Here is a 144,179-nt window from a genome sequence, read left to right on the forward strand (position 1 = left end):
ACTGTATATATGCAGCCCCACATATAACAGCAAACAAGAAAATGTATTTATTAATAGGACAGTCACCTTTTTTGGTTCAATTTTTAAACAGGTGAAGTTGTGACTACTTTTTTTTTAAGTGCTGGCTGGCTCAGTGGGTGACCATAGGTCAAGCGTGGGTCAGCGTCATTCAGAGGCTGCATTCAGAGTGCCTCACAGCTTGTCAGCAGGCAGGCCCGGATCCGGGTGCTCAGAAAATATTAGCTTATTCTTGGCTCGGTGCCCAGCTGCAACCAAATGAGCAGAGAGGGCTCAGCATGTCCTGCCCGCGGTTCAGTGCTCGTCCAACACGGCTCTATGTCTCCTGCTCCAAGTGATTCCAATCCCAGCTTTGTGGGAAATCAGGATGAGGGCAGGAGAAAGGGAATCCTGAGACGACTGACTGACAGCATTGATGCTGGAACGTGGAAAACACTGGAAAATCTGGGTTAGTGTCCCAGCCCTGCCTTTTTCTAACTGAAGTCCTTGAACGATACCCATTGTCCACCAGGGCTGTAGATTCTTCATCTGTTGATTGGAGATAGCCATCTAGTAATTTGCACAGTGGCGACTTAAACCCAGATAGTCTGGTTCCAGAATCCAAGAGTGTAACCGTCACACTCTGTTGCCACACTTTACCTCGATTTCTTGACCAGTGGAAAATATTTTGTTGTGTTGGGGGAGACATGTGATAAGTGCGAAAATGTGTACAGATGTGTAAAAAAAAAAAAAAAAAGGCAGAGGACCAGGTATTAGATGCAATCACACAATGCATTTTGAAAACTCTGAAACTTAAGCATATGCTCCATGATCTGAAAAATGTGACTATTTCACTGAGTCCCTACTTTTCCTTAATGATGACATTTCATGCTGTACATGGTGCCAGACACTAGGGACACAGAGCTGTGGACGGAAGAAATTTTGCTTCTGCCCTCACAGGACTGACAATCTAGTGGGGCAGACAGATATTGAATAAACACACAAATAAATATAATTATAAACTGTGACAGCGTCAGGAAAGAACAGGATTCTCTGGGGGATCATCCTGCAGGCTCCTAATTTAGAAAGGCAAGATCGAGGAAGGCATCTCCGAGGAAGTGACATTTAAGTGGTGGCCTAAAAGGAGATACGTTGTTTTTGTCATAATTTGCCTTTTGGGAGCAGAGTTTCGGGACCACGTCACAATGTGATTTGTAGACAAAAGACGATTCCTTCAGTGTTGGGAGCTGGGCAGCCGCGCTGGAGTTTCTGAGTACACTTTGCTTTCCTGGAATAAACCGATGGGCTGCATTATGTTGGTTGGCATTTATATAACATTCACAGTGCTCTTGCCTTAGACCTTGTCCAAAACCCATTTCTACCTGTCAGAATTGGCATGGTTTTTCTTTAGAAACTTAGCAAAGAAAAAGCGGAATTATTGTTCATGAGAAACATATTTGGCTCTAAAATAATTAATGTTTAAGAAGATTAACAGCATAGAATTGCTTCATGAAAAAGGCCTCATATAGGTGCCTCTGCCTTTAGCAGGTGTTCAATCAAGGCCAGAAAGTGCCTCAGAGGGAGCATTCAGCATACCCAGTGGGCGTACATTTGCATATTCTTCAGGGTTCCAGACCCAGAGGGCACTTATGCCTCTCAAGCTAGAACGTGTGGATTCATATTGCAAAATATACAGTCATAAAGACACTGTACAAACAACTTCCTCCAGGAAGGCTTCACCGAGCTTCTCTTACTGTTTCGGCCCCTCCCTTCTTCGCTTTGAGTCACTTGCCTTTATTGCTTAAAACTCCATGGTCAGAACCACATAATGTAGCCCTTATTTATTTTTCTAATTATTTCCTAGTCAGGAAGGTTTCTTTTCTCCCCGAGAAGACTCAAAGGCCTCCAAAACAGGAAACATGGCTTCAGTATAACCCCAGACCAGTCCCTCATTGTACAGATGAACAGTATGAAATGCAGAGAGAGAAGATACCCAAAGGCTGAACATGGTTCATTACAGACCTGTGGCTGGGACTCCAGTCTTCTGACTTCTGCCCACTGCTCTTCCCTCTACACCACACCATCTTCCATGACACTCGATAGTGCTAAATGCACAGTAAGCCCTTAGCAATTACTGAGAGTGAAAGAATTTCTGAGTATTTGACAGAATGAGGAAGAGCTCAGTGCTCCTGACTCACCCTGCAACCTCCGGCAGGCTCAGCTGGGCACTTCCAGGCTGTGGCAGTTTGAAGGGAGAAGCCTCTGAAACTTACAGGCACAAGGTCCTGTTCATATTTGAACGTAGCCAAGAGAACACAGTTCTGTTGCTTCTCCTTCCCTCGGGAGGCAAGAATCAGAACAAATATGAAGGGTAATTGTCTTATCCCTCCAGGAGTTGCAACCAGAAGGCAATTGAACAGGGAGGGAGAAATGCTGGTGCCAGGTCATGATCAAACCCAGTGCTGTTGCTGCAAAGCCAATCCATCTTCGTGGAACCTACCTAGTCTTTCATTAAACAGAATCTCAGTTTCCTCACAAAATCAGAATCAGAACAAGTCACAGCCGTAGCATTACTTCCAGATTCCTGAGGCAACAGAGCTCACAAAGGACACCTGAGAGCACTTCCTCATCTTTCGCTATGGTGATTGCTTCTCAGAGATCAAACAAACAAACAAAACATACTCAACATGAGAAAGCAAGTCAGCAGAAGGACCAAGGGCAAACTCAGGTCTCCTCATGCCCCAGTCATAGTTGTTTCCGTTGCATCACAAGGACTTTCTCTTAGTGAATGTCCTTGAATTCTCCTCCAGTCATCTTTCCCCCCATTCAGTTTTCTTGCATCCATGTACAGCTCCAGGATTCTTTTTCTATACCAAAGAAGCTCAGTCATTGGACGGTGGGAACAATCTTTTTTACACTAAGATCAAATCAGGTACACTGACAACAGAAACTCTTGACTGAACAATCATAGGTCATATTCATCATGCTCCTCTAAAATAGTTTGTCTCTGAGAGCCACCCTCACTCGTGTATTCCTCTACTCAACAAATATTTACCAAACGCTTAAATGTGTCATATTAACCTAAGTGCCAGGGATACAGCAGGGGGAAATAGACATGGTCCTTGGCATCAGGGAGCTTACTTTCTACCATAGGAGCAGACACTGAGCAAGTCATTACTGAAATAAATGAAAGTACAGGCTTCCATACAAATGAATGACAAAGCAAACTAGTCTAGTCTGGAGGGCAAGGAAAGAATGCTATGAGGGAGTCATACTTAAACTAAACTGAAGGAAAAATAGAAGCCAGTCAGGGGAAAGAGATAGAAAAAGCATTATTGAGAGAAAAAAAATGTGTTTGAAGCTACCAAAGCAAAAAGGAACTCAATGAATTTGAGTAAGTGAAAGAAAACCAAGGTGACTATGAGGGAAAAGCCAGGAAAGAAGTGATATAGATGAAGAGATGGGCAGGGACCAGATCTTGCCAAGACTTATGTGTCATGTGAATGAATTTAGGCATTGTCTGAAGAGCTTGGGAAGCCTTTGAAAGGTATAATCAGAGGGATGATATGATCAGATTTACATATTAAAAGTATTATGTTTGTTGGTACACATATAGGTAAAACAGAATATGTGGAGAGACCCATTAATAAGCAAGCATAGAAGCCAGATAAGAGATGACTGAGGCTTGGTGATTGAGGCCTATATGGACAGTGAGGGGGAGGGAGAGTTTATGAGTTTATGAGGTAAGCAACCATAAAGGTACTTACTTAATAAAACATGGAACAGGGAAGCAGCCAATTTAGATGAAGGAACTAGAAACACAAAAGCAAAAACAGGCAGATAGTCAGGTCTGGGACAGAAGAGATGTCTGAGTGGAAGTTAAAAGCATGGAGATAAGATTCCCATGAGAGGGAGTGTAGGTGGAGTGTAGGAAAGACCCCAGAGAAGCTCAGTATTTAGTAGCCAGATAGAAAAGAAGCCTTCCATGATGTCTCAGATGGGACAGAGAGAGAAGATTTCAAGAAAAATGGAATGGCCAACTGTGTCAAATCTCACTGAGAAGTGAAGTAAGTAGAGATGCAGAAGTTTGGATTTGGCATCCCCGAGGTGATTTACAACTTAGTAAGAGCTTTGATGAAAGGGACTGGGAGAGACGTATTAGAGCGTATTGAGGAGTAATGACATGTATGAAAGGGTGCATTTGTCATGTACGCCCTTTGCGATATCATGTCATCTAGTTAAATCTGATGCTGATTTCCAGCCTCCCTAAAAATATTAATTGACTGTCCAAATTCTACTGTCCATCAGGACTTTACAAATGGCAAAGAATTATCTATATGATGATTTCAATATTCTGGTTGAATCAAGCTTACACCTTATCCTTAAAAAATCTTTAGCTTACTTAAATAGACTTGGGCAAAATTAAGCCACAGTTTTAAAAATCATAAGAACTGCCTGGCCAGACCACGTTCCTGAAGGTGGACATGAATTCTGAAGGTCTGTTAGTGACATATTCTGATAGGATCCTGTTAAATAGGACAGGAATTCTGTTGGGGGAGAGAATAATAATAGGGAAAAGGAAGTAGATTCTACATGTTTTAAATAAAAATTTTTATCTGCAGCATAAACCCCCTTCAAATTATTGAGTCTATTGTAATTTGTATTACTTCATTAAATAAACACTTTTATTTGGGGCAGCAGAACCATATTCAAAAGTATTCACACATTATGGGCTGGAAATAGAGAAATAAAGTAACAACATTATGAGTTCCTTATACTGCTTAATTGTAAATGATCTCCCAGCTTATTTCATTTATATGCTGAGAGCTAGTGGTGTGGAATTGGAATAAGCTAAGTGGCTATTGGTTATTGAATAGCATGTGTAATGGGAAATATTAAAGTCTATATTGTGCATTTGTACAGCACTTAGCTTACAAAATGCTTTCACATACATTTGATTCTCCCGACAACAGTGTCAGATTAGCAGGGCAGATGTTATCATCACCAGCTTTCAAATCATAGAAATGAGAGTCAGACAATCAAAAGACTTAGTTAGTGTCAGAACTAAAGCTTTCTGTCTCCAAGCCTAGTGCTATTTTGACAAAACCACACTACCTCCCTGGGTCTCTTGAATAATTATAACTTGAAGTCTCTAAAGCTGACTCAATCCACCATCCTGAGTTTCTAAGTCCACAACACTCCCAGACTATGAGATGAGGAACTTGTTTTCTTCCTTAGTGATGAAAATCTTTTTCCTCTTTCTAATCCCATTTTCAATGGGTTGGAGGAGATGGTAGGAAGGTAAGGATCCTTTATAAAGGAATATTTTCCTCCTCTTTAACTTCATTTGGATATTCATTCTGGTGAGCAGAGATGTTTTGATTAAATGTCTTTTGGACACTTTCTTCCCCAAACTCCTAGATTTCTTTCTTCCTTTAATTATTCCTTTCTTCCATTTTAGCTCCCACAGAAACTCGTTTACTCTCAGCACTTCAGCCTGGCACACTCATTCAGCATTACAAACATATCAGTTATTCACCAAGCTTCACAGAAAATCATTCCCACTCAGCTTTCACCCATCCCCCCCGGTCTGGTTTAGCACCACAGACAGCTCAAGACCATACTAGACACAGCCTTGCTCTTTCAGAACCACGGACAGTACACGTACTTTCCCCTCTTCTGTGAATACATTTGTTGTACTCCATCCCTGGACAGTAGATTAACCAGCTATTATCTCTGAATTATTTGGAAGTAAATTATGTTCAGCAAGGGTTTCCATAACTCCAGTCCATTAGCACCAGGGGCAACTCAGGACTATTCAGTTTCAAAGATGGTTTAGTGACATTTTCCTGGTGCCACGGATACCTGAGGCTCAATCTTTGACTACTGGGCAGTGGCATAAGTACTTCAAATTCTATCTTTTCCCTGGACAACTTGCTCACATGTCCAGTGCCCTGTTTCTCCAATCAGGTGCCTAATGATCAAACATTTCAGGGCAATGGATTGCTCAGATAGGCACATGCCAGTATCACTGCTGATCTAAAATGCTGAAATCTCAGGGACTTTTCTAAGACTTGAATGGTTAGGTGGCCACATCCACCTAAACAGAGATTGAATTCCATGCTCCCATTGTCATAGAGAGTCCAGAAATCATCCCAGCGCCAAAGCTAGCTTGGTTTCTCATTCCATGAATTAGAGAGCCTGACCACACTCTCAGCACCATGTGCAACAACACAGTTTCACACAGATGTTTCAATATCTTGGCTACTATTTCTCACCACCAGCTCATCATATTCTCAATCCAGTGCCATGAATGGTCCAACTACATTCTCAGTCTTAGTGACATCCTGACAACATGCTTGCTATTCCATCAGGCAGGCAAGTGAGGGCAACAGAACCTGGATAAGTTCATTATCATGGCCCTGCTCTTTGGGTACCTCATGTAATAATAGTTTATCCAAGTTTCAGTTACACCCATATCACAACTACTCTCTTTTAACAACACAAACAATCTAGTCATATCCTCTGCACTTCATGATGCTTATGCACTTTCTCTGACTAAAACCATTCCCATTACTAGAACAAAACTCAACAGTTCCTAGAACTTTTCTTCGTGTTATTTCTACGACACCAGTATTTTCTTGTTCTTCTTCCTTTTTGGCTGGAGCATCTCTATAATGTTCAGTGCTTCTCTGCCCCCATAGCCTTCCAGGTTCCAGCCTTAATTTTTCTCCTCTCACCTTGGATAACAAATTTTATCCAAATAAGAGTGGATTTTAGGAAAGCCTTCAGTTGTTACTGAGCAGACAACCTATTTTTCCCCCAGCAACATGGGAAATGGTTAGTTTCTACCCACTTTGGTCTCATAGTTTAAGTACTGGTGCTTGTTTTCCCAAAACTCAGTTCTGCTGCAGATGAAAATCTCTAGCAATGTTCTGTAAATATCTGATACCCATTCAGGATCCTTTGAGTTCATTCACTCATGTATTCCACAAATGTTTGTTGATCATCTAGTATGTGCACTGTTCTCAGTGTTAGGGGTTCGTTAACCAAACATACAGAATCCATATTTTCAGGAAGGAAAAATTCTAGTTTAAGGAGATAGTAAATATATCAAAATGTTAATATTAGTTATAAGTACTATGAGGAGAAGTGAAGGGAGGTAAAGGGATGGAAAGTGGCCACAGGTTGTTGTTTGGGAAAGAATGGTCAGGGGAGTCTTCCCCAACAGGTGATATATGAAGGAGCAATGTGTTTACAAATAGGGAGAAAATGCCAGGTAGAAAGAATAGCAAGTTCAAACACTTTGAGACAAGAGCATGTTTGGTGTGTCCAATAAACAGCTAGGTGGTCTATGGGCCTGGGTTTCAGTGAGCAAGGGAGATAATGATATGAGGTGAGCTCAGAGATGAAGTTTATGGAAACACACTTCAAAGGATCACTCATATTGCTTCCAAAAGTGTAGACCACAAATATTTGAGAGGATCCTAGCAGTGACACATGTTGAGAAAATATAATAGCGGCCCAAGAAAGACATGACAATGGTTTGGGCTATGGAGGTAGCAGTGGAAGAGGGTAATAGTGTTTGAACTATGGAGATAGCAGTGGTGGTGAGTGATAGTGCTTGGACCATTGCAGTAGTCATGGAGATGAATGATAGTGGTTTGGACTATGGAGGTAGCAGTGGCTGTGATGAGAAATAGACAGCTGTACTTCACATGTAAGGTCATTGGTTTTCTGATCATCCAAATGTGAGATTTGAGAGAGAGGAAGTGAAGTGATACATAATTCCAAAGTATCAAGACTCGGGGTTTGAGTCACTGGTAGGATGAAGTTTCAATTTATTGAAATAAACTTGACAAAGAGAAGAGCACATTTGGAGTAAGGTTATCAATAGTTAGGCTTTATACATCTATCAAAAATCCTTGTGAGGGGCTATGAGTGGATAACTAAATATAACAATTTAGAATGTAGGTGAAAAGCTGGAGATATAAATTTAGGTTTATGTTTCAAATGTGACTCCAGACTTCCCATGATGTCATTGTAACTTCAGTCTTTTCCATAAAGTCTCTCTCTAGGAAGCTGGCCTAAGTTGGCTGAGACCCAGAGCTATATTTAAGCCCCCAAAGGTCTATAGTTTTTTCATTGCTGTATCCCTGGAGTTGAAAACAATGTCTGGCATAAGGGAGGAAGACTTGCAGGAGAAAAACATATAAAGAAGAACCCCTAAGCTTCCATTTTGGAAAAATGGTTATGCAATTTATTGAGATAGGGCACACAGGAAGAGGAAAATTGGGGGTGGAGAGAAGATTGAGAGATCATGGGGGAAAATGACTTTGAGGTGTCTCTGGAGTATTCAAAGGGATATGTCAAAGGCATTGAATTAGTAGGTCCAGAGTTCAGAAGGTCCAGATTTAGGACTCACATACATGAAAATGATAATTTTGGTTGTGTATAAATAAATGAGAGGAACCATAAGCAGTGTGAGATGCAATCAGAAGATGCAATCCTACATTGATACTTTCACCTGGAAAAAGTATAATTATCTGTTTGCTAGACATCATATCTGCCATACAGAGGCAAAAGCTACATTAGTGGGGAAAATCCTCCATTGTATTTTAAGAGCATCAGTGAGCTATATAACACAAAGGGGCTGCTCTAAGGCCCCTTGAAAACTTCATCAAATCTGAATGCATTCAGATCAACCTATACCTCTATTAAGTCCAGAGCCCTCCAATGATTCCCTAATCAGTAGGATTCCAGAACTTCTCCAGCCAGTGGGACCCATCCCAGAAACAGAAGAGCACTGGGTATGGAATCAAAAGACTCAGAGACAAGCTTGTTTAGTCCAATAATATCTTTATAACCTATAGTATTCACTGGTTATTAATTGTCTTGTACGTAAGAAAATGCTTTCTACTTACTCTTTAGGACTTCTGTGGGGATTAAAAGAGATAATTGTGCCCACTTTTGGTGTTGCTGTAGGCTGATAATTCAAGTAGTTCTTCTCATGAGTTTCAACTATCTTTGTGGGCAACTCAGACTTGCTACATGACTATAGAAACATCTGTTCTAATAACAACAGAAACTGGAAGAAAGAACCCTCTGTCCTGTTAAGATGTTCTAATACCCAATCCCAATGTGTGTGTGTGTGTGTGTGTGTGCACACGTGTGTGTGTGTGTGTGTGTGTGTGTGTTAGGATGTCCCCCACTCCACCAAGGTGCAATTCTCCAGACACCAGATGTGTGTTCTATAGTTCAACTCAATTCTGACACTATCTACCTGAAGATAACACCAGATCTCACAGGTTAAGAGCTCAGTTTTATAAGACTGCCCCTTGCTCACATACACAAAACTTTAGATGCCAGTTGCAAACCCAGGTTGTTTCCTATGCTTCTGAACAACTGGCTATAAATCAGAGGTTTCCATGACCTCCTCCTTGAATTTGGTTAATTTGCTAGAACATCTCACAGAACTCAGAGAAACATTTTACTTATAGATTACAGGTTTATTATAAATATAAATATATAAATATAAATAAATAAATATTTATTTATTTATATTTTTATAATTATATTTTTATATAATTGTATATATTAATATATATTATATATTATATATTAATTTTATGTCATTTTATATAATATTTATATTTATATTTATATTTATATATAAAACTCAGGGACAGCCAGACGGAGGAGATGCATAGGGCAGCATATAGGAAAATAATGCAGAGTTTTCATGGCCTCTCTGAGGTCATCTCTCTCCCCAAATCTCCATGTGTTCACAAACCCAGAAGCTCTCCAAATTCTGTTCTTTCATGTTCTTATAAAGGCTTTATTATATAGGCATGATTGATTAAACCATTGGCCATTGGTTATTGAACTCAACCTCCCTGGGAGTCAGAGGTGAGGTGGGAAGCTGAAAGCTTCAATCCTTTAATGGTTGGTTCCACTGGCAATCAGCCCCCATCCTTAGGTGAGTTTCAAAAGGCACCTCATTAACATACACAAGACATCAATTAGGAAATTCTAAAGGTTTTAAAAGCTCTGTGCCAGAAATGGGACAACGACCAAATACATATTTCTTATTATAAACCGCATCACACCTGCCCTATCCACTATCATCTCAAGGAGACCCTCATTTGTACCCTTATTTATATCCACCTCCATTTAGCAGCCCTGAGTCTGCTGGCCCGCCTAGACCATAGGTCTTGGCTAAAGACCAACCAGGTATTTCGATCACCAGTGAAATGACAAATGTGAAACACCCATTATCTATTCAATCACCTTTGGTTGACTTTGTTTCTTCTTAGAAACTGCTTACTCACCACAGCTTAGAAATCTGAGTTAAGATGCCTTTATGGCCCATCCAGAAGAGATCCGGTGGGTCCTTTGGTAGCCTAGAAATCCCAGATACAAGGCAAATACCTACAGAAGCTTAACCCTCGGAAACAACCAAATTCCACTCTTGTTCCTGTCCCTTGAGTATGAGCTCCCTGAAATTTCTGGCCAGTGGTTGCCCTAATTCCGATAACAGAAGGGTGGAGGTCCCAAGGACTCAACAAAACCTGTGAGGAGTCAGTTTCTTAGGATGGTCACTCAACAATAACACCCAGCCACTTGATGCCAGGTCACTTCTTGCCTAATACACTCAACACTGGCTTCTGACTTGCCTCCAGAATCCAGGAAGACTTTCCTCTAGACTGTAGAGCTGTCGGAGCAGGTCATCAAATCCTACCCTGATCTTGTAACCCTGACCTTCGCTCCATCTCATGTCCACGGTTGCACTGGCTTCCATTGCCTCTCAAAGATAGAACACCTTCAACAGCTTCAGCTATGAGCTTATAAAATGCAGCTCCTAGATCTCACCTTAGACCTATTGAATGAGAATCTTTGCATGTAGGGTCCAACAATCTGTATCTTAACTCACGTCCCCTGTGACAATGACGCAGCTGGTGCAGCACCGTACTGTGCACTGGCCTTTGAAGATCACTGCACTAGAGCAGGTGGCAAAGTGAGATTATCCACAGAGCCAATGGTGACTGCAGAGAACTAAGAGGATGGATGACTCTTGCAGGACTTTCAGATCTAACTTCCCTAGAGTAAGTAGAAAGAATGCCACATATACTGCTCTACCCATCTGTGATGGCAAACATTCTGTTTGCTTCCAGACTAGTGCTAGTGGTGGCAAGCTTCCTGAGAACATCGCAGCCCATAGAAAACCTAGTCATTGGAGTACCTTTCAGGCTTTGTATGGACCGTGGTGGACCAGAGTCCCAAAGATCCTGTCTGGCAGCATTAGAGATCATGTATTAGATCAGGATTTTACCAACTTATGGGACCATAGGACAGTTTTAAAATCATCATGACCTATTAAGTCATCGATAGGCTATCAGGAGATGTGGGTGCACTTAGATGAAAACAAACGGCAAAAAATGGGCCCATGAATCAATCATTTGAAGAAATAAGCAAACTCTTATTCATATGATTTTTTCAAAGAAGAAAAAACTGTTTAGGAAAATTAAATCTTGTGATTTATTAAGAACAGAAAAAAATACAAATATGCTGCCAAGCTTAGAGCATTCAGCTGACAGCACACTCTCAGCTGACAAATGCAGCCATGTGCCAAGGAGCTGGGCTTTCTCCTCTCCCTTGCTGTCACATCTAGGAATGGTTGTCCCTTCTTAGAAGCACCCAGTGCATAACAAAACGACAATAAAACATGCTAATGTCTTCCATACTTTTTAACAAATGCTTTTCAAAGGGGGAAATTTTTACTAGCATTGTTTTTGCCACAGATCACATGAGCCAGTCTTTAATGAATGCAGGAGAGTGCCTACTGCTCAGTGGTGATAGAAACAAGAAGACAGGGCAGTATGGCTAAATCATGCAGTGGTGATGGTGGCAGTGGTGGTGGTGTTACAAAAGACGAAGGAGTAATGCTTTATAAGCTCATGGAGGGCATAGCTTGATCCTGAGATTCCTGGAGGAGGATGGAATAAACAGTCTCCCAAGAGTTCCACAGGGCAGTAAGGCTCTGGGGAGAGCTCAGTGTGAGTTACTGAGGAAGGAACTGGGTCAGGAGGCTGTTCTAGCAACAACGTGTCAGTTAGGAAAGAACTGGAGGGAGGGGGCCAGTGGGCAGGCTGTTACCTCTCTGTGGTGATATCCACTCTCATAAGAGTATAAATTCTTCCTGAAAAAGAATGAGAAGATGGCATTCCCCTTTGGGTCCCTGGAAACTACCAACTTCCGTCGATTCACTCCAGAGTCCCTGGTGGAGATTGAAAAGCGAATTACTGCCAAGCAGGCAGCAAAGAAAGCCAAAGATAAGCACAGAGAGCAGAAGGACCAAGAAGAGAAGCCTCGGCCCCAGCTAGACTTGAAAGCTTGCAACCAGCTGCCCAAGTTCTATGGTGATCTCCCTGCAGAGCTGGTTGGGGAGCCCCTGGAGGATCTGGACCCCTTCTACAGCACACACCGGGTAAGGGTGACTGGCTTGAAAGGCTGTTCTCAGTTCTGGGAGAGGAAGCCTCTGTCCCACTCAGCCTAGGGAGTTCTCCTGCACCTGGATGATGTGGCTATCAGCTAGACTCAGTTAATGACAAATGTATCCAACTCATCTCTTTGACACTCTTTGCATTTTTATAATATTTATGGGAGAGGCTAATTAAACTCAAATCCTCAAAAGCAACAATTGCTGTAAATTTTTCAGAGGAAGCTGGCTATTCTCTTGGATGACCACTGGCCTAGGATCTCCTGTTGGGTCTCTTTGCTAGTGGGGAGCAGAGATCCTGAGGTTGTAGGTGGGGGTAGAGTATGGAAGGGGAACAGAAATTAGGATGGTTTAAACCAGTGGTCCTCAAAGTATTATCTCAGAACGCCTGGGGTTCCCAAAGCCGTTTCAGTGGGTTCGGGGGTAACACACACACACACACACACACACACACACACTCACACACGCAGTATAAGCAAAAGGGTATAAACAGTAACAAAAACTCCTCGGGGCCCTCCATAATTTTTGAGAGTGTTAAAGGGTCCTGAAATCAAAACATTTGAGAACCACTAGTTTAAGTAAGAGCTGCTTCATGACAATTTCCCTGTTTGTATTGTGTCTTAGATGTTCCACGCAGCCAAAAAAAAAAAAAAAAATGTGTGCATGTTTGGGAGTTGAGGGACACGAATTAGCCATCTCAAATATGGTCTACAGAGAAAATAAAAAGGCACTGGAATGTCTTTCTCCCTCTTCTCATGGGCCAAGAGCGCTTACCTTCCCAGATGCTCACAGGGAACCAGTGGAGGGTTTCAAAAGCGAGACCTAGAAAATGGAGAGTAGAGGGAGTACCCCAGCACCAGGGATGATCCACTGATCAGAAGAGGAATGTAATGCAGCCAGACCCACCTTCCTGCTGCCAGAATCCTGGCTGTGGGCCTGATGCATCCTACCAGCCCCACGTCAGCTGCCTGCCCATTGGGCACTATTAATGGGCTCATCCTGATGCACAGCCACCCATGGGGACTGGGGTCTTGCTAGGAAGGTGAGGATATGGCTCTTTATCCCTGATCCCTTCTAACTCTACCCTTCCACTTGGCTCTCCACTGATGGATGCATGGTTCCCAGAACCCTTCTTGCTCACAAGCCCGAGATGACAACATGCATGCTTAAAAACCTGGTTGTGTGAAGACCATGCTTCTCACTGTAGGTCCTTCTGCTTTGTTTTGTTGTAGACGTTTATGGTGCTGAACAAAGGGAGGACCATTTCTCGGTTTAGTGCAACTCGGGCCCTGTGGTTATTCAGTCCTTTCAACCTGATCAGAAGAACAGCCATCAAAGTGTCTGTCCACTCATATCCTTTGCACTGTTGCTTCTTCCACATGATTCCTTTTAGAATCAGGCTTTGCCCAGTGTCCAGTACCTTCTCCAGAGGTTAGCAATAGAGGTTTTCTCTAATGGAATCCTGAAACAATGAAATCATTAAATTGGAAGGAAAAAGTGTTTGTGGCTTTACTGTGTTCAATAGCAGTCCCAAGACAGAGGAGGTGCTCATGCAAAGCCACAGGTGGGTTTGGGTTCACCTAAACTAGTTGGGACACACCTATGCACGCACGACCCCAAAAATGTCCTCCTTATGAAGGAGCTTTGCTGATGCAAAGCCAGGCATATTTTTGCCATATGAGGCCTGCCCGTCTCATGACATAATAACCAGTCAGAAGGCCCTGAGGGTTCTTTGGGCAGATGAGATCAGCATGGGTTTTTACTCTGTGCCTTAGCCGTGCTGGGAAGTGGCTGTTTATTGGGCAAAAAAACAAGACATGCCAGAGGACAAAGAGGACAGACCACAGTGGGTGGAGCATAGATTGTCTCAGGGGGACCACATTGGTCATGGGGCACGGCCAACATCCCAAGCTACCCCCAAACTGCAAGCAGGTTAAAAAGGTCAGTAGACCAAAAAAATGTCAATAGTCCAAGGTTCATGTCACTGGGGAATATGGTAATGGTTAGAGACAAATCAGTCAAATGTCTGTGTTTTATTAACTGCTTTTAGGTAGCTCCAGAATCTGCCTTCAGTTTTTGGTTTATTTTGTTTTGTTTTTCAAGGCAAGCCAAACTAGGTCAAAAAAGAGACTTTGGCTCGGTTTCCGAGGATCTTCCCTGGTGACTGTCCAAATTGGAAGTTCCTAATGACAAATTCAGCCCTGGCTTCCAGGAGGTTGATTTGCAAGAACAGCCTTGCCTCAGCTGCCTGACAGATGGTAGCCAGCCTCTTCTTGGGAGACTCCAGTAAGAGGAGCTCTCTCCCTGCCCTTCTGGGGCAGCTTGCTGGATTGCTGGACAGCGCTCAGCGAGCGGGTAACTGGCAAGGACTCCTCTCAGTGTGAAACTTTGCTGCTCCGTGTACTTGCATTATATTTTCTTTGCCTTTGTGGCCACGCGGTGGGAGTTATATTTTCTTAATTCAGTCTCGGATTTTCTGATCCTATATAAGGATACGTAATGGTAACAGTAGGCTACCATTTGCTAAATACCTCCTAAGCATCATCACGGTCACAGGTACAGAAATCTTTGAAGAAGGGACTAGCATCCTCATTTTACAGATGATGCAACTATTATTCAAAGGCATTAAATAAATTGTCCAAGGTCACACAGCCAGTTAAGAGGTCCAGCCTGCATCCTGCCTAGAACAGTATCAGCGATAAGTAAGTAGGCAGTTAATGGAAATGAACTGAGGTAATTTATTCGCTCAGTATGTCATCTCTACTTGGGTGTTGTTTTTTTTTTAAATACATATCCAATTACATAAAAACTACAAATAAAGAAAAACGTCAAATATACAAACTCCTCTCCATGCATCCTGGTTGAGTTACATCTTAATTAGCTGTAAGAAACAGCTAATTAGAAATAAAATCCCTTTAAAGAGCCAAGTGACCAGTGAATATTCTTTTCATCTTGAGATATGATGAATCATAATTGCTGGATGGAGTCATAGCTGGACAGAAAAGCCGTTGAGAGTCTCCTTCTCGCAAAAGCCTGCATTTATATATTTAAATCTTATGAACTTGGTAGCTCCACTCCCAAAAGATATTCTTCAAGCTATGGAATTCTCCGTGTCTTATTATTAATATCTCACCCAAACTGTAATTCTAATCAAATTTTCTATGCATGTTTCCACAAGTAACATTATACCTAATACATTACTTTTAAAGGTTTGTGGAGTTGGAGATACAATTTTAATTTAATCCTTGGGTTAACATTTTCCCCCCATGTGAACACATTTCTTAATTTAATTGCAAGTCAACAGGAAAATATGGTCTAATTAGCAGAATTTCCCTTTTCAAAATAGATGTGTTCCTAAGTAACTGTAAAACAGGGCACATTAAAGACATTTACAGAAAACTAAAATAGCTTTAAATACTTCTGCTCAAACTGAAATGATGAAAGATGAGTCGCTCACTCTCTCTGTAGGTCAAGCTTATCTTTGGGCTTTGTTTTTCTTTAGGAAGTAATTGTTAGGAACTCACGCTAGTCCTGAGAAAAAACGTCCAATGGGAGAAATTTATCTCTGGGTTTTCTCTACCAACCTTTCTTTCCATCTATTTACCCCTTTCCACTCGCCCTCCTCACTGTCTCCTCCTTCCCTTTGTGGTAGTCCCTTGGTGCAACCTCGAAAATTCTTCTCTCTGTTTATACAGACTTGTCTACCACAGCTTGATTCCATCTGGAATTTTCTCCTGGAAATTTCCTCTCTGGAATTTTCTCCTGGATCCAGCATTTTCCTTCCCGTGCCTGCCCCCACCATTCCTAGCCAGAGGTCTGTTTCCTCAGTGTGACTGATCTCAGCTAAGTCAGGAAAACAATCTGACTGAATTAATTCCCATGAAAGCTGGTAACCCTCCCTTTACCTCTAACTTGTTAGGAGTATTTTCTTCATCTTTTGGGGAAAAAAGAGGCATTGGCTGGATGTAATTCCAGAATATATTGTATAGTGAAATGAAGGTGTCTGGGCAGCAGGCCGTTTTGGAGAAAGGATTCTTGTTTCCTTCCTTCTTGCTCCGGGTTCTGTTATCAAACAATCTGAGGTCACATCTCAGCACCATGGTTGACTGGCTGTATGACCTAGGAAAAGTTATTTAAGCTTTTTCAGCCCATTTTCTCAGCTCCAACATGGAGATAGAATAGCTCCCTATACGTTCAGTTGTGTTAGAAATAATGTGGACGAAGTAGCCAGCCCAGGATAGGCACTCAGTAAATGCCAGCACTTGCTATGTGACGAGGCCGTAAAGCTGATCCTAGCTAAAAGCTATGAATTTAGTAGTTCAGTGTCAAGGTGATCGTGGATGATGTCAGAGAAACATGGCGACTCTCAGCTCTTCCTTAACGCGGCCCTCTCAGGTGGTTCAGTTTATTTATTACGGTCACCATTTTGGTCAATTGTGTGGGCATGACCCAAACCGAGCTTCCAGAGAGAATTGAGTAAGTAGATTTGCTGTCACTGTCCTTCCTGTGCCTCCTCTTTCTGTCCTCTTCGTCTCTTCCTTCCCTTGGTGGCTTTTTTTCTTGTCTTTTTCCTGCTGGTCTCGTTTGAGTATTGCAGACTTTATGATGGTTAGATACTTCCTTCTTCTGTGGACTTTGGTTCATAAACACACATGTGATTTTCAGCTTTGAAGAACTGCAGATTAGTGGTTCTCAGCCTTGGAATCCCCTGGGGGAGATTTTTAAAATATTAATGCCTGGGTCTCAGTCCCAGAGGGTCTGATTTCATTACTCTGGGGTGGCCTGGGCAGATGAGCCTTGCCACCACCCACTCCCCACATTCACCTGCTAGGTACACACATCAACCAAGTTTAGGGAAGGCTTACTCTGAGAGGCAGGAGCAAAATTGAGATGGAATGAAGAACAAATGGTTCTGGAACATATTCAGAAAATTACCCGTGAATGAAGCTATTTATGTTATCATGGCTCATACACTTCAAAGTGCCCTTAATATTCCTGAGATTATTCTATTTCCCTGGGTTAGCAGATGGAACCTCTGTAGTTTCAGAACATAGTGGGGCCTTTCCAGAAACATCCTGCACCAACAAATCCGAGAGAGGTGCCCCTAGCTCCGTGCAAGACTGACGTACCTTTGGTATAATAATAGGAACTCTGTAGAGCTTTGCCTTTTTCCACCTTTTAAATTTAAAAAAATTATTTTTTCTGATTATAACATTAATGCATGCTACAATAGAAAATACAGTTAACCCTTAAACAATATAGGTTTGGTGTGTGTTCACTTTTTACATGGATTTTTTCAATAAATATAGTATAGTACTGTAAATGTATTTTCTCTTCCTTTTCTTAATAACATTTTCTTTTTGCTAGCTTACTTTACTGTAAGAAGATGATCTCTAATACATATCACATGCAAAATATGTGCTAATTGACTATTGATGTTATCAGTAAGGCCTTCTGTCAACAGTAGGCTATTAGTAGTTAAGTTTCTGGGAGTCAAAACTTATATGTAGATTTTTACTGTGCAGGGGGTCAGTGCCTTTAACTCCTGTGTTGTTCAAGGGTCCAATATATGCTTTATTTCTTTCTTTTAATTTTTAAAAAATCTTTATTTTCGAGAGAGTGGGAGTGGGGGAGGAACAGAGAGAAAGGGAGACACAGAATCCTAAGCAGGCTTCAGGCTCTGAACTGTCAGCACAGAACCTGATGTGGAGCTCGAACTCGTCAACCGTGAGATCATGACCTGAGCCGAAGTCAGACGCTCAACCGACTGAGCCACCCAGGTGCCCCTGTGTTTTATTTTATGAATAGATTAGAGAGAATAATCATGTAGTCATCTTAATTGATGCTGAAAAATCATTTGATAAAGTTTGATATCTGCTTGTGATTAGAAATATCTAGAAAGGAAGGAATATAGGGAATGGCTGTGCTCTGGTGAAGGGTAATGACACTGAAGGAGGTAGAAAATATCATACTTAATTGTGAAACATGGCCAGCTTTCCATTTGAGATCAGAAACAAAAAGAAAAAAAAGAAAGATGTCTGTTTCATCAGTTCTGTTTAACTTTGTAAAGGAGAGCCTAGCCAGCATAGGGAGGCAAGGAAAAGAAAGAATAAGAAAAGAAGTAGCAAAAATGCCATGATTTACAGATGATACAACTGTGTGCATAAAGCAACCAACATAATCTAGAGATAAACTATCAAAGTTAACAAGACAGCATAGCAAGGTAACTGGGTACAAATTAATATACGTAAATGAGTTGCATATCTATATCTAGCAAGAAACAATGGTTTTTTAAAATACCATTTACAAAAATAAATAAAAAATAAATTTTAAAAATACCATTTACAGTGGCATTTTACAATAAAAGTATCTAGAAACAAGATTATCAAAGTATGAGTAAGATCTCTACAAAGAAAATTATGAAAAATACTGAGTGATATGACAGAAAACCCAATACATGGAGAGATGTATTATATTCCCGGATTCAAAGTCACAATATTGTAAGACTCCTCAAAATGACTAATGAATTTAATGCGAGCCCAATCAAAATCCCAACAAGTTTTTTTTTTATTACTCAATGAATTGACCTTAAGATGTATATAAAAATGTAAAGAGCAAATGATAGCCAAGACACTTTTGAGGAAGAAAATCAAGGTGGGAGAAGAAAACTGGCCCTACTGGGTGTACAAATGTACCCTAAAGCTCCAATAATTGAAACCAGGTGCAGCGGAGGGTAAGATTAGTCAGACTAGTGGGACGGAATAGTTGGCTCGCATACAGGCATCGAATTTGCGTTAAACGCAGCACCGCAGAGCAGTGGGGACAGGGCAGTCCTCAATATGAGATGCTGGAGAATTCAGTATCTCGATAGAAAAATTACTTTGAACATCCAACTTTATGCCGCATACAAGAATCAACTCTAGGTGGGTGAATAGTTAAAGTTTTTTGTGAAAGACAAAAACAGAAGGCTTTTAGGCAAAAACAAAAGGAGAATGTCTTCATGACCTCAGGTTAGGGAAAGATTTATTACATAGGGCACAAGAAGCACTAACCACAGAGGGGAAAACTGATACATTGTAGCTTACTAAAATTAAGAATTTCTATTCATGAGAAGGCAACTTTGTAAGAGTGAAAAAGCAAGCCTACTGAGTAAGAGATATTTGCAACACATATACCTAAAAAGTGTTTATATCCAGAAGACTGATCCTGCAAGTCAATTAGAAATACATCAGAGCAACCAATTTTGAAGTGAGCAGAATATCTGTATAGATATTTCACAAAAGCAGAAACCCAAATGGTCAATACACATATGAAAATATCTTTAACCTTTTTCTTAACCAAGAAAATGCGAATTAAAATTACACGGAGAGAGATTGGGACCCCTGGGTGGCTCAGTCAGTTAAGTACCTGACTCTTGATTTCAGCTCAGGTCGTGATCTCATGGTTCATGGGTTTGAGCCCCGCATGAGATTTTCTCTTTTTCCCTCTCTCTTTGCCCTCCCACATTCTCTGTCTCTCAAAATAAATAAATAAACTTTAAAAAAAAACACTTAAAAATTGCACTGAGAGATTATTATCTACTCATCAGATGAGGAAAATTTTAAATTGTGAGAATACCAAGTATTAAGGGTATGGAGCAACAGAAACTCATATACCGCTGGTGGAAATGTAAATTTGTACATCTTTGGAAATCAGTGGATATCCTCTAATAAAGGTGAAGACACACATATACTGTGATTCTTAATTATACTCTTAGGTACATAAACTCAACAGAAATATGTATGGGCACCAGGATATAGCAACGAGAAAGTTTATGAACACTGTCCATAAAAGCCCCAAACTAGAAACAACCCAAATGTCCAAAAATTTTTGGTGCATTAAATATCCCTCTTATATTCTTAAAATGGGATAATGTATAGCGATAAAAATGAGTAAATTACTGTTCCACAAAACAAGGATGAAAAAAGCCAGACACAAAAGATTACATAAGTATGATTCCGTTTATACAAAATTTAAAAACTAGCAGAACTTAACTATTTTGTTTAGAGGTGCTTACTTGGAGGTAAAAATATAAATAAAATCTCTAGGGCAGAGGAGGGAGGACACAGTTGGGAAGGGGCTTATGGGGTGCTCATAATGTTCCATTTAGTGACATGAGTAGCTGTCACACAGCCACTATGGACTGGATTATGCTACCCTGCCCCCAACCCATATGTTGAAGCCCTAACCCAAGTAACTGTATTGGAGAAGGGACCTTTAAGGAGGTGACAAGGTTAAATTAGGTCAGAAGGGCAGAGCCGTGATCCAATAGAACCAGTGTCCTTGTAAGAAGAGGAATGCATTCCAGGACTCTCTGTCATGTGAGGACATAGCAAGAAATCAGTCCTTAGCAAACCAAGAAGAGGCTTCTCACCAGAGCCTGGCCAGGAGATACCCTCATCTCCAATTTCCAGCCTCTGAAACTGTGAGAAGGCAACTTCTGTGCTTTGACCACTCAGTTCATGGTGTGTTTTTATGGTAGCCCAAGCTAATGTGCAAGCTTTCATTTTACAGTTAATTTATGGTCCATGTGCATTTTTATCACGCACATTACATTTCATACTAAAAAGCTTAAAAACAAGATGATTTTTTAAAACCGGCCGTTGCGTAAAATACAGACTACTGAAAAATACAAATCAGAAGAGAGTAATTAGGTCGAGAAATCACTGTTGGTATTTTGGCTTATTCTCTCTCTCCTTCTCTCTCTCTCTCTCTCTCTCCTCTCTCTTTCTCTGTCTCTCCCTCTCTCTCTCCCTTTCTCTCTCTCTCTCCATACATATAAAGTTGGAGATCGAATTGGCTTTATCAAATGATTGGTGAACCAGGCAGCAGCCCATCTAGCAAGTAGAGAGGAGTTGTACAAAGTGGAAGGTTTTTATAGGCAGGAGAATGAAAGTTATTAGCAAAGGAAAAGGATTCTTCCAGGGGAGGCAGCTTGCTAGGGGAAAAAGCAGGTGTCTTCGCATGTAGGTCACCTCACCTTTCTTTTGGGGATGGGGAGGACCCCAGTGACAGGCTCTTTGGTGCTGACAGAGAGAACAATTTCCTGACTGACCAGTCAAGGCCACATTTCTGGGGAGATGGAAACTCTGTAAAGATTGGGTTTTAAGCCCTGGTTTGGGAACTCTAAATGGCACCATTTGGGGCCTGCAGTTTCCTTAACTATATATAGGCTGAGATCATATAGCATGTAAAAATCTCTATCCTTATTTTGAACTTTTAAGGCAAAGCATTTTCTTTCAAAAGTAAGAGTTATTTGGGGATTCTGGTTAAATATGGAAGATAGCATGCATATGTTTTACCCCAACCCTCTCAGAACGCCAATAAAATGACAGCATGGGAATAAGAATGGTATAAATATACAAGAACAAAGAGAAGGAGAAAGAAAAGCACAGAGGACAAAGATGTCAAAACAATCTCGGAAGGCCAAAAGTGGGTGGAGGCCTGGCAAAATGACTCAGCTCGTCAGGACTTGTTAAAGGAGATGCCGGCAGAGAGGGATAAACATGACGATGGAGGCATTTTACCCCCTAAAACCACAGAGGCCCTGAAAATGCGGACATGATACGAGTAACAATAACTGGGAGTGGAAAGAGGAAAGATCGTGGGAGCGGGGTACGCTCACTTGCTGCTGCTTCTATAATAGCAAGAAGTGGAAGAGTATTCTTGAAAGTAGACAAATCAAGGAAGGGAAAATGATTCTATCTAACAGTAGAAAGGTAAGCACCAAGAGCGTACGATGAAACACAATCAGGTGATGCATAAGGTGGGTGGGAAAAGAAAGAGAGTTAACAAATGGAAATAAGAGATATTATATAGTGTACTAAGGAAAATGCACTACACGGTTTTAGTTATAATTATGAATTTGTACTTATAAAGGCAACCAATAGAACTCAAATAAACACTGTTCTAAATTTAGAATCGTCTGTGCACAAGAAGCAAATCAAACATGTCACACAATGCCATAGTTTTAAAAAACTATTAAATATATAACTTGAAGTTATATAAACAAAGATCAAGCACATCTGTCATGTCAATACATATAAATGGATTTGACTCCTCTGTTCCAAAAAAAAATCACACATATTCACAAATATGTGACATAACAAAGCAATACCCAGTATGTTGAATAAACAGTATACTGCTCCAGGTCATATGGAGAAGTCAAAATTCAAGAATGGACAGGGGCACCTGGGTGGCTCAGTCGGTTAAGTGTCCAACTCTTGATCATGGTTCATGAGATTGAGTCCCGCGTGGGGCTCTGCTCTGCCAGCTTGGGGTCCTCTCTCTCCCTCTCTCTCTGCCCCTCCCCCACATTCTCTCTCTCTCTCTCTCTCTCTCTCTCTCTCTCTCTCAAAATAAATGAATAAACTTAAAAAAAAAGATGGACAAAGATATAAGCAAAGGCATACAGGAAGGGAGGGACATGAGGTGTGAATATCAAAGAAGGTGAAATTTGAGCCCAAACTCATTAAACAGGATGAAAATGACACTTTGTAATGCAAAATAATCCAAAAGAGTAATGTGTGTCTTTGCAACAAATAATGTGACGCCGGTGTTCATAAATCAAAAATCATAACAGTATAAAGGTAAATAGACAAAAACATTACAAGGACCAGAGAGTATAATTAATTTCTGCCTATGACAGACCAAGTGTTTAAAAAGTATGTAAAGATATAGATGACCTGAATATGTAATTCATAAACACATCTGATTAATATATATCAAACTCCATTTTCCCAGAAAAATGGAGAATATACTGCCGTACATATTGACCAAATGTTAAATCACAACAAAACTTCAACAATAATACAGGCAACATTCTCCCATCACACTGTGATAAAGTAATAATAAAATTAGAAGAAAAAAAAAAAGAAAGGCCTTTCCATTTGGTAATGTTGAAAACCTTTAAACTCTTAGATTAAAAAATACTACAAACTCAAATTATAGAATTTCTAGGGAAGAAAAAATTTAAAAACTATACCCAGCACCTATAAGGTTAAAGATGTATTTAGGGGTTAATCCATAGTATTGAAGCAGAGAATATTTATATCAGTATAAAATGAAGAGAATTATTTAAGCACCTGATATAAAGCTAAAAAAGGAAAAATAAAATAAATGAAAGGAAAACAAATGAATAATGTAAAAGAAAAAAGAGCAAGTTAAGAAATAGAAAAACAGTAGAAATAATAAATCCAAAAGCTGTTGTAAAATATATGTGTAAGACATTTATACTGAAAGATGACAACACACTACTGAGAGAAATTTTAGAAGCATCAAATAACTTTAACAATATCTCAGGGCTCCTGGGTGGCTCAGTCCGGTAAGCATCCAACTCTTGATTTCGCCTCAGGTCATGATCTCATGGTCACCGGGACTAAGCCCCACATCATGCTCTGCACTGACAGCACAGAGCCTTCTTAGTATTCTCTCTCTGCCCCTTCCCTGCTCACACACGTACGCGCGCTCTCTCTCTCTCAAAATAAATAAATGAATATTTAAAAAATTAACAATATCTCATGTTAAGGAAGGGATTAGAAGACTCACCAGCTGTTAAAATGCCAGTGCTACCCAAATTAATCTACAGAGTCAATGAAATCCCAGCAAAAATCCTAGCAGCCTACGTTCCATAGAAATTGAATAGATTTCACTTACATGGATGAGGCCAAGTTTATTTAACTATTATCCTATTAATAGGCATTTATGTTGGCCCTAATCAAGATAATCCTCATATTTTGCCATCACGATTCTTCAGTGAGTGTCCTTCCTTGCTCATATCTTTGCACAGTAACATGGGTACATGTGAGGGACGAATTCTCAGAAGTGGAATGACTGGGTCAAAGGGACATGCGGTTTTAATTTTTGAGATATCACCAAACTGCTTTCCAAGGTTGTACCAGTTTCCATGCCCACTATTATTAAATTCATTCTTTATCAGATTTTGCATGAACTGAATTGTTGACAAAGCTTCTTTTATAAACGCATGTTGAAAAAATATATACATAAGAGATAAAAATCTACCTCTCTGGTTTTATTTCTAGAAACTTATGTGGCAGGTATTGGAGGATGTTCAGCATCCTGGCCTCATGAAAATTATCAGATTCCAGATTTTATTTTTGAAATGCAAACTGATAACAGCCATTGGTTGCTGGGAGCCCAAAGGAAAAGGATAAATGTCCCTGGGATAGACTGGGGCTACAAAGATCATGCTGCGTATTCTTGAGGAGATCATAGCCAGTGAGGAATCAGAAGCTGGTTCCTACCACCCTGTTCTTGATACAATGTTTTGGACACGAGCGTTTCCCATCTCTTATCTCCCCCCCCTGACATTATACATCCCTGAAACATTAGCTTTATACTGCTGCCTGCTGGTAAAGACTGCCTACCTGCCTATCTATCTGCTTGTTTCATGTGTGTGTGTGTGTGTGTGTGTGTGTGTGCGCACACGCTCAGAAATAAACTGGAGGGACACCCGGGTGGCTCCGTTGGTTAAGCATCTGACTTCAGCTCAGGTCATGATCTTGCAGTTCGTGAGTTCAAGACCCATGTCAGGCTCTATGCTGACAGCTCAGAGCCTGGAGCCTGCTTTCTAGTCTGTGTCTCCCTCTCTCTCTGCCCCCCTCCTCTCTCTCAAAAATAAACAAACATTTAAAAAGCAAAAAGAAAAAAAAAGAAAGAAACTGGAGATTCACTGCAGTCAGAGGGGAAGGATATATCAGATTGGAGCCCAGTTGGACATGAAAAATGCAGGGGGATATTCTACCATGCCTACCTCCTAAGCTCATAAAGAGTCACTCAAAAGGCCCTTTGATGGCCCTAGGATGCCCGTCACTAACCATACTGAGAAGCTGGGGAAACGTTTGACAAAATACAGCAATTTGGTTGCAGGGAAAAGCACAGCGGAAAGATAAATATTTTCTTACCTAGAAAGGAACACATGAAATGAAACTAAACCCATGGCAAACAGGGGAATGTTTCCCTGGCACTGCACACATAAAGTACTGTTTCGTGTCTTTTCAAATGAATATGAATGATGCCATGTTGTGTGCACTTTAGCTGATGCTGTTTTTAATTTTTTTTAATTTTTAATTTTTTATTTTTTTAATTTACATCCAAGTTAGTTAGAATATAGTGCTGTAATGATTTCAGGAGCAGATTCCAGGGATTCATCCCTATGTATAACACCCAGTGCTCATCCCAACAAGTGTCCTCCCTAATGCCCCTGGCCCATTTAGCCCATCTCCCCACCCCAAACCCCTCCAGCAACTCTCAGTTTGTTCTTTGTATTTGAGTCTCTTATGTTTTGTCCCCCTCCTTGTTTTTAGATTAGTTTTGCTTCCCTTCCCCTATGTTCATCTGTTTGTATTGTAAATTCCTCACATGAGCAAAGTCATGATATTTGTCTTTCTCTAATTGGCTAATTTCACTTAGCATAATACCCTCTAGTTCCATCCACGTAGTTGCAAATGGCAAGATTTCATTCTTTCTGACGGCCGAGTAATACTCCATTGTATATATATACCATATCTTCTTTATCCATTCATCTATCAATCGACATTTGGGCTCTTTACATACTTTGGCTATTACGTTGCTATAAACGTTGGGGTGCATGTGTCCCTTCGAAACAGCATACCTGTATCCCTTGGACAAATACATAGTAGTGCAATTGCTGGGTCATAGGGTAGTTCTATTTTTAATTTTTTGAGGAACCTTCACGTTTTCCAGAGTGGCCACACCAGTATGCATTCCCACCAGCAGTGCAAAAAATATCTTCCTTCTCCGCATCCTCGCCAACATCTGTTGTTACCTAAGTTGTTTATTTTAGCCATTCTGACTGGTGTGAGGTGGTATCATTGTGGTTCGGATTTGTATTTCCCTGATGATGAGTGATGTTGAGCATTTTTTCATGTGTCAGTTGGCCATCTGAATGTCTTCTTTGGAGAAGTGTCCATTCATGTCTTTTGCCCATTTCTTCACTGGATTATTTGTTTTTTGGATGTTGAGCTTCATAAGTTCTTTATAGATTTTGGATACCAACCCTTTATAGAATATGTCATTTGCAAATATCTTCTCCCATTCCGTCGGTTGCCTTTTAGTTTTGCTGATTGTTTCCTTCGCTGTGCAGAAGCTTTTTATTTTGATGAGGTCCCAGTAGTTGATTTTTGCTTTTGTTTCCCTTGCCTCTGGAGATGTGTTGAGTAAGAAGTTGCTGTGGCCAAGGACAAAGAGGTTTTCTCCTGCTTTCTCCTCAGGGATTTTGATGACTTCCTGTCTTACGTTTAGGTCTTTCATCCATGTTGAGTTTATTTTTATGTATGGTATAAGAAAATGGTCCAGGATTATTCTTCTGTATATCGCTGTCCAGTTTTCCCAGCACAATTTGCTGAAGAGACTGTCTTACTTCCATTGGATATTCTTTCCTGCTTTGTCAAAGATTAGTTGGCCATACGTTTGTGGATCCATTTCTGGGTTCTCTATTCTGTTCCATTGATCTGCATCTGTTTTTCTGCCAGTACCATACTGTCTTGATGATTACAGCCTTGTAATACATTTTGAAGTCTGGGATTGTGATGCCTCCAACTTTGGTTTTCTTTTTCCAGATTGCTTTGGCTATTTGGTTCCATACAAATTTTAGGATTGTTTGTCCTAGCTCTGTGAAGAATGCTGGTGTCATTTTGATAGGGATTGCCTTGAATATATAGATTTTGGGGGGTGGTATTGACATCTTAACAATACTTGTTCTTCCAGTCCAGGAGCATGGAATATTTTTCCATTTTTTTGTCTTCTTCAATTTCTTTCATAAGCTTTCTATAGTTTTCAGTGTATAGATTTTTCACCTTTTTGGTTAGGTTTATTCCTAGGTGTTTTATGGCTTTTGGTGTAGTTGTAAGTGAGATCAATTCCTTAATTTCTCTTTCTGTTGCTTCATTATTGGTGTATAGGAATGCAACTGATTTCTGAGCATTGATTTTATATCCTGCAACTTTGCTGAACTCATGGATCAGTTCTAGCAGTTTTTTGGTAGAATCTTTTGGGTTTTCCATTTGGAGTATCATGTCATCTGTGAAGAGTGAAAGTTTGCCTTCCTCCTTGCCAATTTGGATGCCTTTTATTCCTTGGTGTTATCTGATTGTTGAGGCTAGAACTTCCAATGCCATGTTGAATAACAGTGTTTAGCTGATGCTTTTTAAAAATCAATACTGTGATTTTGAGACTGGTCTATGTGGATACGTGTAGACTTATTTCATTTATTTTTTTTTACTGCTATATAGTATTCCATAAAGGTATTCTGTATTTTCTGCTAAGCATCATAATATTTCTTTCTACATTTAGATATTTCACACCACCCCCTAGACTTGAATGCACACACACATGGCTTGAGATAAGCTTCTAATATTTTTCTGTGTGGATTATCCCAACACCATTTTTAATGGATCATTGTTTCAAAGTGATTCCTTCCACTACCTCCATCTTGCACCAGATTCTCATGCATACTCAGGTCTGTTTCTCCCGATTATTTATTTGTTACTCCGTCAGTCAACACCACACTGATCTGAATGCTTGATAATCTGGTTGATCTGGTTGATCTGGTTTGATCTGGTTGACCAAAACACCCATCCTTATTTACCTTCTTGAAAATCGTTAGTTCTTGGGGCACCTGGGTGGCTCAGTCAGTTAAGTGTCTGACTCTTGCTTTCAGCTCAGGTCATGACCTCACAGTTCATGAGTTCGAGCCCTGTGTCAGGTTTGGCACTGACACAGCAGAGCCTGCTTGGGATTCTCTCTCTCCCTCTGTCTGTCCCTCCCTCCCTGAAAATAAATAAATAAATAAATAAATAAATAAACTTAAAAAAAAAAGAAAATCAGTTCTTCCTTCTCTTTACTTTTCTATATCAATCGAAGGGTCATGTTTTCAAGCTTTTTTCTTACCAATCTGTTGAAACTTCGAGTGCAGATCCACTGAATTTATTTATTGCCATTGGGAGAATGCCACATGTATGATGTCAAGCCTTTCCTCACATCAGCATGGCATATCTCCCAATTTATACAGGCCTTCTTTTATATTCTTCTATAACATTATGTCTTATGTAAAGGACTTACATTTCGTATCCTTAGGTACATTATCATTGTGGTTGTCCTTTTGAGTGTTTATTTTTATTGCTAAAATATGTCAATGTTATTAATGTCTACATATTGGTTTTGCACCCAACAACCTTGCAGAGCTCCTGAACAAGTTCAACATTTTCCTGTAGATTCTCTTGGGTTTTCTATTTAAACAATTACATCATCTGCAAATAATGATGAACTTGTTTCTTTCTTTGTGAGTCTTATACCATTTGTTTGCTTTTCCTGTCTTACTGAACTGACCAGACCTTCAGCACAATGCTGAATTGAATCTACGGTAATGAGTGTTATTTCCTTTGCTCTTGATTTTTAAAAGTATGCTTCTAATTTTCACTATTATCATGATGATTATGGGATTTTTATAATTAGCCTTTATCAAGTTATGGAAATTTCGTTCCACTTCTGGTTTGTTAAGAGTTTCATTATGGGGCACCTGGGTGGCTCAGTCAGTTAAGCGTCCAACTCTTGGTTTCAGCTCGGGTCATGATCTCATGGTTCTTGGGATTGAGCCCCATGTGGGATTGTGGTGTGAGAACAGAGTCTGCTTGGGATTCTCTCTCTCCCCCTCTCTCTGTCCCTCTTTTGCTCTTGCTCTCTCTCTCTCAAAATAAATAAATATATTTTTTAAAAAAGAGTTTCACAGTATGGAGGTTCCTCAAAAAATTAAAAATAGAACTACCCTACCACCCAGGAATTGCACTAGGTATTTATCCAAAGGGTACAAGAGTGCTGACTCAAAGGGACACATGCACCCCAATGTTTATAGCAGCACTATCGACAATAGCCAATGTATGGAAAGGCCTCAAATGTCCTTTGACTGATGAACAGATAAAGAAGATGTGGTATATACATACACAATGGAATATTACTCAGCGATCAAAAAAAAATGAATGAAATCTTGCCATTTGCAACAATGTGGATGGAACTAGAGTGTATTATGCTAAGCAAGATAAATCAGTCAGGGAAAGACAAATATCATATGATTTCACTCATTTGTGAAATTTAAGAAACAAAACAGATGAACATAGGGGAAGGGAAGCAAAACTAGTATAAAAACAGAGAGGGAGACAAACCATAAGAGTCTCTTAAATACAGAGAACAAACTGAGGGTTGCTAGAGGGGTTTGGGGTGGGGGGATGGGCTAAAGGGGTGAGGGCATTAAGGAGGGCAGTTGTTGGGATGAGCACTGAGTGTTATTTGTAAGAGGTGAATCACTAAATTTTATTCCTGAAATTATTATTATACTATATGTTAACTAACTTTGATTTAAATTTCAAAAAAATGAAAGTGTGTGAAGGATGTAAAGAGTTTCATTACGAGTGTGTGTTGGTTTTCATCAATATTTCTATTTTATTAAGATTATCATTAGCTCTTTCACCTGTTAATATAGAAGGTTACTTTAATAAATTTGCCAATCTAGTTTTAATGGCTCCATCTTGATCATTGCTGGATTCAACTTGCCAGTATTTCATTTGATCTATCTTGGTAAATGAGGCTGCTTTATAATATTCTCTCATAAATTATCCCTTTGGGTTGCTTTTCCATGTCTCTGCCTCACTGTCTTCCTTCGGTATTGTTCCCTGGAACTCCAGATTCCTCTCACTCTGTTTTGCACAGTAATTCAGGTCTCTCCCTCCCCTACAATGTCTCTCAGTAAGTTATCCAGGGACCTCTGTTGGTCACAAGTCTCTAAATCATTAGCCTCTAAACCATTTGACAGATTGAGAAGGAAAAGCACAGATAATTTAAAAGTCTGACATGTAAGACTGACCATAATTTTCATAGAATTTCTGTCTTTTCACGTTCTTAAAAACAGTGTGTGTGTTTCAAGGACTGAGAGCTCCTACTGGTTAACCTGGACTTGATCATGGGTAGCTTATTCTACCTAATGTGTTTGATTGTCATCTGACAGTTACTGTTTACATTTGTTAGACTTGCATTGCCTGATATCACAGTTCAAAAAATGGAATCATTTCAAAAGTGGCTTGCAGAAATACAACAATAGCGATGAAAATAGAAAAAGTAAACCTCACAATATGAAATAAGGTCACAAATGTAAATAATGAATGGACTCTCATAAATACAAAGCTGGAATCTGCAGGTCATGAGACATGTGGACGATGGATGTGGATAATCTCACAAAAGCAGATAAAAAATAAATGAGAAAATAGCATGACAATGAAAGATGATCGTTGAATGTTATTGGGTCAGTGAACCTGTTGTCCTAGTTCCCAATTTATTATCTGCTAATAACATTTTCATCAAATAATAATAATCAGCTACCCAAACTGCCATAGTATTTTCCAACAAAGCTTATTGACCTCACTTTTAAACCAGTTGACTATTTTTAGTACAAAAACGAAATCAGGCTTTCCAGTACAAATTGCCAAATTTGATGTTAAAGGTTGAAAAGAATCAAAAACTATAGTGTGCCCATTCCTCCTATACCCTTGCTGGTAAGACATGAAACCCGCTTCCAAATCAATGACAAATATTGTAGTTGGAAAGAAAGCAGGAAGAAATTGGTAGAATTCCTTTAACAGAACCACTGGATTTCTTATAATGTGACTGCCATTTAAACTCAATGACTGTTATAGGGGCGCCTGGGTGGCTCAGTCAGTTGAGTGTCCGACTTCAGCTCGGGTCATGATCTCACAGTTTGTGGGTCCGAGCCCCGCGTGGGGCGTTGTGCTGACATCTCAGAGCCTGGAGCCTGCTTCAGATTCTGTGTCTCCCTCTCTCTCTGCCCCTCCCCGTTCATGCTCTGTCTCTCTCTGTCCCAAAAATAAATAAACGTTGAAAAAAAAATTAAAAAAAAATAAAAATAAAAGAAGAGACTTCTGGCTTAATTAATTAAAGATCAGCTTGGAAACTTTAGGAAGGTATGTTAGCTTCTACACCAATGTTCATAGCGGCATTATTCACGAAAGCCAAAAGGTAGGAAACCGCCCACATGTCCATCGGTGGGTGAATGCATAAACAAAATGTGATATATGCATTGTATGGACAATGGACTATTATTCAGCATTAAAAATGAATGAGATTCATTCATGTAGCATTCACATGCTACAACATGGATGAACCTTAAAACATCACGCTGAGTAAAATTAGCCAGACACAAAAGGACGAATTGTATGATTTGTATAATTCCTCTTAGATGAGGTACCTAGAGTAGGCAAATTTATGGAGACAGAAAGTAGAATTGAGGTTGCCAGGGAGCAGGGGAGGGAGGAATGGGGAGTGGTTGGAGTACAGCCCTTCTGTTTGGGATAATAAGTTCTGGAGACGAGAGTGGTAGTGATTTCGCAATGTTGTGAATGTACTTAATGCCGCTGAATTGCATACTTAAGACGGTGATGGCAGTAAATTTTATTTTATGTATATTTCACCACCATCGGAAAAAAAAAATAGATACATTGAACTGGTACCGAAGAAGCTCCAGCCACGCGGTCAGCAAGGAAAGGCATCACTGTACAAATGAAAGACGTTCCTTCCAAATGCAGTACACCCTTCACTGGTGGAAAACAGTGGGGGTCCACAAGCATGTCTTCAGACCCTTTACTGCCTTTGAGCAACACAGTGGAAATTGTGAATACAAACTGTGGCCTCACAGTGTGAGTTTCCTCAGCCTCCAGGGCTGAAATCAAAGTGAGGTTCTGTTTTCCCACACTGAATTGCTCTGGCTGGCAAACCAAAAAGGCTTATGGTGTTTTCAGACCATGGGGGAAGGGAAGGGGGGAAAAAAAAAATAGTTACCAACAGAGAGGGAGGGAGGCAAACCACAAGAGACTCAATCACAGAGAATAAACCGAGGGTGGATGGGGGGGCGGGGGGGAGGGAATATGGGTGGTGGGCATTGAGGAGGGCACTTGTTGGCTTGAGCACTGGGTGTTGTACGGGAGCCAATCTGACAGTAAATTATATTCATAAAAAAATAAAATAAGGGATAAAACCTTGTTAAATGACCGTTTCTCCAAATACACGCAATGTGTCTTAGTAATACATTCAGGATTTTGAATAGTATGGATCTTTGCCTTTAGGACCTAACCTCGAGATTTTTTCATGAGTGGGCATCAGGATATCTTAAAACTGAGGAAGTGGGGCAAACAGCTCCAGGGCTTAGAGCTTGACTTTTTCTCAATACCCAGTGATCTTCTTCCTTCATCAGGAATATCTTTTGCATTTTAAAAACTCACATCAACATGCCGCAACAGAACACCAAGAAACACCTTCGGGGCCAAGGGCTGCCAGAAAGAGGACGTGACTGCATCAGCTCCTGTCCCCCGGGTTGCGACCTTTAACCCTCCAGCGCTGGGTGGTGTTCAGCCTAGGCTGGCGTTCTCTGGCGAAGCACTGAAAATAGTCTTCAGAATGCTCTCCATAATTTCTGGATCTGCATTTGATCTGAAAAGCCAGAAATATCCGTCAAAGCTTCCCAACAACCTATAATTCTGAGTTAAGATTTTCCAATTTAGAAAACATAAAGAGTCGGGGGGGGGGGAACCCACAAGATATGGAAGCTGACAGCTCAAGCAGCCAGCCAGCCAGATATAGATTTCTTCGTGAATAATTTCAAACACTCCTTCTCTCTCGCAGATACGAACAGGCATTACTGCTATTCTCTTTTTAATGCGATTGTTACTTTTATATAAGATACACAGGCTCGTGATTTAAAAGGTCGCAGAGTTCTATAAAGATTCTAACAAAAAGTACAATTTCAGGCTCTTCTCTTTGCCCCTAATCCCGTATTTCCAGAGGCGAGTCCTCTCAGATGTTGTACCTCTTTATTCTGATACTTCCCTATCTCTAGTCATATACTCATACTGTATTTTTTTATTCTTCCATTTTAGATGTTATCTGTTGGCTTTCTGTTATGGAAAAAAAAAAGAATTAGGTCCATGTACCCACACTCCTTTCCTCTCACACTTGTCTGCCTGCTTCAGTTATATTATCATTTTGGGTTAGGTAATCAGACAAGATGTACATCGACTGACTACAGACACGGTTATGTAACAGAATTGCTGAGCAAATGACATGACAGCTGTATCATGCAGTGTCCTTTGATGACATTTTCCTTTAGCACAACATTTTTGCTCTCTCCGGAGTCAATAAGGATTTCATTGCTTCATGTTCTATGTATTTATCACTACTTTGCTCCCAAGCTCTTCTCCGGGGGTTTAATCCGTGCCTCAATTTCTTGGATCATGTCAGGTTACCCATCAGTTCCCATTTTTCTTGGGGAAATCACTCCTGGAGCCCTCTAGCTTCCGCCTCAGTCCGGCCGAGGTGTTCTCGAACATGATATGCAGCTCTTGTCTGGAGATTTTTCCTTCTCCATTTTCTTTTGGATTCCGTTTGTCTCTCCCTTGCGTCCCCAGATCTTCCTCTTTATTGGTTGCTTTCTTGTTTGGATGGAGCATCCTATGGTAACTTTCTTAGATGGAAAGCACATTTTCGGAGACTTTGCATATCCATAATTGTCTTTATTTTACCCTCATCCTAACGGTTGAGCTTGGGAAGAAATTCTATATGAGAAATTATTCTCCTCAAAATTTTGAAGGCACTTGTTCCATTGTCTTGTACCCTCTAAGGTTGCCATTGAGAAATCTGATGATATTTTGATTCTTAATCCTTTGGATATGACCTGCGATTCTTCACTCCCTCAAAAGCAGTAGGGGTCTTCTGTCTGTGCACAATGTTCTGAAATTTGTTGACATTCATTCATGTTCTTGACATTTGTGGGTGTTTTTAACTGAATACTTAGATCCTGAAGTTTGCAGAGATTTTCTTGAATTATTACTTTGATAATTTTCCCTTGTCTCTTTCTTGGTCTATTTCGTTCTAGATCTATTAGTCAGACATTGTACCTACTGGTCTCATCATCTCTAATTTTCATGCTTTTTAACCACCTCTCATCATTTCTTTTTTTCCCACTTCCTATGAGATCTCTTTCACCTTTATTTCCAGCTCTCCTATTAATGTTTTACTTTCACTGTCATATTTTTATTTCCAAAAGTTCTGTTTTGTTCTTTGAATAGTCTTTATAGCCTTCTGTTCTTATTCTGCATATCCTGGATCTTCTTAACTCTCTAAAAAATATTAATAAGAATTTTTCCCAACTTTTCTTCTGCTCCCTGCGTTGTCTTTTTAGCTTTTCTTTCTTTCCTCTTTGGTTGCTTTAGTCTGTGGTGTTAGAAGCATCCTTCCAATTCCTGATGCTCATTGGCTAGCAGTTCACATTAAAGTACAGCATCTTGGGGCACCTGGGTGGCTCAGTCGGTTGAGCATCCGACTTCGGCTCAGGTCATGATCTCGTGTGATCTCGCGTGATCTCGCGTGAGTTCGGGCCCCGCGTCGGGCTCTGTGCTGACAGCTCAGAGCCTGGAGCCTGTTTCAGATTCTGTGTCTCCCTCTCTCTCTGCCCCTCCCCTGTTCATGCTCTGTCTCTCTCTGTCTCAAAAATAAATAAACATTAAAAAAAAAAAGTACAGCATCTTTTTGGGCTATTAACCTGACTACAGGCTTCTAGAAACTAACTAAAAGCAGAAGTGAGTGGGTGGATGGGCAGGCTGAGTGCCTTTCAGTATATAAAGTTTCCTTTATACTCCTGTTTCAGCATGCAATCTCTCTCTCTCTGTCTCTCTCGTCCAACTCTTGAAAGAATGAACATCCAGTCTATTTCCACAGCAGGAGAGGAAGTTCCTCACTGAATGGCTGCTTCTTGTAAAGCCTTTCAAACAGTATCCAGCTCTACCTGACACACTTTCCCCAAATGCCACTTTCAGAGATATTTAGTATCTCTAAGTCCTGAGCAGTCCTGCAGTGTGGGCTGGCTTGCTTCTGGGAACTCCCCACTTCCCGGCTCAGGTTTCAGCTTTCTTGGGTCTGCTTTGTCAGTGACTACCCATCCACATGCTCTCTAGTTTCCAAAATGCTGTTGTCGTGTTCTCCATTATCTTTGTCCTCGTGGATTTATGCTTTAAAAAAAAATCCTTCCACCAACATTTAAGAAGGATTTCAAAAAGGATAGAGGTAAATACATACGTTCGATCTGTCATATTTAATCAAGGCTTTCCGTTTTTAACGCTGGTGTTTGTGTTTATGATTTTATAATTTAAAAAACTTACTGTACCCAAAATTACGTGTGCATCTGAATCCCTTTGGTCCTAGAGGGGTAATTCTTGCAGTCTAGCAGCACTAACATCAGCTGGGGATGTGTTAGAAATGCACGTTTTTAGGACCTGCTCTTGACTGACTAAATATTCTTATATTTAGAATATTCGGAGGGTGGACCTCAGAATTCTGTTTGAACAAGCCTTCCAGGTGGTTCAGATACTTGCTAGAGATTGAAAACTACTGCCACAGGTAATTGAGAGATTCTAAACATTTGAGAAACACTACCTTACTCTCAACCTCAGCTCCAGATCTGTCTTCACCTCCAAACCCACAAAGTGCCCAGCAGACTAAAAGGACTGTTGGATATGACTTCCTCTGGCAAGACCCGTCCTCCGGAGAAAATTTTCATGGATTTAGATGCTTTTCTCTTCCATGACACCCAGCTGTTTCCTGCCTCTTGTGGCTCTTGGACTGGGATTCCTGAGTCCCGAAACATTTGCAGGCCAAGTGCGGTGGGAGAAGAAAACACAGCTGGAAGCAGAGAAGTTTGGAGAGGAGGGATGTAGCAGGACCTTATCCCTGTTCCACATGTCAGTCAACAGCAGGTTGGGAAAGGGGCCTCCAGGTTCCCTCTGGGCATCTCAGCGAACAGGAGCATCCTTGTTCTAGACCTTCTGCTGGTTCTGCACCTGCCGTTGCCCTCTGCCCACCTTCCGAGCTGAAGATGCTGCCAAGCGTCCCAGCCACCTCAATCTGTCCCCACCCCACCCATCTGTGTGACTGCTCTGAGTTCCCCAGTCTGTGTCTCCCCTCCTTATCGTATCTACTTTCCTTTCCCAGCCTCGCTGATGATCTTTGCGTGTTTTCCTTTGGAGCCATTCCAGGAGCTCCCCTTTGAGCTCTCTCCATGGCATGGCTAACACTCCTTTCCACCTCCCCTCCCAGGTATGTCTTCACTGTCATTTATACCTTTGAAGCCTTGATAAAGATTCTGGCAAGAGGATTTTGTCTAAATGAGTTTGCTTACCTGCGAGATCCTTGGAACTGGTTGGATTTTAGCGTCATTACCCTGGCGTGAGTATTTCTCCGTGCTGATGTTTATGTTTGCATGGGGCTTCTGGGTGGCTTGCACTCTGGGGATGTTTCTTCACCTCTGTCCAGCTTCGTCATTTGGAACTTCACGGCCTGGGGTTTCCTTGCCACTAAATGTTGCTTTGGGAGTCACTTTTCAGGGTTAGTCCCATACCTTCGGGGAGAAGTCAGAGTCCTCAACTCTGAGCTGATAAATGGCCTATCAAAGTGAGTAGACACGGTTCAGCCTTGCACCTACCTGACCTGAAGATGTTTGCCTGAGTGGGTGGAGAAGATGCATGTCTGAGGAGACCGGCTGGCCAAGCCCACATGCTTGACTACTCATCCACGCATGTAGTACCCAGAATGTTCTAGATCATAATGCATCTTCTCACAGGGGCCATTCTAAATGATATTGCAATAATTAAATCTGTGTGTCAGTCTATAGGTGGACGTGCCATTAGATTTTGTGTCTATTCCGGGTCCCACTGAGGCTCTCGTTACCCCAAATTGTCCTTATTTATGCTGCATGCATTCCCAGGACCCTGTCCTTGAAGGTACTGACCGACTTCTGGTCCCACAGATACATTGGCGAAGCGATAGATCTCCGAGGGATCTCAGGCCTGCGGACATTCAGAGTTCTTAGAGCCTTAAAGACAGTTTCTGTGATCCCGGGTGAGCAGCTTTGACCACCAATGTGTTCATAGAACATATGCTGGTTTCCACAGCCTGACGTCCGTCTTTGATTTTTGCAAGAGCCCTATAAAGCGCCGGGGCATGAACTGTTGTCCCCCTGTAAAAGACAAAGGAACTGAGGCCCAGAGAGTAGAAAACACAATCCCAAGTCCTCATCACTATTAAGAGGCAAAATGTGACCTGGAGACCCGATGTCCCAATTCCTAGGCCAATGCTCTGTGCACAGTACCTGATGGCCTCACCATCAACAAATGACAAGGTCATGTCCTCATTTTTGTGTTCCTGTTGTGGGCTTCAGACAAGCCTCCAGTTGGAGGCCCTCATTTACATCCTAAACCAAAGGTGTAAACTTGGAAATAGGGAGGAAGGGAGCAGGCAGTCCTAGGCTCTAGTGGGTGTGTTTGCCATTTCCGTATACCTGAAAGCTTGAGCGACAGGCCTGTCTTTGGGCCCACACAGAGAAAAGGATTGGGCAATTCTTGATCACAGAGAATTCAGAAACAAAAGTAGTTCACTACACTCGTCTCCTTTGGCCTTCAAACCTCTGTTGTCACCAGTATTTCAGGGATGTGCCTCATCGTCCGCTGAGTTGGTGGAAAGGATAGTGAGTCCAGAGACCAGGCAAAGCTTAAGACAGCTTCCACCTTGTGGCCTGTTGGATTATCTCCCTTCCCTCACCCCTGAGAATCCATGCTCTTATCTGGAAAACAGAAACGCTCAAACTATGGGTGAAGTCCTTTCTACCATTCTCTGTCCGGCTCTGCAGGGAAGGATTGGAAAGTCTTTGCCAACTTCCGGTGGATAAGCTTCCTCACTTAGTGCTGCCACTTAGTGTCTCTCTCACCTAGTCTTAGCCAGGAAAACCCTGAGTGTTGTTTACAAGACCTGTCCTGTCCACACTCCGTCTCCTGTCTCACCTCTCTCCTATATCCACCTTGCATCATGTTCTAGAATCCACCTGTGGTTCCATAAATGCTCCCTGCCTTTGCTCATCTCCCAGCTCTTGGCCATGCTGCTCCTCTACCAAGAGAGCCCTTCCCCTCTTCACTCAACTAATATTCCTTCCTCGGGGCTCTGCCAAGATTTGACTTTCTCAAGGAAACCCTCTAGTCTCCCTCAACTTCCCCACACTCCACACCATCCCATCCCATCCCCACCCCAGGCTTCAGGTAGGGGTTGCCTCTGTGTGTGCCCACCTGCTCGATAATGCTATGGCACTTCCCCTCAGTTGTCAGACAACCCCACCACATGCCAGTGCCTTAGCCCCTCCTCAGCTCCTACCCCAGGGGCCAACACAGGTAGTGCTCAATGGGTTATTTGTTAACCAAAATGACAAGACAAGCATCAGTCCCAGACTTCGCCCCTCCTCAGAGTTCTTTCTGCTACCTGTGAAGCTACTCTCTCAAAGAAGCTGATTTCATTTGCCATGGCTACAAATCCTCCCTCCTGAACCTTTACTGCCGGCTGTGCTTGTCCCTGAGGCAGCTCCTTCTGATTAGGTTTTTCCCTTTCTCTCTCTGTCTCCGCCATCTCTCTCTCAACACACACACAAAGGTCCGTGTGCCCCCAGCCTCAAGCTGCCTCCCAGAAATGAAGTGAGTATAGAAAAACAGATGTCAAATTATTAGAGTCAAATTAGAAGCCTCATGTCTAGTCTAGTGCCTGAAACATAGCAGGTATTCAACAATTATTTTTAAAATTGAATTTCTACTGTCAGAAGTGTATTATATTAGCCTTATGATGATAAGAAATATATCACTTGGGTCTCAGTTGTCTCATCTTTACGATGGGACAATAATCTCTGCCTCTGTCTCAGGGCTATTGCGAGGCTTAGATGAGGAGCCGGGCTTGGAACTGCCCCAGGGTTTGTAAAGTACCTCACACTTATACATGGTGAAAGGACAGGATGGTTAAGATGCAGACATGCCAGTGTTCTGTGTGTGTGGTACGTCATCCACGTGGAAGTGTTGCTATCATCTTCCCACAGGGCTGAAGGTCATTGTGGGAGCCCTGATCCACTCGGTGAAGAAACTGGCGGATGTGACCATCCTCACCGTCTTCTGCTTGAGTGTCTTTGCCTTGGTGGGCCTGCAGCTCTTCAAGGGCAACCTCAAGAACAAGTGTGTCAAGAATTGTACCGCTCTCAATGAGACAGGCAATTACTCCTCTTATGGAAAACACGAGTGGAACTTCTGCCAAGAGGATGAAGGTCTGGTTGGCAAGGGGGGTGAAGCCCCTGCATACCTACATAGAAATATATTTTTGACTCCTCTTTCCTGCTTAAATGGTTCTCTTGAGCTATATTTTACTTTGGGATCCCCATTTTCTGTTGCCCATGCCCTATTTACAAGGAAATGAGCTATGAACCTGGGCACAAGTCATTCTGCTGGGGGAGGCTCAGACTGAAGTCACTGCTCCGCTTTTCTCTTCCAAGATGGGACTTTTCTCCTTCCGAATGTCCCAGTGTGCCCACTGAAAGCACATAGCCAAGGGAATGCATCTTGCTCAGGCAGAAGATTTGAGAAGTGTTGCCTTTACCACACAAGGCTTGAGCTAGAGGGTTCAGAAGCATATGCAAGGCTTTCATTTCTTCCTTTCTTCTGCAGATTTCTACTACAATAAGCCAGGCACTTCAGATCCCTTACTGTGTGGCAATGGATCTGATGCAGGGTGAGTGCCCAACCCATGACAAAGCACCAATGCCCAGAAGTCCTTCCTCCTTGTCATCATCATTTTCTAGACAGGGACTGGTCTTCAGATCCCAGGGAAGGTGTAGAAATGAATAAGTCATGGCTTTTGTCATCCCAGGCTCAGGGGGAGGGAGTGTATGAGTTAGCTTTTGCCATGTAACAAATAGCCCCAAGATTTCTGTGGCTTAAAACACCAGCTCAGGATTCTGCACATCAGCATGTTGAGCTGACATCAGCCTGGTGTTTTGGCATTGACTGAGTTTAATCATACATCTGCAAATAATGGACAGATTAGCAGGGGGCCAGCTAATCTAGCTGGTCTCAGCTGGGGTGGCTTCTCTGTTCCATGTGGTCTTATACCCCAGCATGGTCTTATTCTCATGGCAGAGGCAGAGTGCCAAGAGAAAGAGAGGAAGTATGCAAGGTTTCTTGGGACCTAGGTTTAGAAGAGGCACAGTGTCACTTCTACTGCATTCTGTTGGCCAAAACAAGTCACTGCCCAGTGCAAATCCAAGCGCTGGGGAGATAAACTGTACCTCTTGATCAGAGGAGCTGCAGCATCCTATTGCAAAGAGATACAGATACGGGCAGGGAAATTGGCGTGGCCATTTTGGTAATCTACCCCAGGAAGAAACTAATACTCATTAAATATGTTTTGTGTCAAATGTTTTACGTTTAATCATCACAACTCCATCACATGGGTTTCATTATCCACACATGACAGAGGAAGAAACCTGTGTATGACACTTATCCATTTCAAATTCTTACAGAGGCCAGATACATGACAACAAATGAGAGGATTAGGCTGGGTAGGAACCGAGCGATGACAGTTTGTGCCCCATCCAAAAGGGCCAGCCACCACCCAGTCCAGCTTTGGGTTGCCACGTGGAAATGTTGGTCCATTGCTTCCAGCTCTTCTAACTTTTAAAAGAGAGATAAGGAATTTAGATTTTTATGTGAAATCTCCCAACTACAAACATTGGCTACCAATTCCAAAAAATGTCTACATATTGTGGGCCAAACAAAATATTTCTGCAAGCCAAATTCAGCCTGCAAGCTGCCAGTTTGTGAGCTCTGATGCATATACATAAGGATGCTACCCTGTGAAGAAGCAGTACTGTGCTAGAGACTCCATGGGCCGGGGAAACACAGTGAGGTGATGGTGGGAGGCAGGGCAGGAGGCCAGGGAAGATTTCCTAGAGGTGGTGGTCGAGGGGAGCATTGAAGGGCAGGCAGGGTGTCTCCAGTTTGGTTGAACAAGAGATGGTTTGGATGGAGGCCATTCCAGGTGGCAGAACAGAATGTGAGACAAAGCAAGGGGCGCAGGGTCCCCTCAAGCTTGCCTGATGCTTTGGCCACTGGAGCGGGCATGAGCAGAAAGAGTTCAGGCCACAGATCAGCAAGGCTCATCTTTCCCATCTCCACAGCTGGGGATCCGAAGCCCTGAACCCAAATGACCCCACTCCCTGAAGGGCTAACAACTCCATATTGCCCATGTGGAGCTGAGGGAGACCTATATAGAGCTTTGCCTTGATCTGCTCACTAGAAAAACAATCTCAGATAGAGCTGAAGGATGGAGGTGGAGAATTTGATCAACATCAGCTCCTTGGCCTCTTTCTTCACAAATGCACTTGGCATTTGGTTCTTTGGCTCAGGGATGGGGTTGTTCTGATATCATTTGCCTTTGGCTTAAATCTAAACTGAAGGCCCCCTCAATTCCTTTTCTTGTCTGGATAATGGCATTTCTCATGGCGATGGCTCCAGAGTAGCCCAAGCTACTGTGGTAAAGTTATGGGGTTCATCCATAGCCCCCCAACCCAGCTCCAAAAAAGGCCATATGTCCTGCTGGGCAGGTCCTGGCAGGAGATAAAGGGGTGGATAGGGCTGGGAAGGCAAGAGAGGCCCGTTCAGGATGATGGGTGGAGTGAGACTTCAACAGCATCCTGTGATGACAGAACCTATGTCCTGTGCTGGGCCACAGAGAAGCCAGAGCCCCGAGCAAAGGCCCGCACTGACCAGTGGCACTGTTCTCAAAGTGGAGACCAAGTACTAGGAAACACTTCATGATTTCCAGGATTCTTTCACATATGTTCTTCTAGTCCATTCTTCTGGTCAGTGCAGGTTAAAAATAACAGGAATTTTCATCTTCATTTTATATACAATATTTATGATGCTGAAGGCACCATGCAAGAACCTTTGTACTGTGGGCTCACTTAATTCTCAGAGCAATTCGTTGTTGATGTGTAACAGCTGTAATGGGGTTTAATGGAAGACATAGACATACAGCTACCCTCAGAGTTAACAAGCAGACCTACAGATAACAGGTTGATTAGCTCCTCAGAGGGCAAAACAAAAGACTGTCTGTCTTTAAATGTGGGCCTACAGAGTCCAGGAACTTGCAAATCTCCAACCGAGATTGAAGATAGAGGGGATTAATCATAGTCAAGTTGCTGGGACCCTAATCAACTGTATGGGTCCCAGGATTATGTGTTTGCATGGATGTCTGGGATAAGGACAGCCCCTGAGACTGGTGTTGGTGGAGGCATGCTGGAGCCATAGAATCCCAAATTCCAAACAAGGAATTACTGTTTTCTCAGCAGAGTCATCCCACTGGGGCGGGTGAGAGCACCTCACATGCCTTGAGCTTAGACAGACTTCTTTACATCAATTTACTCCCTTATCGTGAGAGAGTAAAGAGTCAGTCCATCGCTGCCCCCCTCAGTACTCACGTGGTTATCTTCAATTTGGTCTTCCTTCATCAGTCAGTCTTCATAGGCTACTTGACAGATATACTCCTCCTTTTAAATAAATACACTGGCATCTGTATGGTTTCAGGCAGCTGACTTCCTTTTTCTGAACCTCAGCTTCCACATCTGTAAGAAAGGATTGTTAGGGTAATTAAATTATAGCATTTGTAATGCACTTAGGAGAGAGAGGGGCACATAGTAAGTGCTCAGTAAGTGGAAAGTATTGTTTTCATTATTACGTATAATTGGGGAGTGAGCTTGACTCCCCAGTGTGAGTCCTTTGACGGACAGGTTGGCAGGTGATGCCAGATGGCTCAGGTCTTAAGTCTGCATTATTGTACTAACTCTCCCTCCCCTGGTATGAACTTGCAGGGAGTTAGCCACCTTATGGGATCATGTGGAGGCAGTCAGCTGGCCTTCCCTGGCCGTACCCCTCTGCATGAAACTCTGAAGTGAAAGTATTACCATCCCCATTTAAATGTGCAAGAGAAACTGAGCCTTAAGGAGATCAAGGTCATCCAACTGATCAGAGGGAGGCCAGGTCTTGAGTTCCAATCTTTGACTTCAACGCCTATGGTCTTCCTACAGCCCAGGGCTGCCTTGCCCCCAGTAAACAGAGGGACTGTGCAATTGATGACCTTCTCTATTCTTGCTGCAGCCATTGCCCTGAAGGTTATTTCTGTCTTAAAACATCTGACAACCCAGATTTTAACTACACCAGCTTCGACTCCTTTGCTTGGGCTTTCCTGTCACTGTTCCGCCTCATGACACAGGATTCCTGGGAACGCCTCTACCAGCAGGTATTGAGCTGCATGCCCCCCTACGGACTTGGTTGGAGGCCGGGGAGTCAGAAGCATGCCTACATTTTTCTTGGAAGAGTCTGGCAATGTCGGGGGGCCCATGTACTCTGGATACAGATCTCTCTTCTTTCTCTTGAATCTGCAGACGCTGAGGGCTTCTGGGAAAATGTATATGGTCTTTTTCGTGCTGGTCATCTTTCTGGGGTCTTTCTACCTGGTCAACTTGATCTTGGCTGTGGTCACCATGGCATATGAGGAGCAGAACCAGGCCACCATTGATGAAATTGAAGCCAAGGAGAAAAAGTTCCAGGAGGCCCTCGAGATGCTCCGGAAGGAGCAGGAGGTCTGTGAGGGGTGGACGCTTTGTGAAATCTGCTGCAGGCTGAACGTTCTTGGGGAGAGGTCTGGAGAAGCCACTTACATTAAGGCTGTCATGCTACGGAACTGTAAGAACGATTTATTGTACCTCAAGCACCATCTTAGGTCAGGTTTTCTCAAAAAGGGAACTTGAATCAAGATCTTGTGCAAGTGATTTATTGAGGGGTGCCCTCAGGAAAAGGAGAAAGAAGGAAGCAGGACAGGAGATGAATTAAACTAGAAAGTGGCCTCAGCTAGAGACCACCTTCAGCCTGATCCCATGCAGAGCTCTGGGGCATGACTAGTACCGCAACGTTAGCCTCTCTTGAGACAAGGGGGCTGGCATTTTACACCCCTATGCCCGCCCCCAGCCAAATGTACAATGAAAGGAAATATTCTGCAGGATGCTGTAGCTGTGATCCATTAACAGCTAACACTCAAGCTCCTGAAGATGAGTGTACTGACCTGGTAAAAGGGATTTGGGCAGGGAATCAGCAGGACACATTACACGGTGTAAACGAAAGAGATGACCCAGAGGTGGCCCTTCCTGCCATGCCTCAATCCCACCACCACCCAGGTCCTAATCCTGACCCTCTCTGTCCTAGATGCCCTTACCTCCGTGACATCCCACGACTGAGGGGCACATTTACTCAAAGCTCAAGCACATATTGTTGGCTGCAGCTGCTGTTCTCTCTCTTCAGGTGCTGGCAGCACTGGGGATTGACGCAGCTTCTCTCCATTCCCACAATGGATCACCTTTAGCCTCCAAAACTGCCAGTGAGAGAATGCCCAGGATGAAGCCGAGGGTGTCAGAGGGCTCCACAGATGACAGCAAATCACCCCAATCTGATCCTTACAACCAACGCAGGATGGTAAGGAGCTCAAGTTCGTGTTCTAAAGATTACCCGCCTTTGCAGCCGCCACGGACAATAGGTTGGATCGGGAAGAGGTTTGTAGCAGGCAGACAGCAGGAGACTCAAGATGGGGAGGATGTTTTAGTAATCCAGACAGCACATCGACCCCCCCCCCCACCACCACACGGTGGCCTAAACTAAGAGAGGGGCATCGTGGATACGGAAAAGGGTTGGATTCTGACTTTTACTGGGGGTAGGGGACAATGAGACTGGGACTCTGGAATGTGGAAAAAGGAGAGAGGAGTCCAAAATGACTCCCAGTCTTCAGAATTGGGCAATCAGATGGGTGGTGATTCTAAGGGAGGAGCACCGGAGGAAGAAACCAGGTTTGTAGGGAAAGTGGTGAGCCCATATTGGACATGCTGACCTTGAGGTGTCCATGGACCTGTGGACAGCAAGCGTTAGCTTCCTTCTAACACTCTGATCTGCAATTCTGTTTGTGGTGCTGAAATCATTTACAAGCTTCTTTCTGACTTTTTTGCCTCAGCCCCCACAACCCAGACTCTCACCTGTTGCTGGCAAAGAAGATTACAGCCCCCATCTCTGAGATACAGTCCAGCCTCAGAATAACTTCAGAACCTCACTAGACCCTGTAACAATTCTGTCCACCACCCAAATCTTCTGCATCCCACTCCAAGATTCCCTAGCCTCACCAAGTTTCCTCCCATCACCTCTCTCTCCCTTGGAAGTCCTGTGTATGGCAAACACGTCCTTTCCAGAGGCCTAAGAGATCATAATCCCTTTGTGAAAGAGCAGTTCCCACACTAATAGTATGGAAGAAGGGATCAACTGGCTATTTGTCAGGCCTCCTGTCCCTCAGTTCCCTCTCAGTCTCTTTTCATATGCTCATCTGAAGGACATTCTACTTTTTATAATACTGTCTCTATAATCCCCAGACTTATGTGTGCATATATGTACACAGATACAGTCACATGCACACTGGCCTCAGTGATATCCACACTTCCTCATTCATCAGATTCTGTGCCCTTCCCTTCCTTGTTCTGCCTGTTTTGAGCAGCACCTGGCATGCACGGGGTACAATTCAGAAGACATTTCAAAGGGGATTTCACTAGGGCTCTGACAATCACAGGACAGACTGAATCATAGCCTCCATGGAAATGTCGATGATACTGCGAGTCGGGCTTCAACTCCCCCCATACAGTCAGCCTCACATAAATCAGCACCCGGCTGTCCAATAATTGGACACAAACACACCAGATGGACAGGTGTGCTCATCTCTCCAGCTAGGTTTACCTTCAAATGGGCAAAAGAGGAACTGTGTCTTGTTAATTCAACAATACTAGGTGCATGATGTGCACCTAGAGATGACTGATGGTCCATTTCCCAAGGACTTCCATTTGGAGGAGGCAGATATGTAAACAATTGTGTGCTAGATACTATATTAGGGAAACATACATGGTGTTTTGGGAATAGAAGAGGAAGCATCCACGCTTATGGGGGTGGAGGTGTATCAAGAAAGACTTCACGGAGGAGGAGATCATTGAGATGAATAGTAAATAGTGAGTAGGGGTTCCTCTAATAACTGAGGACTGCAGGGGAGCGGGGGAGGAGTATTTTCCAGGCCTAAAATAGAACATATATGTGCCAAAGCAGGGAAGCACCCTTTGGGTACCTCTTTAATGCTAACTAAAGGATTGAAATTCATTCAAGAGGGCATCCCCTTCCTCTTTTCCCAGGTGCGTTCCTGTGGTAAACAGACCATCAGCAGTGTTTATATAAAGTCATTTTCCAAACAGCAGCAATGGGTGAGAGGTTAGGGGTAGCAAACAACAAGGGACACAGCAGAGGTTTCAGGGAACCCCCAGGACACAAGTTGGCCTGCTTGGATGATGCGTTTTAAGACAAGTCTAGTACTTAGATTCAGAAGTCATTGGCCACCATTGGTCAAACAGGTTAATTCTGAAATATTAGTTGGTGGCCAGGGAAGCACCACCTGTCAGACATGGGACCAAAATTTTCTTCTTAGTTTGTTTCATTTGTTTGCTTACTGCCCACCTGCAAATAACTCAGCCATCCCATTTTTAACAAGAATTTGCTAATTGTACTCCTTTACTTCAAAAGTGGGAAGGATTCGTGGGGCTTTATGAGTTTCATAATCCTTGGACATATATTCTAGGCAAAGAATGCTCTGTGTATGATACCAGGATTGCAATGATAGTTGCTGAACAGTGTCGGGCTCCAAATAATCCAAAAAGGAAACTTCAGTTCTGTGGGATAGGGGGATAAGTAAGGAGGACTCTAATTGACAAAATGTCCCAACTTTAGTAGTTTAGTAAATAAGAGGAATTAAGGAAGGGGGAACATTCAGCAGTATGACAAAGTTTGGTAGCAGGTCAGCGTGTAGATGCCTACAAATAGTTCATATGGCTTAGAATAGAACTGATAACTTGTTATGGTCAGGCTCCCACAGTGGTCATGGGCACTGGCCAACCCAGCATACTCACCCTCCAGGGGCTCTAGGCCTGTGAATTAGCTCCTTTTCTCTGGCAACTGTAAGCCTCGCCATTCCCTCAGTGGAAGATTTTGATGGGAAATGTTTATTGATTTGGAGGCATGGCATTATTCTTCCAGGAAATTAGGCTGCAACTCTCCCTTCAATCTCCCCATTGTTGACTATTCAAAGTTTGCCTCAAGGGATCTTGGAAGCTCATTACATTACAAAGCTCTTGTCTCCTCCTGCACCACACAAACTCTCACATTTGTATAGGCTGGATCTAATGAATTGCAGAACCTAATTTTCAGACAATAAAGTGCACTTGTTCATTCAACAAACCATTTACCGAGCTTGTTCCAATACTGGTGTGCATAATAGTCTCCTTACGTCACAGCTTTACTTGTGGAGCAGGGAATTTAAGACAGTTTTGTCCAGTCCTATGGGCTAAGGCTGTAAATAGCTGACTCGTCTGGGTGACAAGATCGTCTTCTGACATCCTTGGCCATCGTGACCTACTTGCTGATCTTAAGCACTCTGTAATCACTCTTGGCCTTTTCCCAGGCCATGTCAAAAATATTCTTTTCTCCTGTTCTCTTCCCATGTTTACCTAGAATACCCCTTGAATCTATGTCTTAAATTTTTTTCTGGAAGTTCATGAGAATAAGGGCAGGGAAATAGGAATGGGTGGAGGAAGTGTTGAGCTCCAGATATGCCTGCAGGATGGGCTTCCAGTCTGCCTTTTTTCCTGGTCCTCTGGGGCAATGCCCAGTCTTTCCTAGGTCTCACCTCTGGGAGGCGCCGGGCGAGCCACGGCAGTGTGTTCCATTTCCGGGCCCCTTGCCTGGACGCCTCATTCCCTGATGGGGCCACAGATGATGGAGTCTTTCCTGGAGACCGTGACAGCCGTCGGGGCTCCTTGCTGCTGGGTGGGGGTGCCGGCCAGCAAGGCCCCCTCCCTAGGAGTCCGCTGCCTCAGCCCTCCCACCCTGGCTCAGGACTTGGAGAAGACGGACACTCCACATTGCCCACTGGTGAGCTTGCTCCTGGAGGCATCGAAGTCTCGGTAAGTTCGTCAATGCTCCAGATCTCTTGAGCTGCCCTCCAGGTGAGGGCCAACAAACACTGAGTGCCGCCCATGGAAGCCTCCTTTAGACAACATTGTGTCCAACATTTCCCCTCTATCCCCATTTTACAGACAGGGCAGGTGAGAGTCAGAGATACTGGATTTACCTGAGGTCAAACTGGTTTTCTGGTTTCCTCTGCAGTACAATAATACAAATTATTTTCCAGCTGATCCTCTTATTTTTTTCTGTGTTCCTCTGTCTCCACTCCCTATTACTGCTTTAGAGACAGGCCTGCCTGGTTCCTGGATGAGTATGAGAAAAAGGGAAGGTTCTTCTCTTTCTGCTTGTAGCTCTGTGCGAACTATGCTGGGTTTGGCCCATGGGACCCAGAGAAATCCTGGGAGGTGCCCTGGATAGATATTAGCAGAAGCAAAGTATCCCTTGCTTTACTCAGAGAAGCAGTAACTTGCCAAAATGTACAAATTAGGCAACAGTGACTAACTGGTGTGCACTCTTCATAGAATAATCACAGAGTGCAATGGAAAACCAGGGACTCCTCATTGGATTGAGAGCTGTGATTTAATTTGAGCTCTCCCTTTAGTTTCAGTAATGATGCTTCCAGTGTTTTTCATCTGCCCTCTCTGGCTAGCCAGGGACCCAGAGCAGTTCTCAAACAGACTTGTAGACTAACCAGGAGATGGCTCTCCTGACTTGGATAAGTCCTACAGGGTTACCTCAGCTCCATCTCTGATTGGATGCCATGTGATCCCAGCAAGAAACAGATACCACTCCAGTGGGCAATTGGGGGAGAGGTATGCACTGGGCTTTGAACTGAGAAGGGACAGTGAGGCACTTAGAGATGAGCAATGGTGGGAAGCTGTTATATGCTTAGGCTGAAGTGGTGAGGGGAAGGACCAGAACCAGAACCCAGCAAGAACTGGGAGGTCCCACAGAACTTGTGATCCAGGGGGGAGGTCAGTCACAGCGCTGCAGGGAAGAAGCCAGGTGATAGTCCCTCTCCTTCCAGACTCTGATCTTCTGTCTGTGCCTCCCATTGGCCAAGCCTGACCAGAACGAGAGAGTACAGACCACCTTCCCCAGGCACAGGGCGGGGTAGAGAAGCTGGAGAGTGGGTCTCCAAGAGCCAAGAAAGAGTCATCAACAGAGTCCAAAAGTCAAAGCCCACCTGCAGACCTCTCTTGGAGTTGCTTTAACACTCCAGAAAATAACTCATTCAGGAATTTCTCCCTAGATTATCACCTCCCTAGATATTCTGACTTGGATTCATTTTAGTTAAGTTATTCAGCTAGTGTAAGATTAACTCTTTAAGCCCTCTGTGTCACATGGATGTGGGTTTCAATCACAGGTTTGCCATTTACCAACTGAGTCACCTGTAACAAGCCCCTTAAATTCTTCAGGCCTCCAAGTCCCCCATTAAAAAGGTTTCTAAATAGCTGAAGGTTTAAATGGAATCATAAAGTGCCTGCACTGATACACATTTGCCTGAAAATAACAATAGCTATGCTAGCATCTCTTGTTGAGTCCTCATGGTTGAAAACTTTCTGAACATTCTTTATATGTATTAAAATACTTACTATCTACCTATGAACTTCACCTATGGCATGTGCTCATGCCTGCTGAATTTGGATTCTGAATGTGCAGTGCAGTGCCAGAATCAGCTTCTATGGGCCCCAGACTCCCCACATCTGGGGTAGTGTAGGACTAGAGTTAGAGCACAGAACCCAGATGGAACTTCCCCGGGAAGGCCCAAAGAGGGAAGGTTCAAAAGGGCTGTGTCAAACAACTAACACTGGAGAATCAAGACACACAAATATTCCCTCAGAAAGAAAAGGACCGTGTGGAGCTGGAACTGAGTTATATGCTGGGGAGAGAAAGGGGCCTATCAGAAGGGAGGTCAAAGAAAAACCTGTCCTGGAAGAGGAATTCTGTCTGAACACCATATGTCCAGCGCAGACGAAGTCTTGGAATGACTTCCCGACCCACCGCTCCTGCAGCTGTCACTTCCCTTTAGTAGAAACCTCAGAGACCCTTGAGGCAGCCCCATCCCCACGCTGCTGCCCAAGGACTCTGTCCTCAGGCAGGAATTAGCAGACCCTCAGGTGAGCCCAGGTTACAATGTCAGCTACAAAGCTAGACTCTGCTTGCACCCCCAACTCCATGTCCTGGTCCTCATGCCTAAGCTCTTACCCCAAGTTCAAGAAGCAGCCCCATTTCCCAAATGGGAAAGCACAGCTACAGAGGAACATAGCTTCACCAGGCAACTCACAACCACATGAGACGGGCCAATAAGAGGCTGAGTGACCCTTTTTTGCCACTGATGACTTCAGGTTGGGGGAATATCCTGATTGTTTGTGTCCCAGCAGGCATCTGATGCAGGACAGAAGAAGACTTTCTTATCGGCAGAATACCTGAATGAACCTTTCCGAGCCCAAAGGGCGATGAGTGTTGTCAGCATCATGACCTCTGTCCTTGAGGGTAAGTACTGCTCATTGGAATTTCCATCAACTGTGCTGTGATGAGTCTGCATTTGAGCAGCAGAGGGGATGCCCCAAATCTGTGTCAAATACATCACCCATCTGTGTCCTGGGATCCTAAATACTCCTCTTTCTTATGCCCTTGGTCCCATCACCCTTTATCAATGTGTTGTTTTTAAATGTGGATAATTTTTCAAAAACAATAGAATCCAATGAGTTTGCAACACCCTACTCATCTCTTGTTTAAATTAACATCAGCCTCATATGTATTCATAAAACTAAATTTTAGAAAGTGATCTGGCAGAAAGAAACCAGAGAATTTCAAGCTACCTCAGGTATGCAAAAAATTTTACAGTCCTTAATTTTCAAGTATGGTGAAATTATCCTGTCATTTTTCATGGTTGTAACTCGTATGGTTATAACTTAATTTCTGTCTCAAGCCCACATTATGCTGAGCATTGGAAGATAATTTAAGTGAATTAATCAGTCAATTTAACTAAATTCTTGTTAATTTAGGGCTCTATCAATCAAATGGGAGCCCATTCAGCCTCCTCAGGGATGTGTCTAAGTTCCAGTTGCTTCTACCAAGCCAGGGGCTGGAAGAAGGCAACAGCACTGGGTCATGGTCACCTGACACACAAGTTCCCAAAGAGCATGATTGTATCCTGTATAAGGCCTGTCTTCTTATCCGGCCTTTATTTTGCCTCAGGGCATGGAAAATATGGCCTTAGTCTTGTCCAGCCATGTGTCTCCCCTAGACAAATTTAACGTGTACTGGGCTGAAGGAGGGAGGGGGAACTTAGATGCTGGTGTGTTCCTGAGAAAGGGCTCTGTGTGCTCCCCTCCCAGCCCTGGACTGAATCCTAACTGTGGGGGAGGGCATGGCGAAACAAACAAAAAAAGATGTTTGAGGGATTTGAAAACAGAGCCAATCTATGCCTTACTTTCTAGGTGACGTGAGAGGTGGCAAGTCTTAGAAAAAGACTCACGTGCCCAGCATGGTACAGAAACTATACAGTAGAGAAGCAGGTGACCTACCTGGGTAGACAAGGCCTGAGGCAGCCTCTGAGAGTGCCCGTGGCCTGCATAGCAGGAAAGTAGCTAGGTGATGAGCTTGCCCCACTTGAGGGTTAGGGAAGGTGAGTGAGAGTCAAAGGGAGAACAGCCATCTCCGTGGCTCTCCCACCAGAGACCACATGGGAACTACAATGACTCCAGTAAAATATACTTGGCAATGACCAAGGACCAGCCCAACACTCTTCCGACCCTGAGCTCTCCAGAACTCAGATGCAACCTCAGATAGTGATGTAATAGCAGACACTGAATTAACCAAAACAAGATCCCCAGGTTGAGGACTTGTGGTATATATTGAATTCAATTACGAATTCAAGTTACTTTTCTTGCATGCATGCATTTGTGCTTTGTGAAATGTATACATATTTCAGTAACAACAGTGTGTACATTTTTCTCATATTATTTATCAAAAATCATTTGCCATTGTAATAATGTCTGTATGCCTAACATTTTTTATGGCTGCATAGAATCTAACCATGCTATGCCCATGACTTTTTGTTGGCCAGGTGGGTTGCTTGGATTCTTTTTCCTTTTTGCTCTTAGCCATCAGACAGTTAATGTTAAAACAAACAGCTTGCTTTTTCATTTATTCCCCAGAATTATCAAGCTTCCTCCTCCTCTTTTTTTTTTTTCTTCTTTCATTTGTTTACTCTTCAACAAGCATTTGACAAACACCTGCTATGTGTCTGGCATTACTCCGGTGCTGGGAATTCAGTGGTGAACAAGATAGAAGCCTGCACACGTGGAATCTACATTCTGGGGGGCGGGGTATACAGATAAACCCACACAGAGATTCAGGTGGGGATAACAGTAGGAGAAAAAAGAAAGTAAGGTAGGAGATGGAGAATAAGGGACTGCAGAGGGGCTGCTTCAGATAGGGGGATGTCGAAGGCCGTTCTCTCTAGGGAGACCAGAAATCTCAATGAAGTAAGAGAAGCCGTCTTATGAGAACCTACAGGACAGAGTTCCATGACAGGTGAAGGGCAAATGCAGTGTAGTTAACGGGAATGAGACAGGAACGAACAAAATGAATGCTCTAAACACATCCCGATTCAGGTAAGAACAAAAGAGATCTCTGAATCAATGAGAAGCAACAGAGGATAATAGTTAAGAACACAGACCCTGGAGCCTGACTGCCTCGGTTTGCATCTTGGCTCTGCCACGTTGGGTAAGCTGTGCAACTTTGGAGCTCCGTTAACTTCTCTGTGCTTCCGGTGCCTAACCTGTAGAAGAGTGAATATGTGTTTATCTTCTAGGGTTTTGTGAGGATTAAGTGGGTTAGCATAAGTAAAGTGCTTAGATCCATGACTGGCATTTGGTAAATATTCAGCAGATGTTGGCTATTCTTTTTCTTTTCTAATATTTATTTATTTATTTATTTATTTATTTATTGGGCGGGGGGGGGGGGGGTGGCAGAGAGAGAGAGAGGAAGAGAAAGAATCCCAAGCACGCTCCACGCTTTCAGCTCAGTCTCACAAATCGTAAGATCATGACCTGAGCTGAAATCAAGGGTCAGACGCTTAACTGACTCAGCCACCCAGGTGCCCCAGACGTTGGCCATTCTTATTTGCTCGGTTGTAAATAAGGGCAGAGGTGTGTCTGTTTTGCTCACAGCTGGATTTCCAGTACCTGAAAGGACAGTGTGTGGCATATAGTAGGCATTCAACAAACAGTTGTTGGTGGATGAGAGTGACGTTTGGGGGTGGTGCTCATTGCAATGACCTGAACTGATAAACAGGAAGAGGATAAGGAATGGTCAGATATCCTGAGGTAGGACGCACTTCCCCTCAAGAAAGGTGCTGTGAGAATAGACTAGGAAAAGCAGGAGACACACGGACATCTTTAAGAGAATCTGGGTACAGACAACCTTAGATTAGGGCAAAGAGGTCAAGGTTGCTTGAGCATAGGGCAGATGACCTGTGATCGTCTCTGGTCTGACATTATAACCACTGCACTCACGGAATACAGGAGGGATGCATGGGGCTGTCAAGGGTTGTGACGAGGTACACAGAAGCCACCTCTTTGGGAATGATCGTGCCCGGGGAAGTTTGACCCAAGCCAATAAGAACTTGGCAGTTCCCTGAGCTCAGGGCACGTGAACCATCTTTGTTTGACACACCAGCAAGCACTTGACAGTTGTCCAGACCAGAAGACCAGAAGCAGGAGCACAGTGTGAGCACAACACAGTCTCTGCCCTCGTGCTGAGTGGGAGAGAGGGACGTGGAACAAATTCTTACCAGGCTGCTGAGTGTCTTGAAGGGGAAGTGTAGGATGCTAAAGGAAATACGGTAAGTTTAGCCTGGGGTTAGGGGAGTATTCCAAGCAGAAAGGACGGCAAAATCTCCGAAGCAGAAGACAGCATAATATCTGAAGAAATGAAAAGGCCTGATGTGGCAGGAACACAGAGAGCGAGGAAGAGAGGGGCTCAAAATAAGGCTAGCGAGATGGACTAGGGCCAGACCCGCAGAATTTCCTACACCAAATTAAGGATTTTGGACTTCATCCTAAAAGCAGTGAGGTGCCATTAAAGGATTGGAGGCAAGGGAGCTACATTTGCATTTTATAAAGGTTACTCTGAATACGTGTAGAGAATGGAATTAAGAGGGGAAGAGTGTTGGCAAGGAAACCAGTGGGGAGGAAACCAGCTGAGAGATGGCAGGGCCTGGACTCTGAGTGGTGGCAGTGGGGGTGATAGGGAAAGGGAGGACTTAAGAGCTAAGAGATGTAGGATCCAGGACTTGGTGGTTTGCACGGTTCTGGCATAAGCGACTGAAGGGATACTCATGAAGGAACGTGTTAGAGGGGTTCACTGGGGAAAGATGAGAGGAAAGATCATCAGTTGAGTCTGGGATATAGTGGGTTTCAGATGCCCTTGGGATATCCAGGTGGGAATGTCCAGTAGGACGTCAGAATTATAATAAATGGGTCTAGAACTTAGAAGATGAGGGTGGCCTAGAGATACAGATTTTAAAGCTGTTTGAATGTAGATAGTAATTTCGGAATGGTGCGAATGGATTAGATGACACAGGGAATTGAGTAAGAGGAGAAGGTCTGGGGCAGAGCTCTAAAGACCCTGTAACGTTTGGTCATTGAGCAGAAGAGACAGAGCCAGCAGAGGAGGCTGAGAAGGAATGCCCAGAAGTAGGAAAAGACCCAGAAGAGCCCAACACAGACCCAAGGGTCTGAATTCCTTCAGGAAGAATACAAAGGTCAAAAGGGACAATGCTACAGAAAGATCAAGTAAGATCAAGCCCAGAAAGAATCCAGGGCTTTAGTCACATGGATATCTTTGGTGATCTGAGCAAAAGAGGATTGGCAGGGTAGGGGAGGAGGCTGAAGAACGGGGGTGCAGTGGTGGAGAAGGACATATTGTATACAGACACACTTTTCAAAAGTTTGCCTGTGAAGGGGAAGAGATAGAAAATGACACCAGCGTGTAGGTAGCTTTGAAGGAAGATTTTTTTTGCTTCTTGTGTGGAGTTTTTAAAAAGCATATTTGCAGCAACGTGGATGGAACTGGAAGGGACTATGCTGAGTGAAATAAGTCAGAGAAGGACAGATATCATATGTTTTCACTCATAAGTGGATCTTGAGGAACTTAACAGAAGACCATGGGGGGGGGGTAAGGGAAGGGGAAAAATAGTTACAAACAGAGAGGGAGGGAGGCAAACCATAAGAGACTCTTAAATACAGAGAACAAACTGAGGGTGGATGGGGGGTGGGGGAGGGGGGAGAGTGGGTGATGGGCACTTGTTGGGATGAGTGCTGGCTGTTGTATGTAAGCCAATTTGGCAATGTTATATTTAAAAAGACAAAAAAATAATAATAATAAAGTTCATCTTGACCTGAATGAATAAATGAATGAATGGATGGATGGATGGATGGATGGATGAATGAATGAATAAATAAATAAATAAATAAATAAATAAATAAATAAATGCAAGTAAGCATATTTACATGCTAATGGGGAGGATCCATAAGAATGGGAAAGAATGAAGATAAAGGAAAGAGAACATTCCATCAATTCCTGGCATGGCAGGAGAGGATGCACAAGTGGAGACTGTTAACGGGAGGAGGGGCATCTCTTTAACTGTAACAGAAGGAAAGGAAGAGGTTCTTTCTGGATTAGGTTTCTGCAGGAGGTTCTTTTAGGGCAAAGAGCTGTCTGTGATCATGTCCCAAGCTTGCAAGTGCATGATTCTCTGAGACTCTGTATCCCCCCAGATAATCAAGGTCAGCAATGTTCAGGCTATTTACAAGGCTGAGGGTTTTCTTGTGCCACCTCACAGACAGGGGCTTCCTGCCGTAATGGCGCATCCTCAGGATTCCTCCCGCAACACTGCTGCCCGCGCTTCTTAGTGCCAAAATAGGTCCGGGGAAGCGCCTACTTTTGTTTCAACTAGAAATGATTGATTTTGCACCACTCCCCCCACCGCCCAGGGTATGCCAACTGCGTTAGAAAACCATGCTGTGTCAGTTTACGTATCTGTCATTTAAAGTGCCCTTTCGGAGCACTCTCCTGTACCCTGACTGACCTGTGCAGTATTTGAAAGCCTTTGCACATAACTTATGATTTGAGTTTACAGATGTTTTTTGACTTTCATCAAAAACATCAAAAATAGAGTTTGCATGTCTATTTCTGAGTTTCCTTGATGCCTTTAGTGGTTTCTGGAAGTCGAAGGACGGCACATTCTTTTTTTTTTTTAATCTGTGAAGATGTTTTTCAGTTTTTTAGATATAATTGACAAAATTGTAAGATATTTAAAGTGCACATTGTGAAGATTTGATACATGTATACATTGTGAAAGGATTTCGCTAACTAGTTAATGACCACACCCCTCACAACTCACACATTCATCTTTTTTTTGGAAGATTCCACATAGGTACATGATTCTATATAGTATCAGTATTTATCTTTCTCTGTCTGACTTAATTTCACTTGGCATAATGCCCTCAAGATTGAGGGCAGACACCAAGATTTCCTTCTTTCTCATGACTGAATAATATTTTAATGCATGGATAGGGGTGTGGGGGTGTGGGTGTGTTTCACATCTTTATCCATTCATCTCCTGATGGACACTTAGATTGTTTCTGTATCTTGGCTATTGTGAATAGTGCAGCAATAAACATCAGGGTGCAGATGTCTCTTTGAGATAGTAATTTTATTTCCTTTGGATATATACCCAGATGTGGAATTGTTGGGTCACATGGTAGTTCTATTTTAAATGTTTTGAGGAATCTCCATACTGTTTCCCAGAGTGCCTGCACCAATTTACATCCCCACCAGCAGTGCACAGGATTCCCTTTTCTCCATATCCTTGCCAGCACATATTACCTCCTGTCTTTGATGATAGCCATTCTAACAGGTGTGAGAATACGTCACTGTATTTTTAATTGCATTTCCCTGATGATTCGTGATGTGAGCATCTTTTCATGTACCTGTAAGCCATTTCCACATCTTCTTTAGAAAAATGTCTCCTCAGTTCCTCTGCCCATTTTAAAATCAGGTTATTTGGTTTTTTGCTACCAATTTGTAGGCGTTATTTACACATTTTGGCTATTAACTCCTTATCAGATATGTGATTTGCAAATATTCTCTCATTCAGTAAGTTGCCCTTTCCTTTTGTTGGTGGTTTCCTTTGCTGTGCAGAAGCTTTTTAGGTTGATGTATTCCATGTGTTTATTTTTGCTTTTGTTGACTTTGCTTTTGGTATCAAATCCAAAAAATCATTGCTAAGAATTTGCATTTCTATTTCTCAGTCTCCTTGATGCTTTTGTTGATTTCTGGAAGTAGAAGGGGAGCATATTCCTTACTCCGTTGCTCTAAATAAAATCTCTTTATCAAATTTTTATTTAGAATGCTTTTGTTTGAGTAAGCAATATGTTATATAGGATTTAAAAGATACTAAAGGGCACATTAAAAAAAAGGGGAATATTCTTCTGTCTACCCAACTCTCTTCTCCAGAAACAGTGTCCAAACCAATTGTTTTGTGTTTCCTCCCCAAAATAATTTAGTATGTTTAATCAAAAATATATAGTCTTTTTTTTTCCCCCTTGCAAATGGTAGCATATCACATATGCTATTCTGTGCCATAATTTTTTCAGTGAATATATTTTGAAAATCATCCTACATAGTACCCTTACACTTTCCGGTAACTGTTAGTATTACATTGCATAGATGGTACCGTAATTTGGTTAATCGTTCCCTTCTTGATGGGAAGTAAATTCTGCAGTCACCACATCACTTTCTACACGTACTATATAGGTTAAATGCCTTGAAGTGAAATCGCTTTGTCACAGGGGATAGGCATTGTCAGTTTTGACGGACAATGGATACTCTGCATAAATGTATCAACCCTCACCCACCCAAGCAATGGATGATAACTGCCTTTCAACCCACATCCTCCCAAACGCAATTATCAAACTGTCTTTATCTTTGCAAATCTGATCCATGAAATAATGCCCTAGTATAGCTTCGTCTTGCATTTCTCTCATTTTGAGTATTACTGGACATCTTTTTGAATATTTATAAACCATTTGAATTTTCTCTTTAGAAACTGCCTAATCATTTTTCTGCTAGGTTGATCTTTTCCTCATTGATTTTTAAGAGTTCTTACATATTAATGAAATGAGCATTTTGTCTGCGACATGAGCCACAATTATTTTTCTCAGTTATTTTTTTTTACTTTATTTGACAAAATGTTTTGAAGATTTTAAAGGCTTACAAGATTATAAGTCATTACAACAACGTGATATTGAAAATAAATAGTCTGATCTATGGAAGAGAAATGGACATGTGCATATGAAAATATATGGATATGTGGAAATAACTTATCAAAATGAAATTTCAAATCCTTTGGAAAATGAGATATTTTGCAATAAACAGTGTTGATATAAATAACAAGAGGTTGGGAAAAATAAATTGGCTCAATATCTTACTCCTTATTCAAAATAAACTCCAAATGCACCAAAATTTTAAGGGAGAGGTGAAACTACAAAAGAACCAGAAAGAAATGTGAGTAGGCATTTTTCACATCTTGCGATGAGAATGGCTTATGTGCAAGGCACGAGAGCAAGGAAACACAAAGAACAACGTGGATAAATGTGACTACATATAAATTTCTTATCCACCTATGTGAAAATAAAACAGCAAAATTTGGGAGGATACATTTATTTCTATGAATTCATTTCTTTTGAAAAAATGTATATAGCAAAAAAATTCAAGTACTCCAAATACACATACGATGAAAACTTCTTTCCCACTAAAGATCCTTCCTGCTCCCCAGTATTCCAGTATTTCAGTGTACTCCCCCAGTTTCTCTTATATCCTTCACGCCATATTCTATGCATTTATACTCATGCACGCGTCACATATATATAAGGTTTTTTTTACATCATCATAAATAAATCTGCCTCATCATTTTTCATAATGGACTTTATCAATTGTTTCTGTTATTACTATTACTATTATTATTATTATCATTATTACTATTATAAATAATGAACATCATCTTTCCTTGCCATGTGGGCTGGTGTATCTGTAGAGTGCATAACTTACAGGTACATTTATAGATAGATCTAAAGCTATGCAGTTGCCTTCTGTAGAGGTGGCCCCAGGTGCACATCTACATGGAGATTTAATGGAAGCAGCTAGAGATGAGCCTGGTGCTTAGGGGAAAAAAAAATCAGTAACTCAACATATAATCTGGGGGGAGATAGCATGATGATGGTTTTTTAGGGCCATGGGGCTCAATGAGATTACCTAGAGAGGGAAAAAAAGAAATATCAAGGAGAGAATGCTTGACATCTCCAACATTCAGAGGGAAGAAGAGGAAAGAGAGCACCTGAAATTGAGAAGACGCAGTCACTGATATGGGAGAAAAACCAAGAGATAATGATGTCCTGGAAGCTAGACAAGGGATTTCAAGGACCGTGTTATAACTTCTGTCAGATGCTATGAAAGGCAGAGGAAGGGGATAATTGGGAAATGATCATTTAAATGGGGAAGGGGTAGAAGCCTGATTCCAGGGGTCAAGGAGGGAACAGGAAGTGAGAAAACAGAGAAAATTAAGTGTAGAAAACTCTTACAAGGAATTTTGCTGTTGAGGGGACAGTAAATGAAGGATAACATGTGGTCCAGGGAGATCTTTTGAAAAGTGGACCTACACTTAAAGCATGCTCACGTGCTGATGGGAACAGTCCAGAGAGGGGAGAGAGGGGATGACACAAGCCTTGATCAGGTGCGCAGGTAAGAGTAGAGTGAGCTCATGTGCTGGGGGCGGGACGGGGTGCAGAACATGGCGGGGGCGGGGGGACTTATAGATTCCTTGGAGGAAGAAGAGGAAGTTCTTTTGTGAGTGATTCTTTATTCTGAGGTAAGTCAAAGGGAGCTGGTCAGCAGAAAGTGAGGACTAGATGTGGGGGAGGTTGGAGGAGAGAGGGGAAAGTGAGAAATGCTGGTCTGGAAGACTGAATGAGTGGACTGAAATGAGAAACATGGCAGAATTTCTGACAGTGGGACCAGTCAGCACGGCTGTGTAGTTTTGCTAACCAGGTTCACCTGGTTGGGTGCAGGTGGAGAGAAGTCTGCCTGTTGAGGGGAAGCGAGGAGGGGAGAAGGGCAAAGGAACTGAGGGTGTCTGCAAAGGAGTATATAGAGGAGTGGACATGAAATCTAAGCCAGGTGAATTAAGAACTAGGAGCATGACATAGGTGATGGGCAGTTAAAAAGTCCATGCTTTGGGACACCGAATGGGGACAGATATTAGACTGCACTTGCTGGACTGAAGGAGCTCAGAAAGTAGGAAATGGTCATCAGCGCAAGGTGCTGGGTTGGAGATTGCAAGTGGCAGTTATTGGTAATGACAAAATCTAGGGGATGGCCAGGGGATGGGAGTCTGAGGAGACACATGGCTGACAACTGTCACTGACCACTCCTGTGATACAGAATTCGAGGAGTCTGAACGGAGGTGCCCACCCTGCTTGACCAGCTTGGCTAAGAAGTATCTGATCTGGGAATGCTGCCCCACATGGGTGAAGCTCAAGACACTTCTCTTTGGGATAGTGACAGACCCCTTTGCGGAGCTCACCATCACCTTGTGCATCGTGGTGAACACAGTCTTCATGGCCATGGAGCATCACCGCATGAGCCCCGCCTTCGAAGCCATGCTCCAGATAGGCAACATTGTGAGTGACTGGCAGCCTTCGCCCAGCTGTCATGGCAGGGGACTCTGGGTGGGGTGGCCGCATACCCTCATTCATTGGAGTGTTGATCCAGCTAACAGAGGGGCAGTGCTGGAGATGTGCGCACACTGAGGGCAGGAAATCAAGCCTGGAGGGCCAGGCTGAGCTGGTGGGAATTGCCCTGGGACAAACCAGCACAGGGAAATGGACCTAGAGAGTCCTGCCCAAGGGGCAGCTGGCTCCCTCTTTTCAGATCTTAGGTCAGGCTCTTGAATTCTCTGGATCTCAGCTGCCTCTACCTTGAAACTAAGATAAACGTCACTTGCCCATCTTAAGACAGTCTATGGACTTGCAAGCTTTCCTCTTAGTTTTATTGCTTTTATGACTGTAAATCACAGTGGTGGTAGTTTTTCAGTGATGTCATTTAAGGGCAGACAGTCGGAGAGGAGTCGGGAAGACAGTGAAAGGGCGGGAACCTGGAAATGTGGTTGCTGTTGTAACAAAAGCACCAGGGAGTCAGAACTTTTCTTTTGTATCTGGTTTAGACAGGACACTACTTTAAATTGTCCTCTATTTTTTTTTAGTATTACTTGCTTGTAACAAGATAAAATCCGTGCTAGACTTTGTTACATGATAAGCAGAAGCTGGGAAGGTCAGGGTCCTGCCTCCAAGTCCACTGTAGTGTCCACCCCACTAGAGATGGCCTTCTGGGTCTACCAGGACCGTCCAGCTCTTCTGACTCCTTGGAGGCTGCAGACAAGTGGAAGGAGGGGTCTCGGGGGCAATGGGACTACTCTTCCCTAGAAACCCGCCCTTCCCCCGAATCCAGGGAAGCGATAAGGACTCCAGCAGGTTCTGGGACACTGTGGCTCCAGCATGCCTTACGTTTTGGCAACACTTGGGCTGAGAGCCCACAGTCTATTCCAAGTTGATATGAAGAGGAGAAGTGGAAAGAGAAGGAAGGCCGTATTTCCAAGAAGTCAGCACAGACCACAGAGGGTCTTACAGAAGAGACCTCTGAGCCCCCACCCTCATTTTATAGCAAGAGAAGTTGAGACAAGAAAGAAAAAAGGCCTTTACTGCTGGGCCAGAGCAGAGTGCCATGTTTTAAAGAGAAAGCAAGACAGGCAGGCAGAGTTCGGTACCTTGTAAGAGTTATCTCTAAGACACAACAATGCTATGAGGCTCTCACCACCCTCACAGCCCCAAAGAGGGCACTGAGACTAAGAGAGGTTAAGTGTCCTGCCCCATATGGCACGGGCAGTAGCAGTGGGGCCAAGTAACCCAGGACCCAGGTCTCTGTAGGACACAGGACCTCAGCCTCACCCCTACCGCGCCTCACTTGCCTACACAGGGCACTCAGTGCATGCTCTTTGAATTTGTACAGTTGCAATCTGTGGCATTAGGCAGGTCACTTAAACTCCCAGCCTTTCCTCGTATGTGAAAGGCTTTGCTGAGAGCAAATGAGAGAACCACACCTGACCCATCTACCTGACTTTTCTCCCTTCCCTGTTGCTTGTCCTGTGACCTGAGCCTGGGCCTGACCTCTTTCAATGTCAGAATCCTCTCCTGTTTACGACAACTAAAGACACTCAGAGCTGAAATTAGAGATAATTTCTTCTTCTTCTTCTTCTTCTTCTTCTTCTTCTTCTTCTTCTTCTTCTAGTTTAATAGCTATTATTTATTAATGAGCTATATTGGCCAGGACCTTTGCTAAGAACTGTGTATGCATTATCTCATTTTATGCCCATTATACAGATGAGTAAATTGAGGTAGAGAGAGGACGCATTACTTGTGCAAGCTTTTATAAACTAGGACATGGCCGAATTGAACTTTTTTTTTTTAATGTTTATTTACTTTTCAGAGAGAGAGAGAGAGACAGAGTACGAGCCAGGGAGGGGCAGAGAGAGAGGGAGACACAAAATCTGAAGCAGCCTCCAGATTTTGTCTGGGCTGACAGCTCAGAGCCTAAAGCGGGGCTCGAACCCATGAACCGTGAGATCATGACCTGAGCTGAAGTTGGATGCTTAACCGACTGAGCCACCCAGGCATCCTTGAGTTGAACTTTTATCTAGGTCTATGTTGGCCCACAATCCAAGCTTTTAAACAACTGAACCAGATTGACTTCTCATTTAGATAATCATATAATAATTATTATCCCAACGATTATCCACCCCTACGACCATACGTATGGAAACACTGAAGCTTGGGTTCTAATGCACATCCTGAGCACTGGTCCAGAGGTTACTCTGTGCTACCACACTGAGTGTTCCCATCCCCAGTCCTTCAAGAACCCGCAGACTACAGAGAAACTGAATAAAAACAAAGTAAAAGGATTTGCTATTTTATTTTTAAACTAGACCTTTCCCTGTTGCCCTATTTGTCCTTACCCCCTGACCCCACAGACCCTGGTAAGATGGATCCTTGTTTCCAACCACAGGTCTTTACTGTGTTTTTTACTGCTGAAATGGTCTTCAAAATCATTGCCTTCGACCCCTACTATTACTTCCAGAAGAGATGGAACATCTTTGACTGCATCATCGTCACCGTGAGCCTGATAGAGCTGGGTGCGGCCAAGAAGGGAAGCCTGTCAGTGCTGCGGACCTTCCGCTTGGTAATGTTCTCTCTTAGCGCCTTGGGGAGACTCCCCCCACACTGAGGGAGCCACACCCCTGGGAACAGACCCTGTCCTCTGGGGACCCCACCAGCCAGAAAACTTTTCTGTTTCTGTGCCTGGGTAGGGGAGGCAGGACACGGCTCCAAGGGGCTGGAGACTTGGTCCTTTCTACTTATTCAAAGTGGGGGTGTGCCTTCTCCTCTCCAGGCCTGGGCTCCCTCACCTGTGCCCTCCTGTTCTCTTATCAAATAGCAGTCGCAATGGTAATCGTAGCAGCTACTCTTTCTTGAGCATGGACACTGTGTCAGGCACAGTGCTAACCCCTTGACATAGCATGGCATGGCTCGTTAGCATGGGCTCACTACCATCCTCAGCATTGTCTCAGTGCCTCCGGGGGCCCAGTGTCCAGGTCTGGAGAGAGAGGACAGAGCGAAGGAGACAGGGCCTAGCAATCTCACTTCTAGGCCAGAAAGTCTGCTTGGGGCCCCAGTGTGGGAGCCAGCACACCAGCACGGAGCTCCCAGACTTAGTGGGGTGGCAAACCCAAAGGCCTGCAGGAACCAAGCAGGCGACAACAGAAAGCCGGCCAAGGAAAAGATCCTGGCACTGGACGTCTGTCTCAAGTAAACAGGTAGGCAGACCCCGCACCAGAGCACGACTCCAGGGAGGGGCATTTACATGAGACTCAGGATGATGTAAGCCAAGGAGGTGGCCCTATCCATTATTGTCAGAGTTTGCGATTTTTCACGAGAAACCAGAAATCCAGATTTTAATACTGACTACTCATCCGATTTTTGAAAAAGCAGTCTAAAGGCCAAAGGAAGCATGTCCTGGGAAACACAAGCTTGTGTTGTGTCCCGCCAGTTTGGGACATCTGCTTGACGTGATGTCTCTTGCTGTACTAAAGGAGAGAAGGGCACAGTGGGCCTATGGGCCCTTTACCCATAACCTGAAAACTTGAGAAGGTAGGAATTAAAACACGTTTTTAGAAGGACAGATTTCTCTACGTATCTAGAAAATGATATCAAGGGTCAGGCACCTAAGTTAATGGCCAATGTGGGACACCCGTGTACAAACATTGAGGGAGCAAGATTCCATACTCCCTATGCCCTGAGAGGGCCTGAAGTTAGTTTCCTAATAGAATACGGACATTTTTTGATACCCTTGGGGAAACACAAGCTTGGTGCTTTAACGTCTACATGCTTCTTTTGCTCTGGTTCCAGGAAGCCTGTATTCTCAGACAACTACAAATAGGCAGGTTTACTCTCAGCTGGGGCCTACAGAATTCGCCAGGCACCTGCCCTCCTCCCCCCACCTTCCTGCCCCTGACATGCTGTTCAACCCACCATTCCCTAACCACGGCCACCACCCCCATCCCTTTCTGGGGGTTCCTCCTCCGCCATCTCCCTATTCCTCATTACCCGGCTTAGATACCGTGGTCCTTTAGTATTAACACACCTTGGAAACAAACTCAACCACCTTCTGCCTCTGGCCCTTCACATTTTTGTTTTTGGCAAAATCCTACCAAATATTGAAGTTAAAGCCAAATACTCCCTCTGCCGTGCCTGCACCTGATCTAGAGACATTACCACAAGAAACTCACACAGCCCAGATCACCAGTTTCGTAGCTTTTATACAGGCTTTGTTTCTTAGAACAGTTGTCGATTTTTTCAGAAACATTGAGCGGACAGAACACACAGTTGCCATATACTCCACCCCCACCCCCCGCCCCGGCCAGCCACACACACACACACGTGCACACGGTTTCTCCTAGCATTATCGTCTTACGTTAGCGAGGCACATTGCTTACAAGTAACTCCTCAGTGGTCTCCCATTGCTCTGAGAATAAAACCCAGAGTCCTTGTGATGATTCCCAGAGTTTGGCATAATCGGGGCCTTGCCTACCTCTGCAAACAGTCTCGTCTTTGCTCCAGCCACAGAGACCTCTTCCTTCACCACATGTGACAGAGCTATTCCTGCTTCTGGACCTTTACGCATCCATTCCCTGGACCCGGAATGCCTTTCCCCAGTCTTTACTTAGATCATTCATTCTCGTTTTTCCTGGATCAACCCACACGTCACCTCCTCAGAGAGGCCCTCCCCGGCCACATTATCTAAAGTTGGATTCTGCCATCAGATGAACCTGTTGTACCCAGTTTACCATCATCCTGATATCCCATGAGACAACACCCAGGGTTTCCTCGTCCACCATTCTAACCCAAGGCCCAGCACATAGTAGGGACTCAGTAAACACTTGTTGATTGAAGGAAGGAAGGAAAGAAAGGAGGGGAAAAAAAGGAAAGAAGGAAGAAATGAAAATGCCGTGTGTCTTCTCTCTTGCTTTTTGCTCCCTCTCAAAGTAGCATTGCCTCCCTTCCCATCATTTAAATTCTTGCTCCGTTAATCCACTGGTTCATCTTTGTAGCAAAACCGCATGTCCTAATTACTGCAATTGCCTTGATCGTGTCCGTGTCTTTTAGGCAAGTCGCCCACCTTGTTTCATTTCTTTAAGAATGTCTAGGTCCCTGTACCTCCATATTCATTTTAGAATCAACCTGCCAAGTTACATCCCCACGTGCACACAAAACTGTTGTTCTTTCCTACTGGGACTGTAAGAATTTATATATCAATTTGGGAAGGAATGCCAAATTTACCTTATGAAGTCTTCTGACCTATGAAAACAACACACTCTCCATTTTTTTAAGCTTTCAATAGTTGTATAATTTCTCCATAAAGTTTTATAATTTTTTCCATAAGGAATTTTCCCCATCTTTTGTTAGATTTATTCCTGATATACCCTAGTTCATTATGCTATTCTAAATTAAATCTCTTTTTAAATGTCCTTTTCTAGAGTTGTTGTTGTGGGGTTTTTTTTTTCCTATTTAGCATTTTTACATCCAGACGATTCTTATTAATTCTGATTTATCTATATAACCCCTTAAATTTTTTAACACAATCATGTCATATGCAAATAAGGAGTTTTGTTTCTTTTTTTTTTTTTGTAATCATTACACCATTTGATTCTTTTTACCACACTATTGTGCTGATCAGGACATCCAGTAAGCTGTTGAAAGGAAGTATTAATAGCAGACATCCTGGCTGGTTTCTTGATTTCAAAGAGAGTGTTTTCAATATTTCCCCAAGTCTAATATTTGTTTTTCGAGAGATAAGAAGAAAACTTTATCAGTTTAGGAAGTTTCCTTTGTCAAGAATACCCATCATGAAGGGATGTTCAATTTTATCAGACAATTGTTCTGCATGTATGAAGATAATCAAATGATTTTTGTCCTTTAACGTGTTAAGGTGGTGAATTATATTAACTGACTTTCTACTGTTAAATCAACTTTGTCTTCCTGGGATAAACCCGATTTGATTGTGATACATTTTTTTTATATATATACATTGGAAGATTCAGTTTGCTAATAATTTGCTTAAAATGTCTGCATCTGTATTGATGAGTAGTATTTGGTCTCTAATTTTCTTTCCTACACTCCCTTGCCGGGTTTTAGCATCTAGGTATCAAGGCTGGGCGAATTCCCACAAAAAGAGGTGAAAAATGGTCCTCTTCCTCCACACCCAATCTTTGGGTGAGATTGGAGTGATTTGTTCCTTCTAGGGTTGGTAGGATGCACCAATGAGGCCATCTGAGGTCAAGGTTTTTCATTACTGACCTAATTTTCTTATTGGCTGCGGGACTAGTCAGGTTTTCTGTTTCTCAGATTGGTTTTGGTAAGTTATATTTTTCTAAAAATTTCCCTTATCTAAATTTTCAAGTTTTTTTGGCATAAAGTCATGAATGCTATGCCATTATATTTTAAGGATCTATATCACCTGTACTTATGTTACCTTTTTCTTTCTTTAAAAATAGTAAAATGCCACCAAGTGTGCTTTCTCTCATCTTATTAGCCTTGCCAAAGGTCATCAATTCAGTCTTTTCAAAGAACCAACTTTTAGTTTGTTGATCTCCTCTCCTTCATTGATGTTTTCTATTTTAAGTAATCCTGCTTCTTATCTTAATTGCATCCTCTGTCCTACATATTTTATGCTTTTCTAACTTCTTAAGATGGAATTTCCAACCTATTTTCCTTTCCAATATATTCATTGAAGACTTGACTTCCTTCTAAGAACTGCCTTCATATGTAGAACTTTCCTTATTGTTTGGTTCTAAATATTTTCTAATTTCAAATCTGACTTATTCTTCGACTCAAAGGTTAATTAGAAGCTCAGTTCTTAATTTCTGGTTATCTCTATGCCACCGAGTTCTAGCTTAATTTTATTATAGTCAGAGAACATACACCGCATGTTTAATGCTTTGAAATTTATTGTAATTTTCTTTTGGCCCAGCGTGTTGAAAATGTTCCTTATTCACCTGAAAAGGTGTCTTCTGCAGTTACAGGGTACAATACTCTGCGTATGACCATGGGATAGAGAAAGTTCATTGTGTGGTCCAAATATTCTAAATCCCTGCGTATTTTTATCTGCCTGTTCTAGCAATTACTGAGATGGTAGTGTGTAAAAATATCTCCCACTATGATTATGGCATGGTCTGTTTCTCCTTATGGTACTATCTTGAGGCTGTGTTATTAAATGCATACATATTTTAAGTTGTTATATCTTCCCTGTAAAATGAAACTTTTATCAGTAAGAATTGACCTTCTTTCTCCCTCAAAATGCTTTTTGCCTTAAAAGTCCCTTCTGACTCATGTTAATTAAATAACCCTGTTTTCTTTTGGTTTAGAATTTGAAAGATGTATCTATACCCACCCTCTACTTACAACTTTTGTATATCTTCAGGGTTTTTATATGTGTCTTATAAATAGCATACAGTCAGATTTTGGATTCTTATTTAGTTCTGACAATCCAATCTTTATCTTTTAACCAAAACATTTAGCCCACTTACTTTATTGTGAATACTGATATGTTTGGATTTGTGTCTATCTTTATATTTTGGGTTTTCTACTTGCTTCATCTGTCCTAGTATTTTTGTTCTCTCTCTCTCTCTCTCAATTCTTGATTTATTTTGAACTGTTTTTTTCCTGTTCCATTTTCTTCCTTTATTGGTTTGAAAACTACTCTGTTTTTATTCTTTGAGTGGTTACCTTAGAAATTACTCAATTAAAGTCAAAAGTGAGCTGAAACCTTTACTTTCCAAGACCACTTTTCACTCCAGTTACCCCTTCCCAATTTACCACTGTGTTAATATTAAGCATTTTCATTTCATCTTGTGTTTAAAAAGCCATATGACTTAATTAGTAATAAGGAATTCCCAACTTACTATTGTGCTAAGTATTTTATTTTTACCTTGTTTAAAACAAGCTATGTGATGTAATCAACGATAAAAACCAATGACTGCGCAAACAATCCCCAAAACTCTATAGCTTAGCCCAGTAAAGGTTTATTCCTCACTCACATCATCGTGTGATGCAAGCCAGTCGGCTCTAAGTAGAACTCCTTTAAGAAACGATGTTCCTGGGGCTCCTGGGTGCCTCAGTCCATTAAGCATCTGACTCTTGCTTTTGGTTCAGGTCATGATCTCATGGTTCCTGAGTTCAAGTTCCTGAGTTCAAGTTCAAGTTCTGACAGCGCAGAACCTGCTTGGGATTCTCTGTCTCCCTCTCTCTCTGACCCTCTCCTGCTCACTTGCATGGTCTCTCTCTCTCTCTCTCTCAAAAAATAAGTAAACTAAAATAAAAAAATTTAAGAAGTGATGTTGCCACATTCGAGGAAAGTCCTACAATCTTCAAACTTGCCTCCTGCTTGTGGAAAGATGGCCTTGTTTTCAGGTTTACATAGTCAAGGGCTTTTTCAGTCAGGGCTCATGGTTTCTTTTGCAACGCAAATCCTTCAAGATGGCTTCAGATCTCTCTGTGGCCTGCACTCCCACAGTGCTGTCTTTGACAAAGTTCGTGATTGCCCTTTATGTTTTTGCTTTCTCATCCCCATGTCTCAGCTTGTGGCTCTCAAATGGTGGCTACAACATCAATATAATCTTTGCTAAGATTTGCTTTATTTCATTGAAAAATTTAGTTGGTCCTCAATACTTAAAGGCTTGATCCTATTGCTTAACTGATTGGGATCTAAAGCAGTATACTTTCCTAAAGTTTCCAGGCCCTAAACATCTGGATTCTATTTCCGTTTATTTCTTATTAATCAGCCAATATTCTCCAAGTTCATCCCTTTCTTGTAACCTCTTGACAAATGTAACCAATTGCAACTGACCCACAAGACTAAGGTTCTGTTTTATAAAACCTTCCCTTGGGGCTACTGGTCCCTGAGGCTCATGATCTGCCCCAGAATTATTGCAGGCAACAGTTCTGCCATTGCAACATGGATCAGTGCTTTCTAAGCCTCCAGTTTCCTTTTTGTCCGTGACAAGACCACTAAGCTAGTGCCACACATTTGATGTCTTGAAATGGCAACAGCTCTTTTCAATGTACCAATTTCTACATTGCTTAAGGTAAGTATAACGAGGGGGCACCAGGGTGGCTCAGTCGGTTAAGTGTCTGACTTTGGCTCAAGTCATGATCTCGCGGTTCGGTTCGTGAGTTTGGGCCCCACATTGGGATGTGTGCTGACAGCTCAAAGCCGGCAGCCTGCTTCAGATTCTGTGTCTCCTTCCATCTCTGCCCCTTCCCCACCCGCACTCTTTCTTTCTCTCAAAAAATAAATACACATTTAAAAAAAAAATTTCTAAAAGATAAGTTCAACTAGTTACGGTGACAATCTCTACGTCTCTGAGTTAACATGATAGAGGTTTCTGTTTCACAACATATTTAGTGCTAGTTGAGAAGCTCTCCTGGAGTGGCTGCTCCAAGGAGTGACTCAGGGATCCAGGATGGTGTGACGTCACCATCTTCGACGGGTGGCCTCTACAGTGGCCATGAGAGGGGATGCGAAAGTTCATAGTGTTTCCTGGTATGCCTGAAAGTCACGTATGCTACTTCTGTCTCCATCTGCATTGCCTCAGCCAGAATCCAATCATGACCTCAACTATTTGCAAGTAAAACTGGGAAACAGTCCTCCTTTGTGTCTGAGATGAGCAGAAGCGAAGTGTGACCACACAGCCAGTCTCTGCCATGCCCTGTGAGACATTATTGCCGTATCCGGATTCACACTCATGCTGGCTCTTTTTACATTCGTGCAAATAATACTTCCCTTCTGCCTGAAGCAGATTTTTTAGAACCTCTCAATTTTGTCTATCTGAAACCTACCAATCAGTTTGTCCTTATCTTTAGGAAAAATTTCTAATGGATGTAAAGTTCTAGTTGATGGCTACTTTCACTGCCTTGAAGATGTTATTCCACAGTGTTCTGGCCTCTATGGTTGCTGATGAGCAATCAGCTTTCAATTTAACTGTTGTTCCCTTCTGTCTGGATGCTTTTAAAACCTTCTCTTTGTCTTTGCTGTTCTGTAATCTCATTAGGATGTCTAGGGATGGGTTTATCTTTTCATTTATAATGCTTAGGATTCCTTGACTTCTTGAATCTATAGATTTGTGCTTTTCTTCAGTTTTGCAAAGTTCAAAGACATTATATGGGCAAGTCTAGCCTTCACTCCATTCTTTTTCTTCTCTTGGACTTTGACTAGATGGTATATTAAACTCTCCCACTCTATTCTTAGTGTTCTTACACCTCTTTGGTATTTTCCATCTATGTCTTTCTGGGCTCCCTTCTGAATATAGGTGTGATACATTAATTCTTTCCTAACTAGATCACATCTGATGTGAAACTCGTCCATACAGTTTTTTAAAGTTGTGTTATATTCTTCATTTCTAGAAGTTCCACTTCATTATTTTTCAAAACTTATTATTATTTATAGTTTCTTGTTCTCTGCACATATCTTCCAGTTTGTGTTTTATTTCTTTAAGCATATTATAACCAATTATACTGTCATCTCTGGCTAATAATTTTATTACCTAAAGAAATTGAATGACAGTTTCCACATGCACATCCCAAATTTCATTTATTTATGACGCCTCATTATTTAGGTATTTGTTTTACTGCAACCCTTAGACACTTTTCATGGGGTGCTTTAAGACCTGGGATGCAGGCTGGTTTCTTCAAAGAGTATTTGCATTTATTTCTGTAAGACACTTTGTAGGACTGCTCTAAATTAAATTCTCAGCTGGAAATAACTAAGTAGTGTGAATTCTAGCTAAAATTCTGTGTGAGCCCCACTTCGGGGGTCCAAATTCTCAGCATCAGTTTCCCCTCCTCTGCCTGGTATCTGACACCAGACCTTTTAATTTTCATGGCATTTTCCTGCATTTATTTCTGGTTTGTCCTTACGTGAAAGTTATAGCTCTTTAGGATCTAGTCTTAAAAGGGGGAGAGATTCCTCTTAGATCTTCTACCTTAGATGGCCCTGAGATATGTTTCCTGCTCTCCATACCTCATGAGACCATTAAAATCTATGCCAGATTCTTTCAGTTTTGCAAAGGTCTTCGGTGGAAAAGCTAGCTTCAACAATCTGCTTATATATCTGAATTCCCATATTTATTTAGTTTTTGGCTAAAGGACCTACTTACTTTATTGATAGATCATCAGTGCACCTTAAATTTTATTATCCAGCATTTTTAGTAACTTTTTAATGGAAGGGTGAACCCAAGGGGGACCCAGTATAGTCTACCATATTACCCTGTCTGCCGATATTTGCCACAAGGCCTATTTCATCACCAGGGGTTAACCTCCCTTGTAGAAGACAGACTTTCCTTTAGACTTACTTTTCATTCTGTTCTAAAAGTAAAGCATCCTCATTAAAGTAAGTTGGAAATATATAGACAAGTTTAACCCTAAGATTCAAAATACTGGGATATATTTCCATACAAATATGCCCATGTTACCAACTTGGTTTGTTTCCTTCCAGTTTTTCCCTCCAATTAGAAGTTTTTATATTAATTATGAGATTAACTAGAGAAATGGCTAATTAAATGTGAAGTAATATTTAGCAGCACTTCAAAGAAACAGTTTATAAATATTATGTGATATTATAAAGAAATTATTTTTGATATATGGCTAATCTGGCCAAAGTGTGCAGAAAGCAACTGCATGGGGGTGGAGGTGAGGGTCACGGGAATCATGGATGCAAGTTGGGCTGCTCTCCTGGACCACTTGCTCTAGGAACCAGCAAGAGCCAGCCAACACTTTCTGGGGCTCTATAGCAGGCACTCTGTAAATGTGTTTTGACTGATAGCTAACGCTAGGGGCCCCCAAGCCCAGATATCTCTGGAAGAGCAAGTAAAAATATCTTGTTTTCTTGCCCTCTATAAAGACTACAAAAGAATTCATAGAGGACCACTCGATTTGTGCCCTGTAATGACAATTACACACAATTTGATTACAGTTTAATATAAGCTTAATGGTGGACAAAAACTGCTACATAACTGGACTCTAATATTAATTTCTAAACTCTCCACCCCCACGCCAACTAACTAAGGAACCAGTGGAAGCTTAGTCAGATTCAATTAATGCAAGAGTCAACACCTGGTCCTTTTGCTTATGTGCCAGTGAGCACACCCATATGTCCCTCGCTGTCCCCATTCGTGCCCCATAAGGCTCTGTGGTATGGTGAGTGGCGTTAGGGCCCCACTGCAGTCTTTGCCTTATCCTTTACACTTATCCAGAGTTTACTGTGAGTGTGGAAACCTGTAGCAATCGTGTTGCCAGGGAAACTTGGAGTTCTCCCAATACCCTCTGCAAAAGGGCTCCATCTAGTTTCCGATGCTCAGTGTTTATTTGCACTTACTTCCTGCCTCTATGTTTAGTCAACAGAACTGGTGTTTTAAGCTCTGCTTCCAGTATGAGGAAGGTGAACATAGGCCATCACAACACCCCCTCACCCCCTGCCCCTCATCACTTAGGGAAGTGGGTATGGAACTTCCTGTATAAGAAGATTAAACCTTCCTTGGGGCTTACTGCTGTGTGGCTGATAAAATTATTGCACTGTTCTGTTCAGCATTGCATTTTAACCCCTAAGTCAGAGCCAGGCTGGTAATAGATGCTTCGTAAGTACCCATGACAGCTAAACCCAGATATTTCTTTCCAACATGATTAGAGAACCACACAAATGTATTTTTTAAATGTTTAGACATCTTTTTTTTAAATGTTTATTTATTTTTGAGAGAGAGAACAGGAGAGGAGCAGAGAAAGAAAGGAACCAAGGATCTGAAGCAGGGTCCACACTGACAGCAGAGAGCCCAATGCAGGGCTCAAATTCACAAACCATGAGATCATGAGATCATGAGATCATGAGATCATGACCTGAGCTGAAGTCCAACACTAAACTGACTAAGCCACCCAGGCGCCCCTAAACGTTTAGATATCTTTATGCATAGTGTTAATGCTCTCTTCTAGGACTTAGCATGTTCGGGCTTACAATGAAGGCTTTTTGCATCTTTGCTTAGTCTTTGTAACTAAGCCATTAGTTTCATGAGGGAAGGATCCCACATATCTCTGTCCATACACCCAGAGGTTCACACAGTGCCATGCACATGTGTGGCTAGCATTCAACGACCTGAGAGGTTTGGTTGGTCAACTAAATAAATATATGAATGCTGGGTCTGTGAAATCATATATTCGAGTTGCAGACTAGTGGGGGCAACTGTCTGTGGCCAGTTGTCTATGGCCCCAAGATGAGAAAGGACCTAAGATACGGTTCACCAATACCTCTCGGATGCAGTGGGTCCTGACCTACCTGCGGAAGGCTAACATTTCTTCAGGTCAAAAGTGGGCCATCCTCACTTATTTGTGAGCTCCATCATACCCCACTGCACCCCCCAAAGAATAGGCCAACATCCAGGAAGCCCATGGCTACAGAATAGAGTATGTATGGCAAGACCACCACCCCAAGTATAAAACTTGCTGAAGCATGTTGACTATATATATAAAGATCATAGAAGGGTATTCATATTTTTGAGTGATGACAGAAAGAAAAGTCTCTAAAAGCAGCATCCTGGAAACATCCCATATCAATGAAATAAGCTGCCTTGTGGTTTTCCCATATCAAGACTTGAGATGACAGGTGATGAGAACAGCAGCCCGGACCCGACACAGTCTCTGTCTCTCTGCAGCTGCGGGTCTTCAAGCTTGCCAAGTCCTGGCCAACCTTAAACACGCTCATCAAGATCATTGGGAACTCAGTGGGGGCGCTGGGGAACCTCACCATCATCCTGGCCATCATTGTCTTTGTCTTCGCTCTGGTTGGCAAGCAGCTCCTCGGGGATAACTACCGTGACAACCGGCACAACATCTCTGCGCCCAACGAAGAATGGCCACGCTGGCACATGCACGACTTCTTCCACTCCTTCCTCATCGTCTTCCGGATCCTGTGTGGAGAGTGGATTGAGAATATGTGGGCCTGCATGGAAGTTGGCCAGAAATCCATATGCCTCATCCTTTTCTTAACAGTGATGGTGCTCGGGAACCTGGTGGTGAGTGCTGAGCCCCTCTGGGGGCGGTGTTTCAGGGGCGATGGAGGAGACTTCCGGGTTATCCTAAAAACCTTTGACATGGCGCATTTTATTCCGCCATCACACCTCCCTGACCGTAAAGCCTTCAAACTTTGCAAAGTCACGTGGGGCACGTTTTCAGAACTGTCCCTTGGCCGGCTGCCTGACTTGTTTGAGTGAGCACACAGGATAGGGATGGAAGAACCTGTTTAGAACTCCCCAGCTCCACCACTAGTAAGTCTGGACGACCCAGCACAAGCTTGAGACAGTCTCCTCAAGCTTCAATTTCCTTAAAATCAAGAAAATAGTGCTTACTCATAGGCTTACCAGGGGAATTAAATTACAGGAGATGACATATGAAAATTGCCTAGTGCAGTGTCTGGGCCACAACAGGAACTCAGCAAATGTTAGCTGTTAGTTATTGAAGAAAAATTTCCTTCTCCACTCTAGGGTGTCTCAGAAGATAATTTTCTCCAAGGGAGGAAGAGCTGACTGATTTCTCTAAGCTACACAGGTCCCAGCTAGGAGCAGGGGGGCCGGCGTGGTGAGGCAAGATGAAAGAGAGAAGCTGGGTCCTGGACAACATCCAATGCCACAGTGTCAATAACAAAATCCACTCCCACATTTGGGGGAGCCCCCCTGGCGGCTTTCCTGCCAATTGGCCCCAGCACCCCTTCTCTGTCCCAGCCTGGCTCCTCGCTCCCAGCCTTCCCCCACCCACTGTGGTCCTGGGCACTCTTGCTGCCCAGTGCTGGCTGTAGGGGAGCATGTGGACTCCCAGAAGCCTTTCTTACAGCCCTGGAAGTCAACCAATTTGGATGCTTTTCCCGTAAGAGTTTTACAGACAGAAGAAAGCTAAACCAAGAGAGACAAAACAACAAATCCAGGCTCTTCAAAGTCTTTCCCACTCAGGTTGTGGAGGCAGAGATGCCTTTACCCTCCATTCCCAAGTTGGAGGCTGGTTGAAGATCCTTTCTTCCAGGCTGAGCTCACCATCCCTGCAGAGCCACAGGGGCCCCTAACCTTCAGGCAGGAAGTTTGCCTCCCTGAGCACTTTTACAGCCCTCATATCATTTCCTCTTCACATCCACTCTCTGCTTACACTCACACTTGCAGGTGAAGAACATGAAGTTGGAAGCAGTGAGGAGATGACCCAGGATCCCCGAGTGAGGATCCCAAAACCCAGTGGTCCCAGGGCAGACCCATACATGCTCCTCTCCGTTGTCCCTGAATGTCCCTTGGGTCAGTAGGGGTGATCCTCCTCTGTGGTGGAGAATGTGCTTCTAAGCCTTGTCCACATGAGGCAAGTCACTTGGGACACCCCAAAGGCTCCCATTGGTGGCTCTCAAAATGTCCATTCCCCTAAGAGGGGAAGCATGAGGTAGGGAGAGGCCCAGTTGTGGCCATCCTGCCATCCGGCTGCCGAGCTGGTGGGTCACGTAGGTGCTCAGTTCTTTGGTTGGACCATCTCTGCTTCCACTCCTTCCCTCCAGGTGCTCAATCTGTTCATTGCCCTGCTGTTGAACTCCTTCAGTGCTGACAACCTCACAGCTCCAGATGAAGACGGGGAAGTGAACAACCTGCAGATGGCCCTGGCACGGATCCAGGCATTTGGCCATCGTACCCGGAAAGCCCTTTGCAGCTTCTTCAGCAGGCCCCGCCTGCTACCCTGGCCCAAGGAAGAGCCCCAGCTGGTGGTGAAACTCCCACTGTCTAGTGCCAAAGCTGAGAACCACATTGCTCCCGATGTAGCCACGGGGAGCCCCGAAGGGCTCCCAGAGCCCCGAGGCCCCAGGGTCAACCACAGCGACTTCATCACCAATCCCAGCATATGGGTCTCTGTGCCCATTGCTGAGGGTGAATCTGACCTTGATGACTTGGAGGAAGATGGTGAGGAGGATGGTGAAGAGGATGGTGAGGTGGATGGTGCTCAGGGCTCCCAGCAGGAAGTGACCCCTCAAGAGCAGGTGAGAGTTCTCCCATAGGAAAGCCACAGGAAGTAAAGAGGGGCCTCAGGGATGGAGGGACAAGGGCAGGAGGGAAATTATAATATGGAGGGTTTCCAACATCGTGAATGGCACAGCCTTGATAAGCGCCGGGCAAGCCAAGCATAGAAGCACTTGACATCAGGAAGCAAAAGCCATGCCAAGCTTTCTGGGGAAGGTGGTATTTGAGCAGGGCCTGGAAAAAAGGATCGGAGTTCCCCAGGCAAGCATTGGGCAGCACTTTAGTCCCAGGCCACTTCGTGGTGCTTGGGATTGTCTTTCACACGATTGCCCCATTCGCTTTGCCCAACCCAGGCTCTGTGCCTAAGGCACTAATGAGACTCCTCTAAGAACAGATGTTGATCAAGAGCAATACTCCTCTGATCTTCGGTAGAAGCCTAGGGATCATTGTGTGACTCACGTATCCAGCTTTTCCCAACAAAAGATGTCACGGGGAAATGACACTTGTTCCTTTTGGCACCAAAGAATTTAAAGCACATTTAAGCCTTTTGGCAATATATATATTTTTAAATACTCTGCGCAATTCTCTACTACCTTTAGCTGACATATCAACTCTGTTAGCCTCTTAGTGAGTCAGGGCATGCACTTCTGACAATGTGGGAAGCCAGGGATCCATATGGGGCCCGGGGACATGCAGGGCTGCCGGCCAGGCCACTGAGTGGCCTCAGACAGCTGTGCTTTGAGTCCATAGCTCTTCCATTGCCTTCTTCCCCTGCAGCTGTCACTTCTCTTGTGTTCCAGCAGCTGCTATTATCAGCTGCCATATTTTACATGCCTTTGTGTGGGTGACAGCCGAGGGCAGGGTGTCACCATCCCCAGAATAAAGGCCATGAACTCTGACGGTTGTCTCCACTCAGAGGCATTTTCAGTTACTTTGGGTCCTTGGGAGACTTCAGATGGCCACGTTCACTACCACTCTGACCTCTGGACCAGAAAGAATGGTTATGGCTAACATCTATCGAGCCAAGCACTTCATGCAAAGTGTTTTACAAGCATTCGCGTATTTAGTCATCAGAATCACGGAATAAAGTCGATCTTGCCTTCTCAGTTTTGCAGGTGGGAAAAATGAAGATCAGACAGGTTAAATTTACTTGCCTAAGGTCACATAGCTTGTAAGTAATAGAGCCAAGAGTTAAACAGATCTGGATATAGAGACTCCACACCCGCTTCACGCAAGTGTGTATGCATGTATGCATGTTGTGCATAGCAGGTCCTTAGCGCTGGCAGGCTATGAGGCCCAAGATGTCTTCAAATTGAGAAGTGTTCAGCTGAGGGCGGGTACAGGTACCCAGATGGGGCTGTCTCTCGCCAGCAGGAGCAGCCACAGCAAGTTGGGAGATATGAGGACCACATGGCACCCAGGAGCCCAGGCTCTGGAATGTCCTCTGAGGACCTGGCTCCACACCTGGGTGAGAAGTGGAAAGATGAGTCTGCCGCCCGGGGCCCCACAGAGGTAGGTATGTGAGCTTCCGGGAGACGCTGAACAGCCTGCCAGACACGGACCGGCGGGATGATAGGGGATGGGGCGGCGGGGGAGGTGGTATTCCAGACTGCACTCAACCACGGAAGCTCACGTCTCATCCTGAGAATTGTTACGGTTTGTCCCAGCCTCCGGGCTGGTCAGCACTATTTTCAGAGTGAGGTTCCACAAGTTGGGGGGTGGGGGGGGGTGACAAGGACCAGATCCCCAACTTCCCTGAGTCTCCTTGTCTTCATCTATGAAACTGAATCATAATGCCTACCCGCTAGGATTCATCTGAAGCTTAAATGAGATGCTGCTTGTCAAGTGTCTAGCTCCTGCCTGAAATGGAATAAGTGCCCAGAAAATGACAGCCAGGAAAAAAGGGAACAAAAGACAAGACACAGAGAAAGTGCCTTTCTGAGCCAGCAGACAGAAAGTCAGAGTTGCTCGTGGGTGAGGAAGTCTTCCCTGTGACTCCCCCCGCCCCCACTTTCTTTTGTCCACATCATGTTTTCCAGCCAAAAACAATTCTGGTGCTCTGGAGAGGCTGTCTGTATGAGTAGGGTACTGACAGCCTTACGTAGACTGAGCAGGAAGCAAAAGTGGGGTTTAGGAATGTATTATAAGAGGCAAAAAGAAACTTGGTGGTTTCATCACAAATCTTTGACGGAATCAAGCTACAGGGAAGAGGTATCTAGAAAGATACAGCATCTTTAATACTGCTGCATTGAATTTAGGAATTTAACTTGACATCCAGCCACTGAGAGCTGAGGTCGTGACAGGCACCGGGCTGGGCAAAGATAAGGAAGGCATCATTCGTGCCCAGAGTTGCCAAGCCCTTCAGCTTGAGGAATGTCAAGCCACTGGCTGTGTGCCCCTGGGCAAGGCTGACCACAGCAGGGAAAGCTAAGAGGGTGGGCTGAGATGGGGTTGGGGGGTCCTGGGTGAACATAAGCCACTTGGTTCCTTGCCGGGTGAGGGCTGCTGCCTTCCACGCGTGGACATCCTGTTTCCTCCAGAGCATTCTAAGAATCCCCCTGGCTAGTTGTCTCTACCCAGTGTTTTCACTACACAGCTGCTGGGTATTAGTTTTGGTTTTGGTTTTGGTTTTTTTGTCCATGACCCTGGCCAGGCAGAGAAGGGCCTGACGGTGACAGATGGGGACCCGCCCCACCATTTGGGTCCATTAGCCAAGCTATCGGGTTTACTAATATGAGAGCAGCTTCCACTCCTAATTGAATTCATCTGGAGACATTATAAGGCTGGAGCTGCCGGGAGGGCAGCAGGGCCCCTGCAGGATCGCTCCGTGATTAAATATTCAAGCCCAGTGAATGCTGAGAGTCTGTATGGGTGTAATCACCATGTCTGGGGCCCTCGCCAGCACTCCGTCAGCGGCCTGGAGGTTTAAAGCCTCACAGAGCTGACCTCTGGGGCTCCACAGACAGCACCCCTGTTCTGGGCCTCAGCTGGCAAGGCACCAAACACACAAGGGCCGCTGTGGTGGCTCCAGCCCTGAGGGGCTCTCCCTGCATCTGGGAGCCCCTGGCCGGGCAGACCTGCAACGACCATGTGTAGACTCACCGGGCCCCTCAGAGAGCGGAGTTCACTGCCCCCAGGCTTCTGCCCTGCAGGGGGTGGACGACACGAGCTCCTCAGAGGGCAGCACAGTGGACTGCCTGGATCCGGAGGAGATCCTGAAGAAGATCCCCGAGCTGGCAGATGACCTCGAAGAGCCGGATGACTGCTTCACGGAAGGTAAAGTGGCCGCTGCCCGCTTCCTCACGTGGCCATTAATTCGGGCCAGAATCCAGTGCAGCACACTCTCATCCGGGCACCTGCGTGCCCAACGCCCCGGCCCGGGGTCTGCAGGAGACAGACGGACAGGACCCCTCACTGCCTCATCCCCAAGTTTGAGGGGCCAGGGCCAGACACGAACGCCACAGCTCACAGCAGCCCAGCGGTGCCACGTCAGATATGGCCACTGACGCCAGGCCTTCCTCCTCACCTTTGAAACACCTCACCGAGTTATAAACCAGCGCTCTCGAGGTGGAAAGGGAAAAAGGCAAACACTCTTGTTTGGGGACATAAACGACCCAGAGAAGGGCCATGCCACATCTGTGTCCCTCTATCTTTCGTGTGACTCTTAAAGGGAGAAAAAATGTCTACAGCTGTAGCACCCTGAACACGCCCCATGTTGTCCGGAAGGCAGAAAATGCATCTTACTCTCCTTTTCCCTCAGTGTTGAGAACAGGGAAGGCCACACTGTATTCTCGATAGATACACGTGCAGTAAGTGAACATATATGCATAGTTCATACCGTGAGAGTAATTGTGGCTTCAATAAAAACTCTGTAAATTCAGAAATGACAACACTTGGTTGAGTTTTCAGTTCCACACGACGCTGGGCTGGACTGGACCTGGGCCCATGTGCTGGCCCCTCGGGTGAGCACAGGCTCAGGGCATAGCCCCTCAGCACCAGGCCCGGGCCCCGTGGCTCATCAGCCTTCCAGAAGTGGGTGGGTGTAGGACAGGGATCACCAGTATCCTCTCCAAGAAGGACAACAGTTGGGGAGGGGTTGAGAGTGGGTGAGGCCAATGGCGGGGAAGAACCCCCAAAGGGCAGGATCGGGAGGCCGCCCGAGAGGGCCGCCGCATCTCTCTTATTCCAGGGAAGAATTCCTTCCTAAGGGGTGGCAGACGGGTTCCCCTGCAGAGCGGTGTCTCAGCGGGGCTAGAGCGAAAATGCTCCCGCCCCAGGTGGACACCATTCGTCATCAGTCACCTCTCCCCACAGGCTGCATTCGCCACTGTCCCTGCTGCAAAGTGGACGCCAGCAAGTTTCCATGGGCCGTGGGCTGGCAGGTGCGCAAGGCCTGCTATCGCATCGTGGAGCACAGCTGGTTCGAGAGCTTCATCATCTTCATGATCCTGCTGAGCAGCGGGTCTCTGGTAAGGGGAGGCAGGGTCCCTGCCCCCGAGCCCTCCAGATGGCGTCTCCCACAATCCCAAGGTCCTGGAGCCGCAGTAGTGAGCTCCCCCGGTTCCTAGCCTGGAAGCCCCCAAGCTTGGCTGGCGGGAGAGCTGCAGCCCAGCATGCGGCTCCTCTAGCAACAGGGCGGGGTGGGTACTCGCGGTGCCCACGTCACGACCTGCTGAACCCGGCAGCTAGTATTTCGAGCAGCAAGGGCATGCGTCCCACTGACGCATGCCTTGAGCAACTGACGCTCAAAGGGCTTGAGGCACTTGTCCCAGGTCACCCCGCTTGTCAGTAGCAAAACCTACCTTTGCCCTCATTGGACCCCCAAGCCCCTGGCTTTCTATCCCCCGAGCCTCCCAACACTGGCCTTCTCTGAAGGCCCGGGACCAAGACGGCCATCCTTCTTCATCTTGCAAGTTGAAGCCCCTTGCAAATACTATTACCTGTTCAAAGCTCACAGCAAATGATCACATCGGCCCTTGTCAGGATGTAATTGCCTGGGGAGCTGGTCTGAAGGCGGATTCCGAATCGGAGCTGGGGTGAGGCCTGAGAATTTGCATTTCCAGCAAGTTCCAGGAGATGCTGATGCTGCACACCGCACTTTGAATAACAAGGCCTGACAGGCACAGAGATTCTGAGGAATTCCTAAGTCAGGGATTTTGAGTTAGGCCTCTGAAGCCCCTTGCTGAAAGCCCAGCTTTGTAGGACGAGGAAGGATGCTTCTGACAGTGCCTTGGTCTCACGCTCCCTGCACAACCTCAGCTAATCTTCCTGATGGACCAACGCAGATGTAGACACAGGAAGGGACTCATCGTCCCCAGGTGTCTGCACCTTATGGATGAGGAAGTCACAGCCCGAAGACACAAAGGGGCCCAGCTAATTAGTTAAAGGTAGGACGAGAGGCCCTCTCTCTTGACTCACGGCTCCAAGCGTTTTCACTTGTTTTGCCCTTTGTGTGTCATTTACTCCCTAAAAAGAATCTACTGGATATCTGGGCACCTACTTAAATGCCAGATTTCCCGGGAAGGGTGCCAAAACCGCTGAGTGTGTGTCCTCAGCCTTGGGAGGGGCGGGGAGCAAAGGCAGGTGAGAAGACACGATGACTAGAAGACAGGTGACTAGGCAGGCAATGGCACCAGTCCCCCAGGACGGGACTGCTCTGCCACCGCGGGGGAGGGTGTGGCAGCATCGGAAGGTGCCACTGGTGGTGAGGGTCCACTGCTGTCGCCGGCTCTGCAGAGCATTGGTGCACAGGCCACGTTGCAGGGCCAGAGGGGGCTGAGCAGTGATTTCCCCTACCCTTCCCTCTTTCCTGTCCTCCCTGAAGAGGACAACGGTCACATTTGCTGTTGACAAGGTACTTTCCTTATTACCCCATTGGCTCCTGTCTTTGCCCGTGGGCCTTCTCTCCTCATTTCTCTTCTCCACGCTCCTCTGCTCCTTCCCTTCTTTCTGTTCTCCTCCACTCACCCCAGCTGCTCGCCTCTCTCCCAGCAGGGAGCGCGGATCCTGCACCAGCTGCGGGGCCCTCACCTCCCCATCTCCTTCCCCCAACGGACCGAACAGGCTGGCACCAAATTTAGTCTTCCTTATGCTTTTACTTTGAGTACTGAAAAAAAAAAAAAATAACACAAGTTTTCATCTGACAAAGTAAAGTGCAAAAAAAAAAAAAAAAAAACCGTGGAAATTATGGCAAAATGTAAAGAAAAAATATCACCCATTTTCCTATCACTCAAAGAGAATCTCACTTTGAAAACATTTTGGTATACTTCCTTCCCATCTTTCTTATGCATATAATACATAAATATTACAAAACTGAAACCACATTTATGCATTCTGTAATTTCTCAGTAAATTCTCACAGTAAATATACTCCTACTATCTGATTTAGTGGCTACAGTGCATTCCATTACGGACGGTGCCACCGTTTATTTAAATAATCCCTGGGTTTACTTCTAATAAGCATTGAATAGTCTATGTAGACTCCTTTGAAGACACTGGCTTCTTTCCTGTCTTGGGTCCGGTTAGAAGCAGAACCAGAAGCAGGGCTTCCTGTACAAGCAGTTGGTGGAGGGCACACTCCGGGATGGAGCCCATGAGGGAGGCAGGACGGGGAGAGGAGCTGCAAGGCTCCCATGAGGTCCAGCCTCTGTCTGATCCCACGGGAGCGACGAAGCATTAAGGGTGTCACGGAGCTGTCCCACCTTGATGCAAAGGGGACAGTCACTGGCTGCGGCTGTCTGCAGATGTCCCAGGCATTTCTGCAGGTGCAGGCAGTTCCCCTCAGCCCAAGGAGGTCCTCAGGAAAGGGGGCATCCACCAGCCGTTAGTAGCCGACCTCACAGCAGCTGGGGGACGGGCGCACTGGCCCCTTGGACCAATAACGTCTAGTGTCCTTCGGCTAAATTCTTGAAGGCAGCATTGCTGGGTCTCTTCGATTCCCTTTGCGAAATTGACCTCCCAAAAGGCTGAACCGGATTTCAGCCCCCAGGCAGGTATGAGAGGGGCCACTTCCCCACAGCCACGGCAACACTGGCCTCACCCTGGTCCTTTTTTTTATCTTCACCAGTCTGATAAGAGAAAAACGACATCTCTTCCTTGGAAAATCCTTAATTACCAGTGAGATAGAACATTCTTTTTCAGAGGTTCATCGGCGATTCTTACTTTCATTTTTGTGAACTGCCTGTGAACATCCTTTGATGCTTTTATTTTTAAACCGAGTCGCTGTTAGGTTCCCTTTGGTTCACTTCCAAGCCCCAATTTGAGAAGGTTTCCTTTCTCCTTTGCTCTCAGCATCCCTGCAAAGACTAAGCCAGGCTGTGTGCCCTGTCGGTTCTAGGGGGTCCTGGTTTATCTGTCACAGTGCCTCCTCCCCTATGGCACCAAACCCCCCGCACCCACGCCAAGCAGAGAAAACAAAACGATATGGGCAAGCCAGTTCCCAAAGCCCTCCTAGGGGCTGAGGGCAGGGCTGGCTGGGTCCTTCGCTGTCACTGGGCTCCAGTGCCGTGGGTCCAGGAAGCCTGCCATTCTGCCCCCTTTCATTCTTCCTTCCAGGCCTTTGAAGACTATTACCTTGACCAAAAGCCCACGGTGAAGGCCTTGCTGGAATATACTGACAGGGTGTTCACATTTATCTTTGTGTTCGAAATGCTGCTCAAGTGGGTGGCCTACGGCTTCAAGAAGTACTTCACCAACGCCTGGTGCTGGCTGGACTTCCTCATTGTGAACGTGAGTGGCTCATTGGCACATGTGGGGACTGGGGCTCCGACTTGTGACAATGGATGGCTGCAGCTAACGCAAAGAAAGCTTGAGGCCTCGCTTCATGGGCCACTCCAAAGAAAAGTCTCGAGCACTTAGCAAGGCATCTGAGAATAACCCTGCACACCGGTGAATGGTTAGATCAGGCAGATGATTCTGGCACAGTGGTGGTGCTCAGGTGAGTGGTCAGTTCCTAGGTCTCCATCCAGAAAGACCACTTGCTGCCCTCTGTCTTCTATGTCTAAAGCAAGAGGACACATGTGGCTCTCAAGGGTCTTATGCCCTTGCATCCCTTGACAGGGCTTTTGGACCTAGGGGAGCCGAGGACTGCACAGCACAGGGAATCTTCCCACCTGCTGACTCAGTGGTCCTCAGCCCTGGCTATACTTTAGAATCACCTGGGGAACTCTTAAGAATACAATGAACAAATGCCACTACTCCCAGAGATTCCGATCTCTCTGGTCCTGGGTGGAGCCCAGGCATCGGTGTCTTATCAAAGCTCCTGGACGTGTCCAATGTGTGTGCAGCCAGACCGAGAATCACCGTGCTTGCCCCACCGGCTTCTCCCCATTGGCGCTAAAAGAGACAAAGGGTCCCTTTGGAGAGGTGCTGAGCAGGAAGCTCATGTGTTCAGATTCATACTAACCTTTGGCCACCAACCCCTGCATCAGAGGGGTTACCAAATGCCTCCCATCTGATAGACTTATGTCTCCTCCATCTTCAGTGAAATCCCCTAAGAGCCTTCTTAGCCCCCAAGAGCCAGGAGTGGTCTGTCCCTCATCCTAACCACCACAGTCCTCTATCTCTGTCCAGGCCCTTGCCCTCTCGGCTTTGCAGGATGGCTGCCTGAGTTGCCTGCTCACTGCAGCACAGCTACGGGTCCCCGCAGGCGGGCGGAGGCACGTGCTGTGTATGTCTCTGCCTCCCACACTCCAGCAGCCACCAGCACCAAGGGCTGCACATCAGAGGTGTCAGGAACTGTGTCTGTATTTGGTGCTTGCCTCCTGAAGCTGGATGGGGTCCAGTACAGAACATTCTGTCCAGCCTCCTGTGCTGGCAGGTCCCCCACAGCAGGTCTGTGCACTCAATTCTCATCTTTTCCTGATACCAACGTACTGGAAGCAGCAAGACGCAGCACTGCAGGGATTAGCTAGGAGTCCTGAAATCCGAGTCATGGGTGATAGCTTTGTGCGTATAAAATTATTATTCGTAAGTGAAGGAAAAGTGTTTTATTCTGGCTTCCCACCTCTGTTAGGGGCACAGTTGCTCTGACCTACACTAGTTTAAGCCCCCACCACCTTCAATGGTCACCCATTCATTCCATCCATCCTCTTCCTAATTCTTCCTAATGACCATCCATCCTTCCTTCCATACATCCCTCCTTCCCTCTATCCAGCCATTTGCTCTTCCTTTTTCCATTCTTCCAAACACCCATTCACCTTTATTTCTTCCATTTATCTTCTCTGTCAGTCCTCTCCCTCTTTCCATCTATTCTCATACTTCTTTCTTTCTTCTCTTCTGCCCATGCATTCATCCTAACCTTTCTTTCATCTATCAACTGGTCCTTAATCCTTCTATCTTTCTACCTTTTGATTCGCTTTTCTATCTGACTGTTCAACCATCTAGCCATTCTCCAATCTCTTTCGTTGATTTATTCTATCCAACTCTCTCTTCCCATTCATCCATCAATTTACCTAGCCATCCATTCTTCTCCCTTTCATCTATCTCATCCACCCACTATTCTATACTTCCATATTTTATCCTTTCTTCTTTCTTCCATCCTTCCCTTCAACTATCTATTCTATCCATCTTTGATCTTTTTTTTTTAATTTTTTTTAATGTTTACTTATTTTTGAGACAGAAAAGGACAGAGCATGAATGGGGGAGGGTCAGAGAGAGAGGGAGACACAGAATCCAAAGCAGGCTCCAGGCTCTGAGCTGTCAGCACAGAGCCCGACGTGGGGCTCTAACTCACGGACTGTGAGATCATGACCTGAGCTGAAGTCGGACGCTTAACCGACTGAGCCACCCAGGCGCCCCCCCATCTTCGATCCTTTAATTCATTCGTCATATCCAAACATCCTTCCATCTTCCATCCATCTTCCTTCTTTCTCTCCTTCCCCTCATCCATCCCAACATGTTTCTATCTTTTCTTCAATTTATCAAATGTTTATTTATGACTACTGAATATAGTATTGTCTTATGAAGTGCTCTGGGAGAGACAGAGGCCAAGAAATAAGAACTCCCTATCTCCTGGAGTTTAGGCTATAATCTTCCAGCAGATAAGACACACAGAGAGAAATAAACCTATTATGGGGCAGGGGGGAGAGGTGAGGAGGTGAGCACTGCTGGAAATAATTAGTGTCTTTGGGACAGAGAGACATGAGCCTGTGGGGGTGGGGTAGTTGGGAAGGCTTCATGTAGGAAGTGACATTAGACGTAGGGCTTAAAATGAACAGGAGCATTGCGGTGCAAAGAGGACTGGGGGGGTGCAATCTTAATTAAAGGGTGACTGAGCAAAGGCACAGACACAGGCACATTTAAGGGACAATCTTATTTGGGTAGAATATATAGGTGAAACATGACTGAAAAAGGAGTCTGCAGCTATGGAGTCTGGAACCTAACCCGAGGGTGATAAAGTACCAGTAAATGTTGGGAGTAAGAGACACACATGATTATAATAAAATTTGCAGTGGAGAATGGATGGAATGGACACAATCCTAGAGACCAGTTGGGAGGCTAGTGGTCTGAGCAGTGGGAGTGGTGGTGGGCTTGGATGGAGTGACCCCAGATCTTGATTGCTCCAACTACAGATTTTGCACGTGAGGCAGCCCTCCCAGGGGGCTGAGAAAAAAAACTGAATAGGGCCCAGCATGAAACTCCCTACCTTTTGTCAGCCAGATGGCTGGGTGCCACCTGCTGGTGTTTGGAGCCTTGCATGGAAGAAGAAAGGGGGTTCTTTCCATTCCAGCTTTCTGTGCTGGTGGAATAAGCTACTTATTTAGAGAATAGACATTGCTTGAGGCTCTATGTAATTCATATGTAAACCCCTTCCTTTCTGAAGGTCTGGTGTACATCCCCACCTAGCTTCCAGGATAAGCCAAGCCTGAATTCAGCCCACCAGTCATAGTGCAGTTGGGGTCTTCCAAGATTGGGTCACAGTCTCTGGAAAGCTCAAGCCTATGCATATGGTACCACCCTGACACCTTCAAAGTTTCTACAAGGTGTGACCATTTGTCCACATCAATTTGTGTCCTTTGTAGCCCTTGGTCAACACTTAAAAAAAGTGAAAAGCTGACAGACCAATAGGGAGTCACAACCCAGTCATTATATCTCAGCCCTCTGTCAAACCTGGATTTCATGGACCATGCCACACTCTTACTCGGACTCTAATTTTACACAGGGTGAAGGTATGACCTGGACTGGCAAGACACTGACCCAAGGCCACAAAAAGAATCAGGGGATGAGAGGGAATTAGACCCCACCCAGACCAGGACTCTTTCCACTCTACTTTTCTGAGAAAATACAGCCGGGGCTCACTTTGTGTTCTTCAAAACAGACTTTCAGCATAGCCCCCATGAAGGGATATCATCTCTCCAAGTCTCTGAAAGTTGAGTTTCAAGGCTATTGGAGCCTGGCTGGTGCCTCAAGGGAAAGGGAAGGTAATATACAGGGAGCTTGACCACCTACACACCATAGGGTCGTGGTGTGCAAGACTGTTTTTCTTTCTCAGAGGTTCAGAGAAGTGATGAATGAAATCTTTAATAAAGGGGAAGAGGTTGAATTCTCTCTAGACCTTTCACTGGAGTTCAGAATAAGATGGAAGTCATGATGATGACTTGGACAGAGACAGGGATTTCCTGTCTCCTTTTACCAGGACCTTCTGGAACCTAGAGTAATACTTTTGCTCTCTGCCTGCACTCAGATCTCCCTGACAAGTCTTATAGCGAAGATCCTGCAGTATTCTGACGTGGCATCCATCAAAGCCCTTCGAACCCTCCGTGCCCTGCGGCCCCTGCGGGCTCTGTCTCGATTTGAAGGCATGCGGGTAAGATCTACCTCCAAAGTGCTCTGGTCTGCAGCGTTTAGTGCCCCCTTGTCCTCACCATGCCCTCCATGCCCCTGACCCAACTCTGGGCCCACCCCCACAGGTGGACTCTGGGTCCTCACCTCCTGCCGGGACTTTGGTGGCACTGCCATGTCCTAATGCTCTGGTTCTCCTTCACATCCCTTTGTGAGCTCTCTTTCCTTCCCACCTCAAATATCATATCGAGCAGCACTCAGACTCACCCCTTCCTGCTCTTAGTGAAGTGATCCTGCCTCAACATCGTTTGCCTCCATCTCTCCATCCTGCCTCTTGTCCTTATTGCCAAAATTTTGGAACACTCCAAACTCTTCATCTTTCCAAGGCAAATGAGCCTTCCCTCTGACACTCCATTTAAATGTGGTGGCACCATCAGTTCAGCACCATGGCCACCACCCGCCAGAAAGCATCCTGTCCCACCCAGGGCAGCCAATGGGGTCCTATGGATTCTTCCCTTTCATCCATTCCTTTCTTCACCATTGCTGGCACCTCCACCTTGCCCTCACTGTCTTCCTCACAATGGAATACTCATAAGCCAGACCCTTGAATTACGGGGGGGTACAAGGGACCTTTATTTGTCCTCCTCCTCTTCCTCATAATTACAAAAGGCTCCAGGTACTGAAAGTGAGGTTTTGCTTTCTTCCAACACTGACTCAAAGAAGACATTTTGTCTTCAAAAACAAAAGTAGACTTTATTTTTTTTAAATAATTTCCTCTACATTTTTTAGCATGGAATCTTCTGTAAAAAAAAAAAAAAAAGTAGACTTTAAAAATTCATTTGTACCTTCACAAACACTAGCTTATGATTGAAATAGTTTGAAATTTATTTTATTTTATTTTATTTTATTCTATTTTATGTTTATGTATTTTTGAGAGAGAGAGAGCAAGCACGAGTGGGGGAGGGGCAGAGAGAGAGGGAGACACAGAATCCAAAGAAGGCTCCAAGCTCTGAGCTGTCAGCACAGAGCCCGACGTGAGGCTCAAACCCATGAACCAGAAGATCATGGCCTGAGCTGAAGTCGGACGCTTTACTGACTGAGCCACCCAGGTGTCCCTGAAGTTTATGTTACCTCAAGGTTGCTGCTTTACAAATAAGCAAGTTCGTGAATATGGTTTTCAGTGATTCTTGACCGAAACACACCTTAAACTGTATTTGTTAAAGCTCCTTTAAAATTGCATTTAAGAATAAAGCAAGGTCCTAGAAGTCTGTATGTGTAAGTACAACACACACACTCACACCCTTATATGAACATGCGTGTACTTGTAAGTTCACCTGTCTTCTCAGTCCTGGAGAAAGATCCTAAAACCTGCTTGGAATGCAGTTTAGGGAGAAGATCTAAGGCCATCTTCAGCTACCAAGAGTCTCTCAGTCTTCTGAGTCTGAATTATTGCCCTAATTAACCCACTTCTCTTTCTGCTCCCAAAAGCCACTGGTCTTGAGGCAGGCTGAGTGAGTGTAGACAGAAGTAGGATCCAGCCAGAAGGGTTCCATATCCTTTTACATTTCCCCCCAGGTGGTGGTAGATGCCCTGGTGGGCGCCATCCCTTCCATCATGAACGTCCTCCTCGTCTGCCTCATCTTCTGGCTCATCTTCAGCATCATGGGTGTGAACTTCTTTGCTGGGAAGTTTGGGCGGTGCGTCAACAAAACCAATGAAAACCTTTCTCTTGTGCCTTTATCTATCGTGAATAACATGTCTGACTGTAAAGATCAGAACCACACTGGCAGCTTCTTCTGGGTCAACATGAAGGTCAACTTCGATAATGTTGCAATGGGTTACCTCGCCCTTCTGCAGGTGGTGAGTCCTGAGATCAACCATGTTTCTTCCTTTGGCTGCTTGATAATGTGGAAAGTCTGGGGTCTTCCACAAAATGCTATGTAGAGACTTTGCAAGGGGTAGCACTCAGTGTGAGCTGAAGTCACTCCCCATTCCTATGGACTAGCATGAGGCCAAAGAGCCTCACCAATTGATTCAATGTCACAGTGGTGCACAGTGGTGCAATTAGACAAGTGTGGGATGGTAGAATAGAATGGAGGGATGAACCTTCAATGGGATTGTATCAGGTGATGACTTAGAATTCACTACTTATACAAAATAGACATGATACAGCCCCCTGTTCAGTCTTCTACTGCATATCCTCTCCTAGATGGTAATATTCCAGTCTATTGTAAGGATAGAAAGTGCTGGTGGTGATGACAGGCAAACACATTTATACTTCCATTCACTCATGCATTCATACCTTGCCTACATCTTGTTCACTCAGTCCTCCATTCAGTCAGGGGTTGATGCAATTGCTTATATATTTGTCACACAGTTACCCACACCTTCATGCATCCCACTATTTGTTCATGCATTTGTTCAACAAATAATCCCTGGGTAGCTGTGGTGTGCCAGGCACTGTGCTTAGCCCTGGCACACATGGAGGATTGGTTCCAGGGGTCCCATGCTTTATGAGAAAAACAGACAAATAAGTGAATCAAAACAGAGTTCAGTGTAGACGATAGGCAGACACTGAGTGGCCTCTGCTCCTTGTTTCCAGGCAACCTTTAAAGGCTGGATGGACATCATGTATGCAGCTGTTGATTCCCGAGATGTGAGTCTCAGCCTGCTATGACGACTGCCTGCCCCTCCGTGCATCCCACTCACATCAGTCTATTTGAAATGGACTGAGGGTGGCCTTGGTACCAGAAGAGACAGTCCCCCAACAGCCTGGCCCTGTCCCTCCCTGGAGCAGTGTCCAGCTGGCCCTCTACTGAGTGTTTAAGCCAACCGCACCTGTTCCCCTACCAGGCACACTACCCAGGCTTTCGAAGCTTTTCTGCTCACCATTGAGGAAAGTATCAGATAACCACTCCAGAACTGTGTACGAGGGCACTCTTGGGCAGAGGCAGGAACAGCGTGGTGGCTAGGACAAGGGTACTGTCACATCAGCCAGGTGGAAGAGATGGGTGCTGCTGGGGCAAGACCCTTTGCTGCTGTGGCAGACAGTGCCGATGCCCTGCCCCAGATCCCCTCAGCTTGCCTCTTGAGTCCACCAACGTGCTACATTTCTGATTCTCATCTGACACTTGACTTTCTTCAGTGCCTTACGGCTCGCTCGGCAACCCCTCCCCCAAGGGCGGGGTTTGAATGTCCAAAGGGGCTGCCTCACAGATAAGTTTCGGGAGTCTGTAGAGAAGTGTTCCAGCTCCCCTGTGTCTTAGAGGTACAATTCTGAGGTGTGTTCCACACAGTTTATTGGAGAACCCCAACAGGATAAAGTGCCTGTTGTCCCCCAGTGCTGGCCTGCTTAACAACACCCCCTTCATCAACTTTTCTCCTGCTTAACCTCCCCCTCCCTCATTCCTGCTTCCTGGGATCACCTCCCAAATAAACCACCCACATCCGTGTCCTTGTCTCAGGGATGAGCACAAACATACAGCCACTTGCTCTCCATGCCTCACTTTGTCTGTTCACAGGTGAACTTGCAGCCCAAGTGGGAGGACAATGTGTACATGTACTTGTACTTCGTCATCTTCATCATTTTCGGTGGCTTCTTCACACTCAATCTCTTCGTTGGGGTCATAATTGACAACTTCAATCAACAGAAAAAAAAGATAAGTGGGGCTCAGGTGTTTTTGCAGTGGTGGTGAATCTTCCACTCCTTATCCCCTGGCCTCATGACCAAAATCAACACTACTCGCAGCCCTCATGCCTGACCGGGAGCCCAATTTTGACCTTTAATACCAACTCCCACCTTTGCACCCTGAGCACAGCCCTCACCCCTGCTGATGTCCTGGGGCTGCTGCTAGAAGAGTTACATTTCTCTGTGTCAGCAACGACCCTGTTCCTGCCTGAGTCCCCACCCTCTCTCCCAGAATGCCAAGGTCTTCCCAGCTAAAACCAGGTGCATTGGATATGTCCCAGGTGACCCTTGGGAAATATCAACAGGGAAAGGAATGGCCCCAGCACTTGCTACCTCTGTCTGGGGCTATGACCCCCCAGAGCACTGAATCCAGGAGGCCTCAGGAAGGGCCAGAGCTCCAATGTTGGCAGAATCCCAACCTCCTTGGGAAGGGTAGGAAGACCCTCACCTCCATGGATGCTGACTCTGATGAATAGGAATCCAATCCCAGATAACCTTTCATGTTTCCATTACAATATGAGGGCATTAAAGGTATAAAATGCTTTCTTGTTACCCTCCATTAATCCTTTCATTTAATCCCCTCCATTCCTTTGAGGTGGATAGAGCACAACTTTAGACTTATGTAAGCCAAGATCCAGAGAAAAAAAGGGTCACATGGATAAATCACATAGCACAGCATTGAGAGCCCAGAATTGGTTGTGACATGACACAAACCTAGGCTTGCATTCCCTGCTCAACTATCACTATATGGCTGACCCTGGCAATATTAAAAACTTCTCTGAGCCTCAGGTTCTTCATCCATTCAATGGAGTTAATATTACCTACACAAGGATTCTGGTAAGAGGTAAATAAAACTCTGTACAAGAAGCACCTAGTTTAGGGCTGAGCTACTCTATTATTATTGTAATTTAGAATAAATGTCTAATGGTGCAGGCATCCCACCCCAGAGTTCTGGGGATAAGAAGTGGGGCCCTTCTCTGTCCCAGAGGGGCTCAGCAAGGTAGCTGTAAAGGCTGACCAGTGCCATCAGCACCCTAGAGGGTTTTGAGACCAGTCAAGCAATCCCTTCTCTCATTTTACAGACAAGGAAACTGAGGCCTTGACAGGGAGCTGGCCATGTTAGGTGATAGAATGAGAAAAGCCAGTGATCAAGTTGGGGGAGAAACTGTGTTTGCTGACTCCTTGCTCCAAATTTTCAGTGTGTCCCCACCAAGTGCTCCCAACCTCCTGCCCCTGCCTCCAACCCCACCAAGATGTTTCTCCCCAGAAGCCCTCTGTGCCCACAAATTTTCTGAAATCCCATAGATCTCCACAGATCTCAGCCCGCATCCCCACATTTGCAGTGACTAATTTACACGAACATGCTATTGAGATGGGAAGATTTCAAATTATGTCAGGAAGTGAAAGGTGAGGGGTTGAATGAAGGAGGTCTAGAGGGTCCTTAAAGAAAACCCAAAACTAAGGGAAGAAGGCATTTCCAACAGTGGAATTTAACTGTAACCGCAGAGGGCAACACATGTGGCAGGGCCTTAAGAGAACCAATCAAGAATTCTCCAAGGAATTCTTGGATAAGTCAGTAATAGTCCTCAGCTCCTCTTCAGAAAGGGGTTAAGCGGCTGGGTCTCAGGGTCTTTGTTCCAGAAGGCCCTGAAGGAAGCTCTTGCCCCTGGCAGGAACTGTGATTCTAGAAGCCTAGTGGATTTGACTGTAATGAGCAGGCTAGATTTAAGGCTCAGATTTAAAATGATATTTACCTTCTCCTGGGGTTCTACTCTCAAATGCCCCCTACTCTGTTGAGGCAACACCTCTGGGTTCTTGAAGAAGAGAAACAGGCTTTGTTCCAGAGTCCCAGGCAGGGAGTCAGAGCTGGGGCTCAGTCCTATCCACTCTGTCACTGTTTGTGGCACCCAGACAGGACGCTGCTTGACTCTGGCCTTGACTTGTCTTTCTACAGAGAAGGGAGTAGGAGGAGATGTACTTCTTCTCCAGCCTGCTCTGATTTTGGTATCCCTGGAAATTTCCATTGCTTTAATAATAGTGGTGTGTGCTATCCCCTCTCATACTTAGGGGGCCAGGACATCTTCATGACAGAGGAGCAAAAGAAGTACTATAATGCCATGAAGAAGCTGGGCTCCAAGAAGCCCCAGAAGCCCATCCCTCGGCCCCTGGTAAGCCCCAGAGCTTCCATCCAGAAGAGTATATCTGGAAATCCAGGTGACAGCCTATGCCTGTGCCTGTGTCGCGTAGGGGTTGACCAGTGCTCTCTGTGAAGCAGTAAATCTGGGCTGTGTTTGGGGATAAGGTAACGAGAGTTCCAAGACCCAAGCAATGAGAAGACTGAAAGAAGCAACTGTGGTATTCTGGAGTGAATATATCTCCTACGGTTACTCCAAATTGACCTGTTTAAGGAAGTACTGAGTTCCTCAACCAGTTTAGGGTTAAATCACAAGATTGGGAACAGGTTAGGCTAAACGATAGTAGAGGTGGTTAGAGCCCTGAGATGAAGGGTTTGTGTGGCTGTGCATCATGATCTAGCCTCCATACATAAATCTCCAGCCTCACCCTACATTCCACCCCATCCCTATAGTAGACAGAGAGGAAATGGCCAAAACCCAGCCCCCTGGGATCCTGGCCCCAGTGATGGTCATGGTCAAGTGGCACAATAGGAATAAAAAGTGTTTAGACTAACCAAAACTTAGAGCCATACTCCACTTTTATTCTTTATTCACAAAGACCCTAAGAGACATGCCATTTTATTTCTCCATTAAATGCAACACCCAAACCATACGTGTTATCACCTAAGTTCTTCTCAGTCCTCCACCAGAAGATGGAAAATGTCAAACCTCTAGTTGGCCTCTGTTGAGAGTGGATGAACAGGTTTGGGAGTGGGAGTATTGCTATGCTGGAAATGTACAACTGAACTTCTTCCAAGAATTTCTGAGCCATCCACTCCAGTGAATGGAATTGGCATCTTGTTCCTTTACATAACCTTTCTGTGGTTAAGATGTGGTATTTGTGAAGAAAACTACAGGTGCTGCATAGGGCACAATGCCATTAGCCTTTCCCCCCACCAGGGCAAAACCTAAGAACCTGCAACAAAGGAATGGACCTTTCCCTAGAATTAGAGACATACATTCTGTTGGCCATGGCATTAGGATTTCTAAATCAAGGCATGGGGTTTGCATAAGTGACTAAAAACTTCATGAGCACACAGCCTTGAAAACATTTACAGGAGGAAAAAAATGCTATGGTTTTTGGATGTATTTTACTTGGAAACAGTGGTCACAAATGTATCACTATGCTCAATTCTAATAAGAAGTGTTATAATGGGGGTGTCTGGGTGGCTGAGTTGGTTGAACATCTGACTTTTGATTTTGGCTCAGGTCATGATCCCAGGGTTATGGAATTGAGCCCCATGTCAGGCTCGACACTGAGCATAGAGCCTGCTTGAGATTCTCTCTCTCCTGCCCCTCTCCCCCACTCATGCTCTCTCTCAAATAAAATAAAAAATAAAAAGAAGTGTTACAATTAGGGGTGATAGGATGTTCAGACCTCTGTAGAGGCAGAGATTTCCTTCCAAATCCCCATAAGGATCAAGATAACTGGGGTGGAATGAACCTAAGGGAAAGCCCTTAAGGCTCAGGGAGTATCCCTCTGTCGGCCAGGTTAATGGGCAGGAAGGGGCTCAGAATTAAAAGATGTAGGTAAATGACTGAGCCCAGCCAATCAGCATCAAGTCAGGGGAGAAGGATCCTGAGACTTACAGATGATAAAGCAGCTGAGTCCCTGCTGGCCATCACTGGTGCCTAGACCAATGCTGAGTCCACAATTGAACTAGACACTAAGGAGTCTGTGCTAGGGACATCCCTCGGCGAATCATGTTGGTACCTTGCCCTATACACTGCTCAATCTCTCCATAACATCTCAGCTTCTCTCCTTTTATCAACCAACCCCACAGGCCACCATACCTTCTTCCTGTCAAGGAGGACAATTTCCCTGAGATAGGATTAACCGAATTTCAAAAAAGGGCCCTGGAGAGGACACTATCTTAATACAAAAGCAGGAACCTAATGTTGAAATTCCAGGCACTATAATAAGAGTGGAAGACAATGGTTGGGCAGGAAGACTTACAATGAAATCACCATTTCTCCCACTTAAGCCATAACCAAGACCCTCCAAGGTTGGCACTCAGGGAAGCCCTCACATGGATAAGGAAAGTGAGACATCACAGCCCAGCTGTATTTCTGAGATTCATCATCCCTTTGGATGGGAAGGGGGTGTATTACTAATTAACTATCAACACTGTCCTAGCTTTAGTGGAGGAACACTGCTCTCTCCTTAATACTCTGTTCCAAGCACAGCCAATATAATTTTCCCTTTGTTCCCCTTATCATAGCTGAGGCAAGACCTGAACATTTAATTAAGACTTTGAAGTCTTAGAGGTCCCAAAGGGGAAACTAGCAGAGCAGGGGCCCAAGCAACAACTGCATATGGCTTTTCTCCAGGGCCCAAAGCCTTCCCCTGCCCTCTCTCCTGGCTGGCATCCATATGGCAGGCAACATCTTGATATTCACCACCCAGTGGGACAAGCCTGATCATCTGCCCTCCTCAAAGGCCAGACCCAAGCCAAAAGAGAAATTCCCACTCCCACCTAAGACTCACCTTCCCAGATCCAGCTCTCTTTTCACTAGACTATTAACACTGGAATGCTCACCTTCTTCCCTTAGTAGTCCCAATATGTTGACTGGCCAGATAAAAGCTGAGCATTGACACAGTAGTTCTGCCCCATAGGTGCATGGGTGCCATTTCACAGCAGGGTCAACCTGGGACACACACGTGTGTGTGCACGCGCGCACACACACACACACACACACACACACACACACACACCGCCACACTACTGGCAAAGCTCAAGTTCTAAATTTTATGCTTCATCCATAGCAAAGACTAAGACTTCCACAAGACTGGGAAATCTCATTCTGTAACATCCCCTGCTATAGAAATTACTAAAAGCAGGTTTCACATACTCCCCTTTATAGGAAAATAATAGGCTCTAGAATATCACATCATCAGTCACCCACTTCATCATCTCTGAGAGCACTGAGGGTTGCAGAGAAGTGATCCCTGCCCACAGGCTAAGCCAAGAGCAGCAAGCCACTCCATTCCCCAGCATACAAATATCTGGGGCGAACTCAATGCCCACATCTCAGTAATGCTGTCACCTGCTCTGTTCAATTACAAGTTGTGTGGTCATAATTAGGCCTTTATTTTTCTTGCCATTTTCAGTGATGAAATGGAATTATTCATGGCTCTGCAATCCCCCTCCCACTCCAGAAGAGACACGGACCAGCAGTTATGCCAAGATCCAGGCCCATTTGGGTCTGATCCTTTACTCCAACCCCACAGAGTAGCAACCCCTCCCCACCAGGAAGCAGAAAACAAGATCCAGCCTCTGTCACAGCCCTTCTCCTCTCTGTCTGCTTTGCAGCTTCTGTGAGCTCTCTGGTGAGACTCATGACAGGGTCCTCTCTGCCTCCACTCATGCAGAGCCCCAAACATAGTACACATTCAGTAAGTGCCTATTATACACAATAGATTGGCCTTCTAATTTTATTTGAGGTATGGGTAATTCAGAGCTATCCGTTCTGTCATCCATTCATTCATCTATTTATTGAGGATCTATTTCATGTCAGGTACTTACTAATTCACAGGCTGGAGAGATTGCTAAGAGAGAAAGAATAGGGTGAAGAGTCCTGCCTAGACTGAGCCTTGAGGTGCTCTAACATCTATGGGTTGCATATAGAAGACTCAAAACAGAGCAGCCAGAAAGGCAAGAAAAGAACCAGGAAAGTAAGGGATGATGGAAACCAAGAAAGGATAGTTTCAACGTGGCATGTGTGGCAAGCAATGCTGAACATGTGTCCATGGACTTACATTATGGAGGTCATTGGTGATCTGAATGAGAACCATCTCAGTGGCGGGATGGGGACAAAAGCTATGTTGGAGTGAGTAGGAAACAGTGATTGCACAACATGCCTTTAAGAATTTACTATAAGAGTGGAGGGGAGGAGTAGGGTGGCAGGTTGTAAGGTTCAGGAAGATTTTTCTTTAAGCTAGGAACAGCTGGGTTATTAGAGATTTAGCTAAGGAACCAAGAGGTAGTAGCCAAGAGAGGCCATATCTGGCCAAAAGCCTCACTCCTCAGTAATGAAGCCAAAGGACCAGGAGGTTGGCAAGTGTCAGCAGTGAAGAAGAGGTAAAGGTGGGCTACATAAATGACACAAGCTTCAGAGGAGGAAGGGTTTTGCAAGCTGCAGTAGGAGCAAAGTTCCGGAAGATACAATGGGAAAAGAGAAGGACCCCAAGCCTGTCCCTTTGACCTGGGGTACCTGGGGTGGGGGAGAATAGCAGCCACTGAGTTTGCAGTTCTTTGTTTGTTTGTTTTTGTGAGAGAGAGCGAGAGAGAGAGTGCTGCATGAGCAAGGGAGGGGCAGAGAGAGAGGGAGGGAGAGAGAATCCCAAGCAAGCTCTGCACTAATAGTGTGGAACCCAATGTAGTGCTTGACCCCACAAACCCTGAGATCATGACCTGAGCTGAAATCAAGAGTTGGACGCGCGATTGATTGTCCCACCTAGGGGCTCTGAGTTTGCAGTTCTTGAACTCATGCTATGCAGGCACTATGGGAACACAATGTTAAATGAGACATGGCCCTTCCTCAAAGAGTTCACTATCTAGCAGAGAAGAGAAGCACACATGAAATGCTAGAACTCAGACTGACTACAAAGGCTGTGGGAGGAAAGAGGAAATGAGCAATGTGGTATGATGTGATTAGGGAGATCTCCCTGGAGGAAGTGGGGCTTAAGAAAAATGGATCACTCCAGACTATTTGGATTTAGACAGCCAAGAGAAGGGATGGGAAAGACTTTGCAAATGGAGCACCAGCAAGGACAAAGTGCCTGATGACTTCAAAGGGGTGAAAAAGATAACAAGGACTTGAATCGAGGCATTGAGGTAGAATCAACTAAGGATAAGATTTTGAAAGGAGTAAGGACAGGACTTGGCTTCTCTCTGGATGTGGAGTGTGAGCAAGACAAGAGAGACAGGCTTTAGAAAGCCATCTGTGGAGAGCACAGCCTCTCTAGATGCATTGTGTATGTTGGCCAGTAAGTCCCTGATATACCATCTCTTGTTTTCTCAGAACAAGTACCAGGGCTTTGTCTTTGACGTTGTGACCAGACAAGCTTTTGACATCATCATCATGGTCCTCATCTGCCTCAATATGATCACCATGATGGTGGAGACTGATGACCAGAGTGAAGAAAAGACAAAAATCCTCAACAAAGTCAACCAGTTCTTTGTGGCTGTCTTCACGGGAGAGTGTGTCATGAAGGTGTTCGCCTTACGGCATTACTACTTCACCAATGGCTGGAATGTGTTTGACTTCATTGTCGTGGTCCTCTCCATTGGGAGTAAGTGGGCTCACAGCTGGCGGGGAAGCCCAGCCTCTGCTTGGGGTTGTTTGGGTTGTTGTTTTCAAAACCAAGAGGGCAACCAACACATTTGTCCAATACCTATTACGTGTTAGAGAGCCCAGTATTTGCTGCTTTCCAAGAGCAGCAGGTTTAAAATGCCTCTGGGCCTCTTGGTGAAATGGAGAGTTTCCATCGGCCTTCTCCATGCAGTCATGAAGGGTTTTTAGGCACCTACTGTGTGCACAGCCCATTTGGCTGAGCTTTGGGGGCTGTTAGGGATAATCACTCCTCCAGAGAAAATAAGATGATGGAGTTTCCCTTATCTTGATGGCCTTCAAAGTGAAGAATGGGTGGTGTGATGTGAGGTGAGTCATAAAATACTTTCTGGAAAAGGAGGTGGTTGCCAGAAGAGTGGGAAATACTAAGAGTGTTCAAAGGAGATTTTTTTTTTTTTAAGTTATATGAGCGCTTTATTTCAAAATGAAATTTCTTATAAAACAGTGATTGTCCAGGGACATCTGGTGGCTCAGTCGGTTGAGCGTCTGACTTTGGCTCAGGTCATGATCTCACAGTTCGTGAGTTCGAGCCCCGCATCGGGCTCTGTGCTGATGGCTCAGAGCCTGGAGCCTGCTTCAGATTCTGTGTCTCCCTCTCTCTCGGCCCTTCCCCCACTTGTGCTCTATCTCTCTCTGTCTCTCAAAAATAAATAAATGTAAAAAAAAAATTTTTAAACAATGATTGTCCAACCCTAATAATTTAAAAATCAGGAAACATTTATTCAGTGCTACTGTGTAGTGTAGAAACTGCCTGTACAAAGGAGATTCTTAAGTCAAGGATCTAGAATTAAATCTCTATAAAACTGTCCACTTAGGGAATGTGAGTGCTAGAAAAATCAAGAGATCAATGCTCTTAGGGCCTAGTGTGGGTGTTGAATGATAGGCCCAGTTTTGGGGGACCAATGAGTGTTCAGAGAAAATTAATAAAGTCAGAAGCTAAAGTGGGGAATGGAGCCACCATAGCTGGGTACTTGCTGACATCTGAGGACTGGGATGCATTCCTTGGATCTTCACAATAGCTCTCTGGAGTGTTCTTATCCTCATCTTGGAATTTAAAATTGAGCCTCACAGATTAAGAAAGTGATACAAGGTCACACAGTTTGTAAAGGGCAGAGCTGAATTTAGTCCAGGCTAATGTTCTTCTTCTTCTTTTTTTTTTTTAATGTTTATTTATTTTTGAGAGAGCACAAGTGGGGGAGGGGCAGAGAGAGAATGAGACACAGAATCTGAAGCAGGATCCAGGCTCTGAGCTGTCAGCACAGAGCCAAAGGAACCTACGAACCGCAAGATCATGACCTGAGTCGAAGTCAGTCACTTAACCGACTGAGCCACCCAAGCGCCCCAGACCAGGCTAATGTTCTTCTAATGAACTAGCTGCTTTCCAACAATAACCGAGAGAGTGTTCCTGGCCTGCTTGTGGTTTAAGGCAAAGTTTGGCTCTACAAAGGCCAAATCCCACGCGCCAGCTTTACTTTGCATTATAAATATATCCTGACCTGGTATATCATAACTTGCTTACTTTTCATGTCAGGGCATAGCTGTGGATTTCATTTTCCGTTGATTTACCATCAAAAGCTAACAGCATCTAAATACAACTTGGCAGCATTTAATCAATCTCCCCACCCAGGTGCTGAAACACAGCCTTGGGTTGTGTTTATTTGTTGGTGAGTTTACATTTATTTTTGTGTTTTGCTTTGTTTTCCTGCTGCTGGTGGTTTTTGTGGGAGGTTTGTTTTGTTTGTTTGCTTTCCCAAAGTGAGAGATTTTAAAGCCCATTTTGATTTTATAATAGAGAAAAGAGCTTGCTTATGTGGGTTCCCATATCAATTCTATAGAAATAAATATACTCAAAGTACTCCAATCTGTGATGGGGACACCTTAACTGCTAGTTCCTATGACCCACACAGCAACACCATCCACTGGTTAGAAATAAGTCATAGAGGCAGCTAGAAAACTAGTGAAAGAACCCACCTCTTCACCCCCTGCCCTCCCTCTCTCCCTTTCTTCCTTCCCACCAGCAAGACATGTATTGAGTACCTAATTGCTACAAGTATGAAGACTCATTATCCCTTGAAGTACATGTAAACTGGTTGGCTGGCAGAATCTTAGTAGATTATATAGAAACATAATGTACCCCACACTGTAGAAAAATATCCCAGTTAAATTGACTTTAAGAGACGGGCTTTCATAAAGATTTTATAATATAATATTATAATTGCTTCTTGAATCTCTTCCCATTTCCTTCCTCCTTCCAACACAATACTGTGACCACCCATATTCATATGAAAAAAGGCAAGTAGGAGACGAAGGTCAAGGGAACCCTGGCAAAGAGAGAGAGAGCTGGCCACCACACTCCTCACCATGTGTCCTAAGAGGTTTCGAATCCTGTCTGACCTAAAGGCCTCGCCTAATCTTTGGTGGGCCCTGTGTCCCACAAATCTTCAAATTAGATATCATATAGGGAGACATATACATTCTTCATCTTTCCAACTTTGTTTATAGTTGGGGGTGGGAGGGCTGTAACTGACCCTAAACAAGCCTATCTGCAGGCCCTAACATAGAGTTCAAACACAGCTGGAAATGAAAGAAACAAATACAAGCCATTATGTAGACAGCTGGCCATTCAAAGCCATTCTGCTTTAGCTGTCAGCAAGTTGCCCGACTCCTCAGGCCCCCCTTGTAATTAACACCAGGCTCTGTACAATTATCCACAGGACCATGTGCCAGGAACTAAGTCAATCTTCCCAGTAGGAGATGGGGAAATGAATCACAAGGGACCCTGACCTTCACAGAGCACAGGACAAGGGTGGAGGGAAAGGCATGTCCCAAGGCTGAATTCTCAAGGAAGAGTAGGACCTGTGTCATAGACAGAAATGGACAAGGACTGTGTGTATGTGGAATACGGTGCCATCACTTCCAGCTAGGCTTCAGAAGGTAGGGCTTTGACCATGGAGGTTGACTAAGAGGAAGACATTCCAGATGGAAGGAAAGAAAGATAAGAACATGGTGGGAAGGATGGGACTTACTTCAGAGACAAACAATTTATGCAGTGAGCATGTACAGAGCCCCTACATTATGCCAATCACCATGCAATGCTCAGAGGGCCCAGAGTACTTGATTACAGAGCCTCACATGGAGGTCCATACAGAGCAGAGACGGGAGAGTGTGACTGCGGCCAGCTTTGTCAAGGCTCATGCTTGTAAGTACTAATTAGATCATTTTCCTCTCTTCTAAAGGTCTGGTGTTTTCTGCGATTCTGACGTCACTCGAAAATTACTTCTCCCCAACGCTATTCCGAGTCATCCGCCTGGCCCGAATCGGCCGCATCCTCAGGCTGATCCGAGCAGCCAAGGGGATCCGCACGCTGCTCTTTGCCCTCATGATGTCCCTGCCTGCCCTCTTCAACATAGGGCTGCTGCTCTTCCTCGTCATGTTCATCTACTCCATCTTCGGCATGGCCAGCTTCCCCCATGTAAGGTGGGAGGCTGGCATCGACGACATGTTCAACTTCCAGACCTTCGCCAACAGCATGCTGTGCCTCTTCCAGATCACCACGTCGGCCGGCTGGGACGGCCTCCTCAGCCCCATCCTCAACACAGGGCCCCCCTACTGCGACCCCAATCTGCCCAACAGCAACGGCTCCCGGGGGAACTGTGGGAGCCCGGCCGTGGGCATCCTCTTCTTCACCACCTACATCATCATCTCCTTTCTCATTGTGGTCAACATGTACATCGCAGTGATTCTGGAGAACTTCAATGTGGCCACACAGGAGAGCAGTGAACCTCTGAGTGAGGATGACTTTGACATGTTTTATGAGACCTGGGAGAAGTTTGACCCAGAAGCCACTCAGTTTATTACCTTTTCTGCCCTCTCGGACTTTGCAGACACCCTCTCTGGCCCCCTGCGAATCCCAAAACCCAATCAGAATGTATTAATCCAGATGGACCTGCCCTTGGTCCCTGGAGATAAGATCCACTGTTTGGACATTCTTTTTGCCTTCACTAAGAATGTTCTGGGAGAATCTGGGGAGTTGGATTCTCTGAAGGCAAACATTGAAGAGAAGTTTATGGCAACTAATGTTTCAAAAGCATCTTATGAACCAATAGCAACCACCCTCCGGTGGAAGCAAGAAGACATTTCAGCTACTGTCATTCAAAAGGCCTATCGGAGCTATGTGCTGCACCGCTCCAAGACAATCTCCAGCCCTCCAGGTGTGCCCAGGGCTGAGGAGGAGGCTGTGTCACCCCAAGATGAAGCCTTTGTTGGATTCATGGCAAATGAAAACTGTGCCCTCCCAGATAAATCTGAAAGTGTGTCTGCTGTATCTTTCCCACCATCCTATGACAGTGTCACTAGAGGCCTTAGTGATCAAGTCAACATGAGCACATCCAGCTCAATGCAGAATGAAGATGAAGCTACCAGTAAGAAAGCAACTGCCCCTGGGCCCTAGTGAGGACACTCTAGCATGGACATAACCAGTTCTGATGTGACCTTCTGCTCTGTGATAACTCTTTCCCACTACAGGTGGCACCCAGCTACCCCCTCATCAATGCATGCCACCGGTCAGTGTCAGAACCGGGAAGAGAACACAATTGGCGCCCACCTTTGCAGAAGCCTTCATATGCCCACAGGAGTCAGAAGCCTAGAGCATCTCCACTGTGACTACCCTTTTGAATTTCAATGTCAGATGATGTATTCTCTTACTTTCCAGAAAATGTCCCTGGTCCTCTTATTTTCATTGTGACCAGAGCTTACATCTACTGTGACAAACTTCTCAGGACCAGAACTTCCAAAGATCTATGGCAAGGATGTTGCTGAAGGTCCAAGGTAGTCCTCTGTGAAACACCACATAGGGATTGGCAATCTTATTTAGGATTCTGCATGACTGCATGTTGAGAGTTGCCAGACAATTGTTCCTACCCAGGGTAACATCTCTGGTCTATGTCACGAAAGGCCTTTGAGATATCAATTAAAATTAATATTTTTAAAGGTATATCAAGGCCAATGTTATATCTTAAAGCATCATTTTAAAAAATTGTATGATACTGACATTTGTCATAAATCACTTCTTCACTTTCAGGTTTCCTGATATTATTTTGCAGTTTGAGCTTGAGTCTGGATGGGGCAGGAAGTAGCACTGTCCTGAAAGTTTGTTCTAATGCTAAGTACTCCACCAACTGCCATGCCACCTGCACCACACTCTTTCCCCTCTGAACCTCAGTTTCCCCTCTTGTAATATTGGTGGGAGGCAGGAGACAAAATGGACACTCTCTATAGCCCTTGCATTTCCTGTTATAGAACTCAGCCGCGCTCTGTTCCAATTTAGACGAGGAAAACACTCTCTCCTGAAGCTGCCAATGGTCAGACTTTCCTGCTGTGTGGCTAAAGAGGCAGCTTTTGGATACATTCCAGAACCAGTTTCACATCTCATAAGCAGACCTTAAGAAGGAAAGTTTTCACATTTCCCTTGGGCCAAGTTTCCATTATTAGTATAATCAAAAGAAAAGGGACATTTTGAAAAAGATGAACTGAGAGATAAAAGGTATGGTCAATATTTTCTTAAATTCATCCTACAAATGTGATTAAGTAACTATTCTATGACAGGCATGCTCTAAATACAAGCGATAATGGGAACTAAGCCCCAAACAACTCATTGGACTTAAGCAGTGAGTGAAGAAAGGGTTGTCAGAAGATAATATTCAGCCCAAAGAATGTGGCGGATCTTAAGATGAAGGAGAGCAAAGAGTTCATGTGACAACATAGGGTATAAAGGATCTTAATGACAGCCATGATCTTCTACTAGCCCTTGGGACATTTCCTGCCACAATAACAAGGAACAGGTAAATTTGCTGATATATATATTTAATCAAGTCTTAAGACTTCCCATTTATACAATTACGAAGCCTAGAGACTAGTCTGCCATACATGCCTCATGGATACAGATTTTCTGAAACCTTGATCTCCTTTCTCTGTCACTGTTGGCCCATCAGAGGCCAAAGTGGCTTTCAAGATGCTTGTTGGGGGGTTTGTCAGCACCCACAGATGGAGGTTAACATGGTGATGATGGAATAACTGAGGGCATGGGCTATCCCAGGACAAATCAGATGTTCTCTGGATGCGTGATTTGTATCTTAAGGATGAGTTCAACAAAATGGCTCTTCCTCCCTGGTTTCTCTGAACCAGGCAGCACAGATGTTGATGGTGCCACTTCTTCAACATCTAAATCCCATGAATTTAATTAAATGCCATCTAAGACAGCTGGATGGACAGAGAACTTGGGGAATGGCTTGTTTTTATATGTTATGTGGAAGAACGAAATGTACCCAATCATCAGACTAGTTTTGTTAAGTAGATGATATTATTCTCAAAGATATTCCTGATCCATTTTTTGCCCCAGGTTGTGACTTGAGTTGTTCCCCCCGCCACCCCTGAAAAAGATATGTTGAAGTTCTAAGCCATGGTACCTGCAAATGTGACCTTATTTGGAAATAGAGTCTTTGTAGATGCAATAATAGTGGATTTAAGTGGGCCCTAATCCAGTGATGAATATCTCTAAAACGTGAGGGAAATTTGAACATAGACACACAGAGAGGAGAATGCCATGTGAAAACACACACACACACACACACACACACACACACACACACACACAGAGAAGCTTTGTGAAGACAGAGGCAGAAATTAGAGTGATGTGGCTGCAAGCCAAGGAATGCCAAGTACTGCTGGAAACCACCAAAAACTAGAAAAGGACAAAGGATTCTTCTCTAGAACCTTCAGAGACAGCATAGACCCGTCAATATTCTGGCCTCCAGAACTGGGAGAGAATACATGCCTGTTATTTTAAGCCACCTAGTTTGTGGTGCTTTGTTACAGCAGCCCTAGCAAACTAACACACCCCACCTTTTTTCTATACAGATGCATTTCCCAAATTATTATGGGAACCACTGGAAAAGTAATTCAATATACACAGCTTGCATTGCACAGAGTTTTCAGAAATCTATTCACTAAAAACACAAGCTTACTGATTAGAACCATATCTCGCCAGGAGTGGCCGCACGGCTCCCCAGGTTCCCAGGCCGGCGGCTATTTAAGCGCGGCCCACCGTGTCAGCTGTGTGGCAGCCTGGAGGCTCGGCACCCGGGAGTCATGCTCGCTTCGCGGAGGCGCTAGCTGGCTGGGGACCTGAGTCTAGAAGCAAGACTTCTTCCATCTACTGCTTGTCAAATGGTAGACTGGACATTCGGAAAGCCTGTAATGAGGGGTTTGCTCTTTAGACCTTGGGAGAAAGAAATAATACCTTGCAGAAAAGTACAATATTAGGCTCCAAAGATGGCCAACGAACTCTTTTACCCAGATTATTTTAAGTTGAACTGGAGGGGACGTGGGGAGGCTTCAGGAAGAGGTCTTACCTACTGTCTTCAGGGACAGATAGGTATCTGTAGCAGGTTATGTTCATCTGAGACTTCGGGGATTGCCTGGTGTCACTAAGCGTCTGCTGGTGCTGGAGGTGGCTGTCTGCCTTCTTGCCGTGTCTAACGAAGTAGAAACAAGCACAACTAATGGTCAGCCTGACCAACAGGCTGCACCAAAAGCACCATCGAAGAAGGAAAAAAAAGGCTCTGAAAAGACAGATGAGTATCCTTTGGCCAGATTCAAAGGTGATGGTGTAAAATACAAGGCCAAGCTGATTGGCATTGATGATGTGCCCGATGCAAGAGGAGATAAAATGAGCCAAGATTCTATGATGAAACTAAAGGGAATGGCGGCAGCTGGTTGGTCTCAAGGACAACACAAACAAAGGATCTGGGTCAACATTTCCCTTTCTGGGATAAAAATAATTGATGAGAACAACTGGGGTAATAGAGCATGAACACCCAGTAAATAAAATTTCTTTTGTTGCCCGTGATGTGACAGACAACCAGGCGTTTGGTTATGTGCGTGGAGGAGAAGGCCAGCATCAGTTTTTTTGTCATAAAAACAGGACAACAGGCTGAGCCATTAGTTGTTGATCTTAAAGACCTCTTTCAAGTTATCTACAATGTAAAGAAAAAGGAAGAAGAAAAGAAAAAGATGGAAGAAGCCAACAAGGCACTAGAGAACAGGAGTGAGACCCTACTGACCCTTGATGACCAAGCTAACAAACTAAAATTGGGTGTTGACCAGATGGATTTTTTGGGGGACATGTCTACACCTCCTGACCTAAATAGTCCAGCAGAAAACAAAGATATCCTGTTAGTGGATCTAAACTCTGAAATCGACACCAAGCAGAATTCTTTAAGAGAAAATCCATTCTTAACAAATGGCATTACCTCCTGCTCTCTTCCTCGACCAAAGCCTCAGGCAGCTTTCTTGCCTGAAAATGCCTTTTCTGCCAATCTCAACTTCTTTCCCACCCCTAATCCTGATCCTTTCCATGAGGATCCTTTTGCACAGCCAGACCAATCGACACCCTCTTCGTTTGATTCTCTCAAATCTTCAGATCAGAAGAAAGAGAATTTGAGTAGTTTGTCTACTCCACTGAGTAACAGGCCCCTGAATGGGGATGTTAACTACTTTGGTCAGCAGTTTGACCAAATCTCTAACCTGACTGGCAAACAGGAAGCTCAGGCAGGCCTGTGGCCCTTTTCAAGTACACAAACACAGCCAGCAGTGAGAACTCAAAATGGGGTATCTGAAAGAGAACAGAACGGCTTCCATGTCAAATCCTCCCTGAAGCCTTTTGTGGGAAGCCCTCCCAAAGGACTGTCCATACCGAATGGCATAAAGCAGGACTTGGAAAGCTCTGTCCAGTCCTCACCACATGACCCTATAGCCATTATCCCACTTCCACAAAGTACCAAACCAGGACGAGGCAGAAGGACTGCTAAGTCTCCAGCAAAAGACTTGCTTGCATCAGACATCTTTACCCCTCCCATCTCAGAACTTCCCAGCCAGACATCACCTACAGGACAATCTGCAACCCGACAGACCAACCCTCTGGATCTCTTTAAAAGAAATGCTTCTACCCCAGTGGGACCCCTTGCAGGTTAAGGTGGTATACCAGTTAGCAACCCCCCCACCCCCCGCCCCAGGCAGGACCATGGAATCCAACATCTTTAGTCTTCAATCAGTCCGTGTCAGTGGTACCAGGAGCCACGATGAGTGGTCAGCCTTCAGGATTCAGTCAGCCAGTTGTTTTTACCAAAAGCCCCGCTGTTCCAAGTTGGAAGTAGCCTTCATCTTTGCAGCTTTAACTCCCCCTCCAGGCCCTGTTGTTTGGGGCCCATCAGCCTCTGTGGCACCCAATACTTGGTCATCAACAAGCCCTTTGGGGAACCCTTTCCAGAGCAATATTTTTCCAACTTCTACTATGTCTGCCCAGTCCCCTCCTATGCTCTCCTCTCTCCTGGTCACTCCTCCTCAACCACCTCCCAGAACTGGCCCTCCAAAGGACACCTCCAGTGATGCCTTCACTGCCTTGGACCCACTTGGGGATAAAGAAGCCAAAGAAGTGAAAGAAATGTTTAAGGACTTTCAACTTCGGCAGCCACCTGCTGTGCCTGCAAGGAAGGGAGAGCAGACTTCCTCCGGGACTTCAAGTGCCTTCTCCAGTTATTTTAAGAGCAAAGTTGGCAATTCCTCAGAAGAATGCAGACCATGATGACTTTGATGCTAATCAACTGTTGAAAAAGACCAATGAGGGGCGCCTGGGTGGCGCAGTCGGTTAAGCGTCCGACTTCAGCCAGGTCACGATCTCGCAGTCCGTGAGTTCGAGCCCCGCGTCGGGCTCTGGGCTGATGGCTCAGAGCCTGAAGCCTGTTTCTGATTCTGTGTCTCCCTCTCTCTCTGCCCCTCCCCCGTTCATGCTCTGTCTCTCTCTGTCCCAAAAATAAATAAACGTTGAAAAAAAAAAAATTAAAAAAAAAAAAAAAAAAAAAAAAAAAGAAAAAGACCAATGAACCACCAAAGCCAGTTCCCAGACAGGATTCCCTGCCAGTTACCAAATCTGCTGACAATGCATTTGAGAACCCTTTCTCTAAAGATTCTTTCAGTTCATCGCAAACCTCTATGGCTTCTCAACCCACATCTCCTGATGTATATAGGGATCCTTTTGGAAATCCTTTTGCCTAACTTCTGAACTTGATATGCTGACTCTCCAGAGGAACAAAAATTTTGGCCTTTTTGCTAATAGCCAGACACCTTGACCTCTGTTCTTGTTCCAGCTTTGACATATTAGCTGTTGCTTTATTTCTTGCTGTCTCTTCCACTTGTAAAATATCTTTCACTTTCTGTTTAGATTAAAGCTAAACTGAATCTATGGCTTTAAATAAATAAAGACTCTAAATTCTCTTAAAAAAAAAAAACCCACAAGCTTAGTCCTTGAAAATTTCACTAGATCTACTTGAAAGTTCAGCCGGTGGTCCAATTACAAGGTTAAGCGAATCTTAGAGGTCCAGGGCAGATGGAAAATCAGAGCTGAAGGGAAACAAGAAACAGAACAGCAGTGTTGGCTGTATAAATATCTGAAACCTTAAAATATGCCTCCACTATAAACACTACCTTGACTTTTTAATCCATTAAACTGTGTAACACAGAGACATACGTGGCCAAGAACATTCAAGAACATCCAGCCAACACAGATGAGAAGATGTAAGCAGAGCCTTGGTGTGCTAGAGCGTTTGCCTTAAGACAAAGGTGAAGTCACTTTCCCAAGCACTGGGGATTTAAAATTAGTAAGACACATCCTCAGCCTGGAGCTGAACACAGGCTGAGGTTTAATAAAAAATAAAAAATAAAGCAATCCCAAGATTTCCAACAGTGACAGGCTAGTAAAAGTTTGTATTATTATTAAACTTTGCTAAGTTAAGAATTCATGAATTAATTACTAGGATTGCCACTAGCAGAATAGAAACAAAGCATATTCCAAATGAGGATGGGGGATATAAGCTAATAAATAATTAGACAATCAAAAAAGTAAGATAGGGAGGAAGATATAAGAGAAATAGAGAACAAGAGGAACAAGTAGAAAAGACAGAGTAATGTAGTATATTTGAAAACAAATATACCAACAGTTGTATTAAATGTAAATGGACTATGTGCTCCAAAAAATCAGCAAAGATTGTAACACAGAATTTTTAAATGCCAATAAACAATGTTTATAGAAAGACAAAACTAAAGCCTAAGGTTATCAAAAAGATAAAAATAAAAAGAGGGAAAAGATATACCATGGAACTATTAATCAAGTAGCTGCAAAGTTCATGGTTTTTTCCAAGTATTTAGGGAACATTTGCAGAAATAGTCATTATAACTAGACATAGGGGTACCTGGGTGGCTCAGTCAGTTAAGCACCCGACTTCAGCTCAGGTCATGATCTCACAGTTCGTGAGTTAGAGCCCCCCATAAGGCTCTGTGCTGACAGCTCAGAGCCTGGAGCCTGCTTTGGATTCTGTCTCTCTCTCTCTCTCTCTGCCTCCCCCCCACTCATGCTCTCTCTCTCCCTCAAAAATAAATAAACATTTTTTAAAAATTAAAAAAATAACTACACATAGAATAATATTTTGAAAGTTTTCAAGACACTAGAAGTATATAATGTGTTTTCTGACCACACTTTGATTTAGCTGAGAATCAAAAACAAAAGGAAACAGACCAAAGCATATGTGGATATTTAATATATGACAAAGATGACATAACATAGCAGTGAGAAAAAGATGACCTTCCTACAAATGGCATTAGGACAATTGTATTTTCATGAGACATGAAACAAAATTGGACCCCAACCTAAGACTGTATTTTTTTAATGTTTTTTTTTTAATTTATTTTTGAGAGAGAGAGACAGAGTGCAAGCTAGGGAGGAGCAGAAAGAGAGGACACAGAATCCAAAGCAGGCTCCAGGCTCTGAGCTGTAAGCACAAAGCCCGAAGGGGGCTTGAACTCACAAACAGCAAGATCGTGACCTGAACCAAAGTCAGACATTCAACTGACTGAGCCACTCAGGTGCCCCTAAGACTGTATTTAAAAATCAATTTCAGGTATACCCAAATGTGAAAGGCAAATCTATAAAACTTTTAGAAGATAATGAAAATATCTACATGACCATGGAATAAAGAAAAGACTGATATGTTTGACTACATTAAAATTTTGGACACCAGGTCAATAGATATTAACAAAGTGAGAAGGCTGGGGCACCTGACTGGCTTAGTGGGAAGAGCATGCAGCTCTTAATCTCAGGGTCAAGAGTTCAAGCCCCACATTGGGTGTAAGGATTACTTAAATAAATAAAAAACTTTTTTAAAAAGAGTAAAAAAGCAAATTATAGAGTGGAAAAAAATATTTAAAACACTTAGATCCAATAAAAATCTAATATTCAGAGGAGGCTTTCATTAATTTCTAAAAATCAATACAAAATAGACAACAACCATAGAAAACTGGCAAGAGACTTAAAAAGGTACTTCACAAAAAAAGAAATCTGAATAACTGAGAAACATTAAGGTGCACAACCTAATTAGTAATCAGGGAAATGCAAATTAAAACCATAGCAAAATACCATTTATCAGACCTGCCAAGCTTTTAGAGTCTAACAAATATCAAGTGTTGGCAAAGATGTCAAGAAATAAGAACTGCGTCTCTAGAAAGTAATTAAATTGACACAGCCATTCTGAAAAAGTTTAACTTTTTCAGAAGAGTTGAAGATATAGCTATGACTCGGGTTTTCCACCCTAAAGTCTGAAACCTAGAGAAATCTATGCACACATACTCTAGGAGACAGGTACAAGCATTTGCAACTGGGTCTTTGGCAATGTTCTAATTCATCGCCTAGGTGGCTATCTTTTGAGTGTCGCCCTTATAACTAAGTGTTAAGATAAACATATGTATCTAATGTTCTTTTCTGTGTGTGTGTTATATCTCATAATTTAAAAAAAAATTAATGACTTAGCTTAGATTCTCCTCCCTCTTCACAGAAGCAATTACTATCTGCTGCTCTGAATCGTGGTGTTTCTATCTTGGACTTGGATTATCTGAGCTGAGTTATAAAAGAAGGAGTAGGAGTTCAATACAGACATACCTTGTTTTATTGTGTATTACTTTATGGCCCTGCACAAATACTGTTTTTTGCAAACTGAAGATCTGTGACAATCCTGCATCAAGCAAATCTGTTGGTGCCATTTTGCCAACAGCATTGTTATCATGTGTGTTATGGTGATCTGTGATCAGTGGTCATCAATGCTACTATTGTAATTGTTTTGGGGTGCCACAAACTGTGCCCATATAAGATAGCAAACTTGATAAATGTGTGTTTTCTGACCACACCAACTGGCTACTCCCTCATCTCTCTCCCTCTCCTGAGACACAACAATATTGAAATGAAGCCAATTAATAACACTTCGGGGGCTTCTGAGTGTCCACGTGAAAGGAGGAGTCACACGTCTCTCACCTTAATTCAAAAGCGTGATTAAGCTTAGTGAGGAAGGCATGTTGAAAGTCCAGATGAGCTAAAAGTTAGGCCTCTTGCACCGAACAGTTAGCCAAGTTGTGACTGCAAAGGAAAAATTCTTAAAGGAAAAATTCTTGAAGGAAATTAAAAGTGCTATTTTGGTGAACACAGGAATGATAAGAGAGCAAAATAGCTTTGTTGCTGATATAGAGAAAGTTTTAGTGGTCTGGACAAAATATCAAAGCAGCCACAACACTCCCTCCGGCCAAAGCCTCATCCAGAGCAAGGTCCTAACTCTCTTCAATTCCAGGAAGGCTGAGAGAGGTGAGGAAGTCGCAGAAAGAAAGTTTGAAGCCAGCAAGGGTTGGTTCATGAGGTTTAAGGACTGAAGCTACCTGCATAACATCAAAGTACAAAGTGAAGCAGCAAATGCTGCCATAGAAGCCGCAACAAGGAATCCAGAAGATCGGGCTGAGATACTTAATGAAGGTGGCTACACTAAATAACAGATTTTCAATGTAGGCAAAACAGCCTTCTCCCGGAAGAAGAGGCCTTTTAGTACTTTCATGGCAAGAGAAGAGAAGTCAGTGCCTGGCTTCAAAGGACAGAGTGACTCTTATTAGAGGCGAATGCAGCTGGTGATATAAAATTGAAACCAATGCTTATTTACCATCCAAAAATGCTAGGACCCTTAAGAATGATGCTCGATCTACTCTGCCTGTGCTCTGTAAATGGAACGGGAAGCTTGGGTGACAGCACATGTACTTACAACACGGTTTACTGAATATCTGAAACCCACTGTTCAGACATACTGCCAAGAAAAAAGATCCCTTTCAAAATATTACTGCTCCAATGACAATGCACCTAGTTACCCAAGAGCTCTGATGGACATGTACAAGGAGATTAATGTTGTCTTCATGCCTGCTAACACAATATCCATTCTTCAGCCCATGGGCCAAAGAGTGATTTCATCTTTCAAGACTTATTATTTAAGAAATATATTTCAGTGCGCCTGGGTAGCTCAACTGGTTGAGCGTCCAGCTTCAGCTCAGGTCATGATCTCACGGTTCACGAGTTCAAGCCCCACATCCGGTTTGCTGCTGTCAGCACAGAGACTGTTTCAGGTCCTCTGTCCCCCTCCCTCAACGCCTCCCCCCACTCACTTAAAAAAGAAAAAAAAGGAGGCGCCTGGGTGGCTCAGTCGGTTAAGCGGCCAACTTCGGCTCAGGTCATGATCTCGCGGTCCGTGAGTTCGAGCCCTGCATAGGGCTCTGTGCTGACAGCTCAGAGCCTGGAGCCTGTTTCAGATTCTGTGTCTCCCTCTCTCTGACCCTCCCCCGTTCATGCTCTGTCTCTCTCTGTCTCAAAAATAAATAAACGTTAAAAAAAATTAAAAGAAAAAAAAAGAAATACATTTTGTAAGGCTATATAGCTGCCATAGACAGTGATTCCTGTGATGGATCTGGGCAAAGTAAATTTAAAACCTTCTGGAAAGGATTTACCACTCTAGATGTCATTAAGAACATTTGTGATTCATGAGAGGAGGTCAAAACATCAACATTAACAGGAATGTTGATTCCTGGAAGAAGTTGATTCCAACCCTCATGATTGACTTTGAGGAGGATGTACCAGCAGATGAGAACTAGAATTAGAAGTTGAGCCTGAAGACAGAGCGAAATTGCTGCAATTTCATGGTACAACTTGAATGAGTGAAGAGTTGCTTGTTATGGATGAGCAACGAAAGTGGTTTCTTGAGATGGAATCTACTCCTGGTGAAGATGCTGTGGAGATTGTTGAAATGACAGCAAAGGATTTAGAATATTACATTAACTTAGTTGACAAAGCAGCAGTAAGGTTCAAGAACACTGACTCCAATTTTGAAAGAAATTCCACTGTGGATAAAATGCTATCAAAACTATCGCATGCTGGGAATGCAAGCTGGTGCAGCCGCTCTGGAAAACAGTATGGAAGTTCCACAAAAAAACTAAAAATAGAACTACCCTGCGACTCAGCAATTGCACTACTAGGTATTTATCCACAGGGTCCAGGTGTGCTGTTTTGAAGGGACACATGCACCACCATGTTTATAGCAGCACTACCAACAATAGCCAAAGTATGGAAAGAGCCCAAATGTCCATTGATGGATGAATGGATAAAGAAAATGTGGTATATATATACAACGGAGTATTACTCGGAAGTCAGAAAGAATGAAATCTTGCCATTTGCAACTACGTGGATGGAACTGGAGGGTATTATGCTAAGTGAAATTAGTCAGAGAAAGACAAAAATCATATGACTTCACTCATATGAGGACTTTCAGAGACAAAACAGATGAACACAAAGGAAGGGAAACAAAAATAATATAAAAACAGGAGGGGGACAAAACAGAAGAGACCCATAAATATGGAGAAGTGAGGGTTGCTGAAGGGTTTATGGGAGGGGGTATGGGCTAAATGGGTAAGGGATCTACTCCTGAAATCATTGTTGCACTATATGCTAACTAATTTGGATGTAAATTTTAAAAAAATAAAAAATAAAATGAGTTATAAAAAAAAGTAAAGTAAAAAAGATTCTCAAAAAAACGTTAAAATGCTTCAATGAGCAGCTGCAAATAGATTTTATTAAAATAAATGAATAAAAAGTACAACACTCAGTAAAAACCAGAAGATATAAAGAAGAAGTAAATGGAATTTTTAGAATTGAGAAATTTAATCTTCAAAATAAAAATCTCAGCCCATGGACTTGACAGCAAAATGGAGAACCAAGGGAGGAAAATCAGTAAACTTGGATAATAGTACAATAGAAATAGCCAATATGAACAATGAAGAAAAAGCAAACAAAAAAATTAAAAGAGACTCAAAAAAGACCACATATTCACAGACATAAAAATGAAGGGGTAGCACAAGAGATATTTTTGCGGTGTCAGTATAATTTTGTATTTCAACTACACCTATGAATATGAATATGTATCTATAGTTATTCCAAAATAAAAGTTTTAGAGGAAAAAAAAAGTATCACATGCTACGGACCATTCATGAAAGAAAGTCAGTCCATGCAGCTAACTTCACTGTTGTCTTCTTTTAAGAAATCACTGGGGCGCTTGGGTGGCTCAGTTGGTTAAGCATCTGACTCTTGATTTCAGGTCAAGTCATGATCCCAGAATGGTGGGATTGAGCTCCACTCAGTGTGGAGCCTGCTTGGGATTCTCTCTCTTTCCCTCCATCCTCCATCCCTCTCCCCAACTCATGCGCTCTCTCTCTCTCTCTCTCTCTCACTCCCTTTCTTTGAAAGAAAGAAAGAAAGAAAGAAAGAAAGAAAGAAAGAAAGAAGAAAAAAAGAAAAAAAAAGGAAGTAAAGGAAGGAAGGAAGGAAGGAAGGAAGGAAGGAAGGAAGGAAAGAAAGAAAGAAAGAAAGAAAGAAAGAAAGAAAGAAAGAAAGAAAAAATAAATCACCACAGTCACCCTGGCCTTCAGCAACCACTACCCTGATCAGTCAAGTGGCCATCAACATTGTGGCAAGGACCTCCATCAGCAAAAAGATGACTCACTGAAAGCTGGAATTATGGTGGGCACTTTTTAGCAATAAAGTATTTTTAATTAAGTTATGTACATTTTTAGACATAATCCTATTGCACACTTAATAGAGTACAATATAGTGTAAACATAAGTTTTATATGCACTGGGAAACCAAAAAATTAATTTGACTCACTTGATTACAATATTCACTTTATCATGATGTTCTAAAACCAAACCTGTAATGTCTCTGAGGTATACCTGTAATGGGCAATAAAAAAGGAAATTCTAGAGAAAATGAATAGCAAATGCAAAAGACAACGAAGATGTGCAAGAGTCTGAGCAAATGTAACCAAACTATTGTGAACCAAGCACAGCAGGAAATGGGGGAGTGATATGATCACAATGGGGACAAAATTTTGTAACTCTCTGAATTCTTTTGGATGGCACCATGGGTGATATTAAAACACTTAACATCCTGTCTGGCACAAGGCACCAACCAGGACTGACCATATTGCTAAAGCAGCCGGCCTTCTGGAGGCCCCCTGTTGTGCCAGGTCCTAAGGCTTCAGTTGTTGCATCAAGAAGTCTAGAGAGGGGTCCCAAAGGAAGGACCAGGGCAGCTGGGGAAGGGGTGGGGAGCACATGAGGCAGCAGCTATTTACCAATCAGTACAGAAATGTTTTGTTATACTCATGCATACTGGTAGAATATTATTAACCCTGGTTGCAAGTGATAGAAATCCAACCTAAATTAGTTTACGGGGATAAGAAAACTTATTTTCATCTACCAAACAGGAAGCCAAGAAATGCAGTTGGATCCAGAACTACCTGGATCCAGGAGCTCAAATGATGCATCAGGATATTATCTCTCGCCTTCCAGGTTCTGCTTTCTTCTGTATTGGCTCCATTCTCAAGCAGTCTCTCTCCATGTAGTGGCAAAAGAATACTCTGCAAGTCCTTTACATCTGTGATCTCAGAAGGGAAATGACTCTTTTCCAATAATTCCAGCAAAATTCCCAGGGAGGCATGTCCTTGGCCAATATCATATGAAATCCCTTTCCCTAAGCAAACACTGTGTCCAGACATGCAACTCATTGACCAATCCTGGATCATGTGCCCACCCTGGGAGCCACAAGCTGAGCTGGGGCAGTACCCAAATAGAAAAGTTAGGTGGCCATAAGAAGAGACAATCTCTGATGAACAGGGTTAAACAATAGCTCCCACTCCATCTACCCCTGAACTACCCAACATCAACACGCATTCTTCTTTCTAGGCATGCAGTGTCAAAAATACCTTCCTAACATAATGTAGCTATCCCACATACAGCCGCACTCCCCCTCTTCCCAACGAAAGGCAGCCCAGAACCAGCCAGCCTCCACTGAAGACTGTTTGAATAATAGATCAGCAAATCCTGACAACTTGACTTTCAAAACATATCCAGGATTTGACCACGTCTTACCACCTTAACTACCGTCAGCTTTATCCAAATGGTCATCATCTCTCACAAGTGTTATTTCAATAGCCTCCCCCCAGTTGGTCCCCATTTCTGCTGTTGTCCCAGACAGTCTATTCTCCTCAAACAGCAGCCAGAGTCAAATCTATCCATGGTACCTAGGTTTGTTCTCTGAGTAGATGTCATTACAATGGTTTTACATAATCTGGTTCTCTCTCCTCTGTGACTTCATCTCCCCCCACCCACCGCCCCATTCTCTGTGTTTCAGCCACACTGTCCTTCCTGCCGTTCCTTAAACACACCAGGCGTGCTCTTGCAGGTAAAAAGGCCCTTGGAACTTGCTTTTTCCTCAGCCAGTATATCCCCATGGCTCATTCTTACACTTCCTTCATCCCTGACCACCCTGTCAAATTACCAGCCATATCCATGCACTTATCACCCTCCCAGATATATCATATATGTACTTGCTCATTGTCTGTCTTCCCCACTGGAATGTGAGCTCTGTGGGACAAGGACTCTACCTACTTTGCTCACTGATAGATCCCCTAGAATGGTGTCAAAGTAGATTCACAATATTTGTAACATGAGTGAAATGCTTTCTTCTTGATCAGTCCATAGCTAGCTTCTCATGGCCCACTACCCAAAGGTTAGTTATCTGACATACAATAATATAAGATAAACATGTTAGCTTCAATGAAAAAAAAATCCTATTCAGAAAAGAATAAACCATATTCAAAAGTACAAGTTCACAGTATACCTTGACGCAGGTACTCCTTGTTCTGACAGTGGAGGGATTTGTTGGTTCTGTTTCTAGGAGAATTCCTCATCCACTGTCCTACTCTGTCATAAGAAGGAGCATTGGAAAGAGACTCCTTCTAAGGAACGGGCAGCGTATTGCACTTTCCATCACATCAGTGGACCGTGGAAATCGTCTTCAGGTTTGAACACTCATGAGCCACCATTTGCCTGGAATGAAGTTCCTCTGACAATACAATTCCCTTAAAATGCTGCTATGATTTCCATCTCTTGCATTTTACCAACTCAGTAGTTTTTGTTGGGCTGTGGTCCTTCAGTCTAGACTTGGGATTGGATATTACTGCCTTTTAGCAATAGATATCTTGCCTCCCCCCATCACTGCCACCAGCAGTCCTTGGCTGAATGACCTTCATCCCAGGCTCAACCAGTCACTGCATACAGATATTGTTGAAAAACAATGGCTTGGGTGTGGAGGCACATCTCATCTGCCCCCTCCCGGTTGGTATCCCACTGGGCAGCTCTATAAATTGGAGTCATGCCTCCTTTGCGCTACAGGGAGTGCAGGGACAGAATCATTCAGGGGAGGAGATGGGGGGAAGGGTGTCAGGCTTCTCCCAGCTCCCAGTCTTTCCCTCACCTCTATGTTCCCAATCACTGGTATGCTGGTAAATATTTAACAATTAGCTCTTCATAGGGAAAATCTCTGATTTGTAGCACTTTCTGATTTGTCTGGTATGAATACTCTCACTATGGCCCATGTCAGGATACTAACATGACATCCCTAAAGGCAGAATCGGGAAGAGATGTGCACACTCAACTTGAGTAGTATGAACGGGCTCCAGCACACGCCAGTTTCCAACCCCCCTGCCCTTTCTCTAGCAATATTAGCCTAGGACAGAAATTTGTTTTTCCACTCTCCAAGGCCTAAGACTCTAAGACCTTAGGTTACTAGTCATAGCCAGAAACAGCCTCCCTTTCTGCTTTCACAAGGACCAGTTGAGGCAAAGTTTGTCTTTCTTTACTACAAAGTTTACTTTTCTTTACAAAGCCTTCAGGAAGGATCCCAGGTTTTTCCAAGTCCTAGAGTTTTTCTATGAAGTCCCTTAAACTCCTGCTGCAACGGGCAGCTGATCTGAGTCTCCACGTACAACATGGTATAGCTTAAAATCATAACAGAAACTTCCAGATTCAGATCTGGTCATAGGAGAGTCTCAGTATCTCACCACGTCTCAACCTGGCCAATGCCACACGTTTAGGTCTGTTAATAGTAACACCCATCTCCAGGTGTCAATTTCTATGCCAGTCAGAGTTATTTGGTTACAAGCAACAGACATCAATTCCAACATCAAACAAATTTCCTGGAAGGCCATAGGGAAGCTCACAATGGAAAGTTCAATGCTAAACAATTGGCCAGGATAGGAGCCAGGTCTGAATAGGTTTCTGGGCAATAGGCACCTATAGACAATCTCTTCAGGGGGCCAATCAGTTCCAGCCTTTTTCCTGTGGTGTCCAGCCAGGGATTTGATTGGCCCAGCACCAGTAAGGGAGGGCAAGAGCATTTTGACTGACAGCTCCAACAAGATGGCAGTCAATTACCTCCTCCCACCATCATGCCCCACCCCTGAAACACACTCACACCAAAAACGAGTTAAGGCACCCTTACCAAATAGGAAGAAGGTGGCTAGGCAGGCAAAAATGCCCGATGAAGGTTACAAGTTAGGAGTTGGATTCGTGTTTTGTAGAAATCCCTCTGGCCACAGTCATGAACCATGGGGAAGCTGAAATTGGGGACAGAGAGATTGGGAGGAGGTTGTGCCAAATGGGAACCTGAACTGTGGATTTTTGAGTCTCTCAAACAAATTAACTAAAGTCGCTAAGTATGCTCAGATAAAACCACCCACAAATGGACCAGGATGTCAGCTCCCATCTTCATCTGTGGTGACATGTCCAAGTCCTTCACCTCCAGACAAATAGTTCCCAGAACCCAAATATCAACAGTGTACTCTGTCTCCAGAAAAATCACTCATACCTTCCCTGAAGTGGAAATATGAAGTGTTTTCTCTTCAGGGGCCCCAAATGAATCATCTTCCAAGAGAGTTCAGGCAGAGAAAGGCAGGGTTTCTATACCAAGAAAGTTCACGTCTACTGTTGACCCTTTGAAACACCAATTATGACAACAGAACCAACACCAACAACAAAACTCGGTCTATATGATTCATTGTACAAAGATCACAAATTCTTAAGGGGTATGTAGGAAAAGGACCCTTTTTTTTTCCTGACCAGAACTAAGTTATTAGTCATGTGGCTGCTCCTGCTTACAGATTTAATTATATTATAAAGCAATATAAAGGCATGTGTGTGTGCCTGTTGAATAATGAGGCTTCCTGTAGTCAGAACAGGAAGCCCCAGAACCACTTGGAAGCTGAAAACGTCTGCAAATGATCCACACAAAAACACCTAAATCATTAGGTAAGCAATACGGGGCTCTGAACTGAGTTCTGGAAGTGAGGGCAGTGGGCTCCAATTTGATTCCAGGCCTTCCCTTGCTCATACGGCACAACCTCTCTGAACAACTTTCCTTGTCTGTACAATGGGAATAAAGATTCCTGCCCTGAAGAATCAACCAAGGAAGTTTGAAAGAGATAAAAATGCCCTCTCTGCCCACTGAAAGAAACAGAAAAGCAACACAGGAGAAAATCAGAGAACCCATCCTGCCACAATGTGCCCTAGGGTAGTTCACAGAGAGGGCAATGCTGCGACCCCTCCCCCACTGAGTCTAGATATGTTGGGCGGGTAACGCTGTACTTCACATGCCAAAGGACATCTAACCACATGCGGGTTCCTCCCGTGATACATTCAGTACTCTGACTGGTACACAGACTGGAGGGTAGCTCCTCCAAAACCCATTTGGGGAGGCCATGCTTGGATCCTACTCTTTTGACCCTAGAGCAGATACTTCCTCCACACTACACCACATTCCTTGCGTCATCTGACTTTAAATACAACCAGGCAGCTTTCTTGTCTCAAGGTTTTCTCCAAAGTCACTGAGATTTTCTGTGCATAGGCACAGCAGCCCAGATATGCAGGGAGAAGGGAGACGTTGACAGCCTTGAGCACAACTCTTACGCAATGCGGGACAATGGTTGGAAGGCAAGTAAATTCCCAGCCTCCTAGGCCTCAGAGGGACTGTTCCAAGTCAGGCTGAGCAGAGAAGCCCTAGAAAGTCTGAGCTCTGGTTGTAGGGCCAGCTTTTCACAAACCTGAGAGTAAGTGCTCCCTTAATTCTTGTGCCTTAGGTGACTCTCTCAGCTCATCCAACCCCCTGCCCTGCCCAGCTGCCCACAGCACTATCCAGCTTTTTTTGAGTTTCTCCCTTCCTTAGCTCTCTCTGCTTCTTCACTTTGGCCTCCTGGAATCACCTCCCAAATACTACCTGCCCCCAAATCTTTGTCTCAGCTCCTGATTTGAGGGATCCCAAATTAAGATAAACTCCCAGATATCCCATTGCTCAGAATTAAGAAACTGATTTCTCACGCTGTCCACATACCCATTATCCTATATGCAGGCTTGCTACGTATGGGTCCTGGATAAAGGACTGCAGGGAGGGAATCATTCCCCTAGGCTATGTGAGGCATATGCAGCGTCCTACCCAGAAGTGATAATGTCATCTCCCCATCCTAGCTTTCTACCCATCATCCCCCTGCTTCTGATTGATGACGCAGGTGAGGCTCCTCTCCCCATCCTCTCAAAGTGCTACTGAAGATTTGGTTTGGGTGGTAACTGCCCTAGGACCAAGCAGATCCTTGCCTCCCCTTCCAAACTGTTCTGCGATGAATAGAACGTTCATCACAAGCTCAAGTTTTGGTTTCTCGGTGCACCTTGTAAACTGACAAGATTCTTGACAAATCCACGACCACCTATGTCCCCCTTTTCCCTCATTATGTTGTACTGGGCTACTTGGAATTTCACAGTTGGCAACAAGACCCTCCAGATTGAGACTTTACCCAGAAATGGCCATGTGTCTTTTCTCGGGCACGTGGCATTATGGCACCTGGTACATGCTAAGCGGCCATCAGCTAACAAGTGGCTTGGTTTGTGCCACTCAAAGCAGCGGAGAAACTCAAGAGAGAAACTTCTGTTTTCCCCCTTTGTTGCCCACTCCATAAGAGAAGTCAATGAGCATCCGAAGCTCTCTCCTGAACACCAAAAAAATAAAAAGCCAAACGGGCTCCTTCGTTCCAGTGGCATCATATGTGTAGACTGTGATGCCCAACTAACCCAGCCACTATCCTGCCTCTGAACAGAGCCTGCGCTGTGTTTTACAAAGTTCTGAATCTCTGAATAGAGATCTCCTTGAGGATAATAGAGAGCACTTCCAAACGTCTTTCTCCTGCCAGTTGAAACATTCCCTGTAGCAACAAGTTCTCAAAATCCCTCCCTGGATCTCTCCCATAAAAAACCAGGAAGAGCCAAGATGGCGGAACAGCAGGGACTTTTTTGTGTGTCTCTCATCCCTGAAATGCAGCCAGATCACCACTAAACCATCCTGCACACCTAGGAAACTGATTTGAGGATTAACACAACCACCTGCACAACCTGAACCCCAGAACTCGGCAGGTACGTGGCGCGGAGAAGTGAACTGGGGGAGAAAGCAGCTGCAGAGGGCAGGGAGCCGTTTTTGCTTATGGAGAGAGGACCGAGGAAAGGGGGGTAAGGGTACGGGAAAACCACCCCCGCCAAAAGCAGCTGGAGAGAAAGTGGAAAAGTGGAAAGAGCCGCAGGGACAGAACTAAAAAGGGAGAGAGGAGAGGGCTTAAATTCCACTAAGACTCTATAAACAGGGGGAGCGCAGATGAAACTCTGCAGCTCGATACCTGGCGGTGCTCTGGTGGGAAGGGCGAGTCCGCAGGAGCGGAGTGGAGTCCGGGGGTCTTCGGGCCACGCGGGAGAGGCGGTTCCCCTGCCGGGAGGACACCGGTAGAGGCTGTGTGCCCTCCCCGCCACAGGCCAAGGTGTCAGCGGACCCCGGAGAACAACCACATTCACCGGTGCTGGAACAAGGCCGTTGGGGGTGAAGCCTGGCGCCAGATGTGTGTTGTGATTTTCCGGAATCCCTGAGGCGCTGCTGCTACACGATCGCGTCAACTTTTTCCGGGGAGGGCTGGCGCCCGGCTGCAGTCTCTGGGCGGCGGCGGCAGCCCGGTCGTGCGGACATTTCTGGGTGTGGCTGGCTTGGGGCCACCGCTCCATGAGACTCCCGCAGAGGGGCGGAGCGGGAGCCCCTCATAAGTAAGCGCTCAGGAAAAACGGCCGCATCTGACATAAAACTCAAGATGGAAACGCCCCCTGGCAACCCGAGGGCTTGCTCATGGACGGTGTAAAAGCGGGGAGAGGGCGGAAGCCGAAGACAAAGGCCGGGTGCGCGATTGCTGATCGGGAAGAACAGAGTTCTGACACTAGAGACCAGGAAGCTGGATGACGCCATTTTTAACGCTTCCGCGCATGCGCATACACACCTACAAGCGCCCAACGATCCACCCTAGTAAGCTGAGCAGCGCCATCTAGTGGAGAACGGAGCTGTTACACTAAACCCTGCCCAACTGGGCCAACCTCGCTCTTCAGGAACACAAATCTCTCCGCCTGCTTAGTTTATGGACTATAAAGCGCTTCCTAGTTTGAGTTCTAGGGGAAAATGAAGTAAATTCAATCGTATTTCAGTCTGTTTGCTGATCCATCTATTCAATTTTCTTTTATTTTCCTTTTTTTCTCTTTTTCATTTTCTTTCTTTTTCTTGAATACAGAAAGAGAAAAAATTTATTTTTATTTTCAATTTTTATTACAAATATTTTTCTATAATTTTTTTCTACCATATTTTTTACTTTTGTGTCAATTTTTTTCATTCTATTTTACTTCCATCATTTCATTTTCTTCTACTTCAGTGTATCCATTCTTTCAAATTTTCAAACAAATTTTTTCTTTCCCCTTTTTTCTCTAATCTATCAAGCCCCTTTCAACACCCAGACCAAAACACACCTAGGATCTAGCATCATTTATTTGATTGTGTGTGTTTTTTTTTTAATTTTTAAATTTTAATTTTTTTAATTTTGATTTTTAATTTTAATTTTATTTTTTTGACCTCATTAATCCCTATTCTCCCTTCAAAATGACAAAGCGAAGGAATTCACCCCAAAAGAAAGAGCAGGAAGAAACGACAGCCAGGGACGTAACCAACACAGATACAAGCAAGATGTCCAAACCAGAATTTAGAATCATGATAATAAGAATACTAGCTGGAGTCAAAAATAGATTAGAATCCCTTTCTGTGGAGATAAAAGAAGTAAAGCCTAGTCAGGATGAAATAAAAAAATGTTATAACTGAGCTGCAATCTCGAATGGATGCCGCGGTGTCAAGGATAGATGAGGCAGAACAGAGAATGAGTGATATAGAGGACAAACTTATGGAGAATAATGAAGCAGAAAAATAGAGGGAAACTAAGGCAAAAGAGCACATTTAAGAATTAGAGAAATTGGTGACTCATTAAAAAGGAACAACATCAGAATCACAGGGGTCCCAGAAGAGGGAGAGACAGAAAAAGGGGTGGAAGGGTTACATGAGCAAATCATAGTGGAAGACTTTCCTAACCTGGGGAAAGACACAGACATCAAAATCCAGGAAGCACAGAGGACTCCCATTAGATTCAACAAAAACCAACCATCAACAAGGAATATCATAGTCAAATTCACAAAATACTCAGGCAAGGAAAGAATCATGAAAGCAGCAAGGGAAGACAGGTCAGGTTTGCAGGAGACCTATCCACAGGCCAGAAAGGAGTGGTGGGATATATTCAATGTACTGAATCAGAAAAATATGCAGCCAAGAATTCTTTATCCAACAAGGCTGTCATTCAGAATAAAAGGAGAGATTAAAAGTTTCCCAGACAAACAAAAATTAAAGGAGTTTGTGACCACTAAACCAGCCCTGCAAGAAATTTTAAGGGGGACTCTCTGAGGGGAAAAAAGATGAAAAAAAAAAAAAAATACATGCATTCATACATACATACATACATACCAAAAGCAACAAAGACTAGAAAAGACCAGAGAACACCACCAGACACTCCAACCCTACAAGCAACATAATGGCAATAAATTCATATCTTTCAGTACTCACTCTAAACGTTAATGGACTAAATGCTCCAATCAAAAGACATAGGATAACAGAATGGATAAGAAAACAAGATCCATCTTTATGCTGTTTACAAGAGACCCATTTTAGACCTAAAGACACCTTCAGATTCAAAGTAAGGGGATGGAGAACCATCTATCATGCTAATGGTTGACCAAAGAAAGCCAGAGTAGCCATACTCATATCAGACGATCTAGACTTTAAAATAAAGACTGTAATGAGAGATGAAGAAGCTCATTACACCATAATTAAGGGGTCCATCCACCAAGAAGACCTAACAATTGTAAACATTTATGCTCCAAATGTGTGAGCACCCAAATATATAAATCAATTAATCACAAACATAAAGAAACTCATTGATAATAATACCATAATAGTAGGAGACTTCAACACCCCACTTACAACAATGGACAGGTCATCTAATCAGAAAATTAACAAGGAAACAATGGCTTTGAATGACACACTGGACCAGATGGACTTAACAGATATATTCAGAACATTTCATCCTAAAGCAGTGGAATATACATTCTTTTCCAGTGCACATGGAACGTTCTCCAGAATAGACCACATACTGGGACACAATTCAGCCCTCAACAAGTACAAAAAGATCAAGATCATACCGTGCATATTTTCAGACCACAACGCTATGAAACTCAAAATCAATCACAACAAAAAATTTGGAAAAGTAACAAATACTTGGAAACTAAAGACCATCCTACTAAAGAATGAATGGGCTAACCAAGAAGTTAAAGAGGAAATCAAAAAGTACATAGAAACCTATGAAAATGATGACACCACAGCAGTGTTATCTGGGATAACAGTTATTTGGGATGCAGCAAAGGCAGTCATAAGAGGAAAGTATAAAGCAATCCAGGCCTTCCCAAAGAAGGAAGAAAGGTCTCAGATACACAATCTAAACTTACACCTTAAAGAGCTGGAAAAATAACAGCAAATAAAACCCAAAACCAGCAGAAGATAGGAAATAATAAATATTAGACCAGAAATTAATGCTATCAAAACCAAAAAAAGACCCTAGAATAGATCAATGAAACCAAAAGCTGGTTCTTTGAGAGAATTAACGAAATTGATAAACCACTAGCCAGTTTGATCAAAAAGAAAAAGGAAAGGACCCAAATAAATAAAATCAAGAATGAAAGAGGAGAGATCACAACCAACATAGCAGAAATAAAAACAATAATACGAGAATATTATGAGTAATTATACACCAATAAAATGGGCAATATGGAAGAAATGGCCAAATTCCTAGAAACATATACACTACCAAAACTGAAGCAGGAAGAAATGGGAAATGTGAACAGACCCATAACCAGTAAAGAAATCAAATTAGTAATCAAAAACCTCCCAAAAAACAGGAGTCCAAGGCCAGATGGCTTTCCAGGGAAATTCTACCAAACATTTAAGGAATGTTGTTGCCATTTGCAACTACGTGGATGGAACTGGAGGGTATTATGCTAAGTGAAATTAGTCAGTCAGAGAAAGACAAAATTATATGACTTCACTCATATGAGGACTTAAAGAGACAAAACAGATGAACATAAGGGAAGGGAAACAAAAATAATATAAAAAGAAGGAGGGGGACAAAACATAAGAGACTCTTCAATATGGAGAACAAACAGAGGGTTACTAGAGGGGTTGTGGGTGGGGGGATGGGCTAAATGGGGAAGGGGCATTAAGGAATCTACTCCTGAAATTATTGATGCACTATATGCTGAACTAACTTGGATGTAAATTTTAAAAATTAAAAAAAAAAAAAAGGAATCTATAACCAAGACAAACTTCTCCTACAATGTGGTGGGGAGAGGACTCCTGTGTCACTTTCGTTCTTCCAAGAGCTGAGATCAAGTCATAACTAGACATGTAAGAGATTTATTGGGGGGTAACTTTATGAAGAATAAGAGGGAGCAGGCAGGAGTCTGCAGGAAGAGCCTCAGACTATGATACAAGGCTGATGTTGTGGAAGGAGAAAGGGAAGAAAGTAAGATTGGACAGGAAGAACCACAGACGGCAGTGTGGATGTGAGAGTTGGAGGGGAGTCCCAGAATAAAGACTGCCCAGGGGAGGACTACTTGTTGGGCAAGAATGTCCTAACTCTAGCTCCCCCACCATCTTCCATCGCTGGTGGGAGCGGCACAGAAAAAGCAGAGCTTCTGCATAAACATTGCAGTAGATCCGGAAGGTGCCACAGCTGGAGCTCTTCAGAGTAGATATCGGGCAATGCATTGTCTGGGAATCTTTATCCATGCTGGACCAGAAAAGTTGTTTTCTAGTTAGACCAGCAACACCTCCCACCAAGTGCCCACAGTCCCCAGGAATTGCCTTCAGTACCCTTGAGCAGGGTTTCTGAAGCACAGCCCCATTCAAGAAGCCCCCACACAGCACTTTTGACCGTTCACAGTATGCAGAGAACTCAGAGAGCAGGTTTGCCTCCTCCCCTCCTGCGGGGTGTCCTTTCCCATCTAGTACCATCTACCGGGCTGGAACTAGAGCGGGGCAAGCAAGGTGCCCTGAGCACAGAAGTTAGGGAAGCGCTCATTCTCAAGTGCTGATCTTGCACTTGCATTAAGCTGAGAGTGAGGGCACCCTGGCACCTTTCTTGCCTCAGTCGTCATCCTGACCCTGATGACCAGTGCTTCTGATTCATCCACTGAACTCTGGATATCATCAGCAGTAAGTCTAAGCTTATTCTTCACCTTTCACCAATGCCATGGCCTCTGGCTCACTGCTCCCAATCCTCTTCCTGTCCTCAGTCCCAGAGTGATTCGTCCAATACACAGGTTTCCTCAGGTCCAGTGATGATATCTCCACCACCCACTCGGGCAGTCATATGCTGAACCTTGTCATCACTCATAGTCTCCTGATTCCAGCTCTCCCCTCTCCGGTACACTTACCTTATTATTTCCACCAAAACAATCCTCCCAGGGTCTTCTGTAGGTCTTTGACTTGCCTTCACTTCCATTCTATCCTTACCCACTTGGATGTCATGAGCTAGTTTGCAAACACTTTCACAAGTTTGCAAACACTTTCAAATCTTTTGCCACTTTCTCTCTGCATCCTACATGTCTGGTAAAACCTTGAACTGCTCCAGTTAAACCCAGATTGCTACCCTCGCTGCTCCTCTTCCAGATAATTGCTGGTATCACTTCAATTTCATGACCGCAAACTTTACGTGGGTTGTAAATACTGTCCAATGGTCCCATTGCATTTCCCTGAAAAGTTCATTTTCCTTCCCACCAAAATCGCATTTTGGTGGCTCTTCCTCTCTTCTCAAATCTCCAACCCTCCCAGTCCCTGCCTTCTTCCCCTCCTTCATTCTCAGTCTATGCCCCCAACTCTTACTTCCTTATTTAGTAATGCAACTTCACCTGTGTCATTCACTGTCCCTTAAATTTTATATGGGTTGGAAGTTGCAACACTTCTGAATGAAATCTTGGTGTGTCCCATAACGTTTCTGATTGCTTTTTTGTAAGAAGAAGTCCACTGATCACTTTAAGTCCCAAAACACAGTTGATTTGATATTTAGGATCTTGGTCCCATGCAATAGCCAAGGCCTCCAACTTCATTCAGAGTTCTGGCTGCTCCCCCTCGCTCAAGTGGAGGGCTGCTGCAGTCAGCTGTCCGCCCGCTTCCCCAGGGAGGGGGTGCCGCTTGCTTTCTCACTCACTTGCCACTCCCTCTCTTGTAGATGCTGTGTCTGCCTTTTATAGGGCTTGGGATTGGAGAGACGAGAAGTGGAAAATCCTCTCTCGCTGAGCCTGGGCAATGTTTAAAGACGACTCTCAGGGAGCTTTTATGAGTTCATCTAGAAGCTTTCATTCCTGGAGATCTCTCAGCTGCCGTTCCTTTGTTCAGGGTCACATGCTCTTCTCCAGCTCATCTGCCCACTCACTTCTTTCCACAGCCCTGAGAAACCCTGAGGAGGTCCACCTCCAGATTCGGTCTGCTTAGAGGCCCTATCTGATGCATGGGAACACACAAGGTCCTCTACCTGGACAAATCCTGGGAGGTATGTCCACCACAACACGATCACCCCTCCTTCAGCTTCTCTGTCAGCAGCGAGACAACCCTTGAGCTGTTTAATGTCCCCGGCAGGAATCCAACACTGACCACTACCTCTCCCAACCACCGGACTCTCAAAATGACTTCCTCACAAAACACGTCTCCAGGGCATGAGTCCCTGTACACTGTCTCTGCACACGTTAGCCTCCCCAACAAAGAATAGTTCTCAAGAAACCTTCCACCTTCATCCTGACAACCTTACGTCTTCATCGTTCGGTGTGGGTGGAGTTTCAGAGTCATGTTACAATTTCTTCAGAAATTTGCATCTGGGTCTAGCACCTCACTTTAGCGTGTCAGTTCTATTACATTTTGGTGTTTCAATCAACACTTCCAATGGAACATCCTGTTACACTTCATTGAAAGAATAAAGTTATCACTATCGTCCCATCAGCAAGTAGAAGAGTCTACTCGGCTCTCTGAGCATATTCTCTGCATACTCTGCTCTTAACTATAGGGTTGTCCCTTCTCCTTCATCATCAATGCTGTCGTTCCAATCAGCCTTCTGGTATGTTCTATATACCCCCTCTTAAAACACACACTCAGGGTGCCTGGATGCCTCCATTGATTAAGTGTCTGACCCTTGATTTTGGCTCAGGCCATGATCTCATGCAGATCTGCCCTTTTGGGACTTTGGGTGAGCTATCTAACCTCTCCTGTCTCATCTGCCTCTTTGCAAAAAGGGCTAGTTGTTGCACGCACCTCATAGTATTATTATGTATACTCAGGGACTGAATCAAAGACTCAGATCTGTGCCTGGAACACTGATGGTTTAGCAAATGTTAGCCAGCCCATTTACTTCAGATCTCTTCCCTCATTCTTGAAAGAATTCAGATGTTAAAGATGCATTGAGGTGCCCTTTGGTACCCATTCCCAATCTCTCCCTTTCCTCCCTTCTCAGAAACAACCATTTTCGGAGATTTAGAGCACATATGTTTTTGCTGGATCTTTATATTTATATTACATAAATTTTTTTAGTGGATAAGATGTGACATCAGGTATTTTTGTAAAATTTGCGTAAGTGGCATAATATTTCATATGACTCTCTGAATCTTACTTTTCCATTCAACATTGTTTTTTAAACTCACCGTTCAACTGTCGTTTGTAATCTTATGAGTATACCATAATTTCATAAGCCATTTCCAATTGGTGAACATTTACATTGGTTCAGATTTTTAGTATTAAAAACAATGCTGCTGAGAACAATTATATACACTTGTTTGCACATATATGCGAAAGTTTCTTTAGGGACATACCCTCAAGGATCATATATACTCAAACCAAAGTATTCAGAATGCTCAAAGCAAATTCTACCAGTAGTATAGAAAGTTCCTACTTATCCACATCATCATCCACACTTAGATGTCAGAAACTTTACATACATTTATTTATTTATTTATTTATTTATTTTGAGAGAGTGAGAGAGAGAGAGAGCAGTGGAGGGGCAGAGAGACAGGGAGACAGAATCCCAAGCAGGTTCTGTGCTATCAGCACAGAGCCCAATGCAGGGCTGATCTCACAAACCATAAGATCATGACCCGAGCTGAAATCAAGAGTCAGATGCTTAACCAACTCACCTAGGTGACCCCGAATCATTTTTTTTTACCTTTTTATTTTGAGATAATTGTGGATTCACATGCAGTTGTAAGAAATAATTCAGAGAAATCCCATGCGCCCTTTATCTAGTCTCCCTCAGTGGAAATGTCTATCACAACTATAGTGTATAATATCACAACCAGGAAACGTACACTGACATAATCTACTGATTTTACTCCGATTTCACCAGTTTTTCCAAGCCTTCATTTGTATGTGTGTATTTTGTTGTATGCAATTTTACCATTTACAGCGATTCGTAGGGTGGCCACAGGGAAGACGCAGAATAAATTCATTACAAGGATTTCTTTTTTTTTTTTAATTTTTTTTTCAACGTTTATTTATTTTTGGGACAGAGAGAGACAGAGCATGAACGGGGGAGGGGCAGAGAGAGAGGGAGACACAGAATCGGAAACAGGCTCCAGGCTCAGAGCCATCAGCCCAGAGCCTGATGCGGGGCTCGAACTCACAGACCGCGAGATCGTGACCTGGCTGAAGTCAGACGCTTAACCGACTGCGCCACCCAGGCGCCCCTACAAGGATTTCTTGTATTCCCCTTAACAGCACAGTCAGCACCCTCTCTATCCCACCCCCAAACTCTGGCAACCACTAATCCATTCTCCCTCTCTACAATTTTGTCACGTCAATAATTATGCACAAATAGAATCATGCAATAGTCTTTGATGTGTAATTGGTTTTCTTTAGTCAGCATTGAGATCCATCCCAGTCTCCATGGGTGTCAGTAGTTCATCTCTTTGATTGCTGAGTCATACTCCATGGTGTGGATGTATCACAGTAGGTTTAACCACTTACTCATTGAAAGAGTATCATCTAGGAAATGGAAACATCTAGGGTGTTTCCAGTAATCAGCTATTAAGAATAAAGCTGCTATGAATGTTCACGTACAGGTTTTTGTATAAATGTTAAGTTTTCATTTCTCTGGGATAAATGTCCTAAAGCAGTCCCATAGACCGAATGTTCGTTTCCCCCCTAAATTCATGTGTTAAAACTTAATCCCCAGTGTGATCGCTTTTGGAGGTGGAGGCTTCAGGAGGTGTTAGGTCATGAGGACAGAACCCGTCCAAATGGGATTTGTGCTGTTATATAAAAGACCCCAGAGATTTCCCTTGACCTTGCCACCATGTCAAGACACAGTGTGAAGACATCCATCTGTGAACCATTGTGTGTGGGTGTATGTGTGTGTGTGTGTGTGTGTGTGTATATATATATATACACAATGTGGATTGAACTAGAATGTATTACGCTGAGCAAAATAAGTCAGTCAGAGAAAGACAAATATCGTATGATTTCATTAATATACGGAATTTAAGAAACACAACAGATGAACATGGGGAAGAGAAGGAAAAATAGGATAAAAAAAGAGAGGGAGGAAAATCGTAAGACTCATAATACATAATCATAACACAGAGAACAAACTGAGGGTTGCTGGAGGGCTACTGGGAGGGGAGATGGGCTAAAGGGGTGATGAGCATTAAGGAGGGAACTTATTGGGATGGGCACTGGGTGTTGTATGTGAGTGATGAATCACTAAATTTTGCTCTTGAAACTGACTTGGATTTAAATATAAATAAATAAATAAATAAATAAATAAATAAATACCCAAATGATTAATGATGCTGAACACCTTTTCGTGATTTCATTTGCCATCTGTAAATCCTTTTTAGTAAAATATCTGTTCATGTCCTTTGTTCATTGTTCTTTTTTTTCTGGTGTTTTTTCGGTGTTGTTCAATGCTTGTCTGCTGAGATTTGAGAATTCTATACATATTCTAGACAGCAGTCTTTTGCCAGATATGTGGTTTGCAAATATTTTCTCCCTGTTAGCTTGTCTTTTCATCCTCGTAACAGAGTCTTTGGAGATGCAAAAGTTTTAAATTTTGGTGAGAAGCAATTTATCAAGGTTTCCTTTTATGGATCATACACTTGGCATCAAAGTCTAAAGCCTGAAATCCTACATATTTTCCTAAGGTTTTCAGATCTACATTTACCTGCACGTCTGTGATCTATTTTGAGTTAATTTTGCAGTTTAGGTTCACATTTTTGCCTGCAGATGTTCAATTGCCCCAAAACCATTTGTTAAAAAACCTATCCTGGGGTGTCTAGGTGGCTCAGTCGGTTAAGCATCCGCCTTTGGCTCAGGTCATGATCCCATGGTTCCTGGGTTCAAGCCCCACAGTGGGCTCTCTGCTATCAGCACGGAGCCCACTTTGGATCCTCTTTTCCCCTCTCTCTCTTCCCCTCCCCACCACCTTAAAAATAAATAAATAAACAAATAAAACATTTAAAAAGTCTATCCTCTCTCCATTAAATTGTTTTTGTGACCTCTGTCAAAAATCATCTGGACGTATTTGTATAGGTCTATTTCCGAGTTCTCTGTTCCATTTTGCTGACCCACGTGTTTGTCCCTCCACCCTTGCTACACTGTTTGATCACTGTAGCTATGCAGTAAGACTTAGCATTGAGGAGAGGGATTCCTCCCATTCTTTTTCTCAAAGTTATTTTAACTGTTCCAGGTCCTGGGCCTTTCCACATAAAATTTAAAATAAGCTTGTCAATGCCTACAAAACCTATTGCTGAGGGGCGCCTGGGTGGCTCAGTGGGTTAAGCATCCAACTTTTGCTCAGGTCACGATCTCACGGTTCGCGGGTCCAAGCCCCGCATCAGACTTTGTGCTGACAGCTCGGAGCCTGGAGCCTGCTTCGGATTCTGTGTCTCCCTCTCTCTCTGCTCCTCCCCGGCTCATGCTGTCTCTCTCTGCCTCAAAAATAAAAATAAAACATTAGGGAAAAAACTACTGCGGAGATTTTTTTTATAGGAATTGCACTAAATTTATAGATTAATTTGGACAGAATTGACAGTTTTACCGTTTTGAGCCTTACGATCTATGAATAAAGTATGTCTCTCGATTTATCTAAATCTTCTTGAATTTTTTTAATCCATCGTTTTGTAATTTTCAAGATACAGATCCTGTACGTGGTTGGTTATATTTATACCTGAGTATTCCATTTTTTGGAGTAATTATAACAATGTTGGGCTTTTAATTTCGGTCCCCACGTGCTCATTGTTAGTATATAGAAATATACTTGAACTTGAACTGTGTGTGTTTGTGCATTGATCTTGTATCCTGCCATCGTGCTTAACCTGTTGGTTAGTTCCGAGGCTTTATTTTTGTAGATTCCTTGAGATTTCCTACTAGACAATCATGTCACCTACAAGTAGGGACAGTTTTATTTTTTTCTTTCTGCTCTGCAGGCTTTTTTTGTTTGGGGGGTTGGGGGTTGTGCTATTGCCTTATCATAATGGTGACTTCCAGTATTATGTTGGTTGAACAAGTTTGGTAAGAGTGCACATGCTTGCCTTATTCTTAGTCTTAGAGGGAAAAGTATTTGCTCTTTCACCATTAAATAGGTTAGCTGTAGGTTTTTTGGTAGATGTTCTCTATCAAGTGGAGGGAGCGCCCCTCTATTCCCAACTTGCTGGGAGTTTTTATCATGAATAGGTGTTAGATTTTGCCAAATGCTTTCTTCTGCGTCAGTTGATATGATCATAACATTTTTCTTTTTTTAATGCCTGTTGATATGGTGATCACATTAATTTATTTTCAAAGATTCAAATTATTTTTCAGTCAGCTTTGAATACCTGGAATAAATCACGCTTGGCCATGGTGTATGATAATTTTCATACGTTGCTGGACTAAATTTATTAAATTTTTTTGAAGATTTTGCAACTAAGCTCATAAAAGATATTGGTCTCTTTTTGGGTTTTGTGGGGGGGGGTGGTACTATCTTTGGTTTTGATATCAAAGCAATACTAGCTTCATAAAATGAGTTGGGAAGTGTTCTCTCCTCTTTCATTTTCTGAAAAATAGGTAAACATGATTCCTTTTTAAAAATGTTTTGCCGTTTGGGGGCACCTGGGTGGCTCAGTCAGTTAAGCATTTGACTCTTGGTTTAGGCTCAGATCGTGATCTCATGGTTTGTGGGTTCAAGCCCCTCAGTGGGTTCTGTGCTGACAACGTGAGGCCCGCTTGGGATTCTCTGTCTCTCTCCCTCTGCCCCTCTCCCCCTCTCGGGCTCTCTCTCTCTCTCGAAATAAATAAACGTTTAAAAAAATGCTAGTTGGAGGGGCGCCTGGGTGGCTCAGTCGGTTAAGCATTCGACTTCGGCCCGGGTCATGACCTCATGGTTTGTGAGTTCGAGCCCCGCATCAGGCTCTGTGCTGACAGCTCGGAGCCTGGAGCCTGCTTCAGATTCTGTGTCTCCCTCTCTCTGCACCTCCCCAGCTCGTGCTTGCACTCTGTCTCCGTCAAAAATAAATAAACTTAAAAAAAAATTGCTACTTGGAATTTCTCTTCTATAGACTGCCTCTTTGTATTCTTGTCCACTTGTCCCTTGCACTGTTTGTCTTCTAAATTTGCGAGAATTCTTTATGTATTCCAGATATAAATTCACTATCTACTATATAAATTGAAAATGTCTACTCCCGCCCTATCTTCTCTCTTTCTAGTCTATTTAGAAATGAATGAAGAGCAGTATAATGTGGTGGTCGTGTGTATGGCTACTGGCACATGACTGCCAAGGTTTAAGCCCGACGTCTACTACTTACCAGGCCCATGACTTTGGGCAAATGGCATAGCCTGCCCCTGCCTTCATTTCCTCATTGGCAACAGGCAGATAGCAACGGCACAGACCTCACAGCATTGTTTTGACCATAAATATGTGATAACTGAAAAGAAATTCAGAACAGTCACTTGCAAAGAATAAGCCCTCACCATACATGTTAGCTACTATTTCTTTATTGTGATGATTTTTGTAAAAAAAAAAAAAAAGAAAAAAAGAAAGAAAGATTTTCATCTAAACGTACTCATGTATGCCAATGTTTTCCCTTTTTATGATTTATCCAAGAAATTACTTCTTACATAATAGAAAATATAAAGATATTTTTCTATGATTCTTCTAGAGGCTTAAATTTCTGTGTGTTTTGTTTTTACATCTTGGTCTATAATTCACCTGGAATTTTATTCTTTGACATATGAGGTCTAAGTCTGGGTTGGTTAGGATATAGCCTGGGTTGCTGTAAACAGAGAGAACCATATTAATAGAGGTTCATTTCCCCGTCACGTAAAGGTCCAAACAAGAAGTGTAGGATTGGAGGGGCGCGTGCGAGTCGTTCAGTCAGTGGAGTGTCTGACTTTGGCTCAGGTCATGATCTCACGGTTCGTGTATTCCAGCCCTGCATCGGGCTCTCTGATGTTAGCGCAGAGCCCGCTTCAGATCCTCTATCCCCCCCCCCTCTCTGCCCCTCCTGAGCTTCCAATCTCTCTCTGTCTCTCCCAAAAATAAATAAACGTTAAAGAAGAAGAAGTGTAGGACTACAAGGGCAGCTCTAGAGTGCCCAGGAGCCAAGTCTCCTTCTATCATGCTGCTGTGACATCTTCAGCTTGAACCTTCCCTCTGGGGTCCAAAAGGACTGCTCTGGTGCCCACTGTTACGTCCGCATTCCAGCCAATGCGAAGCGGGAAAGGGAAGGGCACGTTCTCTCCTCTAAAGGCGTAACTGAAAGTTGCCCACAATTCTCCTCCCATAGTCCCTCACGCAGCTACCTGTTGCCAGATGGCTGGGTTCTCTAACAAGAACACCTCCCCTTTCAGGTTCTGGGCCTCCATCACAACTATTCATCACAGACGACCAGCTCTGGCTGCACCTTCAGGCAACAGCACACCAACCATTAAGTCACTTCTACGGGTCAGGTCTGGCCCGCCCACACAGACACCCAATGGTTACCAATTCTGAAGACCAACTCCAGCCCACACGCTACGGTAAATTTCTCTGCCACCCACGGGCTGTGTGCTCCTAATAATTTCTTCCCACTATCCCTCTGTCCTGTGGTGGCTACTTGTCACATCTGCTACTTTGGGACCCATTAAAGTCTTCTTTACTGCTTTTAGTAGCTAAGCACTACCTAATTTATAATGCTTTGTATTTTCCTTATGTGAATAACTGATGTGGTTTCTGTCTCCTTGGCTGATATAGTGGCAGTGTGCCCAACTGAAAATTCTATTACTCTGAAAACAGGAGAATGGATATTGAAGGATAACCAATTATCTCTACCACAGAATTCAATATTTTTCTATATTACTTATCATTTGTTCCAATATCATTTTTTTCAAGAGCCATTCACTCCCCAAATGATTTGAAATACCACCTCTGACATGCATAGTATCAAGTTCCTAAATATGCTTGTATCTGTGGGCATTCTGTGCAATCCCGCTAAACTACTTCTGTTTCCCTATACTGGTAATGTACTATGTAAATTACTCTAGCTCTCTAGGTACTCGGGCAAGCACTCTCCCTTCCCTGGTCTTACTCAGAATTTTATCACTGTCCTGGCCTTTTCATTTTCCATATGAATTTTTGAATGAGTATTTGTTCCATAAAATCACCTGCTAGAATAGTTATGAAAATACACTGAATTCATAGATTATTAGGAAAGAACTGACATCTTGAAAATATTCAGGCTTCCAGTCCAATAGCAAGACCTATCTATCTATTTGTTCAGATATTTATGTCCTTCAATAACATCTGAAAGTAATTTTCATAAAATACTTGCATGTTTTTATTATATTTATTCCTAGGAAATATTGAGTTGCTATCATACAAATATCTTCTGCTCAGGCTGCCATAACAAAACGCCATAGACTGAGGTGCTTACGGACCACAGAAATTCGGTTCTTACAGTTCTGGAAGCTGAAGTCCAAGATCAGGGTGCCAGCATGGTGGGGTGAGGTCTTCTTCTGGATTGCAGATTTCTCGTTGTATCCTCACATAGAAGAAGGGGCTAGGGAACTCTCTGGAGACTCTTTTGTAAGGGTTCTAATCCTACTCCTGAGGGCTCCCCCCTCATAACCGAAGCACTTCTTATAACACCCCCTCCCATTGCCATCGCCTTGAGGATTAGGATTTCAGCATGTGGATTTTAGGAGGATACAAATATTCAGATGATAATGGAAGGGTAACATTTTACCTTGTATGAGTACCTTCCCTGACTAGTTTTTGTTATCGGATAGGAATACTATTGGTTTTCAAACGTTGATCTTGCATCTGGAAACCTTTCTGAACTTTCTTATTAGCACTACGTTTGCACATTCTCTTAACTTTGCCTTGGAGACAGCCATGTCTTTTGTAAATAAGTGTTTATCTCTTCCTTTCACCCTTTCAGTCTCCATTGCCTTTCTTCTCTTAATGCACTGAGTGCCTCCTGCGCAATGTTGATCAGTGACAATGAGAGTAAGCATCATAATCCGGTTCCTGACTTTAGCAAAAAACCTGAGAGAACTGAGGTTACGGGGCAACAACTAACCCAATATCTGGATTGAGACAGGCTCTATTGAGAAAAAACAAGACCTGAGCATTTGTGTAACAGCAACAGATCCTTGGGATGCCATGTATGCCACAAAGAAGCTCGAACTGGAGACTTTTAACAAATTGTGAAGGACGAGGATGGGCTAGCATGAGAGTGTAGAGTTCTTGAGGGGCCCAGAAATAGGGGAGCTCACACGCTCTTTCATACTTTTACTCCAGGAACACCATCTGACTTTCACAGAAAAGGTGAGGAAGAATCTTGCTAAAGCTCCCTCCCTCGGCTGGCTGGGGAACAGCAGCCACTGCCAAAACTCCACCCAGACCAGTATTCTCTTATCTCCCCTTAAGAACAAAGCTTTATTCTACAAGGGGAAGAACAAGAGCCTAAGAGCCTGATGGAAACCCACTATAGCTGGGAGAGACAAAACAAACAAACAAACAAACAAACAAAAACAAGGAAAAACTCTCTGGGGATGGAGGCAGGGAGACAGGAATATACGGGGAGGCCCAGAATTATATGGAGAGGCAGGAGCATTTTTGGAGGCTACCTTCCCAAGACCCAGGTTCACGTACCCTCCCAAGACTGAGGTTAAGTCAATACATCAAAGAATGTTTCCCTTCCTGCCCCCCACCACTATGCTAGCAAATGTCCTGTAAAAATAACAGTGGAATACAACTGAGAGCTGCAGGAAGTTGACTCCTTTGGAAGGACAGCACAAAGGGAAGACCTCAAGTCAAATAGAAGAAAGTGTCAAACTCAGCCCAGCCACTGATTAAACTGCCACCACCCCTGCTACCACCACCAGCTGACAGCCCAGCAAAAGGAAAAAAATGCCCAACTGTGCCACTTGGGGTCATGGTGGCCTACATTTGATAAAGCTGAGATGATAGAACTTCCCTAACATAATATTAGGAAGTTCCCTAGCATGAAATGTTGGGGTAGGTTTATTATACGTGAGCTGCATATCAGTCCTTTCCGATCTAACCCTCAAGATAGCCAAGGAGACTTCCCTACTGTAATGTATTGAAAAATACACTTGTGAGGGGGGGAAGCAGCATCTTTGAGAAGTTTGTGGTGTCTGTCCTCTGCAATCCAGGTCTAATGGATGGCATATGCTCTCAGTGACCTGGGTGCCTTGATTTCAGGGGGATGATGTGTTCCAGAGTAGCAGAGGCCAAATTGCAGTGCGTAGCTGCCTCAATTAAAAAGACAGGTGGGTGTACCTTTACTCTAATAGGCAGCAGAGGAGAAGAGGTAATAAAAATAATTTGAGACATAGCACTCACTGAGAATGGCTAATTGATGGAAATGAAATAGACGGGAAGTCCACCAAAATTCACTGGATCTACCTAACAGGAAAAAACCCAGATCCAGTGGCCAGAAACACAACGTGGGTCACTACAGTTAAGAGTCAAGCCTCTCTCCCTTAACGACTTCACAGACTAAGGTCCCTTTGCTTGAAGGGAAGACAAATTCTCCTTAAAGAATGGTATTACAGAGCTCCCATAAGTGTAAATGCTGTAAATTTTCCACCAGGCTTTCCCCAAAGGGACCTGAAATTGTTTTCTGTAGTAACTGTGCACTGGGGAAAAGGAAATACTCAGACCTTTCAAAGATTACAAAACACTGGCTGGGTTGACACTAATTTGCTTCTATGCCCTACCAGTCAAAACGGGGGCCTACGAGGGTCAGGTGATGAACAGAGCTATGACTCAAGGTCAAATCATGGTAGATCCAGTAGGTCCACTGACCCATTCTCTAGTTACTGAGTCTAGATCTGTGTAGTTCAATGTAGTCACTACTAGCCACATGTAGCTATTTAAATTTAAATTTCCACTATCTCCAGGTGCTCTTTTGGGCAGCATTGGTGGAGACCAGGGATTGGCAAATTATAGCCTGTGAGCCAAATCTAGCTTGCTTTTTGCCTTTTTCTTCTTTTTGTTTTGCTGTTGTTTCATTTTGTTTTGTTAGTTTTATTTGTTCTTTGGTTGGGGGGGCGGGTATAGCCTACAAGCTAAGAAAGGTTTCAACCTTTTTTTTTTTTTTTTTTTTTACATCCCTGGAATAAATCGCATCTGATCATAGTGAATGATTTTTTTTAAGTTTTTTTTAATGTTTATTTATTTATTTTTTTTAATTTTTTTTAACGTTTTATTTATTTTTGAGACAGGGAGAGACAGAGCATGAACAGGGGAGGGTCAGAGAGAGGGAGACACAGAATCTGAAACAGTCTCCAGGCTCTGAGCTGTCAGCACAAAGCCTGACGCGGAGCTCAAACTCATGGACCGCGAGATCATGACCTGAGCTGAAGTCGGCCGCTTAACCGACTGAGCCACCCAGGCGCCCCGATGTTTATTTATTTTTGAGAGAGAGAGACACACACAGAGTGCAAGCAGGGGAGGAGCAGAGAGAGGGAGACACAGAATTCGAAGCGGGTTCCAGGCTCTGAGCTGTCAGCACAGAGCCTGATGTGGGGCTAAAACTCATGGACAGCAAGATCATGACCTGAGCTGAAGCAGGACATTTAACTGACTGAGTCACCCATGTGCCCCAGTGAATGATTTTTTTAATGTTATCACTGGATTCAGTTTGCCAATATTTTTTGGAGTAGTTTGAGAATAACAGGTATTAAGTCTTCTTTAAATCTTTTGTAGAACTCACCTGTGAAGCCATCTGGTCCTGGGCTTTTGTTTGTTGGGAGTTTCTTGATTACTGATTCGATTTCATAGCTAGTAATTGATCTGTCCAAATTTTATATTTCTTCCTGATTCAGTTTTAGAAGGTTCTATGTTTCCAGGAATTTATCCATTTTTTTCTAGATTGTCCAATTTGTTGGCTACACTTTTAAAGGGTTGGGAAGGAGGAGGAGACAAATAGCTGTCCCACAAAGCCTAAAACATTTAGTAACTGGCCCTTTACAGAAAAAGCCTGCTGACGCCTCACGATTGAAATGGCATAATTGACAACAGGCAAAATCCCCACACTGACTCTTGGATATATGGTGTAAGAGCTATTATAATAGACAGAGCCAAGTAGAAGGTGCTTGAACTTGCTGTTTATCCAGAGAGTAAACCAAAAGCAATATCACGCCCCGGGGGAATTTAAAAGATTAGTGCCACCAACAAAGAGTTTAAAGATGTAGAGGTAATGACATCTATCACTTTCCATTTAACTCACTAGTTTGGCCTATGCAGGAGGTAGACGGATCTTGGAGAATTACTGTGGATTATTGTAAACCTAACCAGGAGGTGGCTCTAAGGGCAGCTGCTGTTTCAGACATAGTATCTTTACCGGAATAAATCAACATAGCCCCTGGCGCCCATACATAGCTATTGACCTCGCAAATGCTTTTCCTCCATATCAATTTGTAAAGATTACCGGAAGCAGCTTGCTTTTACCTGGCATGGCTAGCAATACTACTACATGGTTTTGCTGCGGGGCTAGTAAACTATCTCTGCAGCGATAGTCTGCAGAAATCTTCATCTTATTGGCATTCTACACAACAGCATGCTTCATTCTTGATATTGTGCTGATTAGATCTGATCAGCTGGAAGTAGCAAGTTCTTTAGTTGCCTCAGCAAGACAGATGTGAACCAGAGGATGGAAAATAAACTCCATTAAAATGCATATAACCTCGGTAAAATTTCCAAAGGATCTAGAGCCTGTTGCGAGATTTCCTCCAAAGTGAGATACAAGTTGAATTTTCTTTTAAAAAAAATATACAATAGCACCAACATTAAATACATGGCATAAATATAACAAAATATGTACAGGAGGTGTAAGTGGAAAACTACAAAACACAATGTAAGAAATCAAAGAAGAAATAAATAAATGTGCATGATCTGAATTGTTCATGAATTAGAAGACTCAATATTGCTAAGATGTCAGTTCTCCCTCAGACTGATCTATAGAATCAACACATTCTCAATCAATCCCAGTGTAATTTTTTGTAAAAACTGATGAACTGGTTCTAAAATTTATATGAAGAGGCAAAGAAAGTAGAATAGCCAAAACATTTTTCAAGAAAAACAAAGAAGAAAGTTGGAAAATTCTCATTACCTGATTCATTCACCATAAATCATTAGTAATTGAGAAGTGCAATATTGGTAAGAGAAGACATATGTAGACACATTCTGTTAGGGAACAGAATAGGGAGCCCAAAAATAGATGCATGTATGTATCGTACGTATGGTGAATTGATTTTTGACAAAGGCAATTCAGTGGAGAAAGAAGGAAATTATGAATGGTGTTGGGACAATTGGACATCCATACAGAACTTTGATCCATACTTTGTATCATATATGAAGATTAACTCTAAATGGACTGTAAACCCTAGAGCTACAAAACTCCTAGAAGAAGATACAGAAGAAATATTTTTTGACCTTGGACTAGGCCAAGATTTCTTAGATACAGCACAAAAAGCAATATACATAAAAAGAAAATAAGTAAAGTATACATCATTAAAATCTATTGTTTCTATTCTG

At 43.7% G+C, this 144,179-nt stretch overlaps 2 protein-coding genes across 4 annotated transcripts; both read left to right on the forward strand.

The window, feature by feature from the left end:
* The first annotated feature begins 12,214 nt into the window (after positions 1-12,214).
* Positions 12,215-105,322, forward strand: SCN10A (sodium voltage-gated channel alpha subunit 10). 3 transcript variants are annotated; one of them, XM_043595720.1, is made up of 27 exons: positions 12,215-12,484; positions 13,729-13,856; positions 16,892-16,972; positions 36,722-36,850; positions 37,431-37,522; positions 39,531-39,722; positions 40,147-40,213; positions 43,639-43,780; positions 43,926-44,123; positions 44,839-45,009; positions 48,276-48,569; positions 50,955-51,066; positions 61,087-61,325; positions 63,763-63,936; positions 75,008-75,367; positions 76,879-77,352; positions 78,704-78,844; positions 80,485-80,608; positions 81,647-81,801; positions 84,886-85,059; positions 89,015-89,137; positions 90,688-90,972; positions 91,715-91,768; positions 92,634-92,771; positions 94,864-94,968; positions 100,000-100,270; positions 103,566-105,322. In XM_043595720.1, the coding sequence occupies exons 1-27, from the start codon at positions 12,215-12,217 to the stop codon at positions 104,777-104,779; spliced, it is 5,907 nt and encodes a 1,968-aa protein (XP_043451655.1). In that variant the 3' UTR covers positions 104,780-105,322. The 3 variants fall into 3 exon arrangements, with proteins under 3 accessions (XP_043451655.1, XP_043451656.1, XP_043451657.1); XM_043595721.1 differs by having other exon boundaries at positions 78,707-78,844; XM_043595722.1 differs by lacking the exon at positions 48,276-48,569.
* Positions 105,323-107,816: 2,494 nt separating this feature from the next.
* Positions 107,817-109,811, forward strand: LOC122492144 (disabled homolog 2-like). The gene has a single exon (XM_043595723.1). It carries the CDS (start codon positions 108,262-108,264, stop codon positions 109,357-109,359), a length of 1,098 nt encoding a protein of 365 aa, XP_043451658.1. The 5' UTR covers positions 107,817-108,261; the 3' UTR covers positions 109,360-109,811.
* Positions 109,812-144,179: the final 34,368 nt, after the last annotated feature.

The sequence above is a fragment of the Prionailurus bengalensis genome, chromosome C2 (genome assembly GCF_016509475.1).
Source record: "Prionailurus bengalensis isolate Pbe53 chromosome C2, Fcat_Pben_1.1_paternal_pri, whole genome shotgun sequence".
NCBI classification, from domain to species: Eukaryota; Metazoa; Chordata; class Mammalia; order Carnivora; family Felidae; genus Prionailurus; species Prionailurus bengalensis.

What these genes read in the sequence shown, in the direction of transcription:
- SCN10A (XM_043595720.1), top strand. Translation starts at nt 12,215, where the DNA reads ATGGCATTCCCCTTTGGGTCCCTGGAAACTACCAACTTCCGTCGATTC. An exon ending in TGCTCCGGAAGGAGCAGGAG is followed by an intron (nt 44,124 to 44,838) that starts GTCTGTGAGGGG and finishes CTCTCTCTTCAG; the next exon opens with GTGCTGGCAGCACTGGGGAT. An exon ending in ACCTCGCCCTTCTGCAGGTG is followed by an intron (nt 90,973 to 91,714) that starts GTGAGTCCTGAG and finishes CCTTGTTTCCAG; the next exon opens with GCAACCTTTAAAGGCTGGAT.
- LOC122492144 (XM_043595723.1), top strand. Translation starts at nt 108,262, where the DNA reads ATGTGCGTGGAGGAGAAGGCCAGCATCAGTTTTTTTGTCATAAAAACA.